Source organism: Haemaphysalis longicornis, unplaced genomic scaffold (assembly GCF_048455015.1).
Source record: "Haemaphysalis longicornis isolate Haplotype H1 unplaced genomic scaffold, Haemaphysalis longicornis Haplotype H1 scaffold_7, whole genome shotgun sequence".
NCBI classification, from domain to species: Eukaryota; Metazoa; Arthropoda; class Arachnida; order Ixodida; family Ixodidae; genus Haemaphysalis; species Haemaphysalis longicornis.
In genome coordinates, this window is record NW_027526422.1 from 158,812,461 (window position 1) to 158,956,639 (window position 144,179).

General features: G+C 46.0%; 3 protein-coding genes across 3 annotated transcripts; 1 reads left to right on the plus strand and 2 right to left on the minus strand.

The window, feature by feature from the left end:
- Positions 1-6,387: 6,387 nt before the first annotated feature.
- Positions 6,388-56,791, minus strand: LOC144145392 (sodium-coupled monocarboxylate transporter 2-like). Its single transcript, XM_077676979.1, has 10 exons — positions 56,659-56,791; positions 48,771-48,900; positions 42,290-42,378; positions 31,235-31,344; positions 31,090-31,157; positions 28,900-28,986; positions 14,527-14,699; positions 12,130-12,233; positions 10,632-10,732; positions 6,388-6,520 (listed from the first exon to the last, which is right to left on the minus strand). The coding sequence occupies exons 1-10, from the start codon at positions 56,706-56,708 to the stop codon at positions 6,431-6,433; spliced, it is 1,002 nt and encodes a 333-aa protein (XP_077533105.1). The 5' UTR covers positions 56,709-56,791; the 3' UTR covers positions 6,388-6,430.
- Positions 37,401-39,524, plus strand: LOC144144812 (uncharacterized). Its single transcript, XM_077676322.1, has 2 exons — positions 37,401-38,081; positions 38,195-39,524. Exons 1-2 carry the CDS (start codon positions 37,401-37,403, stop codon positions 39,500-39,502), a joined length of 1,989 nt encoding a protein of 662 aa, XP_077532448.1. The 3' UTR covers positions 39,503-39,524.
- Positions 56,792-89,283: 32,492 nt separating the features above from the next.
- LOC144145393 (sodium-dependent multivitamin transporter-like) lies at positions 89,284-113,832 on the minus strand. Its single transcript, XM_077676980.1, has 3 exons — positions 113,467-113,832; positions 89,452-89,517; positions 89,284-89,397 (listed from the first exon to the last, which is right to left on the minus strand). The coding sequence occupies exons 1-3, from the start codon at positions 113,797-113,799 to the stop codon at positions 89,311-89,313; spliced, it is 486 nt and encodes a 161-aa protein (XP_077533106.1). The 5' UTR covers positions 113,800-113,832; the 3' UTR covers positions 89,284-89,310.
- Between the last annotated feature and the right edge of the window lie 30,347 nt (positions 113,833-144,179).

A 144,179-nucleotide genomic window follows, 5' to 3' on the forward strand; every position in this document is an offset into this window, starting at 1 on the left:
CCCGTTGCAATACAAAACCGTTTCACGTTTTCAACGACAAGAATGACACTTTTCTTGTCTGTACAGAAAACTGCAACGTCATATGCATAGGCGAGTAGCTTGACCTCAGACGCGTGTACACGAGATCCTCGAGTCTGGTTGGTTTGTATAATAGATATCGACAACGTTTCTATGTAGATACAAAAAAGCAAAGCAGTGATGGGGAAAACCGGACGCACCGAACGTTTCACGCTAATGGGCGCTCCCAGTGAAATATTTGCAATCAACCGCGTCGGGCCCCTCTGCTACGCCAGGCTCACACACTCACTGATCAGAGATACCACGTTAAAATGGCCCTGAATAGAAAACAGAGTATCGTGATACACGCAACTAAACACCTTTTCAAGGTCAAGCTAGAGAAGCGCGACGGCGCCTGCAGCGGCATCACAACACTTAAGCCCACATCTTGCCATATGTATATTGGTTGTGATTGTGCGACCTTTGATGCCGCACGTCTGGTGTGGCCCGACAAGAAGTGTGATGACAATTAGTAAATTCGCGCCAGCACCTTCATCAATATTTTGTAATCATCGTTCGACAGCGCCATTGGCGGGTACGCCGTTAGAGACTAGTTTTTCCGTTTCATGCGTTTTCGGTATCAGCACCGTGTGGGAAAACGAATACGATGGTGGAAGGGTTTACATACGTAATGCCCCAAAAAACATCGCCGTTACAACCGGTGGTACCTCCTCTGCGAAGTACTTATGAAAGGCTGCGCTTAACTCGTGAGGGCCGGGGGACTTTCCTGGGGTTAAAGCAATTCACGTCCCACGTGATTTACGTCGTCCAGACCTTCAATTTGATAACGTACATGCCCTAGCGACATTACTATGAATGTTAACCAATCTATAACGGATGATTATAACCATGATGCAATTTTAGTGGGGAAGCCCCTCAGAAGATGGGGCTGTTGGCGTTTGCTGTCGTCGTCGTAAGTGTCGTGTCATGTAGTCACGGTACTGAATCACCGCAAGTTTGAATCTCCAAGGGTAGGTTCCTTTTGTTTAAGTTGATTTTTTTGTTTTCGGCCGATGTTTCTTATACTGAGTTTACCATTTTTGGGCTGTAACGTTCACTGCTGCACGAGCGAGTTCGCAGAATGTGCGCAGACTGACGCTGACGCGATAGCGAGTTCTCGTTGGCGTGCTGTTGCCATAATCACCGACTGCTTCCGGGCAGTGGGCACCGGCCAGAATCAGCAGACCCTTGTCCTGGTGCGAACATGCCTTTTACCATGCAGGCACGAGTGAGGCAAGCTCCAAATATGGAGGAAAAGCGCATACAATTTGAGCGTCTGCGGTAAGGGAGAGGGCATTCATCCACTGCGTAGGCCTCGGCTAGTGACTGCTACGATTCCAATCCGTCCTGGGAGGCATATCTTATGCATTTTACAGGCGACAACATAGCAGAAACGCGGTATGGCGATTATTGGGATATCTAGAGTGCCCATCCAACGATGACATCGGATATCAATCATGTTATTTTACAAAACCGAAACTGAAAGTTAATTTGAATGCTAATTTTGGACACCACCAACCACGGTGCACGTCCTCCCGACGTCACAGCCTTTAGTTGCTGCGGCCACCACAGACGACTCATAATATTTTTTCTTCTTTCGGGCTTTATAAAATAATTACAGACTTACCAACCGTATAAACGATGAAAAGTGTGTCACTTTCAGCCAGACTACGCAGTGCAAGCAAAACCGGGAGCTTAAAAAATTCACCTCAGTGTACCTTTAAAGGTTCCCTCGTATGTGCTGGAACACGCTCTTGGATTGCTAGAACCGGGGTTGTGTTTTGGTGTTCCTGTCTCTTTCACGCAATACCATCGTGCTTGACGCCCACTATCATGGCAATCTTCACATTCAAGAGCCGGGCCGGTTGTGTAGAGCCATAAACTAACTACTTTTAAGTCCGTCGCACTCACAGTATAAACATTTATTTAATAACGTAAAGCTACAAAGGCCATAAAAAAGGGCTTTGACCTTATGGCTGAAATTTCCTTGCACCACTAAATTACCTGTACTGCTAATAGTAAGCAGAAAGTGCTCCTCCTGCTTTCTGACATATTCTATCCCCCCTACTAGCTCTATGGGTAAGAGTTTTTGGCAGATTCGAGGTTCTACGTGTAGACTGTAAAACCATGCTGGCTTCAGGCTTACGGTAGTTGAAATCAAATCCGGGGACTAATTGTATGGGATCTATAGTAGAGCTATAATTACCGCTGTAGTAAAGGAACACCGTTTACGTAATGCAAACTAAGTTTTAACGTGCGCCACTGAAATCGTAGTGTATGAAAGCACCCCCCCTTTGGGGAAGGACGGGGGGTTAGGGTGCATGCGCATGCCCGTAGTGCTTGGCCAAGGCCCAAAAAATTCTTTATTTTTCACATTTATATTTAAACCATGGGAAAATTAACATTCATACTTTTTTAGAATTGGCTAAAACTGTACTGACCACAAGCGCTCTCTTTCTCTGTCTATTACCTTCTTTCGAAAGTAGAACTTAAGGGGTCATACAAACTAGATACCGCCACTACTGTTTCCTCCCATCACTCAAAATAAAACGCAATCCGCGGCAAAAAAGCACGGATCATTTTTCATTTGTTTTCTTATATTCTATCAGGGGAGGGGATCCCGCGTTCATTCCTGACGTCAGTGACGCACATAACCTTGCCACTGCCCCCCATTAAACAGTTTGACCCCGCATAATCTGTTTTTACGAGTTCGCAGCTGATGTCACAAATCCGGGAAATCCATCTTTATTATATGACTGTCCTGAACGCCGACAAAGTGGCGTCCGCTGACGCAGACATGTTAGAAGACGCCCATAGTAAGCACCATCTCCCAAAAGAATTATAGCACTAGTCCATGCTCGTGACAGCTACTCCTGCAAAAAGTTGACTGATTAATTGTAGGGTTTAACAATCCTACGCAACGCAGGCGATAAGGCCCGCCGTAGTGGAGGGCTGCAGATTAATTTTGACCACCTGGGGATCCCTAATGTGCGCCCAAATCTCGTACACACGGGCGTTTTTGCTTTTCGCCTCCATCAGAACATCTGCCGCCGCGGCCAGGAATCGAACCTGCGTCCTCGTGCTCAAAAGCACAATGGTTCAAGAAGTGCACAATGCGCTTCAGTTGCCGGGGAAATACTTTTATTTACCAAAACAAGAAGATTCACCTTGCAGCCGGGGTCGTATAGAGTGAAACATCTTGGCGCTCGTTCTCCGTCTAGCAGGACACCCAGTATCGTACATTTCCTCATTGTACCCCTTCATCTTTGAGCAGTTCTTACAAGAACAGGGCCCTGCACGCTCCAATAGGCTAGTTTAGTCCAGCGTCCCGCATGAAATGCATACTTCATAATTCATTAAATCGACTGATACTAGCTCTAGGTACCCCATTATATTGTTCAGGAATCAAAACTAACGGAGTGTAAAGAGGGTGTTGGCTCCAATATTTTTGTTCTCAGGTGCATCATTATGGCTACGTACCACAGGTTGAGTGTGTGCTTAACACTAGTGGTGTTAAATGATTAAAGCGCGGCGCACGGGCATGCTCGCTCCATGAAGGCGGTTTAACGGCTCTCGGCTGCACGCTGTGCACGCCAGATGACCTGGTCCTATAGTTATACAGTTCGCGCTCCTATTTAACCTGCCACTAGATACAGTCATGCTGAGTCATATATTTTATTGAACTTCTAAATGATGCCGCTAGAGTGCGTGGGCTCTCAAACTGAAAGTCTGGATTAAGGCATCGCGTTGGACCACAAACTATTTGCTTCCAGATTATAATCGAGGCACAGTCTTCCAGTCTGTTTGAGTAAAAGACTGAAATGAGCCATCGAAGAATGATATTTGTCACTAACGGTCGACGATGCACCCCTGCCTTCTTTATGTCCGATGGCTTGCACTCTACTATGTCTGTCGCGGGGAGTTGGATCGGACATTTTAGTGTTGGATTATATCACCATCCTCAAGCAGCATAACCTCAAAGCTGACGTCGCCCCAAAGAATCCAGGAAATTGTATGCGCTGCGGGGATTATTGGCGCCTGACCGCAGGGGTGTGGCTGGCGGAAATCCGCTCTTCTACCAATAAAAGATTCACGTTTCCTTTCAGGGACTGATTTATAGTTTTTAAAACCGTGTGTTTGGCGAAGAAAAAAGCTCTGGACTGCATGATACAGCCCAATCGTTGGGCGTTTCATCGCCGCCGTCAAGAGCGGCCGGCCTCCTCTCTTCGCACATATCAGCTATGTCCATGAAAGCCAATTCTTGTTTATTGGCGTAGATAACCTGCATAATATTCACGCCATGTTACAATGAGTGTCCGCCCACACCATCCTCGCAAACTTTGAGAAAAACAAATATGGAGTATGAACTCTTGAGATTCTCGAACATCCCATTGTCTACACTGGCATTACTCGTCCCTTTCAAAGAGCCGATCCCGTCAGATAGTTCATGAAGGCCACATTATGAACCTTCCCGAGTTGTTTAAATTAACCGAACTTACTGTCATGTTCTTTAAATCAGTGCCTTCATGTGTACGTGTTTATGCCGTTTGTTTGCTTGGTATTTCATCTTTTGACTGTGGGCTGTATTAATACCAAGCACGTAAGAGTCGTCCTCGGCCATCAAAAGTACCTTCGAGGAAGCAAGTCCGTTGCTGTTTAAAAACTTGCCGCAGCCCTCTCTCTTATGCTAACACAGCAACAGAGACAGATTAAGAAGAAAATTTAGTGTCTCTGGGATAATGAATGGAAGCGGTGCTGACCGGGGGAGGATGGTCTCCCGTAATACGGCCGCACGATTGAAGACGGCTTCTTGCACCGTCGAATCCAAGCGGTCAACGCCCTCGCCCAGTGCTGGCCTTCTCATTATGGAGGCAATGTGTTGTGGGGACAATTGCAGAGGAGGCGATGGACTGCTTCGACCGCCCCAGAAGTGGGGTAGCGGGGTGAGGAGTAGGAAGCGCAGTACATGCGGTGTAGGCGGCAGAAATCACGATGAGTGTACGTCTGCACTAAGCGCTTTAGGGGTTCTTCGGCATGGCAAAGCACCTTCTAGGCAGGGGGAGTTGATCCCGTGAAATGGGCAATGAGATGTAATCTCATAAAAGGAATAGAGCGAGTCCCGAGCTGACAGGGCTCAAATAAAAATGATCAAGGCTGATCTTGCGTGATCTTGGACGGTTCTGTGTGCTGCGCCGTAACTTCCCACACTCGTCCACAGTAACCCTGCGAAGGGCGCAGGGGATTTCGACGAAGGAGTTTGAATGCCCGGTGTGGAAATGCGATCCCGGGAGAAGTTCGCAATGTCCATTTTCGAATCGGATATTGGTATCGCAGGGAAAGCACGGAGTGTAAAGCGAGAACAAGAGCCGCTGCTTCCGCATTTGCAGGAGAACAAGTGCGAAGGGTGTGGGGAGAAAAGAGGGGAACTGTTGGGACCGTTGATGATTTCAACCGCGTAGGGCTGGATGCGGCATAGTAGGTCGTGCCGAACTCTTCCAGTATCTCAACGGCAGCTGGGAGTCTGTTGTACTTTTGTATGCGTAGCTCGGTTGTTCCCACGCAGGAAAGCGTGTGTTTGCCCAAAGACTGGTGCACCGCATCTTTACCTATATGCACCGCTGCAGCCGCCTCATCAAATGCACGGCCTTATGATCATAGATGATTTACCGGGAACCCTTTTGTTATAGCGTTGCTATTGTGTGGATATGCCCCGCAAATTACGCCGAATTATCTAGTGATATAGTTCACAACGGACATTTAGTGTGCCAGCGGCAATGGTAACATCGGCGTTCGTGCACTTTTTCGAATCGAAGCTGGCGTGTGCGTAATGACCCCTAAGCAACTTTACCTTGCGACACTCGCCGGGCTTCAGAAAGAGTTCTCAGAGGTGGCTCGCTTTCCGGCCTTTTGTACCCTTCGAAATTTGATCAGGTAGTCCTTGATGGGAGGACAGCCTTGTGCGATTGGTCCGCATCAGGTCTGAGATCTGTTCGACTCTTTATCTGGATGGGGGGTAATCTTATAGACGCTGCACAATAATGTGACGCGTCACGGACAGTCTACAGAAGGGAAGATTACCCGGAATGTGAATACCAGTTCGGGTGGCTGCGTAATTATCGCCTCAAGGTGAGCAAAAGCGGCTCGAGTAAAGTTTCTCGGCAGCTACCTTTTTTGACCAAGTATGCGAAGACGGCCAGACATGCAGAAAGTTTTTAGCAGCTTTGAGCTAAATTATCCCCGCTGTTTAAAACAAATGATCATGCCCTGTCCTCTCATAGGGCAGAATTATAGAGTTTCAGTAAATTCCAGTTTTATTCACGTATTATCGAATGTCTTTTTTGGTTAAACAGTTCATGAATTTACCAAAAAACGTTTACACCGTAGCCTCCTGTGCAAGCTTGACCCTCTCACAAGGATCGCAGTAAGCAGAAAGCTCTTTCCTTGAGCGGCCTTCTGTTCCTCCCTGCGAAACAAAACAGAAAAGAAATGCACAAGAGTTTTCTCACAGCAGGACAATGTTGGGAAGTAATAGAAGCCGCGCATTGAATGCATCCCCCAAATTAGTTAAAAAACATAAGTGGGCGAAGTTAGTGTGCACAAGTGGTGGGTGAATGGTAGGCGAATAAACGATTAGTGCCAGTGGAGCTACCATGCGTTACCTTGTCATCTCTGAGTGAGTTTTGAAGAAAATGCAATTAAAAACCGCCCGTGAGGTTATTGCCAAAAATATACCTGATCGGCATAGCAGATGTACCGCCGCATAACACTGCAAAACATTTTCCGCAACAACAAAGGCAAAAAATGCAAAAATTACACTGAAATAATAATGGCTTTTTAAGTGCTACTTGGCAACGTGCGTTGACGAATATTAGGGGTGAAAACACTATTACTATGCCAGCCGGGGTCTCGCACAGTGTAGACGTTGACTTGACCACGGGTTTATTATGTACTAGTTGGTCAGTTCTAACTAAGGTTAGAACCCCACTGTCATGTCAACCATCGCGATATCCCACATCAAGAGAATGCCCCGTGAGCAGTTGGAGACGAAGAGAAACTTTGCAGTTAATACCCCGAGGGAAGCAACTAGGGAAAGGTCCAACCGAGTAACAGAAAAAGAGATGTTTAATTCGAGTGGACAGGTTACCTGCCTATGTCTCAAGCCTGCCGCAAGTTGACCTGAAGTGTTGATATTAAAATAAAAGAGTTAATCACAGATGTTTTTGTGTATATTTAACAATGCTTGTGCATATCACCCCTATGCCGACGACAGGCGACAAGATATGCAAACACTTGCTCGAACGCCACGGTAGCCAACTTAACCTGACGTTACGTCGCATGAATAACGTTGCTTTCCGGGTCACGCACCCCCCAATTGCAAAAGTTGGAACGCGCGTAGTCGGCCTACAGCGACACCCGTGACCTTTGGTCAGGGAGCCCATAGTATCTAGCGCGTGCCCTGGCTGTTATGTGGGCGTTGGGAAAACAGGCGTTGAGCACGCGGGAAAGCTTTGGAATGAAAAATAAAAAAATATCATCAGGATACCCGCATCAACTGACGCTTCTTTGCAAACGCCATTGTTCCCACTCTTGTCAGCATCTACATATGCGCGGTCCGTCAACTCTTGACTTCGTGAATTTTCAATGAATTCGCCATGTTTATTCTGTAGGTGAGGCGTAAGCAATCAGTGATGTTTGAGCGCATAGCTCTGACGAAACACACCGTGATGTAAAGCTTCCCTCACAACGGTGGCCAGGAAGCTATGTTTTATTTCGGGAGATCAACGTAAAAGTGCTTGGCACTTATTCTACGTATAAATTGAACCTTGAGGGGGGCGCAGAAAGACACATTTTTAGGATTATAATTAGCGCTAACACCTCATAAACGTTGATTGAAATGCGGTAGGAAGTGGTGGGGTGAAACAAAGAACATCACACCGTTTCTGCTCAGTTCCGGCTTAACTCTTTTTTTACTTTCATTACATACATTTTCTCTATTAATTAATCTTAACTTTCAAGCTGTGTGTAGCGTGGTAACTTTGTCGACCATCATAGTCGTCACGCCATCGTCTGCTGCTATGATTCAAGAACATTAGGCCGCCACCACAGAAACATAAGCGTATGACTATCGGTTCGGTAATGGGATAAGGACAGCGAAACGGCGCCCCTGGCCATGACAAAACTCACTGACGTTGCCGATTCACTCGCTAATTTGTTTCAAACTAATGACAAACGCAAATTTATCTAAATTATTTATAAAACAGTATTTTGGCTTTTTTCATTTTTTGTTGTTTTTAATATGAACCGCGAGCTCACTAGGACGAGTGGAGGAAAATAAAAAGCGTTTGGTGTTCTGCAATTCAGAGGCATTTGCTGCTCCCTGTGTTGCTGTTAGCCAAGCCGATAATTACTATTTTATTGCTGTTCGTAAAGTATAATTCTGAGATAATACGTTTATGCCAATTTACCTCTGACTTTAAAGCAGTAACAAATGATTTTTTCATTCGAAAACAGTTTTAAACTGCACCTCGTGCGAAATTGCACCTGCGTGACCTTTAACGCAATTTCGGGTCATCAAAACTTTGTAAAATACTTCGCCTCATTGCGAGGCTATGGCAGCCGCCATTGGTAGTGCACGCTACTTCTATTCAGGCCTAAGTTGCCAATGTGTGACGTTCACGCTCCAAAAAATGTCTATAAGTAGTCACATCTTCCAAGCCGATCGCCAAATGGGCAGGCACTACAATCATAATTGCGGTTGAGTAGCAAATACATGTCTGTATTGTCATTTTTTCTTGTTTTGTCCAATTTCTCAATGCCGACCAGAACCTATCTACCTTCAGTAGCGAGGCAAAAGGTAAAGTTCAGAACTGGCGCCAGCAGACGTCATAAATGGCCGAAATACGGCTAAAAGAAAGCAGGTGACAAAGCTGAAGCCCAATGAAAAAAAAAAAAAAAAACCTTCCGGTCAATATGCCCAGTTAGCGGAGAAATAACGAGGTCGAGAACAAGACTCACTGAGGCAAAAATTCCTCCTATTTTTCATCGTGTCGCATATCACTTGACTTGCTGACGCTATTTCCTGCATAAGCAGGAGGCACAGGAGGGCATAGCAAGCCGACTCCATTTATGCGCCAATACGCAAATGATTGCTTGGTTGCGCTATTGACAAATTTTAGTACGTCTCTCAACGCTGATGACTGGTCACGCGATGACTTGTTCGTTTGACTGCATCCACCTAATGCCATCCATAAAGTTGGACTCGGCATGCACCCCGCATCCGTCATCCCCACTACGTAGGTAAGCGCGAGCCACCAAAAACGCGCATCTGCGTGCTTAAAGATGCACTTGGCGGCAGAAGCGCGGAGTGCTGTTGCAGCAAATGGAGGTGGTTTCTACGACCTGCATGAGGGATCTCCTTTTAGCTGGATATTTACTCATCGCTTGTCAAATATTTCTGTGGTGTCAGGCAAGCTTGCAGGTTGTACTTTGCAGAATAGGGCTATCTGGGTATGCCCTGCAGATGCTCTAATTGCCTTTGGTGGGTTGCTCTCACCTATACAACCGTCAATTACGGACGCCTGGAGCATGCTTGGCGGAACTTTCATGCTGGGCTTTGGTAGCGGTTGACAAAGCGCCTTGCCATCACACGGCCACACACTGGCATTAACACTGTAATAACATTCGTCCGCAGCGGGAAAAAAGGCCGACCTTTGGGCATGAAGAAAGCCACCGCGCGTCTTTTGCTTGTCACTCACGTTTGTGCATGAAGGCGTGATTAGCGATCACCTGATGCGCGGCGTGGCGCAGTCAAGGGAAGATTTTCTGCTACGTATGAATCACAATAGGTAACGGCGCATATAAATTCCAAAACTTTGGCGCCAGGCCTTATTCATTACCTCCCCCCCCCCCCGAATAACAACTAACAAATGTGGGGCCAACCTACGCTATCAAAGTTGCTAGAATACATTTGCGTGATGTTTGCTCTGTTATAGTGAAACTACTGTAATCCCTAGGTTGGCATCTTTGTGTGAATCTCAACTCGCATGCAATCAGCAATAATTAAGAAACATTGGCCAAAATACACCTTACTGTTGATCTCCGGCAATGTCCATGCATAGCAGTGTATTTTCTCAGACTCGCCCGTCATGATTTGTGTGGTGCTAGGCTGTACATGCCAGCCTTTATTGGGGTCATCCAAATATGGTTCGGGTCCTTCAGATTTCTGCAGGCCTATGTGCTTCCAGAGATAAAAAAAGCACAGCCCAAAATCTCGATAATAAAGACAGGAAGATTCCCTCCTTAGTAAATAACTTATTTGAGGTAATTCTTCATACCGAAAATGCATTCTACAGATATCAAGCACCAGAATACTTTGCAGTAAGAGTTTTGGTTCATTTTAATAAGCCAACTTGAGGCACAGTACAGTATTTGTTTTAACATTCTCATATGGTGCTTTACCTTCAAGTATGGGGATAAACCATGCAAAGCTCTGTGTGCAGTAAACATCTGAATACTATTGGAGGTTTGCTACCCTTATCTGTGTAGCTACACGTCAAGAACATTTGTGAACTTACTGATTTTTCCTGAAGAGGCATCAGACCCAGTCTCCGCCACAGAGGGAAAAACAGTTCACTGGTAAGGTGGTTGGCAGTAGTGGGTGCCGGCTGATTTCTTCCTGCGTGATTCGTAAAGCACAAACTATTCCCACCAGTTTCCGGCTTTTTAAAAGATTGTGCACTTTTACAATGTTGTGTGGTTTTATAAATAGCTGATTATTGGCTTTAGGAAACAAAAAGAGTTTGAGTCGTCTATACGACCTACAAACTAAAACAATAGTTTATACTATTGTAAAGAAACACGGTACGTGACAAGGTTCCACATGTTTCCCCCGAATACGGGTAGATATACAAACCACTTAGATAAATGACTAGTAGAAAATGATAGCCGAATCAGTTGGAACTGTCACTACCGGCACGCTTCACGCGCTGAAAACTAAATTTATCGGGAAACTGATCTACTCCTCGTCGGTATTTCGCGCCACGTCGAGCAATCCTGCCTTCCTACGGGCTTTTGTTTATATCAGGCCATCATCTTCTCATCATTTACATCTAAAAGGACACCTATTTTAGCTACATGACATTAGCAAATATAGATAACAAAAATTGTCTAAGCTTGTTTGGCATGCTTATGTAAGCAATAAAATTCTTTTTGAAGCTACGGGCCATCGTTAGGTGGAAATATCTCAGTAAATTAGTGAAGTAAAAGGGGTGTATGTTTAAAAAAAACAGTCATGCTACTGCTGAGATCATCTTGAAATAAAACAGTCACAACATTTCTGAAGAGAGAAGTAACGTAACTCAGCCTGTTTCAATGAATACTGTTACGAAGGGACTGCAATGAAGGCTGTATATTCTGTAACATTCCACAGCAGTGGCTCTTGAATTGTGCTCCAGACGGTGGTCCCGTAGAGAAAATTCTAACACGAGCCTTCCAATAGAAAAATCAAGAACTACATTGACTGCGAATGAGTGCTCGACAGTAACTGCGCGGGCGGTCGTCACGTGTTTTTCTGTTGAGTCAGCGTTCCGCAATAACTTCAGAAGTGTAATTCAAAAAGGCGCACCATAGTGGAGAGCTGCAACTTAATTATGACCACCTGAGGGCGTTGGGCGTTTTCGTTATATATATATATATAAAATTACAGGAAAGATAATGATTATTTATAATCGTATATAACATAGCAACAATAAATCAACACAGGAAAACGCAAACATAGCTGAACTTCAACAATGCTGATCCAATCAGTGCGCAGTTTGTTCCTCTTCACACGTTGTAAAACTTGTTCATTTTATGTTAGGAAGTTACATATTTTCTGTAATGTGAAATGGTATTTTTCCTACTAAAATATTATATGATTTGTACAGTTCACTTCTTGTTATTGTGTTTTAAAATTTGCCGCATCTACCTTTCAACTCAATTATAACTGCCAGAAATTGCAAGCCACCTTTAGCGCAACTTAATACGATATACCCCTGTTTCGCACGCATAGGTGTGCTAAGATGATGTACATACCCAGAAGGACGCTGAGCAGAAGTCCTCCAAGGTACGTAGCGATTGCACTTATAAAACTGCTCCAATGCATGGACAAGCGAAACAGTGGGAATATGTCGTCCAGCCTTAAAAAAGAAATGAAAAATTACGACTGAAGACCGGGAAAGCAAAAACAGAAACGTTTCCCGGAAAACAAGAAACTGTGGCCCTTAAAAATAAATGTAGATCGGAGCGAGCAAGCTGTGCTTGCTACATCGACGAGATCATTACATCCTGCCACGGGGAACGGGAATGGAATTTTAAAAACATCACCACTTTATATGATGATGATGCTGAGTTTGCTCTGGTCACGTTACAGCTTTATTAAGAGGGCTCTGTCACCCAAAAGTGCGGGAGAAAGCATTTTTCGAATGACCGTTACAGTGGCACAACAATATGTCGGTTTCCATAAATGAGGTTTTCTAGCAGTGCAGAAGGTATGTTAGAGCATTTTTGTTTGCTAAAAAAAGGAGCATTCAAACTACAGAAAAAAAAAAGCAGCCAACTCATCGTACTGGTTTGGCGAAAGGTTCTAAACAAATCACCTGCTACACCTCATGCATTGTACGCTCTGGTTGAAAAGATTTCTACTCATCACAAATGCGCTCAAAGGGCTCTAAGAAAATCTTATCTTGGTCGTCAATTCACACTTTTTTTTGAGCTTCATTACCGCTAGGCTCACATTTTTTTAAATGGCTATGGGTAAGGTTTTGAAAAAAAGTTTTAAACCATGCTTAGACTTCCTCTGTGGATTTCGATGATGTAACGTAAATCCTCGGCCAAGCCTTAACAGTAATGTGCTGAAGAGGCAGCCAAACTGATGGTTTCATAGCGAGATTGGGACACGGGTTCGCTCCCGCCCTGACGCTAAGACTAACGTTTCTCCTTGATGTCTAACGTTCTCAAACTGTTCGTGAAGCTCCACCTACAATGAGTACAATATTTACTGTTCCAAACATTATCCCAAGGTTTGGAAGAATAAAGTGTAGATCTATACTGGCCTATAATTTCCTCGCGACCACTCTTTTTCAACATAATAATGCTAAATAAGGCAACAAAAAGACAAAATAATGATGGCGCTTTTATGACCGCATCTGAAAAATTACAATTTTTTATGAAAGTCAATTCAAGCTTGAGGACAGAGGAGTATACCAGCATAGTTGTATTGCAGAGTGCTTTACAAAACCGCTAATGACCTTGATTGTTTCAATCAATCAATCAATCAATCAATCAATCAATCAATCAATCAATCAATCAATCAATCAATCAATCAATCAATCAATCAATCAATCAATCAATCAATCAATCAATCAATCAATCAATCAATCAATCAATCAATCAATCAATCAATCACACTTTACAACACTGAAAACGAGCCTGCTTCATTCAATCAATCGATAAAATAAAAGCACCCGGAGGGTCAACCAGAAGCAATCCAGGGGGCTAGTCTCAACCTCTTGTGACCACTCTGAAGAATAGCAGTGTTATTTTCTCAAGCAGCAGCGCTTATCCCCAGTGTGCATAACCAGCTCTTTATGAGCAGTTGTGTACGGTGCTTTTACGCTCATATTATTTTGCTTGCTGCGGCAAACCATAAACAATTTTGTGACGCCCCTTTCCTATTGTCAAGATGGCATTCAAGTTCATGCAGGAAGTGCAATTTAGGTTGTCACAAAGGTACATGAGAAGTACAGGAATGTTACATGAGAAGGTCAGCATGCTTTTATGGGAGACTAATTATCGAAAAAATGAGGGCAAAAGCAGGTGTTCGCGCCTGTGCCAGTAAAACAGCAGCTCAATTTTTGTTGGCTGTGAACGCCGGTACACACGGCCTGACGTCCGCATTGGCTGCGACACGATGTGCTTGGGAACGCGTGTATGTGCCTTCAGATCTGTTAAAGCTCCAGCTGTAGGGAAGGAGGTGTGTGCACGCCGGCCTGACATCACACGCAGCGCGCCTTTGTTACTGCGTCACCAGCAGCACTTCGGCTGCTGGTAGACAAAGAAAGTAATGCAGGCGCGGCGGTATCACCCTGCGGCGCAGCAGTCACCAGCGTGCCAGGGCGCTCTATGGTGTATACCGCCGCAATAACGACAGGAAAGGATGTTTGGCTACATGGCGGTGCCCACAATACCGACTTTTTCGTTTGACGCCGACTACTTCATGAAGGGTGCAAAAAAATGGCTGTGATCGGAGTGCCAGTTCACAAAAAGTGTTGAGGTGTACTCGGACTTTCAGCGTATAAATAAGACAAGGACGTTGACATAAGCTAGTAATGAAAATCCCAGGAATTTTGATTCGCTGACCTTGAAATGACCTGCGGGTGTTTCCTTATTGTGAAGGTTTGTTCGACAAAAACTGACAGTACGCAAATTTACCCTGAATTCGATGAGGCCAGGGTGACATTATACGTATTCCCAAAAACGGTGCTGTTGTGAGGACAGTATTCGGTGTTTACGGGCATCTTTGGTTCACGCACGCCACTCTGCAGTCTGCTTAGCATGTGTCCCAGCTGGTAGGCCAATACGACGAGAGTGACGGTACCGGCACCCTGCGAGAGATATAGAAGTAGCTATTTTTCCGACGGGGATGAATATTTTGCTCAGAAGCTCTCGTACGAGGACCAGCGGGGAACAATGCTTAGTAATGTGTTTAGCTGCGAGAATTGACAACGGGCAAAAAGCACACACAAAAGTATAAGACATTTATGCTTGAATAAACTAGAGGACCGCGTGCGTTCCAGTAGAAAATACTTGTTGTGCTGGGCACGATTTTATTCCAGTGCTTTTTTGCCAAGTTTCAACATGTGTTTATACAGTAGCACAGGATCTCAACCAATGCTCATCCGTGGAGAGTGCTCCATCTTCGACCTTTACGTACCCCTCTTCACTGTGTCTATAAAGCAAGAAAACATTATTCCATGATATGCAATTGATTTACTATGACTGTCCCCAAAAGCAACCGGAAATATTTCCAGAACAATAAATTCAGCTCTGAAACAAATAATGAGACATCAGCAAGCAACGCCGAAAAAATGTTGGGTGCGGAAACATAGTTTAGATATACATTCCCTGCACCAATTGTCGCTGTGGCAAGGTCATTAAAGTTTGTGAGTCTTTTGTACTGGATGACAGCTGATACGAATAGGTGAGGATGAATGTAAGCTGCAGCAAGCAGCAAACATGATGATATGCTTAATGATTGTAGGGTTTAACGCGCCGACGCAACACAGGCGATGAGGCGCGCCGTAGTGGAGGTCTCCGGATTAATTTTGACCACCTAGCGATCTTTAACGTGCGCTGAAATTCGTACACACGGGCGTTTTTGCTGTTTGCACCCATCAGAGAAGCGGCCGCTGCGGCCGGGAATTGAACCCGCAACCTCATGCTCAGCAGCGGAACGCCTTAGCCACTGAGCCACCGCGGCGGGTAAGAAGCAAACAGACGGCTGCTATTAAGGACTAAGCAATGAAGCAGTTCTGCCTCGCTGTTACAATCAAGGACTATATGCGGAAATAGTGGTTCAAGGACATACTTTATTCGGTGCGAAAAATAATTGAGGCTCTACGATCGAACCCAGTGCCAAAAACAATCTTGGATGTCGGGGTGGTCCTTCCGTAAGTAACGGCGTCTGTGCGCTCAACCAGCGGTGGATGCGCTCAGCGGCAGTCGCCGGTGCTCATGAGGCAGCGTCCGTAAAGACGGGTACCGTTCAAAACACTACAACCGCTCAATTGGTGCGGCGGTAGACCAGTGTACGGAGGACGACCTCCTAATTCCCGGGAAAGAATGCCTAAGAGCGCTAGGGTAACGCCGTCACTCGTTCCATGTGGTAGTGGTGCCCTGTGGAGTCGTAGACAGCGGTCTCTGGCAGAAAAGAGGGCACCCTTCACCGTCCGGCTGCTGTGGAAGGCCGTTATATGTGATTTTCTAGACCAGCGGGCACATTTCTGCGCAGAGTTAATCACGCAGCGCATTTCAATTGTGTACAATTGCGAAGATGCGCCATTCACGCCGTTCATCCACAGAACGGGCCGAGCAATTTCGTACAGTAGCTAGGAAAGGAAACGAGGATATAAGCACGTGAACATACCACAGCGAATAAGAGAGAGACGAGTGGGTCAAGTGGCCTGAAAACCACTCAATGAGTAACCAAACAAATATCCTGCGGTCTACGCGTTATCAACAATAGAGGCATTTCGAACGTACAGCCTGGTTACGAACTGGTAGCGTAGAGTGATGCGGAGGTTTGCTCACGCATAAAGCTAACCCTCAAAAAGACAGTTCAGGGTAAGCTTTAATTTTTGCTCCTGCTGTGCGGGCATCCTGGGCTTGGTCTTGAGTAAAGCCCTTTGTGCCCTCTGGAAAAATGTCTGATATTGTGATATACATTTAAAATGGCAATGAAGCAAACACGGCGTACTTTTATTTAAGAGGGGGGAAGGAAATACTCTGCCTAAAAACAATCGGCATGGTTGCTATTTCAGTGGCTGCATCACACTTTATCTATTTCCAAATATTTTTGTTCACCACAAAAAAAAAAACATGGAAGCAGTATCGAAAATTCATGTTGTGTTGGCCGATATGCTTCCTCAAGCGATAAAGAGATAGTGCACCAGCAACCAAGATAAATTGTACATCACTCAAAAAGGTATCCAAACTGGCCATAAATATCACAGAAAAAGTACTACCCATTCAAATAGCAATAGACGAAGACACGGACCTATTTACCGTACTTTACGGAAAAGGATTTACTGGGATAACGGCGCAGTTACGGAGACAAAATAAACCACAAGGTAGGTGTCGGCAACAGTATTCATGAGCAAGAAATCATTGGCATATTCACATATCCTACTCTTCCAAGCATGCCACCAGATTTCAGCCTTTACAAAGGGCTTAAAGATAAAAGTTACGTCCGATCAATTTCTGTACTTGAGACCACCGGGGAATTTATAGAAAGCAAACAGAGCAAGCTACCTGAACACACCAGCAACTCTGAGAGGAAGGAAGAGTTAAGGGAAAGAAAATGAATATCGCAAAATAATTTTTAAAGTTTAAAATGGAGAATTGGTCGCTCTATAAAGCATTGGAAAATTAGCAATTAATTCATACACAGCCCAACCCTATTTTGATATGCATGTTTCAGGAACAAGAAACCAATTGAAATTAGCGCTAGATAAACTTAAAGTTCGTGGTGCCACCATTAGCAACAAATTAAAGATCAAATTCCAATTCAATATACAAACTATAGATGAAAAGAAACCTCTCACACACAACAAGAGTTTAATAAGTGATCGTTGATAAAAACACCAAAAGTCATTTTTATGAGGAATGCCAGAAAGATATAAGTAGAAGCTTCACATTTTAATAGAATGAAGATGTCCTGAAAATTACAGCCAACTTTCCCATGATCCGCGAGGTATAACCGGGGTATAACTTTAAAAGACCTAATACAAACGACAAAAATTTAAAACCTAATCTCCGTGCTGGTAGACCCCAGACGGTTTACAGAATAACCCGATAACAACAAGCACCGAAAGATGCTCTGTAGCAGGCACAGAGGAAATGTCGCGACAACAAATAGAGAATAAACAAAAAACTCAGAAACATGAAAATAATGAGAAAGAGCTATTTGATTCAACGAAACAACATGATCGGACAGTGTTTATCCTAGGAACCTCTTTATAAGCAAATCACAGGAGAAGCATTTACAAGTATCTCGCATCAACACAAAATGAGGGATAAATGTGAGAATAACTGGTTGATGACCAATCTCTCGTGTAATAGGCTACATTCAAGGAGCCCGATGCTGAAGTACTCAGGCGCAGTGTTTTTACCCTGATAAACTTTGCGGCATGGGAACGGCTTGTTTTTACATTCCCATTAATGGAAAGGTAATTATCCGCAGCGTTGTACGCTGACTAATCGAAACGAAGTGGCTCTCAGTATCTTATTGTGAAGAGCAGGAAGCTCTTAGTGTTTTGATAATTCTCCGGCGGGCAGCTAGTTGGTAAAACAGAGTTTTTCGTTCCACAAAGCATCACTCTCTGTCTGTCTCTTTCTCATGACCATAGTACCCAACTTAAATTTCTGTTGCTCTGAGATTGTTTAGCAAGCAGGCTTGTTTTTATATTGGGAAATTATTTATTTATATATATTTATATATTATTTATTTACACACAAAAAGGACCCTCAGACGTCTACGAATAAGCGAATATGTTACCATATGTTGGGTGCTATGTCAATGTTATATATTAAGAATAAGAGCGGCTTAGAATTAAAACTTGCGGAACTCCTTATAAAACGTTAGTTCAATTAGAGACATAATACTCAAGTTTTCCCCATTGGAAGAGGTTAACAAGAATTTTCAGAATACATTGCGTTGTCATCTTGCCAAACCTATTATTCTAATTTACGAGTTGTAAACGTTTGGTTGGCACCGTTTCAATGACATTAGAAAAGTCAATAAAGATAGTATGAACATGAAGAGAAGAGTGTAGTGCAGAATAAAAGTCAGAAACTAGTTCGAAGAGTTCTGATTTACACAATTGTTTTGTCAAAAACCATGTTGGTTGTTAGGTAGCAAGTTATTGAAACTAAAGTGAGCCATTACATTATTAAAGTCGGTGTGGCGTGTAGTGGAATAAACGTTTATGGAGGCTAGAAAACCGTAGCGGCGCGACCCTGGGCTCACGTCACGCCCGTCCACCGGGACTACGTAGCCTTGCTCGAGAGGTCTAAGCTAATGTGTGAGAGTAAATTGGTCTGTAGGTATTAGGCTGTGTATTATCAACGTATTGGGACGTTTAAATTGCTTTAGCAGATTTTCAATCCTCCAGGAGATAACCTGTATCTATGAATTTGTGAAAAACGAAAGCGACCAGGGAGGCTTTTTAGTCTTCAGGGCTTGAGGGTATCAAATATTATTCGATTATGTCAAATCCTATCGAAGAACATCTACAAATGCCCATTCCGTCGATGAGGCGTCTTGGAAGCTACGCGAGTATTCGCAGTCAGCCTCACATCGTGCTTGATAAGAAACACTAATCGATAAAAAAATCACGATAAGAAATAAAGCCCGGAGGATAATTACTTTTTTGATGCTGATATAATAGTCAATGTCATTAGTGAACCGTTAGCACAAATAACCGCTACGTTCACCACCGTCGCAACGCATTTTGACAAGGAAAATTCACCTAAATATTTTAACCGATATATTGCTAAGCCGGCAAATATATAAGCATATGTATAGCTAGTGAGAATTGCAAGTGAAGGAATTGTTTAATAAACAAGAAGAAGTCTAGGAGCAAAGAACGGCAACAAAGTGATACGCAAAATTGTTCGGGTTTATTGTTCTTGCAACACATATATATTTTTAGTCTTCAAAAGATATCAAAGGAAAGAAACATGCTCTGGTTTCGACCCATACCCAGGATCTCCGGAATACCGTTACGATGCCATATCACTGCACCCACTCTGCGGACGCGGGCTCCCCTCTACCTTCTTAATTTAGTGAAGGCAGAGGTCGGCGAACTCACTCGTGAGTCCACTCACTCAGACTCATTTGGACTAAACTCACGCGTGAGTTTGAGTTTGAGTGAGTGCGAGGCTAGTGTGGCATGGTGAGTTTGAGCTTGAGTGAGTTCGAGCCGAGTGATCCCGACTGAGTGTGAGTCCGATTGAGTTTGAGTAGGCCTGAGACCTAGTAAATTCTGAGTCCATTTTGAGTTATGAGTCCATTTTGAGTTTGAGACCATTTTGAGTTCTGAGTACAATTTGAGTTTGAGTCCATTTTGAGTTCTGAGTACATTTTGAGTTTGAGTCCATTTTGAGTTCTGAGTACATTTTGAGTTTGAGTACATTTCGAGTTTGAGTACATATTGAGTTTTGAGTACATTTTCAGTTCCGAGTACATATGAGTTTTGAGGTAATTTTGAGTTTGAGTACATATGAGTAGCCTAGCAGGCAGCTATGGTTGGCTGTTAAGTTTCATGCGTCACTGTGGGCTCAAAATTCAGGTTACCTGGGGGTACGGCACCAATTGCGATTTGCATGATCGGTTGGGAGGGAGGGGGTGTCTGATTTTTTTTAGTTTCTTGTTGAATTTTCATGGCCATAAGCACCTGCTGTATACCTAATTTTCGCGGCTGGGCGCGTGAGTGATAATTGACTGGTGAGGTCATAAAAAAGGGTTGCCTTAACTTTTCCTCCTGACGGATCCACTAAGAGCGTGGGAAAGGTTGGTGGGAAAGCACATGGCGGCGCTGATGGGCTGGTTGTTCGCCTGCTACTGTTAACGGCTTGATATACAGGGGTCACAAAGGAAGAGGTGAGAGCCGGGGGAAATGGAGGCGGGGGCTGTCCTTTCTGCTCTTTCAAATGAATTAACTGAATTGACTTGGCAGCGCCCCTTAAGACAGAATAATGACCACATTAGATTGGGTGAAAAGTGAAACTGATGAGGCTAAGGCGTGTAAGGTATCAAATGAAAGGTCCGGATTAACGGAATGATGCAGTGTAAATAAAAAAATGCTTCCTGATTGTAGTCATCAGGCAGTCATAATCAGTCATAGATTGGGTTAAAATTCAAAATGACGCTGCGAGGGCATGTGGGGAATCAAATTCAATGTCTCGATGTGGGGAATCATTCGGGACGAAAATGCGTTATGGATATATCATTGCGTAGTCATGGTAAGTCATATATTCGGTTAAAATTCAAGTTCATGACGCTAGGGCGTGTGGCGTATCAAATTAAAGGTCTCGATGAGGGTAATCACGTGCTTCCTGATTATTATCATGACATAGTCAAAATGGGTCATAAATTAGGTTAAAATTCACAATGATGCCACTGGGTGTCCGGAGCATCAAATTGAAGGTTCCGATAAGGGAAATCCCTTGGGACAAAAATGTGGTAGGGCTATATCATGAGATAGTCATGGTTAGTCATTGATTGGTTTAACAATCAAATTGATTCCGCTGGGATGTGATCGGTATCAAATAAATGGTCTTGATGAGCAGAATCACGTGGGAGAAATACAAAAATGCTTCCTGGTTATAACCATGAGGGTGCCATGGCGAGTCTTATATTGGGGTAAAATTCGAAGTGACCCCGCTAGGGCGTGTAGGGTATCAAATTTACGGTCTTAACGAGGGGAATCACGTGGTACAAATAAAAAAGGCTTCGTAGTTCGAATCATGAGATAGTCATTATGAGTCATGAATTGCATTAAATTCAAGGTGAGGCCGCTGAAGCATGTGGGGCGTCGATTGAAGGTTCCAGTTACGGGAATCACGTTGGACACTTAAATAATGCGTCCTGGTTACAGTCATGAGAGTCATGGTTATTTTGACTGGTATGAATTCCATATGACCCTGCAGGGTGTGTGGGGTATCAAATTAAAGGTCTCGTCGAGGGGGATCACGTGGGACAAATATAAAAATGCTTTCTGGTTATAATTATGAGGATATAGCAAAAGGTATATACCAAAAGTTACACAATCACACTCACACTCACACGCTCACTCACTCACTCACACTCTCACTCTCACTCACACTCTCACTCACACTCACACTCTCATCCACACTCTCACTCACACTACACTCACACTCTCACTCTCAGGCACTCTCACTCACACTCACACTCTCACTCTCACACACACTCTCACTCACTCTCACACACACTCTCACTCAAACTCTAACTCTCACTCTCACTCACACTCTCACTATCACTCACTCTTACTCTCACTCTCACTCACACTCTCACTGACACTCACACTCTCACTCACACTCTCACTCTCACTCACACTCACACTCACACTCTCACTCACACTCACACTCTCACTCACACTCAAACTCACACTCTCACTCTCACTCTCACTCTCACTCACACTCTCACTCTCACTCTCACTCACACTCTCACTCTCACTCACACTCTCACTTTCACTCACACTCTCACTCACACTCTAACACTCACACTCTCACACTGACACTCACTCTCACTCTCACACTCTCGCACTCTCACACTCTCAATCTCTCACTCTCACTCTCACACTCTCGCACTCTCACACTCTCAATCTCTCACTCTCACTCTCTCACTGTCTCAATCTCACTCTCACTCTCTCAATCTCACACTCTCACAATCTCTCTCTCACTCTCACACTCTCACTCTCACACTCTCTCTCACTCTCACTCTCTCACTTACTCTCACTCTATCACTCACTCTCAGCCTCTCACTCACTCTCTCACTCTCTCTCACACACTCTCTCTCACTCTCTCTCTAACTCACAGTCACACTCTCTCACTCTCACACTCTCTCTCTCACTCTCACACTCTCTCTCACTCTCACACACTCTCTCTCACCCTCACACTCTCACACTCACTCTCTCACTCTCTTACTCTCACTCTCCCTCACTCACTGTCTCTCACTCTCTCACTCACACTCTCTCTCTAACACACTCTCTCACTCTCTCACTCACACACTCTCTCAAACACACACATCACACACACACGCGTGCATGCTGGAAGTTAACAGCTAGGTACGGTCGCGGTCATTGCTTACAACGACAGCGTGGTGTTTTTCCGAGCCACGAGAGCTCATCCCACCTAGCAAATGCTAATAAAAACTAATACAAGTGCATCAGCAAACAATGAGGCACTTTAATATTTCTCCCACGTGATTTCCCTCCTCGAGACCCTCAATTTGATACCCCACATTTTTTAGCGCCACACATCTCTGCATTTTCACCCAATCTGAGATGATCTATCACTCCCGTGTTCGCCATTTTCGATATTTTGTGAATGCAGAGCATTTCTTTACTCACGATGTTATGCGTCCGTTACTCGGCGTCCGCATCCAGCCAGCACGTGCGCCCCTCCCTCGCTCCTCCTCGCTCTCAACAACAGGTGCGGGCACGCATGCGCGTGCTCTGGCGCTGAAAGAGGCGTTGCTGGGCGTTGCAGCAGCAGGTGCTACCTCCTCTCCCTCTACTGCGCGCGCTACGAATATTGGCGGTGAGCGCGAACACGGGCGGCGCTGCGAAGCGCGCCTCCGTGACGTCGGCTTAGGGATTCTCGCATTTGTCGTCTGCTTCACTCGGGCTCGCTCTCCCTGCTGTTTCCTTGCGCTCGGTCAACGTCCGATGCTTCTGCGCACCAGAATTGGCGTGTGGGTAACTTTGTATCACAATAATAGTCTTAAAATTGTATACACTAGCTCATGGTGTGAGTTAAAGTATAGTTCTGGATACCGCTACGGAAGAAACATCGCCGACGTCGCCCCATTCCTCGCGAAGCCGGTCCTGTGCGGAGCGCGAAGAGCAGGAGCTAGGCGTCAGCTTCTGTATTAAGCCATCTTTCGAACAAAGAGAACATTCAGCTGCTAATAACCAACAACAGAGAAAATGGACGACCAAAACAAATTCTAGGCCTTCAAAGCTGCCGGCTTTGGCAGAAAGCGTTACGATTCCCGGTAATCACATGTAAGGTGAAACAGTTTTTGCAACCTTGCCTAACGTTCGAAAAAATTGTATTAAATCACTGTACGTTGTCATGGCGGGAAAGTATGCCAACATGCACTATGGGCCGCGCAAAATCTACAGGTTGAGTTCCAAATAACCCACTATGTGCATAGGCACGTGGTGGTTTTATACCGGGCTTCTAACCGGTATGGAGGTTTATTGAGCAAACCAAGTCACGTCTATACGTTAAAAATACAATAACACTATGTTTGTTAATACATGGAGGGATATTTTGTTACATTTTCCACAGCCATATCTTCCCGATATTCGGATATGCGTTATACGAAAACTGCAGTAAAGAGGGGGAGGAGTAGGAGATGGAGGAGGAGAAAACTTTATTTAACAATGAAATCGAGCTGGTTAGTACGCTGGGTCCTCAGACCAGGACAAGATAGTAAAAGTAATTTTCTACGATTCATAGAATGCCACCCCGAGTAGAGTAGGATTTGTTCTTTGCGCCTTGAACAGTTGGAAATGAGTAAACAGTTGCTTGGAAATATTAATCGGTTGCGATTCTCGTAATATATGCAGGTATACTATATATTCCGTTAGTTAGCGAGTATATCACGCCTTCAATACCATAATCATGTCATCATTGTTCGGGTTGAGAGTCAGTTCGTTATGATAACAATGGTTACGATAGAAATTCGGAGTACACAAGCCGCCTTCGAGTACTGTGGACAACGTTGTTTGGGGCGCGATTGCGGTGGCGTAGCACAAACCTTCTCATTGTATTTGCATGTGAATAAACAAAGCACGCTGCGGATATGCACCTTCTTGCACGCAGCCGGAATAAAAGCCAATTTGTGAAGGTGGGAATGTATGCCATACAACCTGAAGAAAATATCCACAGTATCTTTGTGAGGATCCCAAACATCCCCAAACCTCCTAATAAGACGTTTCTGACGGTGCAGACACATTAAACCGTTGGACACGAAAAAAAAAAAACTCAAGAAACATTAATCTTATACAAGACAACAGCAACGAAAGAAATAGAAGACAGTCGTTATATTTCCTGCTGTGCGGTGCGCGCGTGTAGGGCTCCGCTGCTTGGCACGTAGCATTAAACTGTTGATTCTTCATAAGAGCATCTCAAAAATACTGCAGGGAAGCCTACGCATTTTAAATACTTATCGAGGAGCTCTGAGTGCTGATACTCGCGAATAAGCTAGAAAGGACGAGTTGCACACGCTCTCCGCGATGCTCTGAAGAAAGTTGTTCTCTATCTCCTCGTGGGTTGCAAACTTGTGGAAGATACAGCTTCAAATTATTCAGACGCATCAGAAGCTGGTGAAGTATTAATCACTATAAATACGCTTTGTAATGCACTAAAGCAACAAAGCGGGCGATTTCTAGCACAGACACTGCCGCCCCTCACAAGCGGAGTGTAGCAGACGACAGCGGCGCGAGTCCCTAAGCCGACGTCAGAGCCAGGGGGCGCCACTCAAACATCTCACCGCCAATACTCGTTGCCCGAGCGAAGGACCGCGGCCCGACGTTGACGTTTGGCCGCGGCTTCTTGTGTACGAAGTTCGGCGTCGGCAGCGCGCTTCAGACGCTTGCGTTCGGCGTCGGCAGCGCGCCGTCTCGCTGCCTTGTCTTCTGCCGCCGTCGATGAAGAGGATGGCACGATGTCTTGAACTGGTACTGCAACGCTGACGTTGGCTCGCGTAGCGGTACTGGTTGAAGGTGTTGCTTCCATCGCTTATGAACTTCGACGATGGCGCACGGCCCTCTCGAGAGGGATAATAAGAAAGAAAAGAAAAGAAAGAAAAGAATAATAATAAAGATCCAACCGATTGCCCCGCAGAGAGGGTGGGGTGCAAACCATGGCAATAAATAACACGTTACGTACTTACGTCTCTCGTCTCTCTCTCTCTCTCTCTCTCTCTCTCTCGTCTCGCAACCCAACTACCCAACCCCTACGACAACAACAACTACAACTACCACCGCCAAATACCACAACCTACGCCACGTGACCACCCCCAATGCTCTGCATTTACTCGTGTCCCTCGCGCGGGGGCATGCGACGGAGGTTTCTAATGGCGCTCTTTGCCCTTAGCTGGCCTTGCGCCATCAAAATCCAGATATCATCATATTTCTTTTTTAGTTTTCAACATTTAGTTTTATTAATTCTCTACATTTACGCTTTTATAATGATTACAGGTTGAACTTCCGTGATAGCTGCAATTTTGTGTATATGCAGGGCGTTACAATATCATGGCGGGGATAGGGGGAGGGGTGTACTCGGCAAAGAATGCTACGCAATAAAACAGCAAAGGTATATTCATGAACGCCTCGCGCTTCAGAGATTCGGGTGGACAGTTCGCTTTGACACAAGGCGTTTTTTGAGGATGCAGAGCAAGAATACACGGAACCGTAACCCTAAACAGCTTCGACATAAATGAACGGAGCAGTGAGCGCACGTCCCCTCACCCAATCTCGCTTGTTTCGACCTGGGGACCCAGCACACCATTGAACCTGGACCGCCTCTGTCATGAAAACGAACACGGAGCCTACATCAAGAGTTTGGTATCCAATATATACGTACAATTGCTTCCAACCAGCGCTACTCTTCATGGGCAGCAGGTATAGCTGTAATAAATCTGCAACGAAAATTGTTTCCGATCTCACAGGAGCTACGGTGTCATGTCGCGGGGAATGCAGGAGTTTGAGCTCACGAATTTGCAGCCGTAATATTTTTACCACGCGTGAATTTGAAAACACTGACTGCTAATGAAATCAGAGTCCATCTAACCCCTAGTATATTCCTAGCATGAGAGAGTTGTGAGGCCATTTGAGTTCTGAATTGATTTTGAGTTCTCAGCCCATTTTGAGTTCCGAGTTCATTTTGAGTTTTGAGTACAGTTTGAGTTTTGAGTACATTTTGAGTTTGAGTACATTTCGAGTTTTGAGTACATTTTGAGTTTTGAGTACATTTTGAGTTTGAGTACATTTTGAGTTTTGAGTACATTTTGAGTTTTGAGTTCGCTTTGAGTTTGAGTACATTTTGAGCTTTGAGTCCATTTTGAGTTTTAGTCCATTTTGAGTTTGAGTACATTTTGAGTTTTGAGTCCAGTTTGAGTTTGAGTACACTTTGAGTTTGAGTACATTTTGAGTTTTGAGTACATCTTGAGTTTTGAATCCATATTGAGTTTGAGTACATTTTGAGTTTGAGTACATTTCGAGTTCTGAGTACATTTTGAGTTTCCAGTCCGAGTGAGTTCTGAGTTTTGCGCTCAATGTGAGTTTTAGTTTGAGTGAGCGCAAATGTGCTGCTCAGCATTGAGCCTGAGTTTGAGTGAGTGGTGGTTCGAAAAAAAAATTGTGAGTGAGTTTGAGTGAGCGCAGATGTGCTGCTCAGCATTGAGTCTGAGTTTCAGTTAGTGGTGATTCGAAAAAAAAATTGTGAGTGAGTTTGAGTGAGCCACGCCAACTTTGCCGAGGTATGAGTGAAGGTAATCGTTTCTTGCTTTTAGGGTGGGAGCGAGCACCATTCCGAATACTCGGGGAGATGGAACCTTCGTTTTAACTGGCTGACCGTGACTACAGTGTATACGATATGTCCAGAGCAGTCACTCATGTAGGAAGGAGTATTCTCTTCCACTTTCTGGGTGTTATCTACGCTGGTATAATTTTCTGCGCGCGGATTTGCGTATTACTTGGGGAGGATATTCCCCCAATTTCTTTCCATCTTTTAAGCTTTAAAAAATATATATATTTGTGTTGAGATGAAGAAATTGCAAACACTTTTCTCTTTGCCTTCCTTGGCACTCTTAGATACCCTTATTTTTTTTCAGCACGTCCCTTTTTTCCAATTCTGATTCAATACACGCCATGTGAGGCTATTATTTCTAGCACCCTTCGTGCCATAGGTAGGTGAAAAGTGTTTCCTACTGATTGACCACTCCTGACACGTCCTAGGCGCTCGAGTTAGGGCCTGGGGGTTAAAAAGGTCCTCGGTACTCCGAGTTCTTAGAACTGCGGCGGCTACTAATCCCACGTGCAGCAAAATATTTCAATCGCATCAATACCCAGGAAAGTGGCGGGGAGCACAGCCACCCCGATAGGCAATCAGAGAGTTCATCGGTTCTTGTTTTTTCGCTACATTGTTTTCCCTCTATTTTTTAAAACAGAACTAAGACATATTGGCAGAGAAATTTAATTGGGCGAATTCTTCCTTCTTTGCCGGAAGAAATCGTGAAGATGATGGGTTTTGATACCGTCCAGGTAGCGCTTTTGCAATAAATTATTTATTTCTTTACAAAATTTAACGTACTTCAACCAGAAAACAAAGCATTTTTTCCACGTTACCTTCCTTGGGGTTTTTTACTGCTCGCCCCTATTTCTGAATAATGCAAGAAGCCCCTCATTTCCAAGTCTCATTCGCAACATGTTGAGCGATGGTTTTGTTATTGGCAGTCTATCTGCCAGTACCGGTCTCAGAACACCGTATATGCTCGAGACGCCGCTTGGGGGTTAAAAGGAAGGTCCTCTTCACCACGAGTGGTCCGACCGACGCTGGCTAACCCCCTGGAGCACAGGAAACAGTGTTTTGGAAGCCAAGCAGCTTATGGTCGAGCCTGTTCCCTCCGCCGTTGTGTGGGCGCCGTTGTTCGGCGTCCACACCCACACTGCGCATACCTGGCCAGGCACCGCTGATGATGATTGTGGCACGATGCCCCTAGGGATTGGCGAACCAATGAATCCATCACGAGATAGCTTCGCGTTCAACCACGGTCGTCATCTTTCCGTAGGGGAACCCTGAGTACCACTCCCCCGCGGCGCATGCATCGGCAGGCACCGCTGATGATGATTGTGGAAGGATGCCGCTAGGGATTGCCCAACCACAGAATCAATCACCAGATAGCTTCGCGTTCAACCACCGTCGTCATCTTGCCGTACGAAAACCCTGAGTAGTATGTGAGGCATTCCTCCTCTCCTCTCTGACGCTCCTCTCTTCTCCGGCATTCCTCCTCTCCTCTCTGAAGCTCCTCTGTTCTCTGGGATTACGAACGAATGGCAACACCTGCGGCTCCGCGCGCGATAACGCGGAGCAGCTCAGGGCTCTGAACTTTACATAGCACCGTCCTCGTTTCACGTCCGTACAGGTTCGTCTGAGATCGCTGTTCTGTATATAAAGAAACTATAGATGGCAAGGAGCTTTAGCAACAATAATCAGCTATATGACTATCTTACTGGAACAAATGCCACTGCCGCAACAAGCACAGAATACCTTTGAGGTTGCGAAAGGAGCTGTTAAACCGAGCAGGAGGAGTCCTACGAAGGGTCCTGTGACAGCCGCGTTGGCGAGTATAAACACCTGCGAGTAAATTGCAAAAGAGAAAGATATAATCAAAGTTCTTTTTTTGCAAAGCCATGCAATTGGCACGCTGATACTCATTTTCAACACGACAATAAAGAAAACGTGATTTTATCAATCTACAGAAAGGAGGATCCTGCCGGACATGTTTTGTCATCACATATAGTATTCCTCTGTGGCAGTATGTACTTAACTCCGATCAGAAGAAAACTGCAACAAGGAAATGAATTTCAAAATTGAAGAACTACAAACAAAATATGAGCGTTCTACTGTTCAACCTATAAAAGGATATGAAATCAAATAAACATGGTTTGTTAGCTGATCGTAGCAGCCCCTTGTTATTGAATGAACTTGTGAGCGCATCACTCGTGGCACACAACGTTCTTACATCTTTGTTTTGACTTCTTTAGTATTTTTTCTAAGTGAGTGGTTATGGTTGCTGTGTAAACGTTCCGTTAACATTAGCGTAACATTTCACTCTGCACAGGGAATCCAACTTGGGTTCGAATTTCTCTCTTCCCGGCCAGAATGCTTAGTGAAAGGTCACTTCAATGAGGAATGTCAATTAATGAGGCGGTATAAAAGCCTAACAGCCAAGTTGTTGCATATAAATTGCGTATTTTCTTTGAACGACGGGTTCAGTGTATTTTGAAGTGTGGCTCAGAAATATTTTTGTAGAAGAGAAGAGTTGAAAATGTGCATTCAAAAGATACTTTCAAGCACCATTTTTTCTATTCGGCATAATATCGAAAATCGCTCGAGCCAATTGTTAGTTTGAACTTTCTTAACGATTGTGGCGGAAATGTATGTGATGACTGCACCGTTTTTTGTGACGACCCTGTTGAATATGTGTTTGCATAATTTGAGTAGTGTCGTTGAAGGAACGTACATGTGTTTTCTTTTCTACATCCCCGCATACTCGTGTTGAGATTAATGGCGACACTACTTACCAAATTTGGTGCCCGTGTTTAGCAATCTCGGAAAATAGGTTTTGTTGTAACAACTTATTTATAGCCGAAGCTTACCTGTGCGAAGTTATTATCTTATACGCGACGCTGTTTGCGTAGTGAACCTCACTTGCCTTACAGTTTATGGAGACAAAGCTTCTTGGATACTCATATGCTGCGCCGATTGAGTGGCGAACCTCACTTACCATACAGTTTAAGCAGACAATGCTTCTTGGTTACTCATATGAAGCAAATGTTCTCTTCTACCATCGAATAAGCATTTGTATTGTATTAATAAGCACTAGCCCAGTAAATGGGACTTCTTAGTCAATTATAAAAGGCATCACGAGGTAATTTGGTTTATTGACAAACATTCTCACCCTCCCATGAGCATAGGTTTTCTAGCGGAAGTTCTTTGAGTGGATGCTGCTTTTTAATGATGAAAAGGTGATTCCCAGACATTGAGAATATGCAATACCAGTCAGAGGTCATTGAAAAATGTTTACATAAACACATAAAAGGCTTCAAAGTATGTCGGTGCAGAACAACGTGTAAAGCTATTGGTGAAGCAAATGTCTGATAAAAATTGTAACAGCGTATCCACACAATTCAACCAGTGCTCACAAAATCCCTCTGTACAACGATGGCTTTGTGGACCAGTTGGTAATGCATCTTTCAAAGGTGTGTAAAAGCCCTCCATGACCGGTACACCACGAAGAAAGATAGGACAAAGCGCAGTTTCCTGTATTTTTTGTTTGGGTCCTTAGCTCATTCAGCTGTGTTAGTATTTTTATATGTATATCATCTCTGTTAGAGATTTCGGAATAAATTCCGATGTTGAAACAAAACGACGTAGGCATTGTTGATTGCAACACTGAAGACTTGAAAATTTGCAATTTTGCATTCCACGTGGCTGTTAAGGGGAGGTTCCAAGGATAGTTGTCGCCAATACGAACCAAGGCGATTGTTGTTTTGAAGCGGGCGGGAAGGGGGAAGACTGGATATTAAACATTGTCCAGAAATTCTCTGCTAGCTGGTATTGAAGCCTGGGATGAAGTTTTGTTCTTTTAACGTGTAAATATAACCCAGTTACGTTATACTGTATGCATTTGGGTATTAGGTGATTTTTATAGGATTCCACAGTCTGCACACTTACCGGCACGGCAGACCCGAAGTATGGAACAGCCATGCTACATCCAGTCATAATGCAGCCAGCTGCAAATGCTGACATGTTGAAGAGGTGAGTTGTTATTAGCAATCCATTAAATAGCTCCAAAACAAAGTTTGTAGAAATTAATTACCGAGCATTCTTATGGTAAGGGTGACCCGTGCGATCGGCACTTTGACCAAGGGGGTAATCACATCCAAGTATAACACGGCGGCTTGCGAATTCACCATCGACGACACGGTACTGCCAAGCAAGGATACAAAAAAGAAGAAACCTCGTGAAGTAGTAAAGACAAACAATTAATAGCACTTGTAATTTATATCTTTAGAACGTATAGATATTCGTAATTCGAACACATTTAATAGGTATTTACATAGGTGAATGGAAATGATTTTTATATACACACAGCAACCGCGCAAAGTAAGTCTGCATATATATAACTGTACATATTTCGATAGATGTATAATTATAAATTGAAACCACGCAACTCAAAAATTTCAACTTTAAAGAAAGTTGAGATGCCAACTTTAAAGAGATGCCAACTCAGTTCCAATTATTAAAATTTTGAACTAACGAAATTGGAGAACAAAGCTGCGCAATTGCGATTCTTGAGCAGTAGAGCATATAAAAAATTAAATGCTCGAAAAAAAAAAAACCGCGAGTGAAACGTGCGTTTTACGCTTGAAAGCGGAGGCAAGCACTCTTTTCGTTACGAGTGAGTGTAGCGGCATGCTATGAAGCCATTCTACCGAGCAATGGCCTAACTAGTGCTTCTCCCACCACTTCCTCGTCGTCACTGGCAGCGAATGGTTGCACGTTCTGACCGTAGAAATGATGCCGTCTGTCACCATGGCCCACACACGAGCTTGAGTCTACCTCCACGTAGTCCGCAAAAAGAACTCATTCCAAACGTCCGCTACGGGGTATTATATTACTATTACCCGATGTAAAGTCTCCGTTGTCCTGTCCTTTCCGGCAGCGATGCAGCCTCGTTTGTAGGCAGCGGGGCCGCTTTTCTGGCGGTGCGCTAGGCAGAAAGCTACCGTCGTAGTGGCACGTAGTTCAAATTTTCCGTCGCGGAAGCCTCTTGTGTTCAAATAACGGGCTTTTCAATACATAGATTTCTACGGAGACTTCGCCAGGAGTAAATTGTACAGTTAGAATTATGAATCTATTGAAATGTTTCAAGTTCAAAATACCCAGCTTTCATTTTTTATATTGAACGAGGAATAGTACAGCACACGGCAAGAATAACAAGACTTTTACTTGTGTATCGGCGAGGAAATTGGCTTAGTTAGAGTTAGGTTTACATGATGTTATTGTGATATTAATATTAAATTATGAGGGCAAGTGCCTGTTCGATAAGTGAGTAAACGTCCTCGGGATGGTTCATTGCTTGTGTTCGACTATTTACTCATACTATTTCTGCGCGCTGTATGTGAGTTCTGTTAGTAGATTTCTCTATATGTGTATACACCTAAATAAATATATATATTGTGAGCGTTTATTTTTGCGTTGGTTGCATTACAGGATGCATGGACTGTATGAATTGGTATTCTTTAGTGGGATCAATCTCTCACTGTACGTGCCGACTGTAATCATCGTTTGTTCATTATCATCATCGTTGGGCCTCATTCTCCACAGTCACCGACTTCCCTGTTATGTCAGTAATAAGGCGTGTTTTCGAACTATTATTTCCTTGTGCCAGCGTGCTTTAGCCTTACAATATATAATTGTTGGATAGGTTTACTGCCAAAGAAAATGGAGCAAAATGGTCATCGAAGGCAATCAATCCAAAGCAAGCGGGACGCACGACTGGCTATCACGCGCACTTATCGCAATCCATGCCGATGATGATCTCTGTCCTTCATTTTCCTTCACTGGGTCTTCATTTTCCTTTGTTGTTACCGTAAAATGGCCTTATCTCATTGGAAGGGTAGGAGATGCTCAATAACGAACTGTTTACCGGTGTTACCATGAACGTAACTAGGCACGAATGGCTGGTCTGGCGGCTTCGGTGTACTTCAGTTCCATGGACCCCCGGCTACTCTACATATTTCCGCGTATTCGACCGCGACCCATCACATTCACGACACATTTTTATCGGCTCCCGTGTCGACCTCAAGCCCCTCCTCAGAACAGTTCCTCTCCCGTGTAAACTATTGCCGTCGAGTGGCTCGCCTGCAGGCTGAAGCCAGCCAGCACGACCGCAAGGACCGCTACGACGCCAGCCACCGTACTGTACGGTTCTGCCCTGGTGACGAGGTCTTACTTTGCACGCCCAGACGAAGACAAGGAATATGTGAAAAATTTCTTCACCATTTCACAGGCCCGTACACGGTTCTTAAAGAAACATCCCCTGTCAACTATCGTGTCACGCCTAGTCAAGCTCCCTTGGACCGTCGATACAGTGGCACAGAAATCGTGCACGTGTCCCGGCTGAAGCCTTTTGTACGCCGTACTTCATAAACATTGGCGGTGAGGCGCCCGCCTTCACTCGGAGGGGAAATTATTGTGAGCACGTATGTCGCGTCAGCACAGCCTGAACACTCCCAGGGGCTGTCAATAGACTTTGGGCATTTTCCTGCATTCCCGCCTCGCCCTAACATTATCATTCTCATTAACATAACCTGATCCTCTCCCCTCGTGCATCATCATCATCGCTCTCGGTACGGCGTTCAGAACCCACTAGATCGCCTTATAAACGTCCCGGTTCACCCGTTGCTCAAGGGCCTTACAATATATATATATATATATATATATATATATATATATATATATATATATAAAAATATATATATATATATATATATATATATATGAGAACATAAAAACTCACAGTGAGCGGAAAAAATAAGGTATGTAGAGACAGAGACACACAAGAAAAACCTTAAAAATAGAACTTTACTGACGTTTCAGGAAGAATAATTCCCTTTTTCAGAGTACAGAATAAGTTGATTTTGGTTTATATATATACAGAACATGTAGCAAGGGCGAGGGCAGGGCTAGGGAAGGGAGCGTGTACAATGGGATGGGGTCATGGTTGGTAGGCAGAGAAAAAATGAGAGAAGTGGAAGACGGAAAAAAATAATAAGAAGAATCCACAGTCACGTGGTTTCGAACACGAGAAAAAAAGAACCAAACCAGAAAAGAATCAGAACGGAAAAAAATTAAATTAAGAAGGTGATTTCCCCTTTCCCCCGGGGCAACCGGGGTGAAAGAGGGGTCAAAACAAGATATGCCCAGGCACGCATTTGACAGGGGCAAAAAAATCACAGTCATGCGGTACGAACATGAGAAATCAAGTTCGTTCTCATATTCGTTCCGCGTAACTGTGCCTTTTTTGACGATGTCAAATGCGCGCATGGGCATAGCTTGTTTTGACCCACCTTTCGTCCTTGTTGCCATGAGGGAAAGGGGAAATTACCTTGTTAATTATTTTTCCGTTCTGTTTCTACTCTTGTTTGGTTCTTTTTTCTAATGTTCGTACCGCGTGAGTGTGGATGCCAGTTATTCTTCTTTTCCGTGTTCCACTTCTCTCATTTTTTCTCTGCCCACCAACCATTACCCCATTGTACAAACTGTCTCTTACTTTGCCCTGCCCTCGTCCTTCCCTGGCCCTTGCTACATTTTCTGTATATATATACCCCAAAACTAACTAACTAACCAAAACTGTACTCTCAATTAAGGAAGTCCTCTTTCTGAAACATAAGTAAAGTTTAATTTTTAATGTTTTCTCGTGTGTCGGACTTCCGCTAGGGGGCTATGGAGTCATAACCTACTCCACATGAGCTCTCGCTTTTGCTGCTTTTCATGCGGAAAAAGGCCATTCACCTTTCTCAGTTGTGCATCAAGAACACCGGCAAGTCACAAGGAATCTCCCGTTGCCCCGTTTGCCGCAGTGAGTGCATTTTAGGCCAAGATTTCAGGCTGTTTAAACATCGCATCAGGCTAGGCCTCACGAGAGGAGCGTTCCAAGGCCGGCGAAGGAGAGCGCCTCGAGGAGCCAGTAGCACATGCCCGCACCACGCGCATGAGCAGCAGCGCGAGCTCTCCTCGGCAAGCTGCGGCTGCGCAAGAGCTCCACGAGCCGGTCCAGCCGCAGCTGCTCGTCGCCGACGCAAGCTCCCACTACCCCACAATGAGCCAAGCATCCGACGCGGCGATGGACGCGCAAAGCAAGGAACAGAACGAGGAGAACAGCGCTATGCACACCGACTCCACTGAAGAAAGCGGCTCGCCAGCGAAGTGGGCATACGATGAAAACAGCGGCAGAACAATCGATTTACGGAATCAATGGAAAGTGACCGAAAGGAAACGAAACAAGACCGCCGCTACTCAAGGAGCCGCACATGAAGAGATGAAGATTCAAAGCCAGCAAACTCTCATTGATAAGCTGCTCCAGCGCTGCCGTGAACAAGAAGCTGCTAAACGCCCTCCACAACAAGTGCTACTCACAGAGGAGAGAGCAATTCAGCTAACTGAAGACAGAATAACCGCACTTGAACAGCGGATCATGGTAAACTTACAGCAGGTGGTCGCGGCAGAAATCCAGAAGGCCATAGCGCCTTTTGCGCAGCAAGCATCGCACAACACGGCAATCTTTGACAACTTCGTCGCATACGCCAGGAAGAACTTCATCACCAAAACGGTGCTCGATTCACTCCTCAGCCCTATAGATGCGGCGCGTAAAAAGGCAAGAAAAGAAAGCCACGGCGCTTCAAGTTCTTGCTCCCTAAGCCGAGAAGAGCTCTCTGACGTGGAATCATTCGAAGATGGCAGTCCAAACTAACGGCACCACAGACGCCTTACAAACCAAAATCTGGCAATGGAACTGTAGGTCTATCAGGCGCAAAATAGCTAACCTCCTAGAAATTACCAAACAAGATCAACCAGATGTGATAGCCCTCCAGGAAACATACAGCACAAACATTCGCCTTCAAGGATACAACGCCTTCAGCAAAACAGAGCGCACCGCAGTCCTGACTAAAAAGTCCCTTACCACCCAAGTGCACGAAATCACGGACACAAACGTGGACCATACACTTGTCGAAATCTTACCTGAGAGAAAGACTCAGCAAAGCCTCTTTATTTTAAGCGTCTACAGCCCTCCTCGAGACCACCTGCCGAACTTCGAGCAATTTATAACGAAAATCAGGGACATCACGAAAGGGCACAAAGTCGTCATCGCGGGTGACTTTAATGCTCTACACACGGCGGGGGGGTACCCGTCAACAACCAAGAAAGGAACCCGAATCCATGACGCAGCCCAATCTCACCATTTAAGTCTCTGGAACGATCCGCTGCAACCAACCCGAGTAGGAAACAGCGTCTCCAGAGACACAAATCCCGACCTCACCATTACCCACGGTATCCCGCAGGCGGAATGGACCCGACTAGAGGAGACGTTAGGAAGTGACCACCATATACTACAACTCGAGATAAGCCATCGAAAAAGAACTGTTCGGTCCGGGACAGCAAAACTCACGGATTGGAAAGCGTTCCGTAGCGACCTCAATCCCGGAAACATCGAAGAAATTGACGAATGGCTTTCTAAGATACTTGAGAAAGCGGAAGAGCATACAAAAATAATTCAACTGAGCACAGATACTCCCGCTGTTGACCTTCACCTCTCCCACCTTTGGGAAGAAAGAAGAAGCCTCCTCAAACGGTGGAAAAGACAAAAGCACAACAGAAAACTCAAGCTGAAAATCGCCGCCATCACTAAGAAAGCCGTAGAATATGGCGCCCTACTTTGCCGGCAAAATTGGGACAAAGCATGTGACCAACTTCAGGGCACCCTCAGCACGAAAAGGACCTGGCATATCTTACGAAGCCTCCTGGCGACTACAGCGACATAAATGCAGCAAAAGCAAGACCTCCCAAAATTAATCCACTCATACGCAGGCACCCAACAAGACATACTAGATGAGATACAACGCAAGTTGACCGGTAACATCCCATCGAGTGCGACAAGTACTGATCCGTACCGTGGCCAGCATAATCCTGACCTCGATCGGCCCTTCACAAAAGCTGAAATGGAGGCAGCCCTGGCCAAACTCACAAGGAACACTTCGCCCGGCAATGACAAGATTACCAATAAGCTCCTCCGTAACCTACCTTCAAACGCAGCAGAAGCGCTCCTAGAGTATTTTAACGTATGCTGGGAAACAGGCGAACTGCCGGCAACCTGGAAGCATTCGGATGTGACCATGATTCCCAAGCCAAACAAGCCTCTACGTATTGAGAATCTTCGCCCTATATCGCTGACTTCCTGTGCGGGTAAACTTCTTGAGCACATGGTCCATGCTCGGCTCACATCATATCTCGAGGACAACGGCTACATACCGGACACGATGTTTGGGTTCCGACAGCATCTGTCTACCCAAGACATCCTTTTGCTTCTGAAGGAGGACATCATAGACCACCTGGATCGCCATCACAAGTCCTGCATACTCGCCGTCGACGTAAAGGGCGCCTTTGACAATGTCAAGCACGAAAAGATCTTTGAACATCTGCAAAGTACCAATTGTGGCCCCAAAGCTTATAATTATGCTCGAAACTTCCTCACCAATCGTACGGCAACGGTGGGCATCGGCAACCTTCGAGGCGAAAAATTCCAGCTACCAAACAAAGGCACGCCTCAAGGTTCGGTGGTCTCCCCGCTGCTTTTCAACATCGCCATGCTACACCTGCCAAAGAAACTTAAGGCCATCGAAGGACTAAGGCATGCTCTTTACGCAGACGACTTCACGCTGTGGGCGAGAGCGCCTACAACGGGGAAACAACAGGACTCTCTACAGGAGGCTATCGACGTGGTAGTTACCTACTTAGACTCTTGCGGCCTCCAGTGCGCTCCGGACAAGTCCGAACTTCTCGTGCTGAAGGCTCGCACTCGAGGACGGCCACCCAAACTTGTTGATGCGGATCCCAGCGTCACTCTTTACGGAGTGGAAATTCCCAAGGTCAACTCCCTTCGGGTACTGGGTCTTACAATACACAAAGATGGATCGGGTGCAGCTCATCTTCCCAAGCTACAGCAAACAGTGACACAAGTCACCCACCTCGTTAAAAGAATCACAAATCAACGAAGGGGGCTCAAAGAACAAGACACCTTACGGATCATTCAAGCATTATAACCAGTAGGATGACGTACGGCACCCCATACTTAGCCTTAAAAAGTGCTGAAATAAAAAAAATGGACATAATGATCAGGAAAGCAACCAAGACTGCTCTGGGAGTCCCTTTCATGGCATCCACCGACAAGCTGCTTAAATTAGGCGTACATAATACGTGGGAGGAGATGGCCGAAGCCCACAAAGCCAGCCAACTCGAACGCCTCAAGCTCACTTCTACAGGCAGAGCAGTACTCCGCTATCTCAATTACAGTGAAACATACATCGCGGACACCGACGAAAAAGCAAGACTACCATTGGAACTCCGAGAGGCCATCTTTGTAGCACGCATACCACGTAACATGCACCCCTCTTACCATAAAAAAAGAAGAGAAGCAAGATCGAAGGCACTCCTCCGAAAATATGCCAAAGATCCCAACACAAGATACACAGATGCCGCTCGATACCCAGACCACACTGCTTTCGCAGTAAGCGTCACGGACCAACGAGGCAGGAAACTGGCGTCGGCAACAATACCGGCTCGTAACCCCGAAATGGCGGAAGAAGCAGCCATCGCCTTGGCAATGACAACCTGCAGCGACCGAGCACTGATATTCACCGACTCCCAAGCGGCATGTCGGAACTTCCAAAAAGGACGCGTGTCCGCGACAGCACTTAAAATCTTAAAGACGCGCCCCCAACTTCCTGATGCCTACATCACCTGGATCCCGGGGCATGAAGGGATGGCGGGAAACGAAGCAGCGCACGCTGCAGCCCGAGAACATACAAGCCGGGCCTTCCTGCCACCCAACATCCGTGCGGCAACGGGCGCAGAAGAGGTACCCACTACCTATAGGGCAATATTGGAGCACTACCGACTTGAGCGGAGGAGATATCCCCCACCACACCTCGATCTCACCAAGGAAGAAAGTGTAATCCTTCGTCGCCTCCAAACAAACACATATGCACACGGAATAATCATGCACCGCATTTACCCCACGCAATTCCCTTATCTCTGCCCTTATTGTGACATACCCGACACCTTGCCGCACATGATCCTGGAGTGCCCTTGCGAAGACCGCCGCCCAGACCCACCTGTGGATAGCCGAGCGTCCTCAACAATACAGACTTCCGCACCACAAAACAATGCAAGCGCCCATACCACCGGTGACCACGACATCGCTGAAAAGTGGGAGGCGCTGCTCGTCTCCGAGGATCCGGAGAACCAGAAGAATCTGGTGAACCGGGCGAAGACGGCAGCCACCGCCAGAGGTTTCCTGGACTGAGGAGACCTACCACCTCGGACCGGCAAGGGCCAATTCCTAGCTAGTCTTTTCAGACAATAAACGTTTATTTCTCTCTCTCTCTCTCTCGTGTGTCTCTTTACTATATATATATATATATATATAATTATATGTATATATATAGTAAAAAATGTAATAGCTTCTAACAAAACTGTTTATTGGTCGACGTTTCGATCGGATGCCGATCTTTCTCAATATATATATATATATATATATATATATATATATATATATATATATATATATATATATATATATATATATATATATATATAAGGGAAGACAGTCACGAAAGCCAAGGAAACCAAATGGAAAAACAGGGAAGGTCAGATATATTTTTAAATATAAAGAAAGTGGAGAAAAAATGACCGCCAGGTGGGATCCAAACCCACGACGTCCAGGATACGCGTGCGGGTGAATGACCACTGCGCTATTGGCGGGGCTATTTTTCCCTCAATTGTCTGGGGTATTTAGCCTAAGGTAATTCTTTTCCTGTGCTTGGGGGTGGTAGCCAACGCCACTCCGACTGCTCGAGGGGAAGGACCAGTGGGAGCTTATCTATCAATAGAGAGTTAATGCTATCCCTCAGGAAATGTTCAGTTGTATAAGTATTTTGGCGTAGCTGTGTGTAGCGATCTTTTATGAAGCGTACACGTTACTAACATCATTCGGCCTGCAAATGAAACTCTGGGTTTCCTCAAGTGCCAGTTACGCATGGGTCTACAACACGTACGATCACAAGAATAAAAATCCCTTGTTCTGCCGAAACTATACTACGCATCGGCTATTTTGGACCCTCGACACTCTTATCTTACACATGCCACGAAATAACTGGGCCGCTAGATTTATATACTGCTCATCCTGTTCCGCTGTCAGCACATCTGTATTGAAAGCAGATTTTGGTTTAAAGGAGCACTGACACGAAAATTTCATGTTGCACTTTTATTGCTTTTATCGATGCTTAATGGTCTGGCGAACCTGAAACAGCACTTCAAATACTTCAGCGCGCGATAGTTAATTACATTGAACGGCCTGAAAATGGTTTGTTTCAAATTCCCGCGCTTTCATACCGAATGGCGCATATGACTGAGTCCCGGTTTGACCTCACCGCTTTGTCCGTACGTCACCGGCTCCCGCTTGAGAAGGTGTTGCGCCCGCTCGCCGCTCGTGGGGCCGCGCGCGTGGAGTGACGTCACGAGTTTTTGACCAGTGCTGTCGCGTCACTTCTTTCTCCTCTCCTGGAGTGATGTCATGCTGATGTCCATTTGCTGAGTGCCGCTCCGCGCACTGCTCCGTCGGCGCGATAAATGAGATCCAATTGAACTATGTTCTTCGCGTGGCAGGCCGCTCATATTTCAGCCAGGGTATTCTGTTGAGTGAAGGAAGCGAACTGTGCAATAATATTAGCGCCGAAAATTGGTGTCAGTGCTCCTTTAATGAATATAGCACTTTTCCGGGTTATAGCAAGAATTTCTATGTTGTACTAATCTCTAAATCGCCCCTTGCACCTTATATCATTCTGCAGCACGCATATCTTAGCACAAGAGTCATTCTCTTCAAAATGTTCGCGCGCGTACTCGGAAATCCAATTTTTCTGCCTCGTTTTTCTTCATGCGGCACCAGATTGGAACGGCCTTCCAAGCAAAATCGCAACCATTACCTGCCTATCATCCTTCATAGAAAAGCCCAATAAGTTTTCGCTGCCAAATATTTTGCTTCTGCTTTGGTTACTTTCCGTGCCCACCTCCTTGTGTTATACTACTTTGAAAGTCTTTAAGAGAATAAACTTAAATTTAAAAGCATAAAGGGTTAACAGCGCACGAACACGACGGCACACAAGGAAAAGAAGACAGGACAAGCGCTGAACCAGCACTGAGTTGTTGTGTCCACGATACGCACACATTCTGGCCACCGAGCTGAGGCGCTGTGATCGCGGTGAGTCTCGGTGGCGAGAATGTGTGCGTATCCTGGACACAACAACTGAGTGCTGGTTCAGCGCTTGTCCTGTCTTCTCTTCCTTGTGTGCCGTCGTGTGTGTGCGCTGTTAACCCTTTTTGATGCTACACCAACTAGCCCACCAAGCCATCCTCGTGAAATTTAATGTCTCCCGTTATAGTAAAACTGCTTATTGATCGTTGTTTCACGTATAAAATTTGTTGGAATACACAAAGTAAACGCCTTCGTCCGTGCACAATGTTTCGCGACGGACAAGTGTCTTTGTGCCTTACTTATTATTACTGGAGGAAGAGAAAGATTTTAGGGAATGAAAGACTGCGATTTCAGTCAAAATTACTTGTTTGGGAATTTGAGGGAATAGCGGCTATGAAAAATCCTAAAAGATCAAATTTTTTTTTCGAATGCAGTAAAAATTATTGCGTGTGCGCGTGAGGAAAATGCATTACAGCAACCACATAGCATTTGATGGTGTTAGCACTCGAACCGGGGATACAGCATTCTAAGGTGATTTCTTACTTTTACAAGAAAAACGTGGCGACACTTTCCAAAATCGTTTCGAAAAACTCGAAGAACTCAATGTTAAAATAGCATTCGTGAGAGCTCAATGTCATTTTGTGCCATTTTGTTGGGACCCCCGCAGCTTTCTGATTTTCATTTCCCGTCAGCTTTAAAGGAAAACTGGCCATTGAGGACAGCTCCGGTCTTTTGATCACTTGTCCACAAACGGCCAAAAGAGGGACGAATGTGCTCCAAACACCCATAACGAACACAATTGATACGCTAGCCTTATTATGGTAATGACTGATACTTTACCTTACTGATGCACTCACGACACCAGCCAAGATGATTCCAGAAAGGCCTGGAAGGTTGCGCAAATCCTCGAGGATATAGAACGGCAGGAGCTGCTCCAGTAGCACATCCAAAGTAAAAAAGGTGATTAATGCCGGAAACATGCTAGGTGTCGGTTTTTTCGCGAATAAATAAAAATACGTGTTGCAACGAATTCTAACACCGCGTCAGGAGCATATTTATATCAGCACGTTACTATGGTTATATTGTTGCTGGCGCTTATTTGCCCATGAGTGACATGCGTCCTAAATGTAAGCACCAAGTGCGAAAAAGTGTGTTCGCTTTTATGGCTTTGATTTGTATTTCTGTATGCGGAAAATAATTTGCAGATTGAAACAAAATAATAAAAAATTGTGCTCAACGTTTTCAAAAACCAGATATGGAAGGCCACACACCCGGCACCACCATTTGGGCAGAACAATACTCTGTAACATTTCGCGTAAGGCAGAAAGATTCTGCGCAGCCACAGTGCCGAACAGATATTGCAGGCGATTAGCGTTGACGAATTGAATGATGGAGTGGGGACGCAGTGAGAGACAGCTAGTAATTGGGAGATTCTAAACGTACGTTACTAGTTCCGCTCTGCTGATTTATAAAATTACGGACTTTTATACACATTTAAAAGATCGGAGATGTTCCGGTTCTCTTTCCTTAAACACCAAATATTGGTGAATTGCTGAGCGCGAAGTAAAATGATATATATATATATATATATATATATATATATATATATATATATATATATATATATATATATATATATATATATATATATATATATATATATATATATATATATATATATATATATATATATATATATATATATATATATATATATATATATATATATATATATACATATATATATATATATATATATATATATATATATACATATATATAATGCGTGGTATCATTCCAGGGCTTATTCCTTTCGCAAAGTTGTCAATTTTTGAATTCGGCGACACTGGCTGCATAACGGATGCGGGAGCTCCGGTGCCAGTTAAACAATATGTGAGTACTGCTTCCAAGAAGCCGTCAAATGCATTTTTGGGGTGAGGCGAGTGCTTTAGTTTGATAGTAGCGCATCTGTTCTCTCCGTAACCCGTGTGATTGTTTCTTGGAGTTTGGCTGAGAAGGCGATACTTCAGAGGCGAGAAATGGCGACGCGGGAATGGCCATCGGCAAGGGTTCAAGTCATGTTTATTAGGTGCAAAATAGCTGCGCGGTGGTCCAAGAGACCTGCAGCTAATGACTTGAGCTTTGCTAAGATACTGCTGTCGCAGATGTTGCGGTGCCACAACCGGTAAATGCCAGACACCAGTAAAGTAACCGAGAAAACTCCACGCAAAGCTTATCAGATTAATATTGACGGAGCACCTTGGGTTAAAGTAAGTTTTGAATTGAATAGAGGGACGCACTGGAATTGGCATACCGCACTGCATGGTCGGACTTGTGCTCGCACGTCTTGCCACAACTTCCGCGTAAGCTAGACGCGTCGTCACAGATGTCGGCTGACAAGCGGCTGTAATAGCCTCAGTGACTTTCTCTCGATATATTTTCTGAGTGGAGAAGCTGAGCAGGGCAAAAGAGCTGGTAAAATTGGGAATTTGGATGATAGAAGGAAAATTGTCGCGTGACTTTTGCGGAGCATAATTAGTTATGCTTTCTTGTATTAACGGTTTAATGCAGAACAACGGCGAAAGAGCGCTTGAATCGGGTGTTAGCGGAGTAGCATGTTGGTGTCAAAATTCTGGCAAGTATCTCGGCTTTCTCCTCTAATAAAGAGCTTTCTCTCTCTCTCTCTCTCCGTTGCAGCAAAGAGGCGTTGTTTTCGTAGCTCGTTATAACCGTGTCTCAAGCTAATCACAAAAATCGGGATTTTAGGCATTGAAACCCGCATTTAAAGCGTTAAAGGTAGGCAGACAGAACAATATTTCAGGCGTTCAAAGTTCGAAATATTAGTCCCCTAGCTGTTAACATCATCATCATGAGCCTATTTATGGTCACTGCTTGGCAAATTCCTCTCCAATCAATCTCCTGTTATTCCGGTCTTGTGCTAACTGCGAAAAATTTATCCGTGCAACCTTCTTGGTCTCATCTGCCCATCTATCTTTCGGCCACCCTCTGTTACACTTGCCTTCTCCAAGGATTCCGTCTGTTACCCTTAATGACCAATGATTAAGTTGCCTTCGCATTACCTGCCCTGCCCCCACCCATTTCTTCTTTTTAATTTCTCCTTATTTGTCCTTAACGCGTTTGTGCCCTGACCCACCCCGCTCTCTTCTTGGTCCCTTAATGTTAAACCTATCATTTCTCGTTCCGTTGTTCTCTGAGTCGTCTTAAATATAAGTTCAAACCTTCTAGTGAGCCTCCATGTTTCTGCCCCGCAGGTGGGTAGCTGAAAGATGCAGCTGTCATACACTTTCTTCCTCAGGAAAAATGATAGGTTACCGGTCATAATCTGAGAATGGCTGCCGAATGCACTTCACCCTATTCTTTTTCTTCTAATTATCTCTGCCTCATTGTTGGGAACAGGGACTCTACTTGGCCTAAGTACATTATTCGCTTTCTACTTGCACTGCCTCTCCACCTACACCAAACTGCTGTGCTCTCCCGATGTTAATAACCTGTAGTTTAGTTTTCTGGGTAATATTTTCAGGCCCACAAATCGACTCTGCTTGTCCAGTGCGGTAATGATGCGTTGCTAATCGTCCACCGCGTTAGTTAGCATGGCAACACAATTAGCATATCTGACGTTACTGAGGTAATCTACATAAACCCTTACGCCCACTTCTTCTCAGTCAAATCTTCTCAATACCTCTTGTAAACAAGCTGTCAACAATCATTGAGAGATGAGTAACTTTGGAGAGAATTTTACAGAAATGCGAATAATTTCAGAGACGTGCGGGTTCTACACCTACGTCAGGAAAACCGAAAACGCATTGTTTCGGATCGCAAACAGGCGACAGCAATTGAGCGTATTCTTTCAATTCTTCAGTGCCGCTTGTCCCGATTAGCCCGTGTGTAAATGCCGATTGTTGCTCACTCGGGCATCGCTTTTAGTGAAAGAAGCACAAAAAATAGGCCTTCAAAGCTGAGAATATTAATCACAAGCGGTACTTTATATCTTCTGACGCAATTACATTACGACGTAACAGAAACACAAAAACTATAAAGGCTAGAAAAACAGCTATTAAATAATGAATAAATTGTTCTGACATGAGGACAGTTACGTGAAGCTTCAGCAATTTTATCGTATACAAGGATATCTGAATTGTACAGGCACGACGTTCCAACGCAGCCAAATACTCCTCAATACACTTAAAGATCGCATGGAAAAAGTTGTTTAGCATCTCACCAAATTTTTGATGAAAAGCGTAATTTAGAGCCCTTCGGCATTCTGAATAATAAGGCGTAAGGATATGAAACTACGCAGTCGTGTTTCTCTGCTGGCTCTTTATTGCAGTAGTCGTCTGCTCGCAAAGTCGTTTTCGACGCAAAGTCGTTTTCGTTTTCGCAAAGTCGTTTTCGAGTAGAATATTTCTCTAGGAACAAGGTTGTGACTGCAAAAATTGAAGAAAAAAATCTGTTTGGAGGGCACCCAGAATGTCGCCTAAGAATCAGTGTGAACATTGTAGAAACAGTAACAAACTACCATTATCTGCACATTTTCGAATGGTGCCTGTTGTAACTCAGAATGAGCATTCTATCTGACTGCTGCTACTTTTTCCTTTCGAGGGGTTGGTTAACTAGGTTTTATCCCACAGAACTGAAAACGCTCACGTTTGCCCGGTAGCATCAATAACGGTCTTAAACTGCACTCGAAAGCGAAACGTGAGGCTAAAACAGAGTTCATATAGGCGGTGATTCGGAAAATAACCCTTTTTATACTTATTGGCTTCTAGGCAGAAACGCCAACATAAGAATTTATAGGCGATATAAAGAAACCGTAAAAGCCTTTCTTAACGATAGAAGTGCGATAGAAGATAGAAGTTTCGATAGACAGATAGATACAAGTTTGCCATAGAAGAGCAATAGAAGTGCGCTTTCCTAAATTCCGGTTTCTACTAATGACTCCTATAACAGTTTGGAGTTTTCTTACAGCAACATCAAGAAAGCGTTCTCATCGATTACCTGTGGCATGTGCATAATTGTTTCGCAGTCAGAGACTGGGGAATTGACGCGCGCACACACTGGACCTATTTATAGCCAGTCTTCTTTATGGCAGGTAAAAGTTCCATCTGCCTGTTGCGACTTTGCGCTGCTAGGGGTGAAACCAGCGCACAGCGGAGTGGCTAGAGACTTCCGAAAAGATTGCCTAGAATGCGTCCCACATTCAATTTCGGCTTTGTGGTTTAAATTTCAGCCATTTGAGACATCGGTTAAATACAAAATGGCATTAAGTGGCATCTTGGCGTCACCCCACCTATTGCGAAAACTTTAGCTCTCATAAGAAGCAAGCCAATCTTCAACATCATGATCGCCACTCCCACTACTTATTGCGGGGTGGCGCAGGAGAATTGCCCAGGAACACACGATGACCCATGGTGGAGGCAGTGTATGGCAATGTACGGTGACTGTTATTGTCCGGTTTATCGGGTTGTTTGCGAAGGAGTACGGCTGTACGGCGGTGGTAGGTCAGCGTGTGGAGACCGATTTGAACGAGCTCCAACCACTACGGTCAGCGCTGCTGACTAGCATCCGGAAGGGGTGTGAACAAAGGGTGATGATGCTCTCCCTCGAAGTAGTGGTGCATAAGAACAAATTCCTGGCCACCCGTGAGTGGACTGGTATCCATTTTACACTAGAGGTTCCCTTTGAGGAGTTCAACAAAGCACGACAGATTGCTCGATGATGCGCACAGAAATATGTGGGTGTTCGAAATTAACATAATGTAAATGATACTTTTCCTCCAATTTCTCAAGGTACAGAACCATTACGGCGATAGAAGTTTTGGCGCGTATCAGTGGCACTATCTCCGCAAAAGCACTTCATTCTTCTACAAAGTGTTTCACAATAATGGAGTAGTTGTGGAGGTGCGTTCCGGTCGCAATTATTTTCCGTCCTTTAAGGTAAACTGAGAGTTGAACGTTAAATAGATTTGGTAAAAAAATTATCGTAATTTTGGATTAATGACGTAATAACCTGCCCGAAATATTTTGGCGCCTTTAGATGGAATAACGCAAAACATTTCTTATATGTGGGATTCTGTTAAAATATATGTAGCAACGTCTTTGCCACAAACCCTAGTTCAATGAAAACCGTGGTCACGTGTTTCTAGTCAGTTTTATACATTCGATCAACGGCTCTTTTAGTGGGGTAAAACTATTCGCAGTTGCTAGCCTTTTTGTCTGCTGCATTTTGGTAATGAATTGTTCGGTTCTTTCTGTGTTTATATTTTTCTGCATGGCACTTGGTTAAGCCGTAGCGGCGCATAGGAACTGGCCATCAGTTATACCTATTTTGGTTAGCCTCTCAACGTCAGAAAGTGTAGAAAGCTGCTTGGTGGAACGGTTACCAAAGAGAGAACGTAAGTAATGTCTCTTATTAAAAATTTCCAGGACAACCTAGAGAAAGTATTGCAATGCTATGCCAAATGTCGTAAAGTTGCTAAAGTTTTATAGAGTTTTGAAAATTTCCCGCAGGTTTTCCAACCTGAAAGGCACATGCCAATTGTGTTTTACCGTTGTATCGCGTCAACGAGAATGATTAGTCCATTGCATTTACCTTCTTCAGAAAAAACGTCTGTCCTTGTACTGCTCATAGTGGCTAACACAGAGATCCTTCAATGTTAATGCTTACGAAGCGCAATTGTAGGCAGTACATTTAAGTGAATTCGTCATCCAGAAATTGCTGTATTGCAGCCAGTGTCAAACGCTAGGGCAAAGTTTCTTGTCACCTTCATAGAAGCAATCTTTGCCATTTATAAGTGCTTTATTTAGCAATGAACACAATTTATTCCAGCATAAAGTTACTGCAGAATGCGCATTTATTTTATGGGAGGTTCAAAAATGGAACAGGCTGCAGCAGCTTCTCGCTTTAAGGTGGTGACGTATGCTGTTGCCTCCCTCAGGGAGCCACCTATATTATTAACATTTATGTCTTTACAACAAAACTGTACCATCAGGCCAACTAAACCTGTCAGACATGTAGCTTGGAATCTCTATGCTTAATCAGTTCCAAATCTCTTCTGTATGAACACCGGATCTTTTGAGAATTCAGAGCAATAAGGGCACCCAATTACGCTCCTTTCCAGACAAACTTCGTGGTAACACCATGAACTAAAGCATTTCTGCCAGCTTTACCCCGACAAATAGTTTTTTTTGAAATTATAATTTTGATTGAAATGCCTTTCTTTTTAAAAAGTTCGCGTACCTGAAAAAAAATTTCTGAACAACATACATATGCAGGTATGTCCAAACCACCGATATGCGCGTACCTGGTCAAGGCTCTGGATTTGTCGCAACAACAGTGGGTCGCAGCCGCTGTAACGGGCGCTTAGGGCAACGGCTTCGGCGGTTGCGAGGAAGACGAAGAAGGAGGTCATCACGGTGCCAAGTACAACGGTCCTGCCGAAACAAACGGCATTGGAAACCCAATATTTCCCAGCAAGTTTTTGTTATCGCACAATGAATTTTACCTGCGCGACAGCGCCTAATTTATCTTTTAAATTATTGAGTGTTAAATTGAATCTATTTGGATATATGTCAATTAAAATTATATGCAACAAAAGCCTGTTGAGCACAAGAAGGCCGGCTCTTGAAACCAGCAAACAATTACATCAACACGATGTAAAAAATTGAATGCGTAGATAATGCGGCACCCACGTGCAGCATGCCAGAAAGGTTTTGCGATTTTTTAATCACAGGATACTTCGATGTTTGGCCCTTTGGCCTCGGACCAAAACTGTTAACCTTAGCGCCCAACCCGGGTCCTACTAGGCAAACAAAAATCAGGGCAGCGTGCAATCACGCGCAAGACTTGAATAGCCAAGTCGTTGTATGTGATATTCATGGACACAAAGCTAAGTTTTAATATTATTGTAGTGTCGTAGGTGACGTCAGCGGCAGGACATTTCAATCAGCTTCTGTTGAGGAAGGCCAGAGTAACCTCGTGGTCGTTCTGACAGATGGTTGCGTACGCCACTCGGCACGAGCGGCGTATTGTCTCTAACGGATGCCTTGCACGCCAGTCCTGTCGAAGCATGGGCTCTTCCTTTGCAGTGCGAACTATCCGCGACCGGGCCGTGTCAAGTCAATGATCACCGACAGGAGCTTCGACAATCAAGTCGCGGCTCTTCGACAGTACAGAGCATTTGCGTATGATGAACGACATGACAAGTAACTAAGGAAGGGCGTAGGCTACGCGTCTTTCTTGTTTCGAGCAAGTGTTGACATGATACAGCGGACCCTACAGTTTTTAAAGCAAAGCTTTTTACCTCTACCCCCCCAAGGGTTCTTTCGCGACCGTTGGTGTCACCAGAAAACTCTGTCAGCAAATAAAAGAATTTACTGGCACCGCCGCGAATCGAACCTGGAACTAATAGACGAACAAAGCGAGAGCCCGTTGTCTTACCGACTTAGCTACGAGCCCACGCGAAGACGGGGAAGACGGGTGGTGTACTCACCAAGCACATCTACGGGTTTACCCTCTGCGTTCTCGCTGAATGCCACGTGAAAGCGTCACACGACCCCTCACGCCCGCGTAGCGGCCCTGTGCGCACCTTGCTCATGTGCTCAAAGTTACAAAAGTTAAAGGAAGCTCTCACCAATGCATGGCATCTCACTTCTAGTACGCCAATGTGCTAAAGCCTGTGGACTCCAGTGTTCACGTAAACAATCACAGCTCCTTGTCGTCCGCCCTCACGCCAAACCAAAGAATACATTCAAATACTCCTTGATGGCCAGGCCATCACTCCAAGACCCAGCATCAAGATCCTGGGCCTAGATCTCAAGGCTAACACCGAGTGTGACGTCTCCTTGCAGCGCCTCAAAAACAGCATTACTCAAATCCTACAAATTATCAGGCGAGTTGCCACCAAGAAGCGATCGAGGCCCAAGGAAATCTGGTACATTTCGATTAATTGAAGCTTGTGTCCTCTTGAGAGTCCCTTATGTCAACCCCCTGTCTTCTTCTCGACAAGGAAGACATAGAGATGCTTTATATAATGATAAGAAAGGTGGTCGAGAAGGTCATTGGTCTTCTCATGAGTGCGTCCACACAGAGGCTGCTTAGCACGGGGCCCCTCAACACGGTGGAAGAGCTGATAGAAGGCCATCTTTCTAACCAGAAGGTCCGACTCAGAACTGCGATGGGTAACCGCATGCTTCACCAGATTGGCTGGGCAGCCCAGAATGTCACTCCGCTTGACGTACTCCCAGACTCTTGACGACTAAAACTAAAGATGCTCCCTTTGCTTAGAAATGCGAACCCCTAACACGACGAGGGTCACCGAAAAGCAGGGGCTCAAGCGCTAAACACCACCTTCGGTAGGGATCATGCAGTTATCTACACAGACGGCTCCAAACATCGATGGCAGCAATACACCATCATCGTTGCTACCTCCAGAGCCAACCTCCTTGCGTGTACCTCACTTAGGACCCAAGAAATGACGGCAGCATAAGAGGCAGCCATCACCCTAGCTCTTACTCAACCAGGGGTTCGGAGGGTAGTCACCGATTCCCAGGGAGCCTACTGGAATTTTCAGTCGGGTTGGGTGTCCTGACCTGCACTGCGCGTGCTAAAAAATCACTCCCGAAAAGGTTCCATCGAGCTAATCTGGACACCCCCTCACGCTTCAATGGACGGCAACAAATACGCCCACCGAACAATCCTGCGCTTTTACCCACCGTGCTGAGGAGCTGCTCGAGGACAGTCACCCGCTTGTCACGTTCATGGAGATAACCCAGCATTATCGCCTTCTTAGACAGACCATACCTTCGCCTTACCCGGACCTTTCCAGAGAACAACAAACTACCCTACGGCTCATACAATCCGGGCTACTTCCCACAGCCTGCGCGTCTTCACTTAATGCATCCGAATCACTACGACACTGAATGTAAATTTTGCTCAGAAGTAGGAGCACTCCGCCCCGTAATCGGGGTGTTGGACTTTAGCCCTGAGCAACCTCCTCTCTTTCCGTCAGCTACCCAACAAGAGCAATGGGAGATGCTGCTGTCTATGCCCTCTCTACCTACCCAACTTCAACGTGTGGACAGAACACAGGCCGCGCGGACTGCATATGGGCCCCACAGAAGAAGGAATCCCTCCCCAGGGCTGCACTCTGGGCCGTTGAGAAATCTGAACAGAAGTATTTCTTCCTCATTGTCCTCCTTCTCTGCCGCAAATCTTGTGGCCTAAGTCCACCGCACAGAGACGGAGAAGTTAATCGTCTAACACCGGGTTGGAGCGCACTTTAATTTTATAAAAAAAGTTTGCACTCTTGTGCTACACCAATACAACTCAACCAAACACCGTTCATGCATCATGCATTGATTTAACCTTACCAAGAATATCTTTTTGATGTAATAAATTGTGTAGTTAAGTGCATGTCACTTCTCTCTGGCTTTACTATTTGTAGAGCGATGTGAGTGAATTTAAGTGACGTCGCATAAGTAATCGTTATGGGTGCCGATTACAGCTTTGCTTTCCAACCACATTCACGGGGTGGATTGGCGCAATTTTTTTTTTAAAGGCCAATGTTGGCAAATCTTCTTAAGTGGGTGTGCTTGGCTTGACAAATGTGCGCTCGAGGTAGGCGGCGACCGCTAGAGTATTTTTGGCCAATCATGGTCAATTCACACGAGTGAGTATGTTTACCTTCAAGAACGTGCGCTTGAGGCTCTCATGTATGAGCGCTCGGCATTTCCTTCGCAGTTAAAACTAAGGTGCTTGGTCTGGTGAATGGACTGTGGAGTTCTTTAGTGGCTAATGTTGTCTGGGTATGCTTAGATTAGTCTGGGTATGCTTACCTTGACGAACGCGCGCTAGAATCATACGTGCACGTGCGTTTGGTATTTTCTGGGCGTGTTTAATGTGGACGCTATATACAAACGAGTTGCTGAACAGCTTTGCTTGTAACATTGCAAATACGAACACAAAACGTGAGAAATTTCAGCACCAGAATAACAATTTCAAACATTTTTTTACGTTGCATAAAAAATTCTCAGGCCAAGTTTTAAGATGCGAAGGTTTGAATGCAAAATTACGGCGTGAAGGATGCGCTGAAGGTAATTTCGGTCAGCTCGGCGTGAAATATCCCTGCTGTGTCTAAAATGCGTACACTGCCCCCGTTTTATTGTGTGCCCTAAGCAGTTTGCCTTCACCGCTACCCAACAATACGAAAATTGGACTACGCCTAATGTTCGGGTTTAAAGGTGGCAGGGAATACAATAAATCCCGCTTATATCAAACACGGAAATATCGAATTATTGCCTATATCGAACCCTTGCATATTTATGGTGAAAATTAGACGCATTTAAAACATTTTATATCGGACCCGATTTTGCACCCAATGGATATACCGAACTCCACCGCGCAGGATTTTTTGCTCTCCTAAGGCATGCGGCACGCTTTCTCGCAATACTTCAGCGCGCAGCGGTGGCGCCGGTGTCGCTTGCGACTCCCGCGCGAGCTGGGACACATCCTTCTTGGTCCAAACCGTAGCAGGGTGGTGAGTTGGGCGAGTTGGTGTACTTGCAGTTTGGGGAACAGCGCGAACTAACAGGGACACAAAAAGAAAGAAGTGGACAGGACTAGCGCTGACTTTCAACTCGATTTATTGGAAAAGACGTAACTACTTATACATACACAGAATCCTCCTCCCCCACCACGCCAGGTGCCCACACCAGCCAATGACATACTATCAAGACCAAAACCCTCCACTGTTGACAACGCACATTTCTTAACACAGGAACACCTTATCGCGACGACCGCTCCAAATAACCAAATTCTTTTTCGTGCAGGACAACTGATGTTTCACTGATACAATCTCTCCCCCACTTTCTGATGTAGTACGATTCCATCAACTCTCTAGTACGCCTGTCTTTATGCTTAAACAGGATATCAGTCTCGCGGAAAAGCGGATAGCATCGGTGCTTTGGTGTTGCGGTCCTTTGGTGTTTACAAGATTCCTTTATCTTGCGGAAAAGTGTATGTTGGTCAAACAGGTCGCTGCTTAAACGTTCGATTATTGGAGCATCGCAACAAGCTTAAAAAAGATGAGTACGCACGTCTGGCCGAACATTGCCGCACGTGTGAGCACCGATGCTATCCGCTTTTCCGCGAGACTGATATCCTGTTTAAGCATAAAGACAGGCGTACTAGAGAGTTGATGGAATCGTACTACATCAGAAAGTGGGGTAGAGATTGTATCAGTGAAACATCAGTTGTCCTGCACGAAAAAGAATTTGGTTATTTGGAGCGGTCGTCGCGATAAGGTGTTCCTGTGTTAAGAAATGTGCGTTGTCAACAGTGGAGGGTTTTGGTCTTGATAGTATGTCATTGGCTGGTGTGGGCACCTGGCGTGGTGGGGGAGGAGGATTCTGTGTATGTATAAGTAGTTACGTCTTTTCCAATAAATCGAGTTGAAAGTCAGCGCTAGTCCTGTCCACTTCTTTCTTTTTGTGTCCCTGTTAGTTCGCGCTGTTCCCCAAAATGGTCCAAACCGGCCGTGGCAGAGTAGACCAGCTCCACGCATGCATGCCGTTGGAGCTGAAAGCGCCACATTGGGCGCTGCGGGCTGCGGTGTCACCGAACTTCAAGTCCGCGCCACGCGCTGTCCGCACTTGATCCGTTCGCTGGGTTCGCAGTTATTCGCTTGTATCCATGACTGTCTCCGCTCTGTCGAAGACGCCGAGGACTCCGTACCGCTTCCGAGCACGAGCGAAGCCGTCACTGCCTTGGCCCTGCTACGGCGATACTGCAGTGCCATTGATGGCAGCGGTCTTGTGCTTGTCGACTGTACAGATACCGTGGAGTAAGCAGTCATCAGCAACGCTTTGTGCTCCAAGAAGAAGGCTACACTCATGCAGTTATTCCGCCCCAATAAATTAGGGTTTTCTTTCCGAGAAAGTGTCGTATCAATAGGGAACTGCAGGGTGGTAAGAGCACAGCGCTAGCTCGTGACTCCGTCGGCAAGATTGCTCTCATATAAGTTTTTTTTTGTGTCCCTTTCTATATCGAATTTTTGCTATATCGAACTATTTTACAATTCTCGCGCTGTTCGATATAAGCGGGCTTTACTGTGAGTACCTGGGCTATGCGGAATACACTGTGGTGCACAGTGTAGTTCCATGCGAGGAAGTTTCCATTTTCGTGGAATTCCCGGCTTTATTTTAGCCAAAAGGGAATCTTTAACGAATGCAGAGAATTTTAAGAGTCGTACGGACATGAGAAAAAATAATGTTTGTAAACCGGGCCTCGCATCATTTATTACTTTGTTTTCTTTCAAAAGAAACGTTTACAGTTCGTCAGCTTCATGTTAAAACACCCGCAGTGGTGTTTTCCCAATCCACGAGCATCAAAGACTGCTTCCAATCCAGTCAATAAATTAGCAGGGAGCACAGTGGAATGAATACCCCATAACAACGAGCTAGTAAGGCGTGAAGCGGCAGCGGATGAGGAGCAGAAGCGTGTTTGCATGGATGCCTGTGCATTATACAAATAACCATTTCGGGGGCGCCATAGTCCGTGTGCTGTCAACAAGAGATGGCGCCAGCAGGCCTGGCACTGAACTAAAATTATCTCAATTTCCGAGCGTTTTTTTTTCTTTTTTATGACGTCAGTGATTCCTGCATGCGGGCAGTTTTAGCGTGAAACTTTACCACGAAAAAGGAGCGTTTTTTGTACAAAACGTGAAATGCATATTCAAATACTGATGCGCGGAAGATGAAGTAGAATTTGGTTCATGCTGGAATTCTCATTTTTTGAGCGGCGTCTGCGCCCGGAACGCTACGCAAACTAGACACAGGTGGCGCTGGCTGACTCCCAAAGCCGAACAGGAAACACGTAAGACCTATCAGCTGCCGAAAGAAAACAAAGGAAATTTTGCAGGGAATTCTTGACAAATCTGCGGGGGAAAATGCTAAAATAGGAAATGTCTGAACCTCAAAATGGGAATTTTTCTCTTCAGTACGGGACTTCAGTAGCAGTGCACCCAAACAACAGATATTCAGCAGCCAAACCATCCTACATGCGTCAAAAGCGAGCGAGCGCAACTGTGCGCAGCCCTCCAGCGCTTAAGTCATCGTACTTTCTAGCAGCGATTGCGAGTCGTAAGAGCATCTGGCTTACTGGATGAACTTATTCAAGGAAAGCTGAGTAATGAAGTACTTGAAGCGTGTGTGTAATGGGTACTTCCTCATGAAAAGTGTCAGACATTTTTTTATTTTACCGACCATCCGTAAAGCACAGTGATACAGTTCTGGGTCGCCAAATCATGGCAAAAACAAGAAACAAAGTCGCAGCGCTTCTCACACATGAAAAGCTGTTAACTATAAACACTAAAAAGTATGAACACGACACGCCTAGGGTACCGCAATACACACGAAGGTACAAGCTGCAACATAGGGCACGTAAAGTGGTAAAAGCTTTGTCTGTACCGTATCTCGGTGAAGGCAAATTGCAAGCAGATACGTAAATAAATGTTCTTTAATGGTGTCCGACTTTTTACAATCTAAGTTTTGTTCCTTTTCGATTTTGGTTTGTTTCAATAATATGTAGACACGCTCGTGTACAGTCATAAAAAAACTGGGAACAAAAACAAGAAACAAAGTCGCAGCGCTTCTCACACATGAAAAGCTGTTAACTATAAACACTAAAAAGTATGAACACGACACGCCTAGGGTACCGCAATACACACGAAGGTACAAGCTGCAACATAGGGCACGTAAAGTGGTAAAAGCTTTGTCTGTACCGTATCTCGGTGAAGGCAAATTGCAAGCAGATACGTAAATAAATGTTCTTTAATGGTGTCCGACTTTTTACAATCTAAGTTGTGTTCCTTTTCGATTTTGGTTTGTTTCAATAATATGTAGACACGCTCGTGTACAGTCATAAAAAAACTGGGAACACAAAAACATGAACCAGAAAGCACAAATAGCACGATATTTTTTATACACGTCAAATTGACGGATCTCCTAATTGTAGAAACAAAGTTCGGAACTGTGGATTTCAGATGTATCATACGCACCATTACCGAATCTCCACGAATAGAAGTTTTTTTAATTTTGCGAGTTCTGGTTTATATTTTCGTGTATAAATTTTATTTGTGCATTACTGTACGCATAACCATTCCGAACGCCTCCTGTTTCCGTACAGCCACTTACCATTTTGCTTCTTGGAGGGTCTTGGAAGCGAGGTATCTCTGGACGGTCATTTGGTCCAAGCAGATGCGATTGAAGAATGTAGGTGCGGCTGCAACCAATATCGCCCAAACGGTTTCGTCGGTGGTCAGGTCCAGATTGACGCTAAAAATAGAATCAGTGCTTGTAATTAGGGCCGCATAAATAATATCTATTTCTTTTTAAGGTCACATATTTTGGTAGTGCATTTCGGCCTTTATAAATATCCCCACTGCTAGTTTGGAATGGCACTGCTGTGTTGAATTTTAGAAGGTTTTTCTTTCAGGAAATTTCAGTCATAAAATTGCAATTGCTCTACATTGTATAAGGTTACCCAAGGCCTCACGAGCAAACCTCGTGGAGAGCCAACGTCGCTGGGCAAAGTTGGCTAGCTCCCTGCAAAAAAAATAGGCAGAGACACTTGAAATTTCTTACTTCTGGGTAGGAGAAGAGCGAGATAAGACTAGAGTACCGTGACATACCGTTCCCATACAAATAGAAGGTAGGTGTTTCCGTTGTGATGCAGAAAGCTTTTAAACACCCCCATAAGGAGTGCCTACCCCTAAACCGAACGACGCTTATTCATAAAAAATGCGTAGAGCTGAGGCAAATGAACAGTTTGCAGTACAAATAACGATCAATAAAGATCAGCTAAAAAATGACAAAGAAAAGGGGAGAAACAGACCTGACGGTTTCTCCTCCCGGTTAACCCCATTTCGTGTTTTGTTTATCTTGGGGGGATCACTAATGATAGATACTCACCAGCTCGCCAAACTCAGACCGCTTTTGAATGTAACTCGTTTGGAACCACTTGCACGCCACCCTCGGTTGCTCGCGGCAGTGCCCATCATTCGGCCTTTAGGCTACGAGGCCGAACAGCGGGGCTCTTTTTGCACCTGTTCAAATTTTCAGGAGCCGTATTTGGAGAAGACTTCTTGATGGCGCTGAACGCTTCCAGGAAGTGGTGAGCATATACCCGAAAGTGAACGTGGTGAAGTGAGCTTGTCCACTGTACAGTTTTGCGTTCAGTGCCCTCGATATGCTTGGACCCGCACGTGGAGCTGATACGAAAGGCTGCGGTAGCCGAACAATGCCTCCAGAGTGCCACTACGCTTTCCTACTGCACAGTTCCTCTCTCGTGGGCGACGTCAGAGTTTGTACCATTCTTGTTGACGCCGTCAAAGACGAGGGTCAGTTCTCAGGTTTGCTGAGACAAGTAGGGCTTTTTAATTATTACTCCAAGCAGCAAGCTGCTGACAAATAATTGAAACCACTTGGGGCATTGCGTGACATACTGATGCGGTGCCATATCTGCCCCAGTAGTTATGTTTTGGCAGCAAGAAGCACGTTTAAAGAGCTAACTTCGACAAAAGCAGATTTGAAGACAAAAACCTTTCAATTTTATGCAAACAAGGTTGAGAAAAAAATCACCAGCACGGTTCGAACCTGGGCCTGGTAGATCTACGGAGTTAGTCACTCGTCTAACCCACTTGACTAATTCCATTTTCTTTGTTTTCCACGTGATATTTCGTGGACTACGTGTGAATGAAGGAAGCCATATTTTCAACACGTATTGACAACTATGCACGCACAGAAATCAGTTAATTACGTACACGTGCAATTGAGTCAATTATAAGTTGAAAAGAAAAACTAAACAAAATGAAGAATTACTTACACTTTGTTTAAAACGAGGGCAACATTGAACAGCTGATAAGAAGTGGATGCCAATCAGGACGAGAACCATTTTAGTCATAGAAGTCTTTAATATAATTGATCATATGACAATAAGGGTTGTTATTCTTGTTGCATCAAAAAAGCATCTAGATGAAGACGACGAAAGGTCTCCTGGAGAACCGTGGTCGGTATGAAAGAACAAAACAACAAGGACCCGCACACGCCATTGTAATAGACAATAGGTCTTTTACAGTCTTGTGTAAAATGCAGCAATTATTAAGGTTTTGAAGTTCTTGGACTCAATTATCGAACATTTTCTTGGTGCCTGGAAACACGGGAATGAATTAGGAGGGACAAGATTGGCATATGACGAAAAAAATGAACTGAAAGCGGTGACGGTGTATACCGGATAGAGGCAAGAAACTCAGCATGCGCAATTTGAAAGAAAAAATATTGGCTCGTAGGCAGCAAAAAATCAGGCTCATAAATGAAGCTAAGAGGGTGCTGGATACCGCGGATTTGAAAACGTTGGCTTCAGTCAGAGAATGGCTGCAGTGGAACAATGAAGAGTTATGAAAGCTGAATGCCGAGCTGATATACGCTATACCCGACGAAGAGTACGCGACTGAGCTTCAAGCAATGATGAGATACGAGGACACGGCCAAAGGCATGCCGGGCCAGCTTAAGGCCAAGGAGAGAGGACTTTGGAGTGGTCCACGCCTGCCTGGATCGACAGCTCCAGCTACGGCGGTGGATTCTCTAAGCCACGAGTGCCCTCAGCATGCAGGCTGCGTGAAGCTCCCGACGCTGCATCTGCAACCCTTGAACGACGAGTTGTGCCAGTGACTGAGCTTTTGGACGCACGCAAAGGCAGCCGTCTACAAAAACTCCAGCCTGAATAACGGCGCGAATTTCCATTACGTTCGGGCGCTGCTGGGTGGGTCAGGTGCTTCATTCATTGCTGGGCTGAAACCGACGAAATATTTTTACCCAGATGCGGCGGAAATTCTTTCGCAGCGATTCCGTGACAACCACCGCATTGTGCAGGAGCATTTAGCACAGGTTCGAGTGCTTCCTTCAGCGGTGTCTTCGAATCATTTCGGTGGACTACGACGACTGATGGACCAGGTGCAGTGTCATGTGCGTCGACTCTTGGCTCTGAAGGTTTCTTCTGCCATGTACTCCACGATGATGAATGAAGTGCTACTGAGGCCTTGCCATCAGACATGATCGTTGCTTATCACCAAGAGATAGCGCTCAGTTCGCACAGGTCAAGCCTTCGAGAAGAATGGTCCTCTATTGACGGAGTAGCTGCGCCACCAGCGTCCTTTGATGGTGAGCTTGACGCGCGTGTGAGCCACCTTATAATGGAAGTAGAATGCCGAGAATAGAATGGGGTTAAAAGCAAAAAGAAACAACCTCGGCCTAAAGCACGAGATGGAAAGGAAGCTTTGGGCATGCCGCCAACGGCTGCGGTGCTGAATTCCAGCACCTTAGGCTAGTCCAAGTGCCTGTTCTGTGACTCCGACCAGTATTACACGCCGCTATGCGACGGCAACAACCCTCACGAGGATCGAATGAAGAAGTTGGCGGCTGACAGAAGAAGCTTTTGGTGTACTTTGAAAGGACATTTTTCCAGAGTGTCGTCGCACTGCCAGGGCGGAAACTGCAACGGGCGACATGTACCATTGGTTTGAGATCCTACCTGGCAGCGCAAAGGAACTGACAGAACAGAGAGCATAAGGAAGTTGGATGCCAGTAGCCTTCACTCCAAAAATCTGCCCATTCTAGATACGGAAATACTGCGGCAGACTTGTAGGCGCTGGATTCCTGGAAGCTCGCAATGTGCGTACCTCTGTGAAATTGTAAATTCCGGAAGCCACCGCTCTTTTTTTAGAGAAGAAGTCTCCCGTACCCTTGGCGCACAGGAACTTGGGAACACCAGCTTGCAACCCAAAATCTTCGGTCAGGATACGCCAGCAACAAAGGAATGTCGTTTAGTGGAAGTGGTCGTCTGCAGTCAGTACAGTGACGAACCTTTTCCTGTGGAAGACATCGAAGTTCCTTTGATATAATGTAAGGACATCGTGCAAGTGCCCCGGAAAAGTGACTTTGTTTTATCTATCGAAGGTATCAGTCAGCCTATTGCGGGCAAGCTCCTTCAGCCACGCATGGCCGAGGTGCATGGGATTACCCTGGTGCTCTGAGCGGACCATCTCTGGAAGGTCAAGACGGGAGAGGTGCGGCCTCATCCCAGAAACAATACGCCTAGTTGCACTCAACTCGATATTCGACTGGATGTTTCAGGGGCCCCTTTTATTGCCCAGCCTATTGGATGTGACTTCTAATATCTGCGTCTTTTGAGTGAACTCAACGTACGAACCGGTGGGCGAAGAGGTTGAACGCTTTTGGAGTCTTCAAAGTTAGGCATTTCTGATCAGATTGAGCAACAAGCTGACGAATTGAAAACTCTATTGGCACATAAATAAATTTCAAACAAAACCTGACCTTCATGAATGGCCACTATGAAGGCGTTTACCTTGGAAATTGGGCACTGGGCTACTGGAAGACAACCGCTCACAACAGTCGAGACTCAAATATCTCGGGTGAAGGCTGTCCCAGAATCCAGAGCGTGCAGTGAAGTTTGACAGTGTGATAAGAAATTACATCAACACGGGTCATGCAGAAAAGGTTCCACTTGATAGTAATGCAACAACCTTTACTACATGCCGCATCATGTTGCAATACGTAGCGAGTCGACCACAACAAAGGTGCGCGTCGTTATTGACGCCTCTTTTTATTGGCCCGGGGATACGTCCTTAAACGATCATTTGGAAAAGGGACCGAATCTTGCTGCAGACAAGGTATAGCTCCTTCTTTGTTTCCGCTTGCATCGAGTAGCTACGAGAGCCGACATTGAAAAGTCTTTTCTGCAGATCAGCGACCGGGAAGAAGACAGAGATGATCTGAAGTGTATCTGGTTTAGAAGGCTACAGAAAAAAAGACGAACCCAAACATGAAATAGAAGAGTGTAGGATGACCAGAGTCCCACTCGGCACAAAGGCTTCTGTTCCTTCTGTTCCTTCTCAATCTGTTCCCTCTCATTCCAAGCTTCAACATCATTTCATGATAGTCTAAGGACCACTTGGGGGGACAGCCGATCTACTGTTGCAGTAGTTTTATGTGGGCGACCATCCGGTCGGAGTGGCCAAGGACAGAGAAGCGATTAACCTGTTTTATGACGCGAAGGACATGAATAAAGCTGTTGGCATGAAGTTAAGCAAGTGGGTTTCTAACTCGCCGTACTTACGTAAGTTCTTCGTGGTGCCTGAAGCATGCCTCTTTCCGAAAACTGTCAGAATTCTTGGACTTCTGTGGAATCCAGAGAAGGACCTCATAACAGTCGCCACGAAAGCTATACAAGGAATGTGCAAAGTGAAACGCGGTTGAAAAAGGCACGCTCTTCAAGTGGTAGCCCGGGTATTTGACCCGCAAGGCTTGCCTGCTCCTTTCACGATTGGAGCAAAATTTATTTTTTAAGAGTTATAGCAATTACCCGCGGGTTCGAATGGTGATTTACCATGTGATTTAGAGAAACAGAGAAAGAATTGGCGATATGAACTGCCCGGGCTTAGAGGCATAACTATCGACAGTTGCGTTGTGTTCGACCAATGTCACAAATCTGTAAGGCTCCCTGCTTTTTGCGACGCCGCCCAGCGAAATTATGTGGCTTATGCGTACCGGAGAGTTGAGAATTCAAAAGGTAACGTGCACAACACATTAGAGTTTTCCAAGTCAAGAATCGCGCCATTGAAGACTACGACTTTACGACAGGTCGATCTAATGGCAGCACTTCTTCGGTCCAGCATCTTCACCCTTATAAAAAACGTTTGATGAATTGCTTGAGGTTAGCCAAATACTGTACTGGACGGAATATTCAATTACCCTCCATTGGTTGCGTGGAAATCTGGCACAGTGAAACGAGTTTGTTCGAACTAAAGGCGTAGGGTTTCAAAGTTGCATGGACAACACACAGAAAAAGGTATTGCCCTTGGTATGCAAATGCGGCTGATCGTCTTACACGGGGAAAATCCCTCATCTACCTGTCAACAATACATTTATGGTGGTCTGCGGCATTGGGTCTTGAAAGACTGTCATGAATGGCACGCTGACACAGAAAAGTTCGTTTTTTTCCCAAGTGAGGTGGAACTGCAAATTAAAAAAATACGTGAAAATGTTGCATGTGACGGCCTCAAAACTCATTCTTGAGTGGTCACGTTACAGTCGACTGGGGTGCGTTTTACGAGTAACGGCGTGTCTGTTTAGGTTTATAGCCAAGGTTAGAGTAACTACCACTACGACGTTTTCTACAATTATGGCCGAGGATATAACCACAGAAGAGTACATCAAAGATGGTGCAGAACGAAGCTTACCGTGAAGGAATTGCTCAATTGCGGCTTGGCCGTCATTTTGATAATTTTAAACATCCAGATTAAACTCATGCTTGACTCGAACCAATATTTGAGTGCGGGAGGAAGGCTAAACGTTTCAGAAGAGACACCAGACGTGAAGAACCCGATCTTGCTAACTTCCCAACATCCATTCACAGAACAGGTAATCACAGATGCACATCTACGGACTTTGCATGGTGGTACAAATGACGCCCTCACCGAGCTACGAGAGAGAGACTGAATTCCTAGAGGTAGGCAACACGTCAAAAGAGTTGTCAATAGATGCACAATTAGAATGAGAAATGGTTCACCACAAGCCGCAGCTCCTACCGCTCCCTTGCCTTCGGACAGAATTTGTCTCTCCGACCTGTTTCAGGTTGTTGGAATAGATTTTGCGGTGCCGTTGTTTGTGAAGCGGGAAACGTGTTTTGCTAAGGTATATGTGACTTTCTTTACTTGTTTGGTAACCAGGGCTGTGCATTTGGAGCTTGTTTAAGGTCTATCAACAGAGATATTGTTATTAGTATTTCGACAATTCAGCGCCCGACGCTGTATACCGACCGTCGTTTAGACGGAAAATGCGCAGACGTTTCGAAAGGCTGTGAAAGAAATTAGGGAGTGCGAAAGATACTGTTTGAAAGGATGTTTCAAGAACACTGCTCCGACCTCCGAATCAAATGGAAGTTTATAGTTTTAAGAGCAGCGTGGTGGGGCGGATTTTTGGAGATAATTTAATGAACTGTCAAAGTGAGTCTTAGAAAAGTACTCTTGACAGCCAAACTCTTTTTGCAGGACTTAACAACTCTTCTACGTGACGTTTAAGATGTTGTGAACTCTAGACGGTTAAACAACCTCGCTACAACACCACAGGAATGGAATATTCTTACGCCTGCGTGCGCTTCGTCGTTGGCAAACGACTAACTTTCTCTGCCTTCTTCACATGGCGCTATGCCACATGTTAATGGGGTAACACTTAGATGGAAGCACAGGCAAAACATGCTTGGCCACTTTTGGAATCTTTGGCGCAAAAAATACCTCTTATCTCTGCGTTCCGCTCACTCTTCGAACAGGAGCCAATGAAGTCATGTACGCGTTGGAGACTTGGAGTTTGGGTTTGGGCTAGTTGGAAGTTGTTGTACAGGCCGTCGTTGTTGTACAGGAAGACAGGCCACCCCGCCATATGTGGAAATAGGCAGATCCTTGGAGTGGTACCCGGGTCGTGACAATGGGGTCAGGAGCCTGCATGGTCGATTTCCCCAATAGAATAACGCTTGGGAGACCTGTGCAGCTGCTGTACCCAACGGAGCATGTTGACTAATTGCATTTTTTGACAAGAGGGGATGATGTTATATATTTTGCAACGAAAAAAGCATCTGAATGAAGACGACGAAAGGTTGCCTGGAGAGCCGTGGTTGGCTTGAAAGAAGACAAGGATCCGCGGACGCCATAACGTATGCTGAGCAACTACAAAACAAACGATGAATTGGCACATCACGGTCGGCGGGTGATATAAGAAACTGTTAGAAACCGAGAGTCAGACAGTTTACTCAATCAGCTGTCACTGTGGGGAGAGGAATCACGCCATCTGGTCGACACATAAGACGCGGCTGTGTAACATTGCACCTGCCGGTGCCTAGTTTAAGTGTGTGCGTTCTGTTCGTCCGCTCTGCTTCTTCAATTAGCTGTCCATTGCCGCTATAGTAACAGACATAGAATAAAGGCCATTGAGAAGCGAAGAAGTAAATCAGCTACACCCCTGGAATTGAGCAGTCCTTATGATCCTGAAGCTTGCGTACAGATTCGCTACCTTCACGTCTTACAGCTAATTGTGAGCTTCCTTCATTTTTTCACTAAAGACTCGACAGGTTTAAACTTTGCATTCGGGAATAAACAATTACTGATGATATCGTCATACCCGACTGATTCCGTGATCTTAGACCACCAGCTTCTAGTGGTTTTATAATTCTTCTTAAGAACAGTGAAATCAACGTTCGTGTACTCGTCCATGTTCTTGTACTCACAGCTTCTAATAGGATGTCGAATCAGCAATGAATAAGGCAATATTACAAGTTCATGTTTGTGTTGGCAGACTTTAATGCAAATGTAGATAGGAAGAAATAGGAGGAAGGTAAGTTGGAAACTCAGGAATAAGCAATCGCGCTAGTCGGGGAGATGTACTTAGGCGATTTGCAGAAAAAAATAGCCTGATGTAGATGGACACTATCTTTTAGTAACCAAAAAATAGAAAATGGACCTGGACATGTACCCTTATACCAGAAACAACGCAATTGACTTAATTTTGAGTCACTACCTAGCAATAGTTCAAGACATAGAGGGGCTAAGTAAGATTCGGTGCAGCGATCATAGCATAGTTAGATGGAATCTAAGGCTGAATCTCCAAAGCAAGGGGAAGAAACTCGTGAAAACTAAGAAACCCCACATGGAGTCATTCAGAGCCAGATCCCAGGAGTTTAAAATAAATATTCAGATGAAATTGGCGCTTCTAGATAACCACAACGAAGTCAATGTAGAAAGGTTAAATGAAAACCTAACGCCCAAAATCAGTGAATGAAAAGCAGGTGTGGGAGAAGCATTTTGTCATAAAGAAGCTGGAAAACTAACTAAAGAAACGAAGGAACTATTTGCGAAATGTAAGAGCCTGAAAGTGTAAAATGCAAACGGTCAGATTCAACTAGCCGAGCTGTCGAAACTGATTAACAGAAGTAATGCAAACGGCCATCGTGCATACAACATTGCAGTAATTGAGGAAACGCTACAACGAGGGGAAAGCTTGAAAACAACTAACAGAAAGCTAGCCATCGGGAAAGACCGAGCGATTCTGTGCAAGGTTGTATGCCAGCAGCATTATACCAGAGGAAACTGCAAGTACAAGTGTAACTTGTGATGTCGAACTGGTACCGAAAGAGGACCTAGGAAAGGCTGGCAAAGTCATGAAAAGGAAAAATTTGCAGGTGACGACGGCAGAACGTAGATCTATTAAAGGAGGGAGGAGATTTTCGGGAAAAACTCGCTATACATGTTTCCTAATGCTTGAAGTCTCAAAAAGTGCCGATGGCATGGAAAAACGGCAACAATATTCTCATTTATAGGAATGGAGATCCAAAGGACCTGAAAACTTACAGGACCATCAGCCTACTCCGTTATGTACAAGCTTTTACCGAAGTTGTATTTAGCCTCATAGCTGACAGTCTGAATTTCCAATAACCGAGGCCGCAACCTGGGTTCAGAAAAGGGCACTAAACCATGAATCACATTCATGCTGTCAATCAATTGATTGAAAAATCCGCAGAATACATTACACCCCTCTACATGGTGTTTATAGACTGTGAGAAAGCGTTTTGTTCTATACTCACCGCAGCCGTGCTGGAAGCACTAACAGACAGCAAAATGTAGGCGACCCGCCCTAGAAGATCTATATAGAGTATGCAAGGGCACCATAACCCTTCACAAGCAAAGCGGTAAATTCCGGATCCGACAGGCTGTATTCCGATCCGGCAGTGTGTAAGATAGGGAGATACCCCATAGTTCCAAAGCTGCTCACAGCCTGTCTAGAGGGGTTGTGTAGAAAGCTTGGCAGTGGAAACAGATAATAAGGATAAACGCGGACTCCTTGAGCACTTTCAGGTTAGCGGTCGATATAGTGCTGCTGAGTGAGACTGTAGAGAACGTGCAAATAATGCTTGGTGAACTACAATCAGAAAGCACAGCCAGGGCGTTAAAAATAAATATGGATAAATTCAAGTAATTAGAAGTAACAAGAAATAAGCATGCCAGAAACGTCCTCTTCAGCTGAGTGAACGAAACGTTGAAAGAATTAAACGAATACAACTACCTCGGACACGTGGTTAGTGTCTAGCCCAAATTCCGAAAGAGAAATTCGGCGCAGAAATGGAATGAATAGGAACAATTCGGCAAGCACTCCCAAATAATGAAATTCAGCTACCTGTGTCACTCAAAAGAAAGATCTTCAGCCAGTGCATACGGCCGGTTATGACGCATGTAGTTGAAACTTGGAGCTTTACTAAACAACTAGAAAGCAAACATCGCTCAGCTCAACGGGCCATAGAAAGAATAAAGTCCGGAATATCACTTAAGGACAGGAAACGAGCTGCTTGGATAAGAAAAAACTGGAGTAGAAGATGTCATAGTTGAAAATAAAGGAAATGAAATGTACCTGAGCTGGCCATATAGTGAGGCGAACGGACAGCAGGTGCACAATTAGGGTAACAGAGTCGACAGAAAAGATGGGTTTAGCAGAATGAAAAGGCCCGTAATCTGTTGCAGCGAAGAAATACGGAAATTTGGGGGTAAACTGTGGACTCAAGCAGAGCAGGACAGGAGCGGTTGGAGGTAAATGAATGAGGTCCTCGTCCTGCAGTGGTCATGAGTAAGCTGTTTATGATGATGACCATGATGATAACTGATCCACCGAGATACACGCTTCTTTATTCTTGCGTTATATTTGGCCAGCCCAAAGCATTATATGCGCTAAACAGCCATGACATTCGAGCTTTCTTTCACACGTCGGGGTGTTCATCAGTTCTTAATGTTCATCAGTTACCGTTATCCTGGCATACTTCGATAGCCGAATATTTTTTAACAAATCCGTGCTTTTGAATGCTTTCCTGATACTTCGTTGCCCAAAATCTTTTTTATGAACCCTGCAACAAACTGGAGAAATATAGGACCCTTTCAACATTACAAAATCCAAGCTGGTTGCCTTGGGCAAGCAGGAGTTGCATTTAGAATGGCAGACTATCCTTCCACACGGTGTTTCCGACTTTACAGAATCAGATGAGCTTTGCGGTACCTACAAGAGCAGTCCGCTAGCCAATTGTACACACAGATGTTGGCGAACATTTTAATACTATCACCGGCGGGAATCTTTTCAGAATTTGTGACCATTTGTTACTTGAGAATATGCTTTACTGAACGTGATAGACGCCTTGTGGGATTGTCGTGCGACGTCTAGTAATCGGCAACAAACACGTGTGTGGCTGTCTCTTAATCCGAATGGAAAATTTTATAGGCTTCCAGATTTAGCCTTGTACCGACTGGTGGAATGTAGGACCCTTGTAACAGTATTAATACAGCTTGTCATAACTTAAGTACCACAGCAAGGCCGAAAGTGGGGTGAAGCCCTCACGTATGTAGACATTCTCCTGCGCATTACTGTGGCGGCTTCGCGGTATCGGGTTTGCAGAATATTTTGCCGCGCGGATGAAGCACTAGAATGAAGGGAATCCCTGCAGAAATTGTCACAAAATATCCCCAGTTCTGCATGCGCCTTGGGATTCAACAAAAAGCATGAGACTGGGCTGGTTTAAACCTACTGGAAAGGATGTGTTATTGCGTATGGCATTCATGTGATAACACTTTGTATGGGGCCTGCCGTCGCCTAAACATTCTCTTGGTGCCTGTATAGCCGGAATGGTGCCTGTATAACCAGAACGGAATGCCTGTATAGCCGGAATAGCCGGAACGTTTTAACAAGTTTTTGCTTCTAAAAAATTTTGCTTTGATCGTTTTTATCCCATGCTCTTTTCATGCACTTTTCAGAGAACACAAAACGTACGTTGGCGTTTAGCCCTCTGTTATTACGTGCTGTTCCTCCTTCTCCCGGTTTACAACGCGTAAACTTTCCTTGGTTTACTTGTTAGTTCAAGTTGCAAGTTTATTGCGCCAGAAAAAATCAATCTTCGTGGAAGTATACTGGTGGGATCCCAGAACTCCGGAATATTTTGAAAATGGGGTGCCTACAATATATTAGGCATATTTATTTATGAACATTTATAATTAAAACATTCCTTCTTCGCATACAGCCAATTCTTACAAAGGCGTGTAGAATAAATGCATATTAGCACAACAAATGACCGTCATGAAAAAGAAGAAAAGTCATTCGCCAGTGAAAAAAAAAAGATCAGAAAAAAGGAGAAAAAAGAGAAACCATCTTGAAAAACAAAGACAAAAAACAATTGTAATAAAATATAAACACTGGTCACGTGAACACTACTAAAATCGACAAATCAGCCAAACAACGAAAACACTTGATCTTTCAGTTCTTTATAGTTATAAAATGATAATCAAGACCTGATGCTCTGTGGGAGTTCGAAGGGAGGATTTCGTAGTACGGTGTGTAACTGTAATCGAAGGACAGATGATGATATAATAATTGATATTATACAGCAGGATCAGGGCAAGACTTTTCGTACACGTTTTTTAGCACATGACGTTCATAATTTGATATGAAATTTGAACACATTGAACAATACGGAAGCATGGCGCGAACAGCTGTGTCTTTGGCTTTTCCTATGGATGAGAGAGTGGAGCAATAGGGTAATCTATGTACACTGACTACTTATATATAGCGGGAAATAATATGCTTTTGTAAAGTATAATCAAAGTGCTAAGGGTAACACATGGCGTACCTCACAGGGCATTGCATTTTTTTTTACATCGTGCGTGCAGTTGTTCACCTTGCTTGTGCCATAGAAGAGCATTTTTTAAGTATACGCCCGAGAGATTTGTGTATTTGACGATGTTGAGGCTAACATTTTAGAGCCGTTCCACTGCATTGTTTAATAGAGGGATGTGTTCTTTTGAAAAAAAAATTAAGTTGCTCTTTGTTACGTTTACAACAAGATGGTTGCGGTTTAACTGTTGGGACACTTTGGCTAAGATCCCATTAGCTTGTTTCTAGAGGGCCGACTCATTTCAGGCTCTCAGGGAAGTGTTACTGTCATCTGCATGCAACACACTTGGTTGTGACTAATACACACACAAATGATCGATATAACAGAAAAAACCCTAATATTCATCCCTGTGGTACATCATTATTTTTACTCATTGTTTGCGAAGAAGCCCCATTTACGAATACGTAGAGCTAGAGGTTTAGGTAGTAATTTTTCTTATTTGAAACGGTGTTCCACGAATATCCTATGTTTCTAATTTGGGTATTAACAGTTTGTGGTTTACCACATCACATGCCTTTGTCATATCTACGAACATACCCACCCTAAGTAAGTTGCTTTTAATAATTTGTTCTGTTTTATATATATTGAGTAGAGCTAGCCCTTATTCACTTTGTTTCCATGTAACCGTACTGCCCTTGCGCATGTAGATCATTCGAAATCAAAATTGGTCTAAACCAGATAGTATCCTTTTTCTGCAACTTTCCACAATGGCTGCAAGATTAAAATCACTCAGTAGATTTCTATATTTGTTCTGTTCTGCATTTTGAAGATCGGTACGATTTTTGATGTTTTAAGTGATGTTGGAAATTCTTACGTGATGAATATGTCATAGATTATACCTGCTAATGGTTAACGTAGATAAGTTGCACACGTCTTCAGCAGTGGAACGGAAATGTCATCGCAGCCTATTGATGTAGTTGGTTGTATTTTTACAATAAACAAAAATTTCGTGCGTGTGCACTGGTCGTATAAATAAGGATGGTGCACTGGTTATGCCTTTTTATGTGGTCAATTATGACTTCCCGTGGTGGAGTCTGTATTAATATTGCTTGGGTTTGGGCGAATTGGTTGATATCGACTTGAAACTTCAGCTGGAACAAAAAAAAAACAAAACAACGGAGGTGGGAAGAAAACACTTAGAGAATTCTGAATAACCACTGAGTTTACTAACAAAAAAGGAACATATATACATGAAACATTGCACATTGGCACTCCGCGACACTCTTTCCTCTGAGATTAGTTAGCAGGAAAAGCGCTAAGAAGGTTCATTTTTTCCTTTGTCACAAATACGGGAGTTGTGCTGACGCACGTGTCAGATTTCTTGCTCATAGCCACTGCCTGGATGACTTCACGTGCCAGGCGATTTTCTTTTTCCCACAGCACGTCCATATTGTTGGTGTGCGTGGGGCATTTTGGGGCATGGCAATTGAATGGTTGGAGCCCGGATGTCGTTGTCTTGAGTGAGGCGGCGTGTTTTCGTGCCCTGCTGTTAATGTACCTTCCGTTTGTTTCCTACGTAAACTTCTCCGCATGATAATGGTATGCTATATACGACTTCGGCCCGGCACTGGAGGTATGTTGTTCGATGATTCGTGGTGCATGTGTTCCTTCTTGATTCGTTATTCTGTGTCGACACATTTGATAAGGCCTGTTTGGGGCACTGCACACAACCGGCAAACCTTGCCAGGCTGCACGTTTCTTTAGGTTGTGTGCGAAGCCATGTACGTAGGAAACTACCTCGGTATTTCTTTACGTGCGTTGCACGTCTTGTTCTTTCTTGTTCCTACCCTTCACACGCTGCAATAATCTTTCTCTCACTGCCGCAGGATGCGTTTCGCGTATCCGGCTTTCCGCATCCTGTTTATCTGCCGGTTGGAGCTCGTTGTCATCTGACGTGGGCAGGACGTCTCAATGGTAGACCGCGAAACCATAGTGGCGATCGCTCTTTCCCCTTCTTGGAATGTGTCGAGTTATGGGGCAGGAAGCGCTTACGGCTGTGTGTGTCGTACCGCCATTAGATATGCCCTTTGTCGAACCGCAGATTGAGGTCCAAACACCTAATCTGGCCATTCCCCTGTAGCTCACATGCCAAGGATGTGCTATCCTGGGCGCTATCTTTATGCTATAGCACCTCATAATTTCACCCTTCAGGTGTTTGTTATATACAAGTAGTTTTGGTATGGTGTTCGTCGCGGAAAATTTGTTTACGCCGAACAATAACTTTCCAGGTTGCATTGATGTCCCTATTTGCTTGCTGCATTTTCAGGTAAACAATTTCATTTTCATAGCTGTTAATGTTTGTAAGCAATTTATTGTAAGCTTTGTACCTGTTTTGGAGGGAAACTTTATGGCGATTGTACTTGAGTTTCTTATCCTTATTAGTCTCATGTTTGATAGTTTTTAGATATGCTGTCGTCACCCATGGGTATGCTTTAGTGTGGTTCTAGATTGGGTAACAGTAACTTCGCCTGTTTTATGTTCTCGATGAAACAGTTCAGAAAAGTTTCAAGCGGTTCCGCAGTGGATACGGCGTCTTATTCAGACGGCTATCTTTCCGCAGGTAGTAAACTGAAATTTTTGTTTGGAAATTATGCGCTGCTTTTCTTGTTTTGTGCTAGGGCGTGGGTGTGGCATCGCAATGACTGGCAGATCATGCGTTTTGTGTAAAAAAATTGCAGTGTTTTGAACGTTACTGAATAATTGTCTGTAATATGTGATCAAATGTACCTTTTTGCTGCTCGATATTCGCTATGCGCTTCCTGGGCTTCATTAGTCCTATTTTTTACTTACTTTTTTTATAGTTTTTTCTTGCATTTCATTGCCTGGTATTTTTTATTTACCTTACCTTTTTCCTCTTATTGTGGCCTTTCCAATCTCTAACATTCACTTCGCTACGTTGTAATAACCCCCCTATGGCGTAGCAAGCACTGGCGCAAGTAGGGCTTAGCTTTTTAAAAAAGCCCACACAAAATAGTTCTCTGCACTCTCTCCCGATATTCGTGTCACGGACACTATAATTTTTCTCAATCGGACTGCTTAGGAAGGAAGGAAGGAAGGTAGAAAGAAAGAAAAAAGAAAGGACACAAAGTCTGCGGGGTTAGGCAGGTTTAGAGCCCAGTTTGTTACCCTGCAATGTGGTAGCATAGAGTAAGGTTCAGGGTATAAAAGAGAAGGCGGGAGAAGAGGGGGAGATAGGAGTTGGAAGGCGCGCACTACTGTCCCGTCTTGGGCAGTATAGTCGTTCATGCAAGTTCGTGTTTCTCAGGAAAACCAAAAGGGCTTTCATCGCCTTTTGAGAAGTCGATGGTAGAGACCGATGCCTTGAGATAGTCTCTACTCTAAATGTTAGATTGTCCAATCGGCAGAGCACGGTGGCAAGCACGCTTCTCTCCGACGAGTATTCAGGCCAATGACGCACCACATGATCTATTGTCTCTTTCAACCCGCAGGCGTCACAGTGGGCGATGCTGGCCATCCTGAGGAGGAAGAAGTAGGCTTTCGTGAAGGTCACTCGCAACCACAGTCGACAAAGTAAAATCCACTGGTGTCGAGCCAGCCGATACGAAAGACCGCGCTGAAGAAGATGATGTTGAGTGTACAGGCGGGGATTAGAAAAGTTCGATGTGTTTCATGGCTGCATAGTATTCCTGCGTGGAAAGAAGCGATGCTTCGTCACGGCATCAGTCCTTGAAAGCGGAAGCAGGATGGTGCGTTCGCTGTACTCGCGTGTGCGTTACCGATAGCTGTGCAGATCGCTAACGTATCTGTCGATACGTTAGCGATAGCTGTGCAGTGATCTTGCGGCAACTAGAATATTACGTCAAGGCCGGCTGTGATGACTTAATGTAATTTTTCTGTAATCTCCATCACCAGTTGGTGGAGGGGGAGGTAGTGCACAGCTGCGCGTAAGCGCTGTAAGGCAGCTGTAGAATTGGAGAAAATAGCCAAGTTTTGAGGAGTAACTGAGGGGAAACAGACGAAACTTTAAAAGAAAAAAGTTGTCCTAGACGCATTCAAATCAACTTTAGGCGTCGAATGCAGCTCAATCGGGCGCATTCATAGGCTTGGCAGGCATACCGGCAAGAGGCCAGAAATTGTTTGCCTGCAAGATTCTATTAAAACGAAAGCTATTTTTGCAAATGCCACGAAACAAAATTGATCCAAATTTAATATACAGAATGACTTTTCCCAACAAACACTGTGCAAGCGCCAACTGCTGTGGGCAAATGCCAAGACCGACAAAAAGGATAGAAAAAAGGTATATTTGGTCGATGACAGATTAAAGATAGACAAGGATGAGTTCACCTGGAATGAAACCAAGGGCGAACGTGTGAAAGTGACAAAAGAAGCATCTAAACACTCTGCAATGCCTGTCCAATCTGAACTTCGAATGAATGGCATATCCGCCGACGAACGGCTCAGACAAGTGAACATAAACGCACGTGCCGTAATTAATAAGACCGATCTCCTGCAAGTAGCGTTGCTTCAAAACTATCCACACATTGCCTTAATAGATACCTGGTTGCAGGAAAAATTCTGTTACGAAGATGTAATTCCCCCTCCCTAGAGAGTTTTCTGCAAAATAGATCTGGAAGGGGCTGTGGTGTGGCTGTGCTAATCAAAAGACCAATTGAAGCCGTATCGTTAGGAGATGTCTACTACTTAGAATGCTTGGGTATTAGTCTGTGTTGTTGCGTCTACAGGTTTCTTTATATGCTTTGTACAGACCGCCTGATGCACCACTTGACTATGTCACAAATCTGCAAGCGCGCTTCGTACAACATAACAAAAATAAGTTAAGTTTAGCTGGTGATTTCTATCTTCCTGAAGCTAACTAGAAAGGCCTTCAGAATTACGCCCAAAATAGTAAGCAAGGTAAAATTTTATTTGATTCAATGCTTAGCCATGACATTACCCAGGTTGTGCTTCAGCCCACAGCAGTTCAGGTTGATTGCCGTTGTGTTCTTGATTTAGTTTTTCTTCCGAGAACGTACGCTGATACTACGTCAGTAGCTGTTGTGCCCTGCATATCTGACCAATTTCTTGTTAACGTATCAATGCCCATCGTACGGCTGCGAAAGCACGATAAGCCACCGTTGGGTTGTTTTAACGATTGTTCTCGTGCAAATGATGTAGCAATTATAGAATACACGAAAAACGCTTTCAACCACTTTTGTGTCGGAGATGTTTGGAACTCTGGAATAGTTATAGCAATATGGGCCACTTCTGTTTAAGTTACTTCATAACTGATAAGTTTAACCTCCCCTCAAAACAGACCCCCTTGATGACGCATACTATAATCCACCTTAAGAAAAAATTCAAGCGACACAAGAAAAAGCAGGTTCATTCTTATCTTATGAGCCATGTGCGCGACAAAACATCGCGCGAACTTAAGAGTGCGAAGGACTACTTCCGGACAACAGTGCCTAACTTTATTAAACATGAACCTGAATATTTTGAAAATATTTAAGTGAAAAAAAAAACAGCCGCTGCCAGAGATGTCAATTGAGGGAATACGTATTTCTGATCATGAATCAATTGCAGAGAACTTCAATACCTATTTTCATATCGTTTTTTTTTTCAGCTCAAACTGATGTGAAACTAATGTTTCAGTTTTTGCTGCCCCTGATGTATGCTTTTATTTTTACGCTGGAATTGTTTCTATGCTGTAAACCTAAACACTAAAACCTGTTGTGGCCGTGATAATATCCCGAATACATTTTTGAGGCGTTATGTGGAATCCTTGGCCGAGTTTCTTGTGGTTTTGTTGCGTGCTTTATTTATGTCTGGTATGCTGCCTGATGACTGGAGGGCAGCCCGAGTTGTACCAGTATTTAATAGAGGTGACCGATTCCGGCCCCAAAACTACCGGCTTATCTCATTGATATCGTCTTCTTGTAAATTGATTGAGCATGTTAAAGCTAACAATATACTACATTACTTAAAGGGTATACAGTACTAACACCGTGGCAGCATGGCTTCAGGAAAGAATATTCAACAGTAACGCAGATAGTAACGATAACTCATTCATTCGCTTTCGAAGTTCATAAAACCGGGGAAATTTATTCAATTTTTCTCGATTTAGCAAAGCATCTGACAAGGTTTTGCTTGACAAACTAATTTTAAAATTAATAGCAGCAGGTCTACCCGAAATGATAATCAGCTGGATCACTAGCTACTTGAGCAACCGCATTCAGCGCGTGACTGCTGGTGCACAATAATCGGGCTGCCTTCCAGTAACTTCAGGTGTACGCCAAGTAAGTGTATTAGGACCCTTGCTTTTTTTACTCTATACTAATTATATCGCGTCTGTCGTGTGTCCTGGTGTTAGCATTCGGTTATTCGCGGATGATTGCGTTTTGTTCAAGAGTATCTCTTGTGCTAACGATCAAGATAGGCTTCAAAGAAGCCTTAAGAACAATAATAAGTGGTGCAGGGAGTGGTGCATGGTGCTTAATAATCAAAAATCTGTTCTTAGCAGAACTCGCAAAAAAACTTTTATTCCGTTGACACAAACGCTAAGGTCTTCACCTTTAAAACAGGTCACTAACCATCAGTATTTGCGTGTAACAATTGCCGACAATCTATCCTGGAATTCACGTATTGACAACATTTGCTCGTCTGCGCTACGCAAACTGTGCTTCTTGAGGCACAAACTCTTTAAAACACCCTCAAACGTAAAATTACTTGGCTATCTCGCCCTTATCCGCCCTAAACCTGAATATGCCTGCATTGTATGGGATGCATTTACCGATTCTAACAATAAAAAACTTGAAAGTATTTAAAGGAAAGCCGTTAAATTTATTTTCTATAAATTCTCCCCACTACATTGTTTCTCTGACCTAATGGTAACTAATAATATTCCACCCATTCAGATACGAAGGAAAACATTCCGCCTGGGTTCTCTCGCTCAACTTATTAATTAACGTCACAAAATAGCTGTCCCCTTTAATGACTCGACAAACGTGCCATCACCACCCTCATCCCTAACACCGTATTTCGCTAGAACAGACACATTTCCCTTTCTTCCCTCGTACAATAGCCAAATGACATTGCCTTACAGATCCCATGTATCTTTCTCAACGATGTTTGTTGTTTTGTTTCACTGTATTCATGTTCGCATTGTATTTCCTGCTTCGATAGCATGCAACCACCCACCCTGCATGCACCTTTAATGGTGCGCAGTATGAAATAAATAAAAAAATACAAAGGAAAATAACGTTATGAAGAGCTTGACGAATGGCTGCATGTTCTGTAGCTGTCCAGGTCGGGGTGTGGAAAACACGGAATGGAGTTGTGGTAAAATGTGCTTGCACAACCACTGCACCTGCCACACTGGGTGACGTTATTGAGCCATCCGTGTATACATGTTTCCGGTCATTGTACCGTTCATGGAGTAACATCATGGTAAGCTGTTGTAGGGCCAATGGTGACATGTCGGCATTTTAGATGCGGATCATCTCATGCTCGGGGCTGTGTCTCTCCCTCCCTTGTCCGCCGGTGGCACTCTACTGCGCATGCGCGTCTCTTCAGCCCGTCAGCGTTTTGGCTGACGTCACCGCAGTTCTCTCTAAAAAGAAGCAGGCGGCGCCCGGTTTCGATCCCATGACTCTCTGGACGCAATGGGAGGTACGTGGCGCTCTTCCCACGGCGCTACAAACCATGACGGAAAAGTGTGCTACGAACGCGCATTATGTCCTTTCCCTATTCAAACTACGTCAAGAAGCTACTGATACAACGAAGACACGCGAAGCTGAATGTGGACGAAAACGACGAACTGAAAACTATTCGGAACTTCAGTCAACCCCATGGCTGCTTCGCATAATACTCAGGGTTCCCCTACTGGAAGATGGTGTAATTTTTTTCCAATGCCCTAAACACTGAGACGAATCTAAGGTTGTGCCACACAACACAATGGGGAGGACGGTCTTACCACAGGGGCGTACCTCGAAAGAATTTCAGGCCTGTGCGTTGTGACAATGGCTGAGAACGTAGATTGGCGTCGATTCTGAGGTAGCTATGCCAGATGGTGATATGGCAGCCTCGCGAGGAGCCTGATGTGCAGGCGTAGGGTTTCAGTAGCGACGTACGTTGCTATTGGGTGTTCCTAAGCGATACGAATGGTGCCCACCGCTGATGCACAAAGCGGCAACCCAAGACACGTACGCAGAACCTGCGCTTGTGTGGTTTGTATTACCCGAATATTAGTGGCGAGAGTATTGAAAATTTCTGGCTAGCTGTAACGGAAGGCTCCTAAAAAGTGCGGAGTACACGTGCAGCTTTCCTCTTCCTCATGTTCCCCACGTCTTTGCAGCGAGAAATCGGAACGTATAGGCAATGATGGTAGGTGTATTCTTAAGAAAAGACACATTTGTGCTCCAGGAAATGTCCGTGTCGATGATGACACCACGGAATTGTGATGCCTGGAGTAGAGAACCAATCTCCGATTGATCTTTATGGAATATAGGAACCTGGGCTGACGGGTAAATGCGACCAGGACGCAATTGTCACCCGAGATGCTCAGACATTGTTTTTACAAGCACGCACTTGTCACCCGAGATGCTCAGACCTTGTTTTTTAGGCAAAATCTTGTGACGTTGGCCGCCTTTGTTTTCGTGCATGTAGCTGTTGTCTGTTGATGACCGAAGCCCAGAGGCAAATGTCATCGCCATAAATGGAGACAGACGTTTTTGGAGAGAGCGTACACACGTGGGACGATCGGTAGATTGAAAAGCGTTGGACTTAGCACCGTACCTTGAGGAACACCAGGTTGATAAAGTGCATTATTGTTGGGCCGTCATTCGTCATGAAATAAAAAGATCTACCAGACAAGAAGCTTTATCTCTATTGGTAAACTTGCCCAGCAAGTACGAAGTGCTCTATGGCGTCTAGAATATCCTCACTATGACGTTGTCACATACGCCCTTAACGTTAAGGAATAGGGCAGCTGACAGGCGTTTGCGACTTTTTTCTTGCTGTGCAAATGTTACCAAGTCCACCAGGCATTTAATGGAGGAACGCCCGCGTCAGAAACTGACCATAACTACAGGGTATACATTGTTGAATTCAAGGTACCACAGCAGGCGAGCGAGTATGATTCTTTCCCCGACCTTGCAAACGCAGGTTGCCAGGGTATTGGACGGTATGGTGGAAGATCAACTAGAGATATGCCAGGATTGAGGAAGGGGACGAGACGGCTTTTTTATCACTCCGGTTGAACGATGCCATCCATCCACGCCTTTTTAAAGATGTCCAAAGGCGTTTGACGTGCTTGAGGGCCAAGGTGGCATTGTGTGGAGTAGGAGACGCCACTCGGCCCCGGGGATAATTTACGCCTGCAGGATGCCAAAGACGCCTCTAACTCTTCCATGAAAAAGAGCGTGTTCATTCGTTCATCCTGTGGCGCCGGAACTTCAGGGATCCTTGCAGATTGATTGCCATCAAGTTCAGAGGAAACCCTTCAACTCGCTTTGCGATGGCTATGCAACATTACGCATTCTTGTGAAAATTGAGCGTGAAAATATTGACACAATATATTATTTACGTATACTTTGATAAAGAATTATTACCAACTCCTCTAGCAGTAGTAATATTATATTGCAGGTAACCGAAATTCTCAGTATTAAACACTGCAGTTCTAGAGTTCTTATCGTAGACAGTTTACGGTATCCACAACGTCAGTTATGTATGCGAGGGATATTGATTTGTTTGATTACGAAGTTTAAGGCACCGACGCTACACAGGCGATGAGGCGCGCAATAGTGGAGGGCTCCTGATTGACCGCCCAAGCCCGGTATCTTAAGTCGAAAGATAGCCAAGTTACTTCCACTGCTGCCGAGTAAGGGAAAATACAGAAAATAGCGCTAGCTGAACTGACTCATAGGGATGATGTCGGATAGTTGTGTGACCACCCTGCAAGACAAATAAAGGTGCTTAAAATGCTTATACAGCTGTTTAGGATATGACTTAAAATGAATGCTGATGGGGCAGAAGACATATTGCAATGACACCTAAATATTAAGAATGGGCACACACTTTTGCTGCCTATGCGCGTTGTTACAGAAAAAAAGTGCAGTTTACTTTTTAAGAGTTATGACTTAGCCTGATATGCCATCGCTTTATTTCCTATATACTGAAGAAAAAACAGGCAGTTCATGACTTCGTTTCCAACAGTCTATACCGAGTTTAATTACTTTTAATTTCCTCTAGTCAATTGAAAGGAAACCAGGAGGCAATGCTTTAGGTGCTCCAATGAGGCATAATGGTGCGTCAAATTAATTTTAATGATTGCTTTTAAAAAGCACCCAGCATTATTCCCTCCGTGATGCGACTCAGGTTAAGAAAGGGTGGCAAACATTCAATAGGTGTGTCAGTAAATACCTCTTTTTGCACAATTAAGGACCTCCCTACAAAGGCTCTGAAATGCTTAAATATTGAGAACGTGCGCCCATTCATACTTTCCAGATGCGGCGACCCAGAGACAAAAGTCCAGTTTGCTTTTTAGCAGCATCTGTTTAGATTTACTCTAGTGCGACACCCATTTACTTTTTACAGACTAGAGGAAAAACAGAGGCAGTTCTTGACTTCCTGTTTCCAACAGTCTATACAGAGGCTATTTACTTTTAGTTTCCTGCAGTAAGTTGAAAGAAAAACCAAAAGGAAATGCTTTACGGTGCTTCAAATATATACTGGTGTGTCACATCAATTATAATGATTGCCTTCAAAAAGCAAACTGCCCTATTCCCCATGTGATGCCACTCAGGTTAAAAAATTATAGCAAATATCTTATATATATGTGTTTAATAAATACCTTTTTTTACACTAGGACCTCCCTACAGAGGCTCTGAAATGCTTAAATAATGATAACGTTTAACCATTCCTACTTTTCATATTTGGCGACACAGAGACAACAGTTCAAATTGCTTTTCAGCAGCAGCTATTTAGGCTAGTTCGACAACAATTTACTTTTCATAGACTGCAGGAAAAAGAGGTAATTAATACATTCCTGTTTCCCACAGTCTATACAGAGGCTGTAGACTTTTTATTTCCTTTGGTCAAGTCGACAGAAGGGAAACTCAGGAAACACAGAGAAATACAAAGGAGGAAGCACAAAGGAAAATTTTATTTTCATAAGGGGGATTAAAGCTTGTCGCTTCAACGTTCATTGGATACCCGTTGAAAATACTCTTTTGCACGTCACCTTGCACAGCCTTAGTGTTCGACGTCTTGATAAGACGTTTAAATATTGCTCCCTCCTAACCACAGAAAGCTCAGCGTTTTGTGCGACTAGGTAGGGTAAACAATTATTAAGAACAATTCACTGCTGGATCATACGAGTGTGTGAGAATCTCGTTCTAACGCTAATAGTGACGACACGCGCGGATGCATGGTCAAACATCAGCGTGGCCTAGTGGATGTCATGGCACAACGAGCAACGTAGCATTTGTACTATGTTTTGTCCCACGATTGCCTGTGGAAACAGAACGGAGGCCTACTTGGTCGTCTCATTCGAATTGTGGTGCGCCCCGGCGGCCACGTCGTTATATCATTCAAAAAATATTTTGTAATGGATTTTGGGAACCGCACTGCCCAGAGAACACTGTCCAAGCAGGAAAGGCGCCAAAAGGCTGGCCAGTGAGCAGGCACAGCAAAAATCACAAGGAGAAACGCTACAACTGACGTCTACTCTAAAAGCCCTCCTATCCACTCTCGAAAGCCGGTCTGTCCCGCCATTTTCTCCCTCAAGTTTTGTTTTGTCCTTTTGTTTGGTGTGGTTCAGAACCAGCCAGATGGTGGAGAACATTCGGCCGGCATATTGCACAAACTGCTCCCGAAATACTACCAGCTAGGTTGTGAACTTGTAGCAATGGTATTATTGAGTGCTCTTCTGTCGTGCACTGGAGTTTTATTTCAAGGCAAGGCGACATAAAATCTACAACCGTAATATACCCATCCCGTGTGAAAAAAACTGTTCATGGCAAAATATAGCAAAGAGGGAAAAACGTTCCAGCAAAGCGTACTTGAAGAAGTACTTGCTGGAGTCGAGTTCACTCAAGGGCCGGGTCTTGACGTGTCCAAGGCTCCTGTCGAAAGCCACCTTGGCTATAACAATCACGGGCACGGTAAGTGTGAGCAATCCTTGCAGGCAGTCAGCCCACACGACTCCACGAAGACCACCCTGAGGAGACAAGTGTGGCTGAACGCAGAAACATGGCTTTCAAAGAGCGAACAGTTTTTGCTAATGGGCCCCAGAACAAGCGTATGTCCTTCGCGATCATAAAATCACCGATAATTTGTTTCTAGCCGCTACACTTAAAAGCCACTAAAAGCCTTACTGCCTCTACTGTCTTGCGGAGATTGAAATTCACCAAAATGTGTTCATTGTTTCTTTTATTTTGTCTTCAACATCGTCTTCAACACCGTGTTGGCGTCTTTACGTTACCGTCTCCTATCTACTTCCTTACACTGCCACCTGGCCGTGAATAATGTGTGTTGTTTTGTGTACGGTGCAAGAGTGTGGTGGCTAACGTAGTGGTTCAACGTAAACGACGACGTGAATGGCGGGCGCGCGCAACTGTCATTGGGTGCTCTAAGTATCAGTATGGGGACGCAGACAGTGAATTGCTGCCCTGAAAAAAGGGTAGCAAACACCCCGGACTGAGCGGTAAAATTGTGGCTTTTGTTGGGCTCCGCGTCGTTTGTGTTGGCCATTGAATTTTTTAGCGACCCTCAAGTAAAAACACATTTACACACACACCCACACACGCACACACGTGCACGCACGTAAACACATACACATACACGCACGCGCAAGCACACACACACACGTGCACAAACACACTCACACACATGCACACACACGTACTGCCACACATACACATACAGGCACACGTACGCAGACACACTCACGCACCCGCACACGTACACACGCACCCATTACTAACATAAACTCACACAGAAACACGCACGAATGCAATCAGATGGAAGAGCTAGCAGTTATGAATGGAAATAAAGGCAAACAGGGAGAGATTTACTGTTTTTTGCTGTGCGAGATTTATTTTCTGAAATTCTGAATGCATGAGCATCACAACACCAGTGTGACGCCCAACAACACGGTAACGGTAATGCTGTGCTGCAGTCTTCTTTCATAGGTATTTATGGGACTGTGATTGTATGCTACACATGGAAGCGGGAGGGACTGTCTATCGCTTTCAAGGATACCCAAAAAGGCAGAAAAAGTTGGGCACTGACAGGTATAATTTTTTCCAAATTAAGTTGTAGCGAGTGGCGTGTCCTCTTAACTTTTGCCCAATTAAATTGTGCGGAGGAAGAAAGCCTTCAGTATTGTTACGTTTGTTACTAACCACAGTTGTTCGTGCTTCTAGCGTCTTTTTGTGTGCTTCATCCTTGTCTTTTTATTTGGACTCTGGCAGTTCTTTCAAGAGAAGATTATACAGTGTATTCTTTCTATGATTGCAAAATGCAACTCCTGTTGTTTGATTGTCAGAAAATACTGTATAAGAATGCAAAAAGCAGGAAAATACTTTTGCTGAAATATTTTGTATATTGTGTTTAACCTCACCCGAGCGGTGTACACAGTTGAAACTATTCCAATACAGGCGGAGCACAAAGTTGATGGCACCTGAAATACTGAAAAATGAAAGTAGGTTACCAAGAATAACTTTCTGTGTTGTTTTATATGATTTCAAATGTACTTTTCACCTCTGCGATCCAGCCTTTTTACATAAGGTTGAGAGTAGTGCTAAAGGAATAAAAAGTAAATTATTTTATATATGCTCTCAGTTTTCAACTCTAAACTCTCAAGCTATAATATAAAAACATACCGTCAACTATAAATAGGCGTAGGTTAAAGCCATGATTATTGTACCTAGTTGGTATTGAACAGCAAAGCGCTCTTTGTGAATCAGGACATTTTGTACAACACAGTCCTGGGACTGCACCTATTTTATTTCTGGGCGAAGTGTTTTACACATTCTGCAGCCAAATTCTACTACGCAGGCTTTTCATCCGAGCATAAGAGACCACAAACTGTGCAATACCCTCTATTTGCACAAAGAAGCTTAATGGGTGAAATGAAAAAAAATTGTTGGCTAAGCTGATGAACATTTTAACAGTTGGTAGAAAAAGGAAGGTAAAAAATGCATAACCAAACAAACCGTGAAATCATGCAATTAAACAAAAAATTACTCCCACCTGCCCTCGCGGGAACCCTGGTGTGATGCGACGCTGAGGGGGGTTCAAGCGCAAGCGGAGAGCAACTGTCGACCCAAAGGCCGCCGGAGAGCGGCACACCGGTTATATGCGCAGCGCGCCCGAAGGAGAGGAGACCGCGGAGAGAGAGAGAGAGTACTGCACATGCGCAGCACCGCGCGCAGCGCTGCCCACCGGCGGAGTGAGAGCGCGCTGGGCCGCACACCCGCAGATGTTGAAAGAGAGTGTTCGCTCTCACCTGGGCACGCGCCGGCGCCAGTGCGTCTGCCGCGGCTATGACGCAACGCAATCCAACACAATCCAGTTTAATCCAACTCACTCCAAATCCAATCCAATGCAAGCCAAGCCAAGCCAAGCCAACCCCATCGAATCCAATCCGATGCCCCTCGCGAGAGAGTGTTGCTATCGGAGAGGAGAGGGGATGAGCGGAGGAGAGGGCGGACGCCGACGACGACGACGAACCCACGCAGGAAGGACAGGGCCGCCGAAAAGAGATGCTCTCAGCGTCGCATCTAAAAAGCTCCAAGAAAACTTAATCGACGCACACAGCCCAAGTTGGTTAGTTATGGCCAAATCTGTCCTATAAAAACGCGCAATGAAGGCAATCGGTGGCACGATGCTTACGACATGGAAGTTAAGTCTCAAAATTGATGCGCAAGTTCCGCATCCTTAGTGTTTGTGATACTTGTTATTCAAATGTGTCTCTTGAAACGGAACTTTAGTTTTTTTTGCGTTAAAGATTGTTCTCAAACTTTGTTATCGAAGCCAGGTGCGCATCCTGTTTCAGTTTCTCTCGCTTCCAAGCTTTCTCAGAACATTGAAAAATCGTCACTGGTTCCTCAAAAAAAGTCAAACAAAAAGATAGGATTATTGGACACCTTCCTTTAAAAATGCGCATAAACCAGTTCACCTCGGATGTCCTCGCCGTCTTCTTTGTAAGAAATCACCCTAAAGTTTTTTGGTCATTTTCCTGAGTCATTTTATTACTTCGGGCATTTGACCACAGGCTACCGTGCTCTTTGCGCGAATGGATGGATTTCGGCAAGTGTTAAACTAGTAGAGGGATGGTTCTTTACGTGGGCCGGGAAAGTTCACCTGGCATAGGGAAGATGACGACGACGAAGATCCGTTTTCTCGGTCTGCCTGAGCCGTCTCAGGATTTTATCTATCCGCACGTGCTGTATCAAACCTACAGCCACGACTTGGTGTTCCGTCATCTTAGAAGCACCTGGTCACCACCTGCATAAGTATCAGCACTCGGAGAGCCCGCGTTTCGTCACCATGAAGGTGAGTCACAGTGCTTGCCATTGCTAGGCCTAACACGGTCTCTGCACCGGTTTTGCCCGCTCGCCGCTGATCCTCCGATGATAATACTTACCACAGATGAAATCGAGCGCTGGAGAACGGTGTATCGATCTTGTCGAGGCAGCGCAGAACTACAGACTTTTGTGTTGAGACTTTCCAATCTATCCCTGAAAGCATGCAAGCCAATCGCAATAAGCCAAGCCATCGCAGCGGCCGCCCACCTAACGCCTAGCAAACTACTCAAGCACAATAGGGGGAAGTGAGCCAGCAGCCTTCCGTCGGGGCACCTACCAACCCTGCACATCCTTCTGGCACGCCAATTACGTCATCTCCCGCCTATCGTAATGCTCTCGCCCCGCCTGGTCCTTCCACCTCTCCTACCCTACCACTCCCACCCACCGCTCCACAGACAATCCCTGAGCTTTATGCCCTCGTGGTCAATCTTTTCTCGCATTTCGATTGCTGCCTCACCACCATCTAGGAGGTCCTTGTCCATCGGCCCCGTCGTAAACGCGCCCCACCCAGCAAGAAGAGCCCACCTCAACCTCAATCCCGAGACGTTAGTTTCACCTCGGACACCGAAGATCAATTATAATGCTGTCCCATCCTCCAAATATATAGCAGTGCAATTGGCGACGTCTCCGTCGCAAACTCCCCTAACTCAAAACTCTCCTTTTATCACAAACGTCACAGTCGGACTTGATTTTCCTTGAAGAAGCTTTCCACCTCCCCAAAATTCCTGGCTACGATACCTATCAAACAGGCGTTGCTGACAATCCCACCACCCTCAATCTGATCACCCTTATTGCAAAACACCTCATCTACACCCCCGCAGACCTCACTTACCACACTACACCACATTTCCATGCTCATGGCATCCTCATTAAACCAGATCCAAATTCGGCTCATACCATCTAAAATTATGAACGTCTATCATCGCCCAAACAAACCACTACCCTCTCTTTGACCCTATTTTGCCCGCTCTCCTTTGAAGGATCAGGTTACGTTGGCGTTGGAGGACTTCAATTGCCCCCACCCCCTTTGGGGTTACACTAAGGCCAGCCCATCGGGCCGAACCTTGGCCACTGCAATCAGTCAGGACCTTTTTTGTCTCCTGAACGATCCCGCCTTCCCAACCCGCCTCGGCAAATCGGTCGAGGGCGACATCTCCCCAGACTTGTCGGTCTTCTAGGGCACAGGCTACCCTTTGTGGTCGCACCTACACGAAATTCTCGGAAGCGACCATTCCATTATTGAAATCTGTTCTGCGTTCATTCGGGCCCAACCTCGTCCGGGACCCCGCGTGGCTCTCACCGACTGGCATTGTTTTCGCTTGTCGGATCTCCCCCCCATTGACCCAACTAATCCCGATGCTTGGCGTCGTGCCATCATGCGCAATCATGATCGGCACACTAAATATGTTGCCCCGACAGCCGATGCCACCTTCATAGACCCCCATCTCGTGCACATTTGGACGCGCGCATCTCACTTATTCGCCGCTGGCGCCGGAACCAACCCAACCGTCGCCTGCGCCGCCAAATAAACATCCTCACACAAGAAGCCCTGACCTACGCGGATCAGTTAGCTCGCTCGAACTGGTGAAATTTCTGTGACTCTCTCAATCCAGCAATGAACCCCAAACGGGCTTGGTCCCTCCTCTGCTCGCTCATTCAACCTTCCTCACTGGTCCACCCTCTTCCCCGCATCCCCCTCTCGACAAGGAAACATCATAACAGATTAGCAGAGGACCTGCGCTTACTCATGTACCCCACTAGCACACACATTCCGGTTTCTGCGCTTCCATGCCGAGACTTCCCGCCGTCCCTCCTCGACTAGCCTTTTACAGTAACAGACCTGCGCTGGGCGCTCAACACCCTTCGTCGCAGTACGACGCCAGGAGAAGATCGAATAACTTATAAACTACACCGCAACCTTCCCGACAGCACACTGTCAGAACTCCTGGCTCTTGTTAACCCAATCTGGCTCAGTGGTGAACTGCCGGCGTTTTGGAAACATTCCAAAAATTTTTTGATCACGAAACCAGTCAAGCCACACACTCTTTCAATTATTCGCCCAATTTCGCTTACGCGTTGTGTTGGTAAATTGCTTGAACGTAAAGCATTGACCCGCCTTGAATGGCACATTTCTCACACCTCTGCCCTCCCTTTTACGCAAACTGGATTCCGCCAATACATATCCACTCAGGATACCCTCCTCCGTATTTTCCATGACGCCTACGGCTTTCATAGCTCCTCTCAGTTCCTAGGCATCTTTGCTCTCGACATTCATAAGACCTTCAATAATGTTCAGCACACTGCCATTCTTGCTAAATTAGCCAAAACTAATTGGGGATCTCGCATTCATACCTATATCCGATCCTTCCTCTCTAACCATACCGCATCTTTCTCTATCCCGCACCCCCTTTTTCCCCCATTCTATCTATCAGCTGGTACCCCTCAAGGCTCCATCTTGTCACCCACCCATTTAAACATCGCTTTAGCTTCGCTTCCTGCACTATCAAATGCCATACCCCTTTTCTCCTACTCTATATACGCGGATGACATCACACTCGGGTCAACCAAGGGCAGTCCCGGCCCACTGGAGGACACTCATCAGCAAGCGTGTGACGTCATCCAAGGCTATGTCACGTCTGTCGGCCTGTCTATTTCTCCTTCAAAACCTGCTCTACTCGTAGTCAGTAACTAGCGTGGGGTGGCACCGCACCGCTTTAATTCTCAGGTACACATTTTTGGTAGCCGTAAAGCGCATGTTGACACCCTTCGGATCCTCGTTCTCAACGTTTATTATTCGGGCAGCTCTGTACCGACTCTGTGGACACTTCGCAATCAGATCAGTCAGCTTTCCCATCCCCTCCGCCGGGTCGCCAACAGTAGAGCTAGAGTGCACGAACATCACCTGCTCCACGTCATCGATGCTTTGTTATGTCCCGTATAATATACACAATTACGTATTTGCAACCATCGCCATCTCAACTCTCGTCCCTCGAGGCCTCTCTCGGAACACCTTACTACATCGCAGTGGTAGCAACCTCCTACGCCCCCAGCACTACTCTTCTGGAACCCAAGATATTGAATACTATTGAAGAACGCATCGTGTGCCATCACCAGGCCCAACTCGAACGCCTGCAGACTTCTGCCCAAGGTAGTGCGGTTCTCAATAAACTTAACTACCCCACTTCGCAAGTACCCCCCATACCACCAGAACTCGCTCCTTGGGCCACTTCGCTAATTTACGGGCTGAGTTTTTGCCCCGCCACATGAACCCTGATCTTCACCCTGGTCGTCTTGCACTGTGCGTTCAGGCCCTCTCCAAACGAATGAATTTTCTACTCTCCCATGGTTCCATCGTGTACTTGACTTACGCCAGCGACATCCCCCCAAACTCAACGGGCACGGCTTCATTTCTCGAACTCTCCTATTTAGACACTACCACACTTTCCTTTCTTTCTCTACCGAATCCGACCTCCCCCGAAGAATACGCCATTGCCCTTGCAATATACCACGCTACTCTTACTGTTTCTACCACCATGCCAGTATATATCTTCTCCGACTGTCAGTCAGCCGTTCGTAAATTCGCTAGCCATGAGACCCACCCACACACAACGGACTTCATCACTCCGATATTTGCATCGAATCCTTGGCCACGCTTCACACTGGTTTGGGTTGCTGGCCACGCTGGCATGTGCAGAAACGCCTTAGCAAACGCGCACACCCAAGTACCTTTCCCGGGTCCGCCCATGTCCTGGCCAACCTGGTACTACCCGTCGACGGTTCCTACTCAATACCGCGCTTTCTGCCGTTACCAATTACACGCCAAACACCTATCACGCACCCTGTACCCACCGCCTAGTTCCCGTCTAACTCGTGAGGCTGAGTGCCTCATTCGGCAGTCTCAAACCTCTTCACTCCCCTCCCATTACATTCTTCACCGCATCTATCAGCGCCGTGGCCATCCTTCCTGTCACACCTATTCTTCCTATCGATACATCCCTCATTCTTATTGGGACTGCACCCCGCCATCTCTTGCCCCATCCCTCGCCTCCACCACCTCCTGGCAGCTCTTGCTGTCTCCCCCACCGACAGCAAACATGCAGTCTGCCCAGGAAGCTCTCCACAAACCCGTGCACCGTATCCGCACGGGAATTATGGAGTACTAGGTGGATCCGGTGAATTGAACTTTCAAATTAGGACCTGGACTTTGGTGCTGGGAAAAATAAAAGTTTGTTCTCTCTCACTTACCTGGCATAGTGCTCGATAAATATTTGTTGCATGCGTAGTCAATAATTTTTTTAAAACTACTGTGATATTTTCAAAATGTTAGCACATGGTTATATTCCTTCCTTCCAATTCAATATTTGTGTGCAGTGAAGTATAGCCTATTATAAAAGAAAGAATAGCGTATTTCTACTATTGTGCAAGTTCACGCACCTTGGCGCCTTTTTTTGGACTGTGAAGTTAAGCCTAATGGTAGTCAGGTGCTGCAATGAAGAACTTACTTGTAGACACAGCAACAGAGGAAGCATAGATTGCGACGGCCCCTGAAATTTGCTGAAAAAAAAAATGTTTGATAGCCCAGTTTTCACGCTTGTCTCGTGTACTTACCGACAACAGGATGTACGTGACAGCCGCCAATGAAGATGTGGCCGTGTTGTAGCGCATCTGGACGTACTGAAAGCAAATCAAGATGCATTGTGCGAAAATTAGCGGTCTTTTAATAATTTAACGTCGCAAATAATGATATTAACAACGAAGCAGCTGGGCGTTCCAAGTTGTAGGCAAGGCATCATAGAACTTCCCAACGCCAGCAGTTAGATTTTTGTTGTGGGCAATTGCTTTTTCCTGTTCCACTGCTCGTGCAGGAACTGGAAGCTTTTGGTACTTTTGAATTTTAAATGTTTTTCACAGCGTAATTTTTATTTGCTACCTCAAGAATCCACCAGCTGTTCTGATAAAACAATGCCAATATCGCGTATGAATTGATGTCGTGCCTTAAATATGCTCCATGTTTTTGTTGTGCTCAAAATCGTTACGAGTATAGACATCGCCACCAGATTTAGTACTTTAGAAAAGCCTTGCCGTTATAGTTAAACCTGGATATAAGGAAGTTGGCAAATATTAGCATTTTTTCGTAACACAGAGGTTTTTGTTTGATGAAGATTTCGAGTTAAGGTTTGCGTGAATGGCGCAGAAACGAAACGAAATTACAAGACATCAGTGATGGTGAACTCACCCTTGAAAGTTTTTTTTCACAGTGAATAACTGCGTAGTTCGCGCCACTACAGAGCACTACAAATAGGCAAGGTCACTTACGCCGAAGTCACAAATTTAACTTGAGTATCACTTTTGCCTTTTGACACTTTTCGGTGCCTTTACTCTTATTAAGGGTCAACCGAATGCTGAAAGAATGCCTGTTCGAAAACTTGATACTCTTCTACGCATTCAAAATCGTTGAGAGGGCGCTAGCTGGGATACTGAACGTGGCGCTGACGTTCTTCTTTCTCGCAGCGGAGGCGGCATTTATCGCTGCGAGTTGTGTTGAAAAGACAAAACGTTTTGTTTTCTGACAGAACGCATTGCCGACGAACTGACGCCACGAATGAAAGTGGCGTCATTTTCCCATAGGCGAAAATCGTTTTTATTTATTTTCAGGATAGACAGGTAAGTATCATCGTTGTTCCAGGTTTCAAACAAAATAGACCACAAAATGCGACCTTCGTGTGAAGTTTGAGCGCGAACAGAGCGGCAGTTCGCTCAGGAAAAAATTTTAAAGTGTTCCAATTACCGTCGCAACACACTGTACATTTCTTCCCGTCGAAGCCTAGAACAAGAAAACCTTTGGTGTTGAAACGCAAACATCAGGCACATGCCTCCACTGAGAAATATTTTTTTTTAATTAAGGGCTTCGTACCGGCGAAGTAAAAGACGCTTGACTGCATTGATCATATTAGAACAGTACAAACAAGAGCATAAAATATAGATGGTACTGACACAGTTATTCCGAAAAGCATTGTTGCGCGCCGACCTTTTATCACTCCTAGTCTGCCCTCCAAGCCTTGACGGAAGGCTCAATGTTGTCGTAAAATAATCTCGACTAACTAACATGCAGCGTTTAGGTTATGACAGTTTGTCAAGGATAGTGTTTAACGTCATTCGCCCTGTAATTGCGGCTCCAAAATACATTACTACAATTACCAATGCGAGCGTTGACGATGGTCGCATTCTAAGAAATGCATGCTAGTAAAGCCTTGTCGCTTTTTTTAATCTGCTACTCTAAAACCAAAGCAGGAGCAGATTCCCCCCTTTATCTCTAGCCGTCCAGAAAAAATCCACAAATCAGAATATCGCAATCGAAAGCCTGCTGCATACAAGGTAATAGCTTGCACTTAGCACGTTTGATCACATGCCCGGTACCCCGTACCACCAGGAATGGAAGTAACAAAAACCCCGGATTTTCTCCACCTGTCCTTCACATAAGAAAGGGATGTTCTGAATGACATGAGAAGAAAAAGTTGACATCCTCCACGATGGAGCCGTACGGCTACAAAGGAAACCTGTGCAGCTTTCTCACCAACTTCGAAGTGTAGGAAAAATTTTTTCTGGCCCGGGATTCGACCGAGGACCCACCACCTCTCTTGTGCAGTCGCTCTACCGCAGAGCTAGCAAGGAGGCTAACTGTTTGTCGAGCGCGACCGATTTGATTAACAACTCGAAGTGAAGGACAGGTGTAAATCGGCCACACTTAGGAGAAATCCCAAAGGTGGAGTAAGCATATGCGAAGGAAAATGTGACATCCACCTAAAGGTAGCCGTATGATTACTAATGGCATACCACCCGAATTTAATTCCCGACCGGATCCCAACAACACCTGACGATGAGGGGTTTGGTATCGCGGAGAGGGAATGCCTTCTGCCGAGCCAGTGCCGAAGCATCAGAACTTACGCTTATGAATAAAGATTATTTCTTCACTCCCCAATTCGCCGTACAAATGCGGGTCATGTATATGTGGACGTGGGTCTGAAGACGAGATTTCTATACAATGCAGCTACAAGCTTAGTAGTTCCGGCGGGATCCAGAACATTGTTAGGCCTTCTCGCACGCTGAACCCCGCATCGAAACCACCCTAAAAGATACCAAACCAGTGGTGTGTTTCAAAGCAATGCGCAGAATGGCTGTAAAGAAATATTGTTGTTAATATAGAAAACCACTACCCCTCTGTTGAAATGACCATGATGGAGGAACGCGAACCTATTTAATTTAAGCGCAACAACAAACGATCCAAACCAGATACGAGCGATCCATATGTATTTATGATGATTAATATACAGGTGACGCGATTCATAGGCTATGTGTTTTGTAAGGTGGTGTATTGTGGGTTCATTGGCTACTGATACGGTCTGGCTTTCCCTAACGCTCTAGCACCAGCGTTGGTAGAGGGATCTATGGATATTCTAAGTGTGCACGTCCATGCACTTCTTTTTGAATACAATCTGCTTGACCGCGCTAAAAGGGCGCATTCGGTGGACGTTGGCTTCACAATTCGACAAACCCAGTTTCAATTGATACAGAGGGAATTGGTTCAATTTTCTTCACCACCTCATTTCCGATCACGATGTTTGTTTGAGAAAGTTGGCTTTACTTCAGTACGTTTTCGGTGGAATACAGAAGATATCAGTGAGAGGCTAAAAGGTTTCTTTCAGGTTGTTAAATCTGACCAGACGCCGACGTGGGCCATTAGAATAAAAGAGTGAAACTGCAGCTCCAGCACGAAGGGAAACTTTAAAGAGACCGCCAAGATAGAATATAACTTTGTTTATTTGAAAGGAACAAACTCTCGCTAGACTAGTAAGCTCTAATTCAGGCACCAACGGCTTTTTAACGCACATTGCACAAGTAGGGCAAAGCTTGAGAAAAAGCAGACTACGTGTGCGTAACTTCGTCCCGCACTGGCAATGAATGCAACGAGAGAAGGAGAAGCCGCAGCCCAAAAGTGCAAAGCCGTTTCATACGGCAATGCTAGTCAAAAACTGATAAGTGCATACAGATTTATCCTTGGTCAATCGTGGTCGTCCCATTCGGCCTCATCCTCCGACGGCAAAGCCTAATAGGGCAAACGCTCTTGTAGCGCGTCCTCGCTTCAGTAAGCCTGCACTTCTTCCTCAGCTGGTCTGATGGTCGTTTCCACGAATGAATTATGAATAGATGGTTTGACAGATTCGTCGTCGTTATCATCGCCACGGCCGTCCGGTGGCAAGCCCGTCGCTAAACGACGTCGACGATGAAAGCGGGAGCTCGTCACGGTTCAAAAGCCCACGCGCGAGCCTAGAGAACAGCGGGCGCTCTTCACAAGGCAGAGGCTCACGTGCGCTCGGTATATTTTTTGCTATAGCCACTGCGCGAAGGTCGTGCAGGGCGCCTTGCAGTGGGGCAGTCTTTTTCCTGGTATTTTTGCCAGTGCCAACGAATCATCCTCCGTTTTATACCGCTCTGCTGTTAAAATGCAATAACAAAGCGTTTAAATGTAGCGGTATGGTGACAGTTTTGGCAGCAGTGACGTAATACAAGCCATGAATAAAGTAGTTTTTACGCTCATGACGGCACGTGAGCATTCAATTGATAAGATGAACCGAAAATAATGCCCGACTAGACTGGCACAGTATCATTTATGGTCGTGGATTCGAACAACGGCCGCCAATCGCACAAACAAGAATCTGCAATGTAAGAGAGAAATCGACGGAAATGGGCTGCGAGTCGTCACTGATTGATCTGTTGTTCTCCATACCCGCATTATTTTTTTGGTTTTCGATAAATATGGCGTCATTGCAATAAGGAAGAAGCAGTATTTTTACTGAACCACACTTAAATTTTTTCTTACATGCCGTTTTAGGATTAGCTCAATAGAATAGCGGGAGCATTCAAAATGAACTAATCAGTGGTGGTGGACTATCACCTAGACTGTAGTGAAATGCCTCGGTGTTCAACAGCTGTGGAAAATCATGATCAGCCGATCTCCCGTGCAACTGAAGTGAGGAAGAAGAAGACTTGCCTCGTGCAGCATTGAACAATCATCATCTGGCCTTTTCTGCTATTTATTTCTCATTGAACGTACTCTCTGGAAAGGAAACGTCCTGTGATCTTTTTAGTAAAAATGGTACCTTGACCAGGGTACAACTCCCCGAAAGCAAGAGAAGACAACCTGCTATCGAGCAGCAGTGAAAACGACAGTGGAGGAGCAGAGAAGCTGCCCGGAGAAGTCGAGAAGATCGCAGCAGGCGGAACAGCAACAGAGCCAACGGATCCTCAAGCGTAAGCGGAATTCCCACTTCGGGAAAGAAAAGGGCCAAGGAAGTCGTCGAGAAGAAGAGAAGGGTGTTGCGAACGCAACCCACGCAGCTAAATAATGCGCCGTGGGCTCAAATGCAGCAACGTACCGGGACAGAGCACCTGAGTGCCACGGAATCCTACGTAAAGGCTATAGCATAGCCTAGCGATGTCCAGCGAACAGATGAGAGGTTATTTAACGGGCGAAGTGCAGGACAGTGAATTCGAGAGAGTGATAGAATATCACTTGAGAATTGCGGCCATCTGTTCGGAGAACGAGAACTGTCTAAAGGAGCAAACTCAAGGTATGCTGCCAGCTCTAGCGCAAGCACATAGCATCGAATCAGCGAGTCGTGCAACTAACGGCGCGCCTAATTCCATGGACCATGTGAAGTTTCCCAGATTGGAAATGATTAGGTTCAGTGGAAATTCCCTTAAATGGACTAGATTTTGGATGCAATACGAATCAGCAGCGCACTTACCACCTAATATAAGCAATCAACAGAAGTTCAACTACCTTATGTCTACACCGACCGGCAAAGCAGCTGCAGGGATTGAAGGCCTTCAATATCCAGCCGAAAGCAACTATGAACAAGCCATCAAGATATTAAGAAAAATTTGGGAGACACGAGTAGTTTCTAATCGTGTTTCTCACTGATTGCATCAGGGACGTTGTGGTTTCCTGTACTTTTGTCTTGCCTATCGATTTTGCACGACGTATTTTGCATCGCCTGCAGAACACATTTGCTTTGCAAATCCGCCCCGTATGGTTCGGGAGAGTACATTTGAAGCATGATCTGTTTTCGGCTAGCAGCTTAATTTGCTCTTCTATTGGTAGTATTCGCGTGCACTGTTCGGTCAGGTGGCTCGTTTGCATGCAGAATAAGCACTTCTTGTTCGCAGAACCGTAGATAATAGCGGCCGTGTTGTGCGATTTTTTGTTCTGCTACTTAGGTCTCGTACCTGCTGTCTCCTGCTCCCACTGAGCTTCCTTGCGTAAAATGGATGTTCCAAGTGACAACGACCAACACGAAAAAACGAGCAGTGTTACAGGTGACGGCGAAAATAGTTGAACAGATCGGAATACTATCGCCAGTCACGATAGGAGACAAATTAGAGTTTTAGCGCCTGTGGAAGACGGGCGTAACATGTGACGACCCGCTACCACCATAGGTCATATACTCGGACGATGCCAAGACCCTCAAACGGGTTAAAATGGAGATGAACAGATCGGTAAAGCATAAATGAATAATCCAGTGACCAGTATCAGCAGTATGCACAAGATCAAGGGGAAGGCCATTGCGAAGTGTTCACCTTCTTTAGGGTGGTTTTTATGAACTCCTCATACGAAGCATGAAAGCATCTACATGAAAGGTAATCACCAAGAGAATCACATCTCTTGCGGAGCTGCTGAATGTAGTAACATAGGTGGACCGAGCTCTAAAAAGTCGTTCATTGACTTACGTATACCGCGAGCACGACGAGCCAATTTCATCGGCACCAGCGGTAATAATTGGCTGCAAGGTGCAGCTTCATGATTACCCGGCAAGCAACATAGCCGCGACTATGAAAAAGCATGGAGAAGCCGTTGTACCATCAAGCAAGGGTGGTGGGTGACATTGCGAGATGAATATATAAAAGAGCTTGGATCAAAGGGACGAGCCAGAGCTGCCAGCAGCCAACAGTTATCAGACGGCGACGTCGTACTCCTCCAATAGAAAGGTCCCAGGACATTTTGGAGGATATGCCCTATAGAGCAGACGCATCCCGGAAGCGATGGAAGAATAAGATCATGTCTTGTGCGATCAAACGGGAAGGAATTCCTCCGAAGGTTAACAAAACGCTTATATCCGCTTGAAAACTGCTTCTAATGGGGGGTCGAATTCAAGCCATTGAGCAATTTCCGGAGGGCTGGCACGTGTTGAACATCTTTAACAGCGGATCTACCATAGAAGGCACAATAGAAGTCACTATGAAGAAGGTTTCCCTCGTGGAGGGTGCAGCAATCGTCATCTAGATTTTTCCTGGTATTCCTTTCTCATTAAACCAACGCTGTGGAAACGCCCTGAGGACTCTCGTTACAGAAGCTGCATCGGCTTATAATTTTTAATTGGTTGCCAGTCGATGGCATGCTGCCCTAGTGTAGGACTACATTACTAGGCTTAAAATTCAATGCCTGTAAATATCGGTGTATAAAGAAGGTGTCATCATCATCATCAGCTGCAGCAACCTCTCTACGCCCACTGCAGGGCAAGGCCCTCTCTCATGAATCTTCAATTGCCCTGGTCCTGTGCTAACTGTGACAGATTTATCCCCGCAAACTTCTTGATGTAATGTGCCCATATGACGTTCTGCCACCCCCCGCCACGCTTGCCTTGCCTAGCAATCTGCTCTGTTACCCTTACTGACCGTCGGTTGTCTTGCCTTTGGATGACATGCCCTGCCCACAGCCATTTCTTCTTGATTTTTGCTGATATGTCCTTACCCATGTTTGTTCTCTGACCCACTCTAATCTGTTCCTTTTGGTTAATGTTACAGCCATTATCTTACTTTACATTGCTAGCTGAGTCGTCTTCAATTTAGGTTAAACCCTTTTAGTGAGCCTTCAAACTTCTGTACGTAGGAGAGTACCGGTAAGATGCAGCTGAAATACACGTTCTTTTTCAGGGACAATGACCGGCAGCCATTCATAATCTGAGAATGATGCCGCTTCTACTTCCCCCTATTCTTATCCTTCAAATTATCTCTGCTTCAAGGTACGGATCTGGGGTGACTCCTTGGCCTAAGTAGATATACTCGCATACCACTTCCACTCTCTCGCCACATATCTGAAACCGCTGTGCTTTCTTGAGGGTATTGAATACCCCTTTAGTTTACTGCATAATGATTTTTAGGCGCATGATTCTACTCTGCTCGTACAGTCCGGTAATAATGGTGTGCAATTCCCCCCTCGAGATACCCAGCAAGGTATATTCATCATCAAATCTGGGGCTACCGAAGTACCCTCTATTAACCCTTACGCACTACTGTTCCCAATCCAATGTCGTGAATAATTCTTGTTAAAGTGGTGTGAATAACATAGGAGAGATCGCCTCCTTGTGTGACGCCATTTCTTATATGTATTTTAATGCTCGCGTTATGTAGGACAGTTGTAGCTGTGGACCCATTGTAGATATCCTTTAATATTCTTACGCAATGCTTGTCAACACCCTGACTGAACAATGTTTAAATGGCTGCTGAGGTTTCTACAGAGTCAAATACATTCCCTAATCTATTAGGGCTATATATAGGGGTTGAGTATACTCCGACCATTTTTTCTTCCAGAGTGATTCCAATTTTTCTGCTCGTTCTTCTGGTGTACGTGGTCTGACAGTGGTCAGCTCCGACTTTTCAGGCGAACAGCAAAGGCCACAGGCCTTCTCATAGCTGTTGACTGCGTCAGCTGCTTTTTGGAGCTTGTCCTCCATCCATTCATCTATACGACCCTGCCCTCGCAGTTCAGAGGGTGATGTCGTCGGCCTACAATCGACTCGAGAGGCTTAGGCAACTGCACGAGAGCCATGTTGAACAGGAATTAAGAAAAAAGCGAACCTTGGGACGTTCCTCCATTGGGATGTCTTGTCTCCTATCCTCATCTTGGCCGTTCGGTTGCTAAAGAAGTCTCGGATATAGACCTCAAAGGTGCCTTTGATCACGTCACGAATGAAAGATTAAAGGGGCACTGACACAAAATTTTGAAGGCGAGATAACTTCGGAGATAGATTGGTGGGAACACATAAAAATCATCTGCAAAATATCAGCGGTGAATACAGCCTAGAACATATTTAAAATCAATTTCGAAGTGTGCGAAACGCAACCGAGCGGCCAGCAGAGGACCACGCGCAAGTGTAAATAAACAACATCCAAACACGTCACGAGTTTGTGTTTGCCGCTTCCGCACTGCCGGCTCGCCGCTCCAATCGGAGGGCCGGAGGGCGGAGCTTCTGCTCTCGAGAACGAACGACCCGATCGTTGGCGGCGGAGGCGCCGTGATTTCGTCAGCTCATCGGGCAGCTGGCCGCGACCAAAGTTCTACAGCGATTCCAGGCACTCTGTTTCTATTACTGTTTATTACCATTGGATGCGGAAACGCGCCGGAGGCACGAAAAGCCCACTGAGCAAGCCGCACGGTCGCTGTGCAGGCGGCGGCCACGGCCGCGAAGTGGCCCAGGCCGGCGCAGGTAGCTCGAGTGATAGCTTGTTACCGCTGCACGAAATTGTCCCCAAGTCCCGACCATGGTGGCTTACATGAGAAAGGAGTTAATGATGCCATGGCGGGTTGCATTAAAAATTGTCATCTGCGCCGCTTACGAGAGCGGCACTCGAATATCCGCCGCAGTGCTAAGCCGAACACATCTGTAGGCGGACCTGTAGGCAGACTGGCCGGCTGCTCCCAGCGCACGTCTTGCCACCCACCATCTCGAGCGGCGCGCGTCGTTCGTTAGCCGCGGTAGCATTTGCACTCGCAGCGCCTGCGTCACATCCACGGTCGCTTTTTAATTAGGCGCCTCACGAGATCAGTACGGGGGGGCATTCGCAGAAACTGCCGTCGATGCGGATTCGACAGTGCTACGGCGGCTATGCTCTGTACTGTGATATCCCTCCGACGGTCACGTGGTCAGCTTTGTTCACACAAAATCCACAAAATCCATCGTTTCACGGCACTCGCTGAAACCGAAACTGCGACTGGCCGCATTGAAAATGCCTCTAATTAAACAACCGTCGCACGCTGAAGCAAATGAGGTTTCTACAGGTTATAAGTAGGTCACTAGCTACTTATCGCAACAAAAAAAACAAGATGCAAAATTTTTGTGTCAGTGCCCCTTTAATGAAAGGGTAATGAACGGTACCGAGCCTTTCCGTTGTTTAATTTATTTTTAGGGAACTCAAAATTTATTCTATTTATTACAAAAATAACTGCTTTGGGTGAGACCCAACCATGAAGGAGATTCACTTGACACAGCGCCAGCCCTGTTGTATGAAGGAATGAAACTGTATCTAGTTTTTTGCAATTTACATCACCAAATGAAGAAAAGATTCGTTTGCAAAGATTATCACGTTCCACCTAAACTTGTTATAGCGTACAGTATTTGACTTAAGTGTGCGTCCGGAATACAGAGTTTAATAATTTACGCAGGGTGCTTTATACCTGAGAGACGTGCAATTGAGGAAGCGGTTACTTTATTTTAACTTATAAAATAGGCGAGATTTAGATAAAGAAAGATTTATCAACCGCAGACATGTACCATTACAATCGGGGTACCGGTAAGCAAGCACAACCTCGTAAGGAGTAGGCGAACGTGCTAGAACTGAAAGCTGGCGAGATAAATATTATGTCCCGTTCCTCGAACCATCCCAAACCTCCCGACTCTCCCATGCGCTTTTCCATCTGATAAAACTACGTCCAACGTGGTTCCGCTGGTGAGCAAATAATGAAAAGCGTTGAAACTGCTTCAGTGTGTTTTCGTGAAGCGGCCGAGGAATATGCAAGAGTGGCCATCTGACCATCGTACAGAGGAGGAAAGGAAGGAAACAAAGCTCCGGCGAATCAGAGGAGGAAAAATAGCGTAGGGAGTTGGAGATAAAAGAGGGAGGTGCAATATTTTTTTTATATTTAGCCCAGTAAGGGGAAGGCTCGAAGAACGGGGTGCAGTTCATTACCATGAAAGTGTCACACACGTCTAACCTTGCGCGGCGTTGTGGTGGGCCTTTAATTCCCGCCAGAACTTCACGAAAAGCTCTCCGCTCAGGCCAGGTGCCAGCAGCGCAAAAAACGTCAGAGCTCCTAAAAAATCTATAGTGCTTACAAAACGAACAAAAGAGAGGAGGGACACCACACCATGCCTTTCTCCAGCTAGATTTAATAAAAACACGCGCACCATTACTATACCCAGTATTACCGCACTCACGGCCTTCTAGCATGGTGAATTCCGACGTTTTGAAGCCATAAGCAGACAGTTAGACTTTTTATTCGATAAACGCAATGACGTGGTTCGCTCCCGCAAAACCGTGGAGCTCTAAAATTTATGTTCGCCTGAATTATCTCCCTAACACTGCGCACTCCCACCCCCAATTTTTGAAGGTTTTTTTTTCCTGCGCTTGACCTTATTTGCTTTTTGATACTCCTTTCCCTTGAACTTCAGAGTGAATTCGACCTGCCTCCTGCAACTTCCGCAGCGGTCGTTCCTTTCCACAAATGGCGAGTTAACGCTCTTGATATACCTTGCGTCATGACATAAAATGCTTATCGCTAGAAACATGCCTAGGGACTCGGTAGTTTTTCTGTGAGCCCATTGAACAATGGGTGGAAATCTACCCCAGTACAGTGTTGCTATAACATTTTTGCTACCCTCTTGCAGACACATATTGGACATCTTAAATGAGCAATCCAGCCCTGCTCTTACCCCTAACTTGAATTTAAACTCCGAAAACATAGATTAACCAAGCGAATTCTCCCATCACGTTTACAGCTTCCTCTGACCCTGTTGTCGGTGTAAGCGAGATGGGATAAACGTTTTAGGGCACCTAGCGGCCAAGCGTCATATACAGAAAACGTACATGCTTGGTACTGCCACCACGCTGGAGATTATTTACTTTGACGGTTTGACACTGGCCCCTTCTCTAATAAATTGAGCGACATCCCCAGACGCTGGGTTTCACGCCAAAGTCGTAAACAAAACATGCGTAGATCGCCCGTTTTCGCGATGCAGCGCTTTTTGAAACAAGTTTCGGTAGCATCGCTCCCTCAGTTCAACAGCAGTATTCGAGGAGCGTAAACTGCAATAGAGCAGCTGTGTTCCAAATGTCCCTTAAATTACAAGCTCATTCCATCCCGTTGTACGACTTAAGACATAAACGTATACCCTGCAAATGTCTTTTAAAAGTGAGATAAACGTGCACTGCTGAACAAACTTATTATGTCTGGCTAATTGGTTTGGCTATGTCATAAGGGTTTGCTTAAAATTTGCGTGTAAATTTCTTTGCGCTAAACAATGCGAAAATGCTGACACTTGTCAGAATTTTGAGTAGTTTGATACGTTTCTTCATATACATAATTTGTGGTGAAGAAGGTCAGTGAAGTTGGCTAGGTGGCTTAACCAAATAAGGTGAGATAGGCAGACACACTGAAGTGTCTGCGCTTATGTGTCGCAAGAGAGAATGGAACCTCCAGAAAAAGTGTTGTCCTGGCTGCCTTTAATCAGGTACCCGAAATTTCAAGGGTTCCACTGTTTAAAACTGTTTACAACGCACAATCCAAGTTATGCTGCATTCCGTTGTCTTTAAATGTGTCAGAAAGCATAAACCTGCTCAATATCAGTGATATTTCTTTATTCGTGAACTGGCGGCGAGGAACATTGTGCTGAATTACTCAAGCATTACTAATGCTTGAAAAATTCTCCCTCGTCATTCGGTGACCGCCAAGAGCAAAGGATGAAAACAACGCAAACTGTGTCGAGGAAACAGACGAAGCAGACGACCAACCAAGCGCTCTACATTTGCACTATGAACAAGCTCACCGAAGCATACAATCTTTTAAGGCGAAAAAGCTTACGAGGATACTTTGTTTTTTTACCCTAATTGCCTACCTTTTATTATCGTCATCATATCCTGACTTCTTCGGAGCACTTCCAAGCAATGTGTTTAGGTTCACCGCTGCATTGCGACGCGAAACACTTCTAAACCCAATTTTGTGGTCTGGGCGACCACATAGATATTTCTAAAACTGCGGTATAGATAAACGCGAGTGTTTACTCATTCTCATTGGTTATTATTTTATTTGCAAAAGCATTAGTTGCTTCGGCACGAGGAAACTCCGCGTCTGTGTCAGAAGGGCGGCCAATCTAATGACAGAGAGCTGAAAAAGTAAAATGGCCAGAGAAACCTAGAATTACCGCCTAATTTCTCAAGGAACCAAATTTCTTAGTGAAGCACCCGAAGAAAGAAAGGCAAGTAATTCAGCTACAAAATTCTCCGATTTATTCATCTTTGTATGCTTTGCGAAATGAAGATGAGCGTCGTGATTGCCCTGTGGCTTTCTGCACAGAATCCTGCGCTGGAGACACGTACTAAGGCTGGCAGGAATCATAAAACCTACTGAATATAGAAGAATAAAAGATCAGCAAAGTACGTTCCCGCTAACGGTCTCCTGCGCTGGGTTGTGCGAACGCAAGTATGTGGCACAAGGAAGAAATCATGAGATAAAAAAGTAGCGAAGGGCAAAGTTGAAGAGAGATGACGCGACCGTACACGAATTATTCTGTATTCATACGTGCTGCAGGCTCCTGGAACAGGCACTTGAATTTAGCCCCTTACACTCACGGAATGAACCCGGCGTCTATACCCACATAGGCATTCATTCTAGCAAAGTTACATCACCCCGGACCTAATTAGCGCCACTCATGGCACCGAAGGAATACTGATTACTTTTTCATCCTTCTCTATCTCAACAGTAAAAAATTTCGTACCCGTCACTCTCTGAATCACGCATATTAGGCTTCAGTTAGAAAATATTGTTTGACTGATCGCTACGGTAACTTCGCTGATTGTATTGGATCGATTACCCCGGTCCGCAACACGGCGATCTAGTCCGTCACCGGTACGGTGGAGGTTGGGAACCTGACGCGCACGTGTTCCGTCCTTCACAAATAAATACAAATAAAGCAGATAGTTGGGCGAGTTGGTTAGTAATGAACTCATACTTCTAGCGACCTTTAACACATGACGAAAAAAGAAACGCCGAAACGCCTGCTCCTTGGTCATGGTCTGCCGTGTTGGCAGTATGCTCCTCGAAGCCAAAAGGGCATCCTCCCATACCGGTCGGCCCACTCGAAGCTCGTGAAGCGGGGAATAGCAAAGAATGCTATGAAGGCGGCGCTCACTAGGTCTTGCCCTCACAAAATGCCGGCAAGCTTGCTGCAGCAAGCTGAAAGATTGCAAACGGCTGGCTATTCATCAGAAGTGGTGGTGTCTGTGGCGAAGAGCCGTTTGAAGGAAGTGAAGAGCGCTAAAGCACCAGGTGTGGATGGCCTGAGAAAGAAAACCACTGTCGTGGCGGTGCCACACGTGCACCAGGTGTCCCACCGCCTGAAGAAGCTCGGTGGCAAATGTGGTGTGTAGGTGGTTTTCTCGGGTCCTGAAAAGCTTTTGAAGATGGTGCAAAAGGTCAATGTGCCATGCAATGAGCCCTGCTGCATCACAGAACATGCAACAAGGTTTGTGGAGTTTGCGACGGGTGTAGTTTACCGGATCCCTCTGGACTGCAAACGGTGCTACGTCGGTCAAATTGGCAGGTGCCTCTATGATAGGCTGAGGGAGCACCGCGGAGCTATGAGTGCGCAGATGGGAGCTGGCCACCTTGCTGACCATTGCCGTAGGTGCGGGTGCACGCCCAAATTCATGCAGACGAGCGTCTTGTTTAGATGTCGGTCTCAAACTGATAGGGAAGTGTTCGAGGCTTTTGTGATTAACAGGGAGGGCGAGAACTTCGCCTGTGCCTCATGTTCGGCACTTTAAACCAGAGAAATCAACTTTTTGGAGAGAGAAGGAATGTCCCTTGATCATGCGCTGTTGGTGACGGCTCTGCACACGTGTCGGTAAAGATCATGTCCTGTAGTGTGACGAGGCTTTGTTTGTGCTTCAATAAAAACATAGATAAGAGCGAGTGCAAACATAGCGCCATTTCATTTCCGCAGAATCATGTGCTTGCTTGTTTGTTTTTTCGAATAATGTACATATATGCGTGTTTTCGTGTTCCCTTTTGCATAAACCAAGTCGAAGTCTAGCGTGTGGGTCGTCGTTTTTTCATCGTTTTGTGTTAAAGTTCGCTAGAAGTATGACTTCATTATTCTTCCCAAAAGAGCGGCATACCCAGCGGTACTGTGGCGTGGGTAAGCAACACGATAATTAATCGCAGCTGAAGCACCATTGTAACATGAACAAACAATACCAGGTCAACCTACAACGTGAACGCTGGCATAATCTTTGTCAGCAACTTGTCCAAAGACCTGTCTTGTCTTTGGCTTGTTACATACCCTGAATGCCCGCGTCAAGATAACTTTGCCAATTATTGATCACATGTAGCTAATGCAAGATTAGTATCAAGTAAAGATAATCTCACTGAAAACCTTGTTTCCTCATTGTGTAGAGGATTCATCGGTTCTCTCTGATGTTCCCGTTATTGACTTTATCGATCCATTTCCAGGGCTACACTCTCACTTCAGTATGGCAGAGTTACAGACAGCCATCTCACACGCCGCTCGAAATTAGCGCGAAGACATGATCCTGGCAAATTGCAGTATCTAAGCACCTTTCGCCCGCATGCCCTGGACATTCCACGTAACCTTGTGAACTATCATTGGTATCCAGGAACGGTGCCTGACCGTCATAGATTTCCGTCATTCATTTGCCCAGGCGTGGTAAGAACACAAATTCTCCCCATAACGTGCGCCAGTAGCACAATCTCCGGTCCAATTAGACTCACTGAGAGAATGATAAACAATAACCATGCACCGTTCAGTGCTCAGGGTGGTTTTGCAGCGTTCTCACAAGCTTTCGATACCATCTGAGCACTGGCTCCTACGTCGGTTCATTGACAAGACTTCTCGCCGGCTTTGCCATATTATGCGCTTGCTTTCGACATTCACAAAGCGTTTGATGTTAGTCAACCGGGTATAAGGCAAGAATTAGCCAGTGCATTCCGCAGTCGGAACCCTATAATTTGGGCACGAAATTTCCTTTATCATTAACCCATACGACTATATGCTGCCATTACAAGCCGACCACGTTTTATTTATACCGTGGAGTTTCACAAGGCTCTAACTTAGCTCTAAAATTGTGTGACCGAGCCATGAATCGGGTGCACAAAAACTGGCACAGGCACCGCTGCCCCGTTTACTTTTTACCCAAAGGAGGTAGTGGTTGGGACAGAGGCTAAAGAATATCTCTCTGAATATCTCATGGCGAAAAGAACTCCAAGCTGCCATATTCAGCCCTGAACGCTCCATTTCCCAGTTCCAATTATGACTTGGTAGCAGCAGCTACAGCGGGAACGCACTAATCTGCGGATTTCCCGAACTCAGGTACTGCCACAATAGTGCTGCCTGGCTCCTGGATATCATCGCTTGACGGTGGCTTTATCGCTGGAGCAGGCTTCCCTGCTGACCCTCTCATCGGGACTTCATCGCCAAGGAAGGTGTCTCGCCACGCGCTGAGCACCTTAGCACCAACCGAGGCTTCCGGAGGGTGACGCTTGCATCACCGAAGCTCCGATTGGTCGATCTACGAGGGCAGTAATACAAAGGCACTGCAAGAATCGGCCGTGCTTCACTTGGCAGCGGCAGCTACAGCGGGCACGCAATAATCTGCGCATTTCCCGAACTCAGGTTGGTTTTGTTTAGTTTGATTTTTTTTTGTATTACTGCCGCTGCCAAGCTGAAAGTGCTTCAAGTCTCCCCTCAAAATTCCAAACGAAGTTGTAAAGTTCTTGAAAGATTTCAGGCAAGAAATGCGAGACATGCGTGCCGCAATAGAAAAAGAAGTGAAGGAAGAATTTAACGAACTAAAGCTGTCTGTTGCTTTTTTCAGTACCCAGTTTGACGCCGTGGCCACACGGTGTTCACAAATTGAGAAGGAAAACACAGCTCTAAAAAAAGAGAACGCTGTGCTTTTTACGGAATGCAACTCGCTAAAACAGGTGGTAACCGCGCATGAACAAAGAATGACAGACCTCGAGCAATACTCGCGTATCCGAAACGTTGAAGTGAAAGGCATACCCGAAGTAGTGAACGAGAAGCTTCCATAATATCCTAAAGAAGCTCGGTGAAGTTGTCTCAGAGAACATCTCTGAGGACGACATGAACGCGTGCCATCGTGTGACAAGGAGAGATGGTGGCTGCGCCAATATTGTGGTGCAGTTTAGCTATCGTACCAAGCGAGACACCTTCATGGAGAAGGGGCGCAAAAAGCGGGTTTGCACCACTGATCTAGCTTTCACAGAAAGCTCCAGCGTCTACATCAATGAGCATTTGTGCCCAACACTAAAGAAACTGTTGGGGCAGGTCATCGCCCGTAAGAATGAGAAGCGATAGAAGTATGCGGGGACGCGGGACGGCAAAATTTTTGCCAGGAAAACAGACACGTCGCGTACGCTCCGGCTGACTTGCTCTCAGGATCTTGTGAAAATGATGTAGCCACAGCGGATAGCGCAAGGTATTGCTCTTGCAAGACACGAATTACAATTTGCTGACTATAAATGATGTCACTAATCTTTACCGCTCTAAGCAAAGGTGCACATCTTTTTTCCACTTAAACACACAATCTGCTTGCGGAAAGCTAGACGAGCTCTATGCGCTACTTTCATCGTTAGGTTTTTCATTTGATGTCATAATGTAACCGAAACATGGTGTTGCGGAATTATGGAAGAAGAGGAAGACGACCGTGTACTATCATCGCGATCAGGGGCTAGAGGAGGAGGAAGTGAATAAACCTCGGTCCGGCTCAGCCATGGCCTCGCGTCTGCGTCCCGTTCCATAACATTTCTGGTGCCGTGAAACCCGGGAACGACAGACCAGCGGACTTCACAGCGCAGCGATTCAAGGTAGTGCGTGGCCTCAGGTACGTCGGATCTTCTCATTTCGGAGGCCTCACCCTTGAACGGTGCCTGCCATGGCTGCGTTCTGGATGCAGACCCCTCGTCTAGAACCCGGAGATGAGCCCCACCCATTGGACCATCCCGACCTTTGCTTCGCTGCGCTTCGCAATCCTGATGACTGGCAGGTCGTAGAAAGACTTCGAATTTCGCGGGTCATCCTCCGGGCGGACATAACAGAATTAGCCAGTACAACTGTTCGTGCCTTGCAATCGTCAAAACCGAATATCAGTATGCTTATGGATTTGTGCAGTGAGGTAGAACAAAAACAGGATCAACTTCGAAAGCTTGACGGGCAGATACAGAACTTCTGACAGCTTCGCAAAGGACTTAGAAGAAGCCGACGAATACTGATACACGGTCAGTCGTGCTAAGGTTTCATTAAAGAAACGAATTTCTCTGGCAACTTTGAGGACGTCGTTCACCCCGACGAAGACTTTTTCTCTACCTCAACACACGCAGGGGCCTTTCAGAGGGGCCACCTCCCTGAAAAAGGACGCGGCCATTGTAGCACTCCCATTCGCAACAAGGGCTGCTTGCGAAACTGCGAGTTCGTCGTGTTCAGCGGAAGAGAACACGGAGCAGCACAGTGCCCCTACATTTGCAACGTCGTCGGTGAACCGGGCAGCGGGACGCAGAAGCAATACCGAGTTCAAACAAGCAGCCGGCGCCATGCCATTCCGCCCAAGTGAGGAAAATACCATCGCAGACTCGCATGCTCTCGGGGCCAAGCCCAAAGGGCCAACGCGCACGCGCAAAACTCAGATGAAGTCAGCGGGTGACAGGTGTTCCACGTACAACGAGAAGACATTCACATGTGTGCCAGCGTTAGGAAACGAGTGGCTCGGCAGTAAGTCTCTGAAGAAGCGAATTCAAGCACGTGAAAGACAAGGGTCCGCTCGACTGCCTGAAAACAGAAAACGCAGATCCATTGCGACGATACAGATGCAAGTGGTTAAAACTCAGCCAGTAGGCAGAAAGGAACGTCGAAGGCGAACAGGAAAAGAGAAGGGCACCACTGACCAGAAGGTTCAGGCTGCAATCAGAACACCATTTGTCCATGCTCACTCGAGGACTAACTTTACTGCTTCATTTATAATACAGCGTGACCCAAGCAAAACTTGGGGCCCCGTCCTACCCAAGAAAGTATCCAGAAGAAGGCATCGAGCCTCGAAGCATCGATGGAGGGTAAAGCAGGTGCAAACTGCCACCTGTCGTCTTCAAAGGAATGACACTGGACCACCCATCAATGGCAGAACCTATACTAACCTGTTCTGAACTTACCCATTGGTGTCACCGTCGGGGGTGGGAGTATGTTGCGGAATTATGGAAGAAGAGGAAGACGACCGTGTACTGTCATCGCGATCAGGGGCTAGAGGAGGAGGAAGCGAATAAACCTCGGTCCGGCTCAGCCATGGCCTCGCGTCTGCGTCCCGTTCCATAACACATTGTATCAAGAAGGACACAATATTCCTAAAATGTCCGGATATAACACTTTCCGCAAGAATCGTATCGCCAAAAAGGGAGGTGGGTTATTGCTAGTAGTCAAGCAGAATCTAAACTGTGCAATCATTAAAGACTTCACTCGAACTACGGAAGATTTAGAAATACTAGCGCTTATATGTAAAGAAACCGTTTTCTGTGTCTTGTATAGGCCACCTGCGAGGAGCGTATCGGTCTTTCTATCATTTATGGAAACGTTCTTTGGATGGATTAATGACAATCGTTTGAAACTTGTGTTAGGGGGGACGTTAATATTAACTTGTTGAATGAAACCGCAGCCCAACATCAATTTCAAAACTTGCTAGATTCAAATGCCCTTATAAACACAATTGCTACACCTACTCGCTTTACGCCCGATTGTGCCTCGTTAATTGAAGTTTTTGTTACAAATATGGAAACCCGCTATCTAGTATCCGGTGTGATTTGCGTTAATTTAAGCGATCATCTGCCCATATTTTTAATGACGGAGAACAAGACAACAATAAAAGCACCGAAGCATACTTCTGCAACATTTCAGGACACTAATCCACTCACTTTAGAAGCATTTTGAAATGACCTATCCACGATAACTTGGGAAACCGTTTTCAGTGCAACTGACCCCAATGAAGCCTATGAAAACTTTTTGTCGTTGTTTAAATCAGTATACCAAAAATGTTTCGTTCGCAAAGCTCTATCCTTTAGAAAAGCCAGAAAACCATGGGTCACACCACATTTATTAAAAGTGACAAAAGAGAAAGACGCCCTTTATACGCTATTCATGCGTACGAAAAACTTGGACGACCTACGCGCCTCTAAAAGATTAAGAAATACTGTGACCAGCCCCCTCAGGCAAGCCGAACGTGCTTACCTTTTTAATCTTTTCAACGCTGAAGTCTTGCGAAAAACTGATGTTTTGTGGAAAAGGCCGACAGCAGGAACATGTGCAGGGTAGTGAAATAATTCTGAATGGCACACCTACGTCTGGTGCGCAGCTGGCAAACGCATTTAACAATTTTTTTGTATCTCTTGATAACAGCTCTTGCACTTCGGGTATTTTAAACTACTTGTCACCCAGTAACATTAGTAGCGCGTTCCCATTCCCAAACGATGCCAATGAAATCTTCCTCACGTTCTTATCATTTCGTAACAGTAAGGCATGTGCTGCCGATGGCATTCAAATCCTACCAATTAAGCACACACTGGATATACACTGCCCTGTACTTCAGCACGTGTACAACCTCGCTTTCGAAAAGGCATTTTTCCAACACGCATGCAAATGGCTAAAGTGAGCGTTATATTCGAAGGTGGTGATAGAAATGAACTGTCTAATTATAGACCAACATCAATCGTTCCCGTGTTTTCAAAAGGGCTTGAAAAACTAATTAGTGATCGCATGGCCGCTGTTTGTGAGAAACACCTTATAACAACTAATTCACAGTTTGGCTTTCGAAAACATCTTTCAACCGAGTCTGCGCTTCTAACACAAAAAGAAATAATTCTGCAGGCAATTGAGGATAAACTGGTAACATTAGGAGTATTTGTGGATTTTTCGAAGGCGTTCGAATTAACCATGCCATATTACTAAAAAAACGCCAGCATTATGGGTTTAGATGTCAATATCTCATTTTGCTAGAAAGCTACTTGAAATTCCGATGCCAGGCTGTGGTGATAGGCAATGAAATATCTGATTATAAGGCAGTTAAATTAGGGGTACCCCAGGAGAGCATCCTCGGACCACTATTATTCTTACATTTTAATAATGACTTGGTAAATAACGACAACTCTTGCAGATTTGTTATTTATGCAGACGAAACCACCGTATTTATTTCTGGTAAAGATGCTACTAAATTATTGCATGATGCAAAGAATCTTCTAAGTAAACTGGATAATTGGAGCACAGTTAATTCGTTAACCATAAACACTTCCAAAACAAAGGTAGTTCTCTTTAAACCAATAAATTCTAAAGCATGTATTAGCAACAGCCTATGCATTGGTACTTCCCGCATCGAAATTGTCCCTTTAGTGAAAAGCCTCGGCGTTTTTTTCGATGAACACTTAACATGGAACCAACACGTCGATAATATTTCCAGCAAACTTGCACGCGTCATTGGTGTCCTCACAAGATTACGGTTCTTTGTCCCACAGAAAATAAAATTGCTTATTTACCATTCTCTTTTTTTCTCTCACCTTAACTACTGCCTCTTAGTCTGGGGACGTACGAACGCTACTAATATTACTAAACTACACCTACTACAAAAGAAAGCCGTGCGAGCCGTCTCTAAGTCTGCTTATGATGCTCACACACAACCAAGTTTCGTAAGCCTCGGGGTTCGCCCTGTTCACGGTCTGCATGATGAGAAACGTTTTAAGAGCTATAATAATGAAACAAGAACAAATTGTAATTTTATTAGAAAACTGTCGAAGCTGACTCCACATCATAGCATTTATAACACACGTCATTCAGAAAGAACCATGGTTTGGGCCCTGCCTATGTACCAATTACGGAAAACAATTATTTGGCTACACGTTACCATGTCTGCTGAATTCCCGTAATCAATAATCAATGAACAATTTTGTGTTTGTATTTTCGGTTTTCGAAGTTCGTAATTAGCTTTATTGATTCTGTGCAAGCATCTTGTTGCAGTGTGTATTAAGTTTGGATTTATTATATTGCTGCCAAGGAATGTGAATTATGTTTTTACTACCTTGAGTTATGTATGTATTTTTGTTTGCATAAGTATACACAATTGTTTTATAAATACATTAGGGTGCACGGACCCCGTCAAGCCGCTTCTGTTGGCTTTTTGTCCGTGCTCCTGACATCTGAATTCATGGTCTGTAGTAATACCTGTATTTCGATGTCGAATAAACATGACTTGACTTGACTTGACTATCACCAAACAAACGGAGCTACTCAGCGTCAACGGCAAGAATAGCAGATATTTCGATCAGCTCATTTCCATTCAGATCGGGAATACACAGCTAGATTCTCAATATAGCACCAACCGTCCTTCGGCACCAATCAGAAGTTGCAATATACCCCGAAGAGAGATCGTTAAGCTGAAAACAACTTGGCGCAGCACCATGCACCCAACCTCCGCTAATCCAATAAGTTTGTTGGTGTACGTCAAACGGCTTGTGCCATGCTTGTTCCGGGTGCCTCACTTACGGCTTTCCGGTGTGTAAATTTAGCCCATCTCAAGTAAAGGATCTCCTCATACTAAATACTCCGTGCAATGAGTAGTCTTCCTTAATTCATCCCGGTAGGCATTCTTCACCAAATTGTACTCATTTCCTTTATTGATACTCTCGTTGGAGAGACCAAGTTACGACTTTAACAACATTTTGACCAGACCCACAAGGCAAGGCTAGAGGTTCGTAGTATCATAAGTACAGCGAATTTGGCCACACTGGTTATTCAGTGTCCCTTTTACCCTGGGCGGGGCCGACGATTGCGAGTTGCACTTCTGTAATATCCAGAACGACACGATGGAGGGCAAGGTCGACATCTGCATGGACACCGCCGTGCGCGGAACTGAGGCTTCCATCGCATGGCCTTCTTTGGACGATCAATTGCTAAACAGTTCCTGGCAGATTTCCATTTCTTTGGCTGAAGAGACAAGCACATATGTATCTTGTGTGCTGTCCACTCCATCTGCGACCTTTGTGACTCTATGTCAGCCCAATAATTAGGCATCAGTACCGGCGTTCACTTCACCCTTGAAGTATTGAGCGTGAGATCTTCGCCTAATTAGACGGCAACGAGTAGCCTTTATGCCATCCAAGATCTTCAACTGGAAGACGTCGCCATCCGCATTTTCTGGCCCCCGGGACACATTCCTGGGGCATACGGCAACAACATGGCCAACACAGCCGCAAGGGAAACGCTTTACACACCTATAGTGGTTTCCGGTGCCCCCTGCAACACCCACCACGACCAGAGTGGCAACTTTACCTGAGAAACTTAAAGGCGGCAGTCGGAAAAGGCTGCAAGATACCACCCCAGTGGGTGTACTAGCCCTACTCAAGGAGGTAACACGCTCGGGAGAGATAACAGCTAATAAAAGCTAAGCTTACACTGCTTCAACCCCTAATGTATACACAAATGGACCCATGTAGCCAGCTCGCACATCCAACGATGCCGGTGTTGTAAGGATACATGCATCCTTAATCAATACCATTTAAAATGGCACTGTGCAGAGCTCACGACTGGTCACGACCTACCACTGGAGCTCCTTTTTCCACTTACAGATGAAGAAGAAGAGTTGCACGCTTTTGTAGAAAACATTTCTCCTCCGCCGGAAGTACAACATGAGTGCTTAGCAATCACCGTAGCTTTTGCCTTAAATATTTCCTTAAACTCCTATCGTTGCATAGCTGTGTAAGAAATCCTACTTTTTACTTTACTACCAATAGGTCACTTACATTCTATTTGATTTTCTTTCTTTTCAAATTCAAATACCCCAAATATAAGAAACAAATAAAGCTACTCTTGTAAGAACCTCTTTGTTGCCCGACCGCGGAATGTAGATCATAGTTTTGAACCGCTGTTCATCTGTGGGATTTCTTTAAAGGCACACCGGCAGGCAGCCAGGCCGTTTACAGGTACCATCTTTAGTGTGTATGCTCCTGGGAGGGAAGCGGGCGCCCATATAAAGAGCAACAGTTCAAATAAGTATCGCTTACACATTATAACTATTTGCATTTCGTAAGCGCTGGCACGAAAGCATTTCTCTGCAGAACTCGTAAGTAAACAAAAATAAATAGTTTCAAGCTAGACTGCTTTAAACCGAGTCTGACGATGCAGAAACGAAACGTTTCAATGCAGAAATACGAAACTAGCGTCCCTGTGATTGAAAAATATGAGATTACAAAAACTGGCAAGGATAATAAAAAAACTTGTAAAGATAGTAAAAGTGTACGGTGAGGCGTGTAAGACGACGTCTACCGTCGGTTTTTGTTACTTGGAAGTTTATACAGATATCTGGTAACGTAATTAAAAAAAAAACGCAGCTTAGATAAGATGCTTTCCACTGCAATCTTTAATAATATATTTCGTAGAAAACAGGGTATTATGCACATCACGTAGCTGCACAGCCAAAAATCTGCGACCGAAGCAAATGTACACTTACTTGAAAAATTGACGTGATCTTGAGCTTGTACAGAACTGGGACCACCAGGCCGACAGCTATAGGAATGTACACTATGTACAGCACAGCAGTCCAGCCTAAGTGAAAACCGTACGTGTACAAGTGTGCCGGATATCCGATCACACCTGTTGCCGAAGCAATGCTGGCTAAAATGGACAGGCCAAGGGGAAGCGTCTTCAGCGACTTACTGCCAAGAAAGATTTCATCCGTGACAGACAGGGGTTGAGTCTTTCTTACGACGGAAAAGTACAAGCCAACAATAAGGCTGGACCCTGTGAAAAGCAAAAAAGCGATATAATCTACAACTCGAGTCATGGCTGGAGGTCTTCCAGCCTAGGAGTGGCAGCAACCGATGCCCTATCGTCTTTGTCACTGGCTAGAGTACAAGCAGCATTTCTCACTACAGAGTACTGTGTGCGACAAAACAGTAAAAGTCAGCCCCGCACGACCTATCTGAAAGGCAAGATAATTGACGGAAAGGAGGCGATTGCTTGCTTTTCGAAAGGTGCACGTGTGGAGTTTAAAATTTGCTGCTGTACGATCTCATTTTAATAAAAAAGCAGAAAATCCCCCATCATTTCTAATGACTTTGGCTTCGTCAGTTGTTTTCTGAAGTATAATATATATATATATATATATATATATATATATATATATATTGTAATGAAGATATCATGGCCACTTCCTTAAATGGGTGTGTGCCGTGCACGTCTCGCGTCAGACGATGTATGTACTTGGATATGGGACAATCCACCACAAGTGGGTATGTGCTTGAATCTGGGCTAGACAGTCCCATCGAGAGCGCTGTGCGCGAGACTGGTGCCCCGACCCGAGAGCTCGCTTGGACGCGTTTGGACTCCGCGATAGTCAGGCCTTGCTTTGCCCTCCTGCCAATAAACCCCACTATATTTTGGTGGAGGTCGTACACCTTATAAGGTCCCCAACCTGGAATTACGCAGCAAGCGAGTGCTTACACCCGCAGCTGGACGAATCGACGAGGAAATGGCGTCGCCGCAGCCCGCGCCCATCATGTGCTCCGGTGTTCTGCCCCAACGCGAACCTCCCCACTTCAGCGGCAAGGACGATACCGACGCAGAGGACTGGTTGTCCTCCTACGAAAGGGTGAGCGTTCATAATAAATGGGATGACGCCATGAAGCTCAACAACGTCGACTTGTATCTGGACGAATTAGCCCGAATGTGGTTCCGTAACCATACAACCGATGCGCGAACTTGGTCGGATTTCAAGGCCCGATTCTTGGCGGCGTTCGCTCGACCCGCTGTCCGCAAGCTTCACGCTGAGCAACACCTACGCAAGCGAGCCCAGCAAGAAAATGAGACATACACAAGCTATATAGAAGACGTCGTGGACCTGTGCAGGCGAGTGAATCCTGAGATGCCCGAGTGCGATAAAATCAAGCACATTTTAAAGGGCATTGAGGACTATGCCTTCCAGATGCTGCTGGGAAAGAACCCGCAGACTGTGAGCGAGGTTACAAATTTGTGCCTCAGCTACGACGAACTGCGAAAGCAGCGCGTTTTCACACGCCAGCGTCCGTCGCCGAATGATGGCTTATCTCGAGGGTCGCTATCGGCTTTAACCTGGCCTCCCGACCTTTCGTGCCTTTTGCCCCACATTGAGCAGTTCGTACGCGAAGAAGTTACGCGGCAGCTGTCCCTGCTCCCCTGTGCTTCTGAGCCTGCGTGTCCTTTGCCTGCGAATGTGCGCCGCCTAGTCCGAGAGCAGGTTGCTAAGACGCTCCCTTCAATCGGCCAACCGACGCCTGTGCCCGCGCCTGTGACTTCCGCCGCAGCAGCCCCGTTTGCTTCGCCTTCCACGGTGTCCTTCGCGCCATCTGTAGCGGCATCGCTCGAACCCCAGGTGGCAGTGCCCCTTGCGCCACCGGTGGCCTCACCTCTTGCCTCTCCTGGGACGATACCGTTAAGTTATGCTGCAATCGTCCGACAGCTGCAACCAGGCGTTTTCCAGCCTTACTACCGCACGACAGATCTGCGGACGATGGCGTATAACCGACTGCCACCTCAAACACCAAACCCCTGGCGCACTCCCGACAACCGCCCCATTTGCTACGCATGTTGCACTCCAGGACACGTGGCCCGTATGTGCCGCCGGCGGCCATCGTTTTCTAACGACGTCCCACATCGAGCGCCCAACTATGGACCCCAGCAGTACTTCGCTCGAGTTGACACGGGCGCGACACCGAGTTCATACCCTGCGGACCAACCGCCCTTTTCACGCCGCCGCTCCTCGTCCCCGCGTACCCGTTCCCTTTCCCCCATGCGCCCTCGCCAGAATCCACCCGCCGAGGGAAACTGACGGCTGCAGTTCCCGAGGCAAGAACTGCAACGACGTCTAAATGCCGAAGTCCTCGTTCCTCACCCGCCAATGTTATTGAACTGACTGTTGAAGGTGTAGCCGCATTAGCGCTTGTCGATACTGGTGCCGCTGTGTCCGTCTTAAGTGAACGCCTGTGCCGCTCATTGCGAAAAGTGACGACGCCACTCTCCGACCTTACTCTCCGAACCGCAAGCGCGCAAGAGGTGAAACCGTTGGCAATGTGCACCGCTCGTGTAGCTATCCAAAACATCACGTACATCATCGAGTTCATTGTCCTTCCCTCGTGTTCTCACGACATCATCCTCGGATGGGACTTCTTATCCCGTCATCACGCCATCATTGATTGTGCTCGTGCTCAGGTCGAACTATTTCCGTCATGCGAACCGCCATCGAATGACCTGCCCGTCAGGTTAATCGTGACGGACGACACGTCCCTTCCGTCCAATTCCTCCGTGCTTGTGCCTGTTTCTTGTGACGTCAAGCCTGATTCAACTGTTGTTTTCACGCCATCGAGTGTTTTTTCGTCTCGGAAATGCCTGCCTTTGCCCGCTGCTGTCCTCGACGTCCAATGTGGGTCCAGTGTGATGCTTGTCGGCAACCCGTCGTCTTGCCCTTCAACATTATATCGTGGGGAATGTCTCGGGTACGTGGAAGCCCTCGACCCCATTCTGGTCATGGCCGTCCCGGAGGAATCATCCGCGTTTTCGGTGAATGTCCTGAGCCCTCATCCCAGCAAGGCAACTCCCGATGTTTTTCAACGATCCATCGATGGAGATCTCACCCCAGCACAACGCGACCAACTTCTTGCCGTTCTCGATCGCTTCCGTGAATCTTTCGACAGTCATCAGACCGCCTTGGGCCGCACGTCGACTGTTGCCCACGAAATAGATACCGGATCCCACGCCCCTCTGCGGCAGCGACCTTATCGAGTGTCACCTTCCGAACGACGCGTGATTGACGAACACGTCGCTGACATGCTCACGCGCAACGTAATTAGACCCTCTTCAAGCCCCTGGGCTTCGCCCGTTGTGCTTGTCACAAAGAAAGATGGGTCCATCCGGTTCTGCGTCGATTACAGGCGTCTGAACAAAATCACCCGCAAAGACGTCTACCCACTACCTCGTATCGATGACGCTCTTGATTGCTTGCAAGGCGCTGAATTTTTCTCTTCTCTCGATCTACGCTCAGGTTACTGGCAAGTCCCCATGGCCGAATCTGATCGCTCAAAAACTGCCTTCGTGACACCTGATGGACTTTACGAATTTAACGTCATGCCTTTCGGACTTTGCAACGCGCCCGCAACATTTGAGAGAATGATGGACGGTGTTCTACGAGGCCTCAAGTGGAAAACATGCCTTTGTTACTTAGACGACATTGTCGTGTTTTCGCCCGATTTCACCACTCACCTGGAGCGCCTAGAACAGGTCTTGACATGCCTCACGTCTGCTGGGTTACAGCTCAACTTGAAAAAGTGCCGCTTTGCTGCTCGCAAACTGACCATTTTGGGTCATGTCGTATCAAAAGATGGCATCCTTCCCGACTCGGAGAAGCTTCGCGCCGTCGCCCAATTTCCGAAACCAACCACGATTAAAGACCTCCGAAGTTTCGTCGGATTATGTTCCTATTTCCGGCGTTTCGTACGGAACTTTGCCACCATAATCGAACCTTTGACGAAACTCCTCAGTGGATCCAGTAAAGAACCTGTCGACTGGTCGCCTGCCTGTGAAGAAGCTTTCGTATCTTTACGGCGTTTGCTTACGTCGCCCCCAATACTGCGACATTTCGACCCCCTCCTGCCAACTGAGGTACACACTGATGCCAGTGGTGTCGGTCTCGGCGCTGTGCTGGCACAACGCAGAGAAGGCGCCCAGGAGTCCGTAATTGCTTATGCCAGCCGTACTCTCACAAAGGCGGAGAGAAATTACTCAGTGACGGAAAAAGAATGTTTGGCGATCATTTGGGCGATTCACAAATTCCGCCCCTACCTTTATGGACGCCCGTTTAATGTTGTAACGGACCATCACGCGCTGTGTTGGCTTTCGTCACTGAAAGACCCGTCCGGCAGACTTGGTCGTTGGGCTCTTCGCATCCAAGAGTACGACATTCGCGTTGTGTATCGGTCCGGCCGCAGACACACGGACGCTGATGCCCTTTCTCGGTGTCCCGTCGAGTCGGAAAATGACTGCATTTCCTCGACGGACTGCGCCCTGGCGTCACTTGACATACACGACATGGCCGCAGAGCAGCGAAAAGACCCCTGGATCGCGTCCATACTGCACTACCTGTCGAGTCCGTCCACCGTTTCGGCGTCCCGTGCACTGCGTCGCCAGGCCTCACACTGTGTTGTTCGTGACGACCTTCTGTATCGGCGCAACTATATCACCGAGGGCCGCAAATGGCTGCTAGTTATTCCCCGTCATTTGCGTTCTGCCATCTGTTCGTCCTACCACGCTGATGCGCAATGCGCCCATGCTGGCGTCCTAAAAACATATCAGCGGCTGCGCATCCGTTACTATTGGCGCGGGATGTACACGTTTGTTACGAAGTACATCCGCTCGTGTCCCGAATGCCAGCGCCGCAAGTCTCCGCCGCAACATCCTACAGGACCTCTGCAGCCACTACCAAGCCCCGCGCGCCCTTTCGATCGCGTTGGAATCGACATCTACGGGCCCCTCCCCACCACAACTGCAGGCAACCGTTGGATTATTGTTGCAGTGGATCACCTGACTAGGTATGCGGAAACAGCCGCACTCCCCACCGTTACAGCCCATGACGTGTCACAATTCATCCTTCAGAGGTTTGTTTTACGCCACGGTGCGCCCAGGGAGCTTTTGAGCGACAGAGGACGCGTCTTTTTGTCGGACGTAATACAAGCCCTGCTGACCCAGTGCCAAGTTGTTCACAGAAAAACTACAGCGTATCACCCGCAAACCAACGGGTTGACTGAAAGATTTAACCGCACGCTTGGCGACATGCTTTCAATGTATGTTTCTTCGGATCATTCCAACTGGGACTTAGTTCTGCCATTTGTCACGTATGCGTATAATACGGCGACACAGACGACGACGGGCTTCTCGCCCTTCTTTCTACTTTATGGGCGTGAGCCTTCCGGCACCCTAGACACCATACTGCCCTACCGACCCGACGCCTCCGAGTGCAGGCCCATTTCCGAGATAGCTAAGCATGCCGAAGAGTGCCGTCAACTGGCTCGATCCTTTACCGCTGCGGATCAAGGGCGCCAAAAATCTCGTCATGACGCTTCAGCCTCCTCGCCTACCTATGCCACCGGATCTCTCGTGTGGCTGTGGATACCGTCCAAGACGCCCGGTCTTTCGCCGAAACTCCAAGCTAACTACCATGGACCCTACAGAGTTCTTGAGAAAACGTCCCCCGTCAATTACGTAGTTGAGCCGATCGCTGCCACGACCGATCTTCGTCGCCGAGGGCGCGAAACAGTGCACGTCCAGCGTATGAAGCCCTACTATGACCCCCTCGTCGTCGCATCCCCTTGAGTCGCCAGGATGGCTCCTCTCTTTGCCGGGGGGTGATTGTAATGAAGATATCATGGCCACTTCCTTAAATGGGTGTGTGCCGTGCACGTCTCGCGTCAGACGATGTATGTACTTGGATATTGGACAATCCACCACAAGTGGGTATGTGCTTGAATCTGGGCTAGACAGTCCCATCGAGAGCGCTGTGCGCGAGACTGGTGCCCCGACCCGAGAGCTCGCTTGGACGCGTTTGGACTCCGCGATAGTCAGGCCTTGCTTTGCCCTCCTGCCAATAAACCCCACTATAATATATATATATATATATATATATATATATATATATATATACATATATATATACATATATATATATATATATATATATATATATATATTGCTGTGTGACCAAATGAAACAGATGTTCCAACTTTTTTGAGTATTGTGGACATCAATTACACTGAGGGCGCCCGGAGTAAGTTCAATCGCCTGAGCTGCGACAGCAAGAACAATCCACGAGTCCCTTGGATTTTCATTTCCTCAGTACAAGTACACATCCGGCTCAACAGCTGGAATAACTAGAGCGGACATGACGAATTAGCGCAGCTGTCATAGCGCAGCCCCAGGATAAATCCCTTGCGGGCTTCTCATCCTTGTATGTATTTCAAACAACAAGTTTAGCAGTTACAGCGCCCGCAATAAAACAGCGAATCAGCGGAGCTTAGTACAGCATGTTGTTGGGCTAGTTGGTGCAGCATCATGAAAGTAGAAAAAACTGCGCGTAAAAGACAGGACCGTGACAAGTAGACAGGACAAGCGCAGAGTGGAGCTGTCACAGAGAAGCCAAGGTAGGAGTGTATTAGTTTTTTCAGCAGATTATGTATCAGTACAAAGTGAATCCAAGGGAGAAAACGACTTAAGCTGCTAGGGTGCATGTAGGACCTGTCTCAGCGTGGCTTAGCTACAAATCTTCTTCATTTTTTAAATGCGGAGCATTTTTTAGGCTCGCGTTGTCCTGCGTCGTTGATGGCGGCGCCGTCCACACGCTCACTGCGCATGCGCAACTCTCCTCCTTACACCCACAGCTCCGCGATACTACACTATATAAAAAAGAAATAGTTAGCGGAACCCGGTTTCGATCCCACGACTCTCTGGCCGCTACGGGAGGTACGTGGTGCTCTTCCCACTACGCTACAAATCCGGGACATTTGTTTACTTATTTATATTGGTCAACAACACCTCAGGTTTTTTTCTGGTGTTAATGTTGAGTTGCATGTGCCAAGGAGAAGTTCATTTGCTGCGACGCAAACACAAGCGCGGCTCATATTCCGACCAGGCGGCAATGGGCGCATCGAAATACAGATATACATGTCCACTGACCAAGATACAGACAGACCGTGTTCTTGGTTAGGTTGTTGTGAGATACGATATATATCGTCTTAAAAAAATTCCCTCGCACTTCCCCGAGGGGGAGAGTGTGTAAGTGCGAATGCACGGTTGTTGATTGCGCGATTACGGTGGATATCGTGATCTTGGAGTGGAGAGGAGGCGCCCAACACCCGCAGTCACTGAGCGGAGAGAGGAGGAGGAGAGTAGCGCCCGCCGTTACGGCGAGGGCTACACGAGCGCCCTCACGCGTCGGAATGCGGAGCGCCCGCTACGCCAGCGAGAGCTCTCCCGCCCGAAGTGGAGAGGAGGCGCCCAACACCCGCAGTCACTGAGCGGAGAGAGGAGGAGGAGAGTAGAACGCGCCCATCTCCCCCCGTTGCTATGGAAGACGAGGAGGAAGACGAGGAGCGCGCGCACCCGCAGCTGTTGCTATGCGGACTACGGCGGCGGACGATTCAGGCTTGCTTAAGAAATGCATTCGCACTTAAAATTCCGGGAAGCTTGCACTCACCCGCGAAAGCTGAATGGCGAAGCTATTGTAAGGGGTCATTCACGGACACAAAGTTAAGTTTATAGTATCGTTGTGGTGTAGTGGTTGACGTCTGCGGCATGTAATTGAAATGACGTTATGTTGAGCACAAGGCCACAGTTAGCCCCTCGTTTTGGTCGAGGCTTTCGTACGCTACTTTGAGAGCTCGACTTATCTTCTCTAGCGGATGCCTTCCACGGCGAGCCTCTCGAAGCATGGCCGCTTCCTTGGCCGTGCGAACTATCCGCGACCGAACCATTTGTAGTCTATGATCGTCTGTACCACCTTCGATATTGAAGTCGCGGCTCTTGTATACAGTATACAGCGCATGCGCACGATGACATTGGGACGAACGAATGAAGGGCGTACGCTATGACGTGTCTTTCTCGTTCGAGCAAGTGGGTCCCGATACGGCAAATGCGATTTATTTTTTGTTCCTTTGCATTGTCTTTTCACTTTTGACTGCGGACACCATACACAAGCAATTTAATCAACATCTTCGCTGTAAAAATACGCCGTGTCTAGAGCGCCCTCTAAAGGCGATGTAGCTACGCAGTCAAGTCATGTGTCGAGCGCCGTCCGATGGCATTTGAATCATTGAGGCAGAGCTTGCATAAACTGGAACGTCTACCACGGTTGAGGACAGCTTCCATCTTACATTCGTAAAACAAAGGGCTGAGGGTTGAGTACGGCCCTTATCAGTTATGCTCCTACAGTTTCAGCTTTAATTACAGTGATGATGGCAGGTTGTGTCCGTCGAGATAAATTATTGCTATCGCTTTGTTTCGTCAGGTTACACTACGTCAAATTTCGTTAGGTTCGGAAAGGCGATGAAGTGTTAGCAGTGGCGCGTTCCTGGGGATAGGCACAAGACATCACTTCAGCAGAGTGCTTCCACCACGGCATCATCGTTCAGTAGCGGGCATGCAGCCCTCCTCCTGCTGGCTTAGTCGGTATTGTTCCCCAGTCCACATCTTATAGCCATAATATCTCCAGCGGAGTATATTTGCCCCTTGTGTTTTCCAGAAATACTGGCATGACAAGATTATTTGGCAATGTCAGACGTAGCCGCATGGCGTAGAATAAGTCAAACCATCCTTCATAACCTGACAGCATTTCAAGTGCAGCACGCTGCAATCTCTGGTCCTGCTCCAGTTTTACAAGGGCCCTCGCAGTTGACTGAAGAAACCTAGCATCCGAAGCATCGGGATCCCCCGATCCTCATGACCGATTCAATAAATCAGCGCGGCCATCAACAAAACTTTGGTGGAAAATGAAATTGTTACTGCTACTATTGCTACTACTACTGCTACTACTGCTATTGCTACTACTACTATAACAGCTACTACTTCTGCTTCTCCCTAATTCCTCCTCCTCCCACGACATCTGCCACCACTCATACCACGGTCGGACAGAACTCTATACTCCCGGACAACTTTCGCGGCGAAGGGGATAAACGTACGGGTGGTGGGGGGGGGGGGTTGCGATAACTGTCTTTGCTACTGCGCCGAAGTAGTTGCCGGTAAATTGGTTTCACTTTCAGTTTCAGTGGGACAGGCAGGCATTTGCCACAGCTCATTTCTCCGTTTAGCGCCCCCTTCCCTAGGCTTCATTTGTTTCCCAACACAAGCCAACGCTCCGGCTGGAGAACTCGGACAGGCTTAGTAAATTGTACCACAGGCGATACTGTGTATCGTCCAGAAATGACGCAAATTTTGTCAGCGCTGCAGTTTTTGGGGCATGCACTGACATGTACACAGTTTTGCGGCTGAAGACTGGACAGCACTACGGACATTAGCACCGTGCTTACATATCCCGGACGCGGTATGTTGAAACAGCAGCACGCAGACACTGCGGCGCCACGTCGAATCCCAGCTGTATCGCCTTGCGTGCGCTGAGAGGTGAAACAATCCTACCGCTGAACTCGTGTTTTTCTATAGGTTGAGGTTCTTCCGGGTGCCAAACGAAAGCGTTTTACGGCTTGGGGACTTCCGTGTTCAACTCAGAACCCCCATCTCGAGCACGAAACTGAAACTGCCGTTGACGTGGATGCCATCTTTTTTTGTTTTTTTTTTCTGAAGAGAACCTTTGTGAAGCATGGTAGCAAACGCCGCAGACAAAAAAAAAGGAAATCTAAAAATCATTCTCTCTGTTTCCCATATTCTGGCTAATGAATTAGTGAAATTATCACTTCAAGGCTAAAGAACTAAGAATTATCTATATATGTTTTTGCTTAGGGTACACAAAGCAAAATATTTTTTGTTGACCGTCTTCCAGGTGCGCAGCGAAGCGACGCGGGTCGGCTCAGTAGCTCTGCCGGCATTGCCAAAGTAAGTTGTCCCGAGTATACACGACGACTGGCTTTATAGATAGCGACCTGCCAATCGCAGCCGGACGCGATAGGAGAAATCGTGCAAAAAAATGCCGCGTAGGGAAGGCGTGCTCCGTCAGGTGATGCTAAGTTTAATTCCCCGAACTCGCTTGCTTACCTTCACTCGCCGTGGGGCGTGCGCCTTCTCGCTTAACATGCAGCGGTCGTATAAATCAATGCTCATTGTACCGCTCACTAACTAACGAAGCTTCACTGTTAAAGGAGCCATGAAGAGGAAATACAACTTCATTTAATTTGAAACAACTAGGATTCAGTATCTCACTCAGCTCCATTACGGCCCAAAAGATGTTTTTTAAAGAAAAAAAAGGAAGAAGTATTTAAAACTTTCAAATTTTGCGCCACAGTGACGTGTTTTGAGCAAGAATGACGTCATACGGGCCAACAATAAAACATAATGTTCAGTGCGTTAACTGCACGCTAGCATTCAAATGATGCAGTCAAATTGAACTAGAGGCCCCATGACAGGCGTTCAGTCATGTGTCGTCGCGACAGGTCAGTTAGGCGGCCGCCAATCGCACAAACGAGGTTCCGTGACGTCATAGAAAAGTTGCGGGAAACTGGCTACGGGTTCGCCATGGCTTCACACGTTTTCGTTAATATCTCCGTTATTTGTTCGAAGATTGCGCTGATATTGCTATCATTGTTATCGGGACTAAGCAGTCTTTCTAATAAACGCATCTGGTTGTTTGTCCTAATGGCTCCTTTAAGAACCGTTTCTTAGCTATGCAAACGTCAACATACACGAGTAAACCCCACTGCTACCATAAGCGGCAGCGGATGACTAGCATTCTTTATTTTCGAGCAGTTTTGTTTATTTAAACACGATGAAAGTCTGTAGACGTTTGCTTTATGTCGACAAGCCTTCTTTCAAAAAGTACCTCTTATATGCACGCGCACACGTTTACAGGTAAGGCTCGAACTTGTATGAGCACCCCAGCAGGGCCCTGGTACGCGTGGAACCACAGTCATTGTTGCGGAAAAAAAACACAATGTTTTTTCACCGAAATACCATTTCGTGCAGCTGCCTGCGCACCGAAGCGATCGGTACCTGATGAAAACAAATTGCCTTTACCGTGCGCCTGCTAGGCTTGCTCTGCTGTACACAATAACAATCAACGCGTACAATATGTTCACTAATAGTATGATGCAAAAACATTGCAGAATTTTCGGCATTTTCTTTGTCGAAAGCGTTTCTCTTTTCTAGGTTTCTCACCGATCGTGCTGCCTAAATTTATTATGGACCTCGTGGAATGCCGTTTCAAGTACACACGTGGCGCCATCTGGAAGCGGCGGTAGCGTGTTTCCCAAAGAAGAAAACGGACATATACAATAGTTTTCTTGCGTTGGCAGTTGCTATTTCAATATAAATATTCCCCTCATGCGGAAGTGCTTGCTAAAACATTCGAGAAAGCGCCACTTCTCTAATTAAAGCAGACGACAAGAATAAGCTGCTTTAGACGCCAACTTGCCGCAGAAGAAATGCTGCCGGACAAGAAAAAAAAGGCACAACATACGTGCTTCTGCTGCTGATGATTTCTATTGGTTTCCCCTTCAAGTGGAGTGATGACATGTCATCTTACCAAAAATGTCTAATATACCTATGTTTTATACTCTCGGTTTAATACTAGCGCTGCTTAGGGCAGGCAAAAAATTATCCAGAAAATACTTTTATGCTGTTACAGGTGGTATCTGTCCCAGGCAATAAGCCCCTCTCTGCTTTTCGTCCACCAGCATTCTAATCTTTTTTTCGTCCCCTCGAGAGCTTTGAAGTTAAGTTCCTCTGTGCTACCTTTAAATCCTAGGGCTTCTGGAAAGTTCCTCTGCGCTACCTTTAAATCCCAGGGCTTCTGGAGGCTGAATATTTCCCTGATGTAGATGTGGATGGATACCCTCACATTCTAACACAATGTGCCGCATAGTTTCGTTTATTTTTCTGTTGACCACGCATACCCCCTCATTTTGTGAATACTTCCCCACAAATATCTTAGTTCGCAAGCAACCTGCTCTAGCCTCAAAAAGCCAAATACTGCCCTGGGAATTATCATTGAAATTTTCCTTTATGATGTTCCAATTCTCAGCCCTGTAAATCTCTAACGACGTTTCAGCTTCCACTTTTCCTCTCCATTTATTCGTTTCAATCTGCCTTGCCTCTTCTTTTGGTTACCTTGGCTGTTTTGGATTCTCAACTGTTCTTTCCGTATTTCACCGTTAGCCTCCTAGACTTCCTTAACTACTGCGTGTCAACGGTTTTCCCGTATAGGTACCTAAAAACCTTAGCTGTCCAGCTTCGTTGATCCATTGCTGTCGACCTCACCTCAAAACATATTTTACTCTGTGCTTTTTTAACTTCAAACGACGCCCAGTTAATATCTCCCTGTACTGCTTCGTTAGTTGTTTTTCCATGCGTGCTAAGCCCAAACTTCCTACCGTTCTCTGGTTAACTTCAAGGCCTGATAGAACGTCTGATTTTAAGCAGAGTAGGCATTCGCAAAGGCGAGACCCGCAGCCATTACTCCTTTCTACATTCCTCTCTCTACATCATATTTGTTATATCCCCACAGAGCTCTGTGCTTCATTATAGCTGTGTTTCGCTTTCCCTTAACCTTAATTTCTCCTCGTGAGTTCTTAAGTAGTTATCCACTTCGTGTATTCACACTACCAAATATGTATATCCCTTCATCTAGGTAATTGGCCTTGCTGGATAGACACTGCGTCAGTGGTAGCGTTATAGAAAACCATAATTCCTGATTTTTCTGCCCTAAAATTCAACCACTTCGCCTTGCAGCATATGGGTTAGGCTAAACCCTACTTGACCTTCTTCCAGTTTCTTTTTACTCCTACCATGTAAAGAATCAACAGTACTGGGCTCAAACGGCATCCCTGTTTCAGTTTTCGATGGATGTTGACCTGCTGGGCGTATTTCTGTCCTTCCCATATCAGGTGCACTCTGTTGTCATTATAGATTGCTATAAGGAACTTTATTAACTCGTGATGTTATCCCCGGAGTTTCAACATTTTCCACAGCCGTTCTCTGTTTACGTTGTCTTATGCCCCTTTGATGTCGAAGAACGTAAACCATAATGGTATATTCTGTGCTTTTGCAATTTCAATGCATTTTGTTATCACGAACAAATTGTCATCCAATCGCCTGTCTTGTTTAAGTTTATTCTGCAGTTCCCCAGGTATTTACTTTTCTTCCATCCAGTCTTGAATTTCTGATTTTTTTGAAAATTTCTGCATTTCTGTATCTGAATGCCACCTGGCGTGGGACCACTGGGAACAAAATGCCATGTATCCAGAGTTACATAATGGGCGTGTATTTTTTGCAGCTCTCCATATAGAGTCCTGGTGTCAGTATAAATGTGCATGCATCAGGAAGCACATGGGCCATCCCACGTATATGCATGCATCCATAGTTCGTGTAGTCACGGCAGCAAATTATATACCTATTCTTAAAACGAAACCACAAGGAACGTAAATTTTACGCTACGCAGCAACACAACAATAAATAGATCGACACACATGAGCCCCAAACTCTGAAACTCGCAGATACAGCTTTATTAAAATGACTGCTAAATAGCTGAAACGTATGCTCTTGGACAGTTTGTAGTTCGTGTTTCTGCCACAGAAGGTCCAAGGGAACGAGTAAAAGTGGAGCATGTTCTGCAAACTATTTTTGCTTACTTGGATAATATGTTCCACCACATGCACTATACGTACGCTATCATGTAGTTACATAAACAATCACGTGCATCTCTATCAGCTTTAAAACGATCTGCATTATTCTAAACGGCCTTTTTTCATGTCCGCTACGATTGCGACAGCAACAATTTTCGTAAAATCAGCTACCGTTGTGCGCTCAACCATGTCCAGGCGGGTATTTATGTCGAGTAATAGAAGGGTGAACAACAAGTTAAGTAAGCGTTTAGAGGCTTTCGCCCCCGAAAATTTCTGATGCACGTCTACGTGTAAAAATGTTTGCATGTTCAGCCCGCATTTATAAAAATATGAATGAATTTGAAAAACGAGGCATCAAACGACAATTAGGAGCCCATCCAACGAACACTCATCGTAGTTTCCGCAGTCTCAGGTAAAGTTTTCTTGCGCAGTTGTATTTTGAATACCCCGATTTTACAAACCCCAATCGTCGCTTCTTAAATCCGTATATCCTGGGTGTCGCAATGTATCCACACCAACATTTCCAAGCAATGGACCTTTTGCAGGTGAACCATCTGCGCATGCGGGGCGGGCGGCACGCAGTGTTTGGTGGGAAGGGCAACGGCCGCCATACGCTTTGGCGGCCCTGAGCAACCCCGGAGTGCCTGGAGTCTGCGCTCTGCCTTGGCTCAGTCTAGGATGACGCCTCTGAAAAGCATTCCCAATGCTACAGAGGTGCTCTGCTGTAGGATGTAGTAATGCCACTATCAGATTTACAAGCGTCAGGTCCTTCCGGTTCCTCGCAGCTGCCCTTGACGCCGCAAAAAGACCAAGCGGGTCGCGGCGATGCGTCGCGTGAGTGAAGACGCCTCACCATGGGCGCTTACTGGTAACTCGCGCGTTTGCAATGAACACTGACTCAGAGGTAAAGCAACTGCCTTGTGTTTGTTTGTTTAGTGACGGCATAAATGGAGTGTCAGTAGCGTAAAAAGCGATGACGCCGGTGAGCTGTGCATTCTTCGCAGAGGGGACTGTTGCGGAGAGACCACCTCGTTGCTGTCGATCCCCGAGTGAACGGAGCGGTCACTGGGACCGATAATGCACGACCGGGTGGTCTGGAAGTGAACACTTCGCCTAGCTTGCATTCAGTGAGGGCAGTAGAACCAGTTTTGGAGGCCAGCTTCTGCAGCGTAAAATTGCAGGTGGTTTCGCTTTTGACCTGGGTTTGCCTCGACTTGTAGCCTGGGTTGAATGACTGTTGCATGCCTTCCCTTGCATGTCGTACACATTCTCTTTCGTCGGCACTCCTTTGATTGGTGGCCGGTCCGCGTACATCGATAGCACCGCCTAAGTTTTGCTAGCAAGCTCTTCTTTTCGGGGGTGATCAGACAAGCATGGCATGGCTTGGTAAGGTGATGTGCTGATTTGCAAAAAATGCACTCGTTACTTTCAGGCATCAAAGCATGCGACGCGTGCAGTACCGACGTGGAATGGCCGTTACGTTAGTGGGGTCACTCGATTCGGTAGGAGTCCCTTCTGGCGCACATCCCTCTCATACATAGAGTTTAATGTGTGTGTACTGCACGAGTTGCTGCATTTGGTGGCCTAGCCGTTATGTTTTCTTTCCCAGAAGAAGATGATGCCGTGGCCGTAGATTTCTCCTGAAGGCGAACGCGTCGGTGAAAAGCTACGACGATCGCTCTCCACAAAGCGTGAGTAGAATTTCGTACAACATCGCCGAGATGCTGCTCATTCGGACGTCCAGAACGTTGAGGCGGCGGACATTCAGCTGGATGCAGTCGTAAAGTCTGCGCAGCTCTTTCGTATTCGATGGAGATGTCATGTGCAGCTCCCGCTAGCATCCGGAAATGCAGCTGTATGATCCTGCTGTTTCCCCCGAACCTCTCCTGAGAAGCTGCATTGTTATCTCGTAGCAGGCCTCCGTTGTTGGAAGCCCGCAAATGACAGCTGCTGCGTAGCTCGAAGTTGCGGAGGTAGTGGAACTAGTCAGCTGTGTTGACAGTCGGGATCGTGGCAACCGCGCCGTGAAACTGCTCTCAGAACGACGTCCATTGACACACGTCCTAATAAAAAGGCTTGATGGTGAGAAGTAGTAGACGTGGTCCAGAGATGTATAGTTGGGAGAGTTGGTAATGCGACATGGTTATTGAAAATCAGCACGTTAAAAGAGGACCACGAAAAAACGCTCGTCCTCAGGTTCAAAAAAAGCTCAGCGCTCGTCCTGTCTGGTTTATTTCTTCGTGGTCATGTTTAATGCGTTGTTTCCAAATAACCATGTGGTCCAGAGACCTTCGATGGAACCGTCGTTTAGGCATGTGGCGTATTATACGTGGCTGAGAGCGAAGCGTGCACCGTGCTTCTGAGGCTGAGGTCCTCGATTCGGCACTCACTTAAGGCGAGTCAGAGCATTGATCATCTGGTCGTCATACTGCGCTGCTGTCATGCGAAGAAATCACATGACCACAGGAAACATTGCTCCAAGAAGAAAACACTAGAAATTCAGCAAGAAGATGACAAAGAAGACGACGTAATGCACGCGGCACCAAGGTCATTGCCCGGGCTACGGCGATGAGCGCTCGAGATTAGAGCACGAGCTTGCGCCAGACGCGGGCCAATCGCAGGCGGCCAACGAGGGCGGCGCGCGGCAGAGGGGAGCCAGCGAAGAACTCCGAAGGGTGGAGAGTGACTGGGTGCTTGGCGGTCGGGCGACCGGACCCGTGCTGTGCCCCGAAAGGTCCTCCACAAGCGCATTCCCATGACACTTCCGCGCACAAGTCGTCACACCGGGCCTCAGTGAAAGGACGCGACGCCCCAAGGCAGCTGCGTCGGCCACTACTCCCCAGGAGCTGGGAGCTCGCTTGACTACCGCCGCCACGACATCACCTGAACGTTTTAAAACAGCAACGCCACTACTGGGACGTGAGGTAGGAGAACCCCGTTCCCGCAGCGAACCATTACTGTGTGCTCGCCCTGCATTCCCGGACCTTGACTGTTTCGCGTTTGTTGAACTGTTTCCCGTTTGCTAGGCCAGATTCTCGCTAATTTCTACCTTGTTCTTTAGCTTTCTGTTGTTCCCTTTTATCCTTTAGTGTTCTCTGTTTGTTATGTGCGTCCTTATGTGAGTAATATAAAACCTAGTCTCATTTCCAAAGTTCTTCTCTTGTAATTATTATTGTCCCCCCGAACCGACAATAACTGGCGTCCACGGCAGGACGAGACCAGTTCGTTTTATAATACCCATAAAACCCACAATGGACACAGGGGAGATCATTGCCATGGGCGAACGCTTGGGCTTGAGTGGCGAGGATTTGAGGAAGTGGGTCCAGGCGGAGCAGAAGCACTTGCGCGACGAAAGAGCGTTAGAACGCGAGCACGAGCGGGTGAAAGTCGAACAAGAGCGGGCTCGTGCACAAGTCGAAAAACGCAATTTGCAGCTGCGGTTTTGCTTGGCGGAACTCAATCCAGCGCGAGGAGAGGGGTCCCAAATAGATGGCGAGGGAGAAACCACTGGTCAGGCTGAGGCTGCCACCCCGCAAAGCTTCAGCGCACGCAAATTCCTGCCGCCTTTTGAGGATGCTCGAGATGATCTCGACGCATACCTTAAACGGTTTGAATGCGTAGCCCAAAGTCAAAGCTGGCCTAAGTCGAAATGGGCCATCGCCATCAGCACATGTCTTACCGGAGAGGCACTGAAAGTCTACGGTCGCCTTTCCCCAGAACAGGCGCTAGACTAAGACAAGGTCAAGCTTGCATTACTGCAGCGGTTTCAATTCACCGCAGAAGGGTATAGGGAGCGCTTCCGTCACTCGAAGCCGGAGAAGGACGAAACCGATAAACAATACGCCGCTCGACTGAAAGGTTATTTTGAGCGGTGGGTAGAACTCTCTAGCATTGACAAAACCTTCGAAAAACTCGCTGATTTGTTAATCACTGAGCAACTTCTCTCGCACTGCCACAGAAAACTCGCGATGCTCGTGCGGGAGAGGGAGTGCAAAACACTCTGGGACCGCGACCGCTGCTGACCATTTTATGGATGCCCAAAAGCAGAATCACTTGTTAATTTTTGATGATAATAACGGGGAACAACAAGGAAACCCGGAGACAAGTGAACGCAACGTTGAACAGCAGGATATTCTCGGCCCGGGTGGTGTAAGGAAAGGAAAATGGATGGTGACTAATGCCGTCTTAGGCGTCCGTGCAGGAATGGATAATATGCCTGTTTCAAAATGCAGAGTCGAAGACAAGCCAGCCATCATTTTAAGAGACACGGGAAATAACACAGTAATCGCTCGCGAGTCTCTCGTTCCAAGAGCGGCTCTTACCGGCACCTCTTGCATGTTACAGTTAGCCAATGGAAAATGTGTCCTTGCCCCAGAAGCGAAAGTGTTCATCGAGTCTCCGTTTTTCACTGGAATGGCGTTGGTAAGCTGTTTGAAATCTCCACTGTACAATGTGGTCATTGGCAATGTTCGAGAGGCACAAGACTTTGAGGATCTAGCCCGGAGTCCAAACCGACTGAGCCCAGAAACAGGATCACCCGGTAACTGTAACACGTCGAAACTTCGGAGAATAGACGTAGCCAGAGAGCAGGTAAATACCGGTTACGATGACGATCCAGGCAGCTGTCAATCAAGCCAATGGTTCCCTGTGTATCCGAGCAGAGTATTTTACTCGAAACACCGAAAGCCCCCAAATCCACTGTAATACGCTCAAATGCACTGCTATGTTGTTTTCTTGGCTTGGCGCTCATTTGGTGTACGTTCAGTTTCAGGAAGTTTGACTACAGTTGGTCAGCATGTGGGTTAAGTTGTGCTTGAGTGCCGTTGGTTAGTACGATAATGCTGTTAAAAACTAGGCAGTTAGTTGGCGTGCTATATTATGAGTGTTCCGCCGACAGTTTCGTGAAGTTTTCTTGAACTGTGCGTTGTAGGAGTGCGAACAGTTTTGTGAAGTGATATTGAACTGTGCGTGGGGTGTGAACATTTTCAGTGAAAATTGCTTGAGTGCGGGGACGTGTCATGCGAAGAAATCACATGACCACAGGAAACATTACTCCAAGAAGAAAACACTTGAAACTCAGGAAGAAGATGACAAAGAAGACGACGTAAGGCACGCAGCGCCAAGGTCATTGCCCGGGCTACGGCGATAAGCCCTCGAGATTAGAGCATGAGCTTGCGCCGGACGCGGGCCAATTGGAGGGGGCCAACGAGGGCGGTGGGCGGCATAGGGGAGCCAGAGAAGAACTCCGAAGGGTGGAGAGTGACTGGGTGCTTGTCGGTCGGGCGACCGGACCCGTGCTGTGCCCCGAAAGGTCCTCCAAAAGCGCATTCCCATGACACTTCCGCGCACAAGTCGTCACACCGGGCCTCAGTGAAAGGACGCGACGCCCCAAGGCAGCTGCGTCGGCCACTACGCCACGGGAGCTGGGAGCTTGCTTGACTACCGCCGCCACGACATCATCTGAACGTTTTAAAACCAGAACACCGCTAGTGGGACGTGAGGTAGGAGAACCCCGTTCCCGCTGCGAACCATTACTGTGTGCTCGTGCTGCGTTCCCGGACCTTGACTGTTTCGCGTTTGTTGAACTCTTTCCCGTTTGCTATGCCGCATTCTCGCTAATTATTACCTTGTTCTTTACCTTTCTATTGTTCCCTCTTATTCTTTAGTGTTCTCTGTTTGTTATGCGAGTCCTTATGTGAGTTCCGGGTATTATAAAACCTAGTCTCGTTTCTAAAGTTCTTCTCTTGTAATTATTACTGCCCCCCGAACCTTACAGCTGCACACCAGTACTCATTCGCCAGATCTTCGATCATATTCACGTCCTGAACATGGGCGTCAATTCTTCGAAGCACCACGCGGCTGGCCATGAGCTTGTCCATCTCCTTTGTGAGTGCTGTTTGGTCAGAGCAGCCACTCTCGATGAGCGCTGTCACCTTGTTCGAAGTCTTTGTTGTTTGAGCTCGACTAGCAGCGCGTTTCGCTTTCAGCGGGTTCATCGATGAGGAAAAACTTCCGGCTTGCTTGCTCGGCAGGCAGTCAGGTCCGTGCATTGTATCGCTGGATGCGATTCCGAGGAAGACAAAGTTGCTTTAGTGACTGTTTCTAGAAGAAACTCGTCATCACCTTCGCTCGTTGTCCACGTGGTTGGGAGAGGCTGGTTACCCTTGAGTTTTGGCGCCAAATGTTGCCGTGCGACCACCTCGTCGCGGCTGAGCCGCTGAGAACGGAGCCGTCCGACCCCCTGAGGGAACGTCTCCTTAATGGCGATGACTGACTGATGTAATTTGACCATGATGATGATACTGGTGCGCTATGTTGCAGGAACGTCATTTTCTTTTTGTACGATTCGCCACTGGGATAGCGCAATGTTCACAACCGGCGTGCATCTGGCACAGAGGCCAGGATTGGTGTTTCACTTTTCGTCCATGTGTACGAAATTTAGGAGCACGTTAAAAATTCCCAGGGGATCAAAATTCATCCGGTGCCTTTTATTACAGCGCGCTTCATCGCCTGCGTTGCGTACTTGTGGTAAACCCTTAAATCAATCAACGTTTCGGTTCTGGTCAGTTTTTGTTCCTGTATTTTGAGTTATCGTTAGAAATACCATCTTTTCTGATCGTTGGTATAACTACAATGGCTCGCGCCGTCAGCAATGCACACTTTACAGAAATAAATGTTGACATGTGATCGCAGCCTCGACATATCTATTCCTTACTTATCGCTTGCATCGCGACCTTTACAATCTCACGGCCGTTTTTTCTTTGTTTTTCTTTCAAGTAAGCCATGGTGTTTTCCAGCCCACACGGACTACGTGCCGTCGATATTCGAAAAGAAAGCGAGCCATGCCTCGGCTTTTTCCCGTTTTCATAGATCAGAGAAAAGACCAAGTAAGATTGTGTTTATACTGGATTATACTGACGTCTGTCATTTTTCTTTCAAGAAAGGTGAATACAACTGTTCCTTCACAACTATGTAGAAAAGAAATACTAGAAGACATGTAGCATTCGTAGACCAAATAGTGTTTATCAGGAGGGACCAAGATTGTTGAATAATACCTTAGGCTACCTAGAATTTCCTTTTTAAACTTCGCCCCGCTTCCTCACCTTTGTGACCTACCTGTACAGTTTGCGAGGACCTGAAAAACGTTCTCTGCCTGTGTCCTCGCTACGAACATGAGCGTACCACGGCTAAGCTCTCTGTGGGCCTGCCCGCTTCCACCCAGATCTCTTCGAGGCACCTTCGTGGGCCCTGGCTTACAACCGGCATGCCAAGTCGCGCAACAAAAGCGCTTTTAACGTTCCTATGGCGTAATGGACTTGTGAGTGAGCAGTGAACTCTCGGAAGAATGACTATATCGCCTGATTGCGTGTGTGCTTTTCCTGTACGTCTGCGTGTTTGAGTATTGATGTGTGAGTGAGAGTTCTTTTCATATATGTTCATGACACCTTCACCCCCATTTCGTGTAGCAAGTCGGGCACTCAGCCTGGCTGACCTCACTTGCCCCTTAGGATGTTTCTCTCTCTCTCTCTGTAGCACTCTAAATAGTCTCAGTGTTTTGCGGCCAATAATACTTACCGACTTTCTTTACTAGATCACCACTAACGCAAACTTTCATGTTTACTAAGGCAACACCTAGTTACTCAGGCAATGGCAAAATTGTTACTATGAGATAAAGGCTTCCCAGCTCTGCGCACAACATAAAGACAGCGAAATTTATGCTACATTAGACAGGCTTGCCATCTGTAGCGGGGTTTGAGCACATTTTGCATTTCGTTTCTTGCAGAAATTATCACCTTAGGAAACCCGTCGACAAGAACTCGTATAGCCTTAAGGTGCGGTTTTTCGTGAGTTAGGTACAATTGCGGAAAGACATGGCAACCAAGGAGAACTGTCGAAGATTTTTATATGGCAGTATTAAGCCACAGCAATTGTTTTTATGGCAGTGATTAGTATTTAGCCAGCTCGATACCCAATTGAACTAAATACGTGCAGGTACTCAATATTTGCAATCAGTAATGTCTAGGCATTACAATGGACCATTCCTTGCCCTGGGCTCCCGAAATCAGGCGGCTAAAGGAGCGACTCCTTTCGTTCGTTCACATTTTGTGGAGTATGACAGGAAGCACCTGGTGCTGCTCAGTGGCAGCACTCATGCGACTCTACAAAGCGCTTTTCGTACACCTCTTGCGATATAGCCTTCTGGATTTACAACTGTGGCCAGGACGAATTCGAAGGTTCTTGAAGGCTTGCAAGCACGAACAACGCGAACATGCCTGGGCCTTCGAAAATGCATCTACACGATAGGAATATCATGTGAGGAAAGGTGCCTTTCTACGACCCCTCTCCATTCTCAAGAACTCCTCTCTACTGGCCTTCGATATGTTTCGTGATGCTTTGCTCATCCACAGCCTGCCGCTTCTGCATCTGGCATGGTGAAGTCCTGCCATCTATTTTAGCTCCGACCCAAGTTGCCTGCTACTCCACTGTGGTTGTAGGCGGCATGGGGTGTTTGCAAAAAGTCGTCTATGCCTTGACATATTTTGTCCTGGAGTATATTTAAACCATTTATCCAGACCACATCCAAGTGTACTTGAATGGATCCGTGACTTCGGTATCTTCGGCAATCGGCGTATGGATTCCGTCGGTTGGGATGGCCCATCAAAGAAAAGATCAGAGACAGAACATCCTCCACCCCATCTGAGCTAGCAGCTGTCAGAGCAGCGCTTCTTTACATAAGCGGAAGTCCTGCTCCGCGATGGGTAATTCCTTTCGAATCCTGGCAACCCTTGCAAATACTAAATAAGCCGCCTGATTGTCGCAATGAACTTGTCTCCGTTATGAATGAAATAGTGTCAAGTGCGGTGCGCGAAGCACATGACATATTCCTTCAGTGGATACCAGGTCATTCTGGTATAACTGCAACAAGATCCCCGATGCGCTAGCCAGAGAAGCCCACGACCTCAACTTCACCATTAAAATCCTGTTTTCCAACGAGGATAGCAGAGCAGCCGCAGTCGACCTATGATGGCAACTCAAGCTCCCGGCTTGGCATGATCTCTTAAGAAGTTATGCGCCTCTTCATGCTGTACACCTCAGTGCAATTACCCGCCTCCACGGGGTCTGCCAAAGCGCACAGAAGGCGCGCTACGCCGGCTGAGACTTAACGTTGCACACACCCGAAGCTTCTTGTTAAAGCTAGGCTGGGTAGAATCACCATTGTGCACCGTGTGCTCTACGACCGACAACATCAGGCACATTTTAAGCCACTGCCCACGATATGCAGTCAGCGGGCAACAGCATAGAAGCACTTGTGCGACTACGACGCGGAGGTCCTGTAGAACTCTCACACTTCCTTGCACCCTGGTGAAATCGTGATGACGCAGATTTGGGAACAAAAACTCTTCTTACTTTTCTTCCGAAAACAGGGCTAGAAGAGGTTTTGTGAACCCTCTGAGGATATACATTTTAAATATGTGTGCATTTGCACTCCTTCTCCCTCTTTCTTTTCTTTTCCTTTCCTCTTATTTCCCGCTTTCACCTCACTATATTCACCACATCTGGAGTAGCAAGCTCTACCTTTACTGGGGCTGACCTTTTCAACCTTCAATTAAAGCGTTCTCTTTCTCTTAAACGAAGCGCAGTCCGCACCAGTGGTAACCGAATGCCGCGGCGTTTGATGCGCTCTGTTCGGCCTTACTCAAGCCGGTGTAATTTGGCCGGTGATTTTCTGTCTGGCCTTTGTTCGCCAGACGTGTTCGGCCGGTGTCCAAATGTGGGCCTTTTGGACGGAAAGTGCCGTACTCCCATGGCTATCGAACGGCCAGTGTCAGTCGGCCTGTCGGCCGGCTTACGCTCATACGGCCAGATTTCAGACGTACGGCTCCGGCCATTCCAAAGCCACCCGTATGCAACCGAAGTATGGTCACCGGACAACAGCCGAGACGCGGTCGCCGAACTCTAGCCGGAATAAAGCTGCCGGAAGTTCGGCCATGCTACGGACATTAGAGTTCAACCAGAGTACGTTAACTGTACTGAGGCCGGTGGACGTCCACTGCATCCAGCGCAAGGAGATGAATTAGTTGGGCTGGGAAGCCACACAAACCCACCATTGTGGGTTCACTGCACCCACATCAAAGTGAGCCCACGCGCCACCACCAGCCACCCAGTCATCAGCGCAGCTTTGCTTAATTATCAGCATGAGTTGACAGCAAAATTTTGTACGCCATTTTGTACGCAACTTCACAACAACTGCTTCACCCCTGAAAAACCTCATCCACTCCAGAACTTCCTTTCAGTGTTCAGACGACTACGAAGAGGCTTTTCAGCAGCCGATAGCCGCGCTCTCTTCAGCGCCTATACTGTGCCATTTTGATGAATCGGGGCTTGTTATTCTTCATACTGGTGGCCGTGGGATCGGTGTGGTTGTTTTGCAGTCGGATAAACAGTGTCGGGAGCGGGTTATTTCATACGCCAGTCGCTCCCTCAGTTTCGCGGAGAACTCTAGTATCACCGATCAGGAGTGTCTGGCCGTGGTTTGGGCCGTCCGGAAGCTTCGGCCTCACCTCTACGGCAGGCACTTCACGGTCGTGACGGGCCACAATACGCTATGCTGGTTGCAGACGCTAAAATATTTACCAGGACGCCTGGGACGCTGGACAATTACACTTTAGGAATATGACTAAGAAGCACCTCAAGACATAAGCACCACCTCGATGCCAATGCTCTTTCGCGTGGGTCACTGCAGCCGCCTGACAGTATTTCAACATCGGTGCCAGCAGACAAGGTGCTCCCTCTCGCACCTATCTACTGCACGTCGTTCAACTTGTCAGAAGAATTCTACTGCCATACTATATTCGACCGTCTTACCGTCAAAACGCAGCCTCCTAACAGTCGGTCCCGTCGTCAGCTTCAGAGCTTCCTAACTTTGAATATTGTGCTCAATAGTATCAACAGTCACCTATCTGGCTACGAATGGGTTCACATTGCGCCGCGCACCATCCATCCGCAGATTTCGGAAGCCTTTTGCGTCGATGAAATAGCGGGTCACCTAGGCTTCGACAAAACATATGATCGTGCCTGGGGTCGTTTCTTTTGGCCGGGCCTTTCTAGCTACGCGGCCCGGTACGTCACTTCTGGCACTTCCTGTCAGCAGCCCAAACGGTCAACATCACCACCTGCCGGACTGTTGCAGAAACTTCCTTGTCCTTCTACGTCATTCGAACCCATTGGCATAGACCTTTGCAGACAGACGCCCTGCACAGTTACTGGCTACGGCTAGATTGTAACCGCCGTGAACTATTTAACACGTTATGCGGAGACTGCACCTATTGGCTCTGGATGTGTTTGAGAGGTCGCAGATTTCTTGTTGCGTTTCATACTACTTCGTCATTGTGCACCTCGTGCCCTTTTAAGCGATCGGGGCAGGACATTTTTATCTACTATTGTTGAAGATGTTCTGCTTACGTCGAGCACTATTCATAAAAGTACGTCCACCTATCATCCACAGACGAACGGGTTGACTAAACTATTTTATCGGACTCTCTCTGATATGATTTCAATGTATAAACAGCCTTATGATACCAACTTGGACGCGATTCTCCCATTCGTTACCTTCGCACATCACACTGCAGTTCAAAGAACGACCAGCTATTCTCCATTTTTCTTCGTCTACAGCCGCGACCCACCTTTCATTCTCGATGCTTCATTTATATTGGCTCCTGTATCCCCATCAAGCCCGCTCTGTGAGCAGTTCATCTCCCGCCTAGCCACTGCTGCCGAGCTGCCCGCATGAATACAGAAACCAGCCAACATGATGGAAAGGATCGCTACGACCCCACTCACCATGCTCTTCGGTTCCGGCCTAGCGACGAGGTGCTACTTTTTGATGTGATTTTTCATTTCGTTTCATTTATTAAACACAATCTTCGGACTTCCACGCGTAGGCCAGGATCATGTGACAAATTTTTGAGCCGCATTACGGGTCTCTATACAGTGCTTGAATAAACCTCCCCAGTGAACTATCATGTCGCCTCTACTTGCGCCCCACTGGACCGTTGCTACCGTGGCACGGAAGTCATGCAGGTTTCACGCCTGAAGCCGTTCGTGCACCGCGCTTCCCCAACACTTCCAGCGGGGCGGCCGCCTTGTCCAAAGGGCGAAATTGATGTGAGCAGTTAGTCGTGCGCCACCCCTTTTGGACATGGACCGCTACTAAAGTTACCCTGAGGTAACTATCCCATACCTCATCTTCTTCTGATAGTCATCCTCATCATCATCTTCCACCTCATCGGCTCTTGTCCTCTTCGCCGTCAGGTGAGTATGTGTCCCGCCAAGGCGTCAACGCCTAACAAACGTCCTGCAGCAGCTGTCCTTCAATGTTATTGAAAGGACGTCATCCATACTTGAGCGTGGACTTGCGCCACTTGAGGAGCACGGAAAAATATTCCGAAAAGTACCATGCGCACGTCAGCATGCCCTTCATTGGGAGCGCCCGGCGTCACCCGGCTCCACCTGCCAGAACAGTCTTCCCACAGTTCATGGCATAACCTCTCGCTCTCATCTTTTCGCCAGTTCACGAGGGTTCGAGCATAAAGTGGGTTGCAGCGGACACGTCCCGATAAAGATGACTAATATGCGAAGCCGGTTGCCGCTGGTTCCAGCACGAGCTTACGAGGTCCACTTTGGGAGAGATGTGAAAGCCCGGGGAAAAACGATGTGAAGAACTCTAAAAAAAATCTTGAGGAACTCTCCAAAAACTTTCCAAGAACCCTCCCCGAAGACCTCTCCGCGGCATGTTTAGAAACCGTTGTAATGCGCAACAGACAAGCCTCGTACGAAGGGAGGAGTGTCGACAACTCAGTTGATTATGCATCCTTGCACCATTAGGGCTCGCTGCGCCACTTTTTTTCGGAAAAAGCTGTTGTCAGACTGATTCAGCAAAGAATATGACATAGGAGTCATAAAATTGTCTGGTCAGAACCACTCTGATGCCGATGCTCTCTTCCGTTCACCCCTACCTCCTGACCTTTAGGACTCCCCCGGTGACCTGTCAACCCTTTCAGTGACCGATATGGCAGCTGAGCAAGGGAAGTACCCATAGATTGTTTCCCTCAACACCTCACTAATCAATACTTCCCAAGCATCAACAACACGCACTCTCCGTAGGCAAGCATTTCATTTTGTGGAAAGGGATTAGCTGGTTTGTCGAAGCAACTACTACTCAGATTGCCGCAAAGTGTTGCTCGTCATTCCTCGACATTTGCAGTCCTGTGTTTATGCCTTCTTTTATACTCTGATCCCAGGTGTGGTCATGTCGGTCTACTCAAAAGCTAAGAACGTTTGGGTGTTCGTTACGTTTGGTGCCGAATGTACAACTTTGTGCGAAAATACGTCCAGTCCTGCCAAGTTTGGCAACGCCGAAACCCGCCGGTACTTCGTCTGTGTGGTCCGTTACAACCGCTGCTTTGCCCAGTGAAGCCATTTAACCGTGTTGGCATTGATCTATACGGACCGTTACCATGCACACCTGCCAGCAACCGCTGGGCTATAATTGCCATCGACCACTTGACGCCCTATGCTGAGACCACCGCTCTACCAGCTGCTACGGCACGCGACATCGCCTCGTCCTCTGCCACTGAGCGCCTAAGGAGCTGCTCAGTGGCAGGTGGACGGGTGCTTCGGTCTGGGTCATCCCGGAGCTTCTTAAGGAATGCAGCGTCATCCATTGAACGACCGCTGCCTACCATCCGTAAACGAATGGCCTCATAGAGCACGTTAACCGTACCCTGGGGTATATGTTGCCAAAGTAAGTTGCGTCAAATCATCGAACTGGGGCCCAGTTCTTCCTTACGTGACGTGCGCCAGCAACAACGCTATCAAAGCCCAGAAGAAGTTGTCTCCGTTTTTTTCCTATATGGGCGTGAGCCATCGTGCATGCTCAACCCCATCCATACCTACCGCCCTGATGTATTTGGGTGTACGCCGGTTTCTGGGGCTGCCAAACACGCCAAAAAATACCGCCAGCGTGCCGGTTTTTCATTACTGCAAAGCAGGAGCGACAAAAATCTATCACTTCTGGCGAGCCAAAACCAAACTTCGTTCCCGGTTGTGTTGTGCGGCTCTGGGTACCCAACAGGACTTCTGGCCTGTGTTCGTAATTCCTCTCAAATTACCAGTGGCCGTAACGCGTTGTTGAACGCACCTCCCCTGTCAACTACGTTGTCGAGCCGCTAACGCCTTCCAAGGATCGGCGACGCCGTGGACGTCACAGAGTACATGTTGCTCGTCTGAAGCATGATTATCACCCCTTTGTCTTGCCATCGCCTTGAGCCGCCAAGATGGCTATCCTATTCTCCGGGAGATGAATGTAGTGAAGACTGTCAGCTCTGCTCCCCAAAACATCAGAGTCGTCATTACCCAGAAGGGTTCAGGCTGACCAGTGTAAGCAGCATCATCATGTGCGAACGACAGTCGTAAATATTCAGCGCCACCGTCTAGAGCTACGGGGTTCACTCGGACTGCTACGGTCTGCCCGTGGTTGCTTCCGTGATACGGGATTCCTAACCACTCATATATATATATATATATATATATATATATATATATATATATATATATATATATATATATATATATATATATATAGATATAATTATATATATATATATATATATATATATATATATATATATATATATATATATATATACAGAAACATAGGTCGGCAGTCTACAACGCCAAGGGAGGCATAGGGGTGTGGTTAGGCTCTATTTTTTACTACGGTTAATAAATTTAAGATTTTTTTTTAATATAAGGAAGAAAGAAAGAAAGAAAAACACGCGCCCAGAGTGGGGACTCTGGGCGCGTGTTTTTCTTTCTTTCTTTCTTCCTTATATTAAAAAAAATCTTAACTTTATTAACCATAGTAAAAAATAGAGCCTAACCACACCCCTATGCCTCCCTTGGCGTTGTAGTTCTGCCGACCTATGTTTCTGTATTTCCTCAACGAGCCCCTCATTTTCCTTACTATATATATATATATATATATATATATATATATAGAAATATATACATATTTATTTATATATGTGTGCGTGTGTATATACCAACATTCTCGTCTTCCGTCTGAGTGGAGGTTCATCGTGCGTGTAAAAATTACGGCCACCTCCCCTCGCGGGAATCCTGGTGTGATGCGACGCTGAGGGGGGTTCAAGCGCAAGAAGAGAGCAACCGTCAACCGAAAGGCCGCCGGAGAGCGGCACACCGGTTATATGCGCAGCGCGCCCGAAGGAGAGGAGACCGCGGAGAGAGAGAGTACTGCACAAGCGCAGCACCGCGCTCAGAGCCGCCCACCGGCGGAGTGAGAGCACGCTGGCCCGTACGCCCACAGATGTTGAGAGAGAGTGTTCGCTCTCACCTGGGCACGCGCCGGCGCCAGTGCGTCTGCCGCGGCTATAACGTAACACAATCCAACACAATCCACTTTATTCCAATCCAATCCAAATCCAATCCAAGCCAAGCCAAGCCAAGCCAAGCCAAACCAAGCCAATCCAATTGAATCCAATCCAATGGCCTCGCGAGAGAGTGTTCGCTATCGGAGAGGAGAGGGGGTGAGCGGAGGAGAGTGCGAACGCCACCGACGACGACAACGACGGCGGACGCACGCAGGAAGGACAGGGCCGCCGACAACAGATGCTCTCAGCGTCACATCTAAAAGTGTTCAGAGGTCTTAAGGAGAGCGCTGTAAATGCATATACGCCTATCTACAAAAGCAGGAGGAACAGCAGTCGAAATTACGCATAAAAACATCTTCAAGCATGAATGAAACATACACGAAAACCACTAATTCGCGTCACAGAGGCAATAGAGACACTCTCTTAGAAAGGAGAGGCCAAGAAGTGAACTAAGCAAGCTTCTGCTATCTCCTGCCGAGCCTCTCCTTTTATCGACATCAAGCCATGTCGAAAATGTACAAATCACCATGTTTACAGTGCAGAATATCTTATCTGAGTGAAACGTCAGGCAAATGCCCCACATTCTGCCGATTAATCTGTGATGTCAGAAAATAAAATTTCAAAAAAAATTACTCACTATAGGTGCACACCATAGTGACGCACAAACCAAATGAGCAACTTGTTCGGGCGCGCTAATATCGACTGAATTGCATACATTTGAAAATAACATTCGAATATATGCATTTACAAAAAGGTGTTACATTCGGTTTACTGACCATTCATATAGAATACCAAAACATTTAAGTATAATGGGCGTACATAAAGAAGCGGGTGGTGAACCAAGGGTCCGTTGAACGTGGGTAGCGAACAAAATGGCATGAAGAATTTACGCACACCATGAGACAAGAATAAGAAAAAAATAACAAAGGGGGAAAGCACCCCGACTGACAACAAGACAAACATTATATGCGAACATGATTGGTGGGCAAAATGTGGCATCAAAATGGCATTTGGTGCATGAAAACGTAGAACATAATGAAAAGATGACTCATCAAATAGGGAAAATAAGGATCGCGGAAATGAAGATTGATGTATGACTAAAAAAGCCATACGTAAACCATGGAGGTGTCAACGCCGGAGTAAGGTGGTGAGGTCGTGTACGGTGCACTTTCTATTGAAGGAATGACATCTCCAAATATTTATTGATATCACCAAACACAGTGCCTATTTGTGAATCAAGTACTACCTCCCGGCTTCCCTGTCATATTGCTACCCACTACATAAGCGTGAGGAACTTTTATACAAATGTAGGGTGGATGTATGGGGACAAAAAATGGATCGCAGGGTATTGTGAGATCCTTTATTTCGCTGGGGAACTGAGTGTTGGCGTTTTTGTAAGAACAAAATGC

Coding starts and splice junctions, on each gene's coding strand:
- LOC144144812 (XM_077676322.1), top strand. CDS start 37,401: ATGGTCCATGCTCGGCTCACATCATATCTCGAGGACAACGGCTACATA. Junction 38,082..38,194: donor CCAAGGTCAACTCCCTTCGG/GTACTGGGTCTT, acceptor AAATCAACGAAG/GGGGCTCAAAGAACAAGACA.
- LOC144145392 (XM_077676979.1), bottom strand. CDS start 56,708: ATGACCGTCCAGAGATACCTCGCTTCCAAGACCCTCCAAGAAGCAAAA. Junction 31,345..42,289: donor GTCGTGAGTGCATCAGTAAG/GTAAAGTATCAG, acceptor CTTGCTTGGCAG/TACCGTGTCGTCGATGGTGA. Junction 6,521..10,631: donor TGCCTCTTCAGGAAAAATCA/GTAAGTTCACAA, acceptor TTTGTTTCGCAG/GGAGGAACAGAAGGCCGCTC.
- LOC144145393 (XM_077676980.1), bottom strand. CDS start 113,799: ATGACTCGAGTTGTAGATTATATCGCTTTTTTGCTTTTCACAGGGTCC. Junction 89,518..113,466: donor AGATCACGTCAATTTTTCAA/GTAAGTGTACAT, acceptor ATTTGCTTTCAG/TACGTCCAGATGCGCTACAA. Junction 89,398..89,451: donor TCACGTACATCCTGTTGTCG/GTAAGTACACGA, acceptor TTTTTTTTTCAG/CAAATTTCAGGGGCCGTCGC.